At 40.7% G+C, this 144,179-nt stretch overlaps 3 protein-coding genes across 12 annotated transcripts in view; 2 read left to right on the forward strand and 1 right to left on the reverse strand.

Moving 5' to 3' along the window:
* The first annotated feature begins 12,180 nt into the window (after positions 1-12,180).
* LOC111153153 (ubiquitin specific peptidase 3) lies at positions 12,181-118,568 on the forward strand. 4 transcript variants are annotated; one of them, XM_022511961.1, is made up of 17 exons: positions 12,181-12,319; positions 12,623-12,699; positions 13,093-13,300; positions 45,354-45,414; positions 49,325-49,456; positions 64,395-64,478; positions 67,481-67,562; positions 68,918-69,000; positions 70,226-70,339; positions 73,398-73,511; positions 82,850-82,996; positions 85,865-85,971; positions 86,116-86,196; positions 113,561-113,679; positions 114,784-114,897; positions 115,037-115,104; positions 117,778-118,568. In XM_022511961.1, exons 3-17 carry the CDS (start codon positions 13,210-13,212, stop codon positions 117,941-117,943), a joined length of 1,563 nt encoding a protein of 520 aa, XP_022367669.1. In that variant the 5' UTR covers positions 12,181-12,319; positions 12,623-12,699; positions 13,093-13,209; the 3' UTR covers positions 117,944-118,568. The 4 variants fall into 4 exon arrangements, with proteins under 4 accessions (XP_022367669.1, XP_022367671.1, XP_022367668.1 ...); XM_022511960.1 differs by lacking the exons at positions 12,181-12,319; positions 12,623-12,699 and adding an exon at positions 83,658-83,702 and having other exon boundaries at positions 13,002-13,300; XM_022511962.1 differs by lacking the exons at positions 12,181-12,319; positions 12,623-12,699; positions 49,325-49,456 and having other exon boundaries at positions 13,002-13,300.
* A 5,501-nt stretch (positions 118,569-124,069) lies between these two features.
* Positions 124,070-127,866, forward strand: LOC111153309 (F-box and leucine rich repeat protein 22). Its single transcript, XM_022512254.1, has 2 exons — positions 124,070-124,432; positions 127,530-127,866. Exons 1-2 carry the CDS (start codon positions 124,098-124,100, stop codon positions 127,864-127,866), a joined length of 672 nt encoding a protein of 223 aa, XP_022367962.1. The 5' UTR covers positions 124,070-124,097.
* A 4,859-nt stretch (positions 127,867-132,725) lies between these two features.
* Positions 132,726-144,179, reverse strand: part of LOC111153329 (HECT and RLD domain containing E3 ubiquitin protein ligase family member 1) — a 169,107-nt gene continuing 157,653 nt past the window's right edge. For all 7 annotated transcript variants that reach the window (XM_022512300.1, XM_022512298.1, XM_022512295.1 and 4 more), the window contains exons 71-78: positions 143,680-143,849; positions 142,479-142,648; positions 142,073-142,238; positions 141,158-141,234; positions 140,113-140,365; positions 139,263-139,415; positions 136,140-136,445; positions 132,726-133,357 (exon numbers count right to left, since the gene is read on the reverse strand). In XM_022512300.1, the coding sequence (XP_022368008.1) occupies positions 133,172-133,357; positions 136,140-136,445; positions 139,263-139,415; positions 140,113-140,365; positions 141,158-141,234; positions 142,073-142,238; positions 142,479-142,648; positions 143,680-143,849 (1,481 nt within the window). In that variant the 3' untranslated portion in view covers positions 132,726-133,171. The remainder of the gene's footprint in view (positions 133,358-136,139; positions 136,446-139,262; positions 139,416-140,112; positions 140,366-141,157; positions 141,235-142,072; positions 142,239-142,478; positions 142,649-143,679; positions 143,850-144,179) is intronic.

Here is a 144,179-nt window from a genome sequence, read left to right on the forward strand (position 1 = left end):
GTGAATGTCACCCCCGCATGCAGTCCACACACTTTCCTTTAGTCCTTGTAGCTCAGAGGCTCTTAAACTGCATCTCCTTCTGGCTCCTTTATTCCAGGTTAAAAAAAAAAAATAAACGTTATCTGTGCAGATATTATCCTCTTCAAATCAAAACCAGTTTTTAAAGATCTCATTCCTCCCACTGTCCTCTATCCTCACCTTTCACTTAACTGAGAACTCGTCCATGACTTGGAGTTTTCCTCTTCTAGGCCACTTACATGGATCCCTTCTTGGTCTGATTTCCCCAGTGTCTAGAATTATCCCTCGTTTAATTAAGTGTTCAGTTAAAGATCTCTTGAATGAGTGAATGAATTTTCGCTTGTTGTCATACCCATGCCAGTTTCATTTATTTGTGGTTTGGTTTTTTGTTTTTTTTTCTGAACCCACATGAGTTGCTGTCAGTTTTTCATTCACTCTGTTCCTTTCCCTGGGAGAGGTGCCAGGTACTACCTCCCAGGGGTGTCTCATTACTCACCAGCCTTCTTTGAACTTTAAGAGGCTGGAGATCTTTTTTTTTTTTTTAACAGAAGTTGTAGTTTTTTATTAAAGATTTTATGTATTTATTTGACAGGGAGAAGCAAGTGGGAGAGGGAGAAGCAGATTTCCCGCCAAACGGGGAGCCGGGGGCTTGATTCCAGGACCCTGGGATCATGACCTGAGCCAAAGGCAGACACTTAATGACTGAGCCACCCATAGGCTGGAGATCTTTTAAGCAAGGAGGGAGAGAATGTCTGCCTGCCTGCCTGCCTACCCAGCACTCAAAAGAGCAGGCTGAGCAAACCAACACTCTCATGCCTTGGACCTTCTCCAACTTCACTCCAAGATTCCATCTGAGTAGACTCAAGATTCCATCAGCACATCACCCTATAGGAATGAGAAGCTACAAGTCAAGCAAGAAGTAAATCAGGGTTCCAATTTGAGATTAGAACAAGATTCACACTTTCTAGTCAAATCCAGATTTTCATACCACACCAAAAAGACTTTATGGGGCTATTATAGAGAAACAGGATAAAGACCCCGGACTAGGGGTGAGGAGACCTGGGTTCTCCCTCTGGTGCTTTTCTGTCATACACATGGTCAGCAAGCTTAGACTCTGAAGGTATCGGTTTCTTCACTTATCTATAAAAGGGTGAGTTGGACTAGATGATCTCCAAAAGTCATTCGAGTGCCCAAAATCCCAGTCCAAGATCCTAACTCCAAAGGAAAGGCTACCATGTGGTATTCAAATCCTCCTACACTGAGTATTCTGTAAACTAGTGTCACTACCACCCCGGGTCCTGCAACACTGCCACATTACAGGGACCTAGATTTCAGACAGGCTGGGAGAGATAGTGCATGGAAGGAAACAGATCAGCTTATTTGAGGGAGCTCGGCACTGAGAAGAGCTGATGGCCCTGCCCAAATTCTCAGGAGACTGACAGGCTTCCGAACGCCCACTTCATGTGTACTGAGAACGCTGCCAAACAGAGGCTACTGCTCTCTTCCAACCCCACCCTTTCCACCCTACACTATACCCTGTCCCCCATCACCCCTTCCAGGATGCTGCTCCTGGAAACCAAGGTCAGATCAGAAGGTTGTTGGGTAAGTGTGAGTGTCTCCATGACAGGAGGATCTCCCTGGTTCCTCAGAGTCTTGTCCTCCAGGGCTCTGTTCCCCACACCCCAGTGCCAGAGACACACTGGCCAAATTCCTTTGAAAATGTTCTTTCTCCATGCTCCAAGCTGTCACTCCTATTCTCCAGTTACCCAGGCTCACACGAGGGTGTGGAGATGGCTTTGGGAAGGGTCTCTTATAGGGCTCATGTACCATAAATGAGACTGGAGGGGCTGATTTCCTGGGCACGGTCTGACCTCTTTAGTTAGCAAGGGTGTAGCCCATCTCCTATGGGGCCTGGGCTGCCAGTTTGGGGCCACCCCCCTTTCCTCTGAATCCTTCAGTCCTTGCCATCCCCTCTGTAAAAACCCAGGTTGCAAGGAAGTGATCTTTGTCTCCTAGTGCAAATATCCTAGTAGCCTTCTCTCCAGATATCCACTCCATGGCAAAAGTAGGGCTTCAGATGTATGCAGAGGATGAAGTTGGTGATTTGTGTTTATGAGGAACCTACTTTATGAATGGCAAGAATTACATGTTCTTCATACATTAATCATTCCCCGCCGATGGGGTCATCACTATTATAACCCCTGTTTTATAACTTTGGTCCTACAAGGTGCAAAGAGAGTAGGTCCAAGGTCACATGGTTGTGAAGAGGTAGAGGGACATTCAAACTCAGTTCTGTCTGTTCCCAAAGCTAAAACTCTATCGTCAAGTTGCTGTACTCATTGCTGTACTCGTGGGTCAAACGTTTATTGAGATCCTACTATATGCAAAACCCTGGGGGCATGATGAATATGCAGATGAATGAGGAAGGGGTAGCTCTTGCCTTCCAGGGATGCAATTTCTTTTTCTTTTCTTTTGTTTTCTTTATTTATTTGACAGAGATCACAAGTAGGAGGAGAGGCAGGCAGGGGTGGTGGGAAGCAGGATCCCCACTGAGCAGAGAGCCCGATGCAAGGACCCTGGGATCATGACCTGAGCTGAAGGCAGAGGCTTTAACCCACTGAGCCACCTAGGAGCCCCTAGGGATGCAATTTCTAACTGTGAAGTGGTGAGAACATGAAAAATTCTATTCCAAAGCAGACTGACATAAGTGCTATCTCTAAGGTACAAGCAGTGTCCATGGGAACTGGATGAAACGGAGAGATCCATTCACACTGTGTATGTGAGAGAAGGGGGGCTAGGGGATGGGAGAGGGGAAAAGGGAAGAGGGGAGGGGGAAAGGGAAGAGGGAAGGAGAAGAGAAGGGAAGGAAAGAGGGAAAGAGAAAAAAATATAAGGTGGGTACTGGGAAGAATGTTTCTAGAAGACAGGCCTTCTGTTGTGCCCTAGTGGACCTTGCACAGGCTGGGGAGAAACGGGCACTTTCCACTTGCACTCAGGATCACATCAGCAATCAGGGCCGCCCATGCAGAAGTGTGGAAAGAAGCAAGGCTGACAGGTGGGTCAGCACCAAGCGTAGGGGAGCCTTGATGCCAGGGAAGGGTCTGGCTTGCTTCTGGGAGCAGTGGGGAGCTGCTGAAAGCTTCTGATAGAGCATAGGCAAGAAGAGATGACCGAAGTTTGCAGTGAGAACTGGCCGTGGGGAGGCAGAGATGAGGTCTTTGTGGTTCCTCCCTTTGGCCACCGCCTGCTGCTAGGCTGGGCACTCAGCGGGAGACATAAAGAGGTCGATTGCTTCCAGCAGTGGGAGCTCCCTATCTTAGCGGAAGCTGAGCATAAGGTCCTGTGGGAGAGACTCAGAGGAGGGAGTGGCCTGATTTGGGATTGGGGGGTGACCACAGGAAACTAGAGAGTTCTGAGGTAGGAGGAGATGGTGGATGGGCAGAGGGAATGGGAAAAGAAACACATTCTGGAACATGGTGAAGAAGTCTTTTCAACTCAGCCAAAGCAAAATAATGGCCTACATCCCTTACAAATTCAAGCTCATTTCTGACTTCGAAAATCTTTTTTAAGGAAGTACAGATGAATTTTTCTCCTAAGTGCAATAAAAACTCCATGAAATTAAGAACCCGATTGCCCGGGTGTTCAATCCACTGGATTCTTTGATTGAATTTCAAGAAAACGAGGTAAATGACCACAGACAAGTTAATATCAGGATGTCGATCACGAAAACACCTACTATGGATACCACAAGCAGAATCAGCAATGCGAGCAGATGACTCAGCCTGGGACCCATTTGAAGGGTGTGGGGGAAGCAACCCCACCTAGAAGTTTGCTCCACCCTATTCATGTTTTCAGAGGCCTTCAGTTCTGAAGAACTTCTGGTGTCCTCCTCCATAAAGTAGAAAAGGGAAAATCACACATATGTTACAATTTAACTACATCCTCTGATTGCAAAATTCTTTTTTTTTTTTTTTTAAGATTTTATTTATTTATTTGTCAGAGAGCAAGAGAGAGAGAGACAGCACACAAGCAGGGAGAGAGGCAGGCAGAGGCAGAGAGAGAGAGAAGCAGGCTCCCTGCTGAGCAAGGAGCCCGATGCGGGACTCGATCCCAGGACCCTGGGGTCATGACCTGAGCCGAAGGCAGCGGCTTAACCCACTGAGCCACCCAGGCGTCCCTCTGATTGCAAAATTCTTAACTTCATTAGAACTGATTGTGTGTGTGCATGTGCCCTTCTTTTTACCTACTTTAAGGAGTCCTTATCCAGCAGCCTACCATTGTAAAAACATTTGGGGGGGGCAGGGGTCTTGAAAATGTTTATATTTTGAAGAGTTCCCTATTGACAAGGAGAGGATGTAACATTTGAAGGAAGCAGAGTGAAAGTGGGAAGAGTCAGGCTGAGGAGGCCACCTGCGTGGCTGTGAGACTCTAAGCAATTTTCTTAGTCTCTCTGGGCCTGTTTCCTCACCTGTAAGATGGGGAGGAAGAGAAGAGTAGTACCCCTTAGGGTTGCCTTGAGGGTGAAATGAATCAATACACAGACGGATAGCATTCAGAAGGGGACTGGTGATGCTCTGAAAGTGTCGATGTATTATCACATTCAACTTCACAACGGTCTGGTGGACCCGGGGTCCTGGGATTGAGCCCCACAACAGGCTCCCTGCTCAGTGGGAAGCTTGCTTCTCCCTCCCCCACTCCCTCTACTTGTGAGCGCGCTCGAGCTTGCTCTCTCTCTCTCTCTCTCTCTCTCTCTCTCTCGCTGTGTCTCTCTCTGTCAAATAAATAAATAAAATACAAAAGGAATAAATACAACTTACCTTTTTGATAACCAGTGGTACAAAACTCCAAAGAAATAAAACGGTGTACAGTGAAAAATGAATTGCCCTCCTTCCGTCCACTGCTCCCACCCAGCCTCCCTCCCCAGAGCCAACAGCTGTTACCAATTTCTTGTATGTCCTCCCAGAGTAAGCATTAGACTGAGCTCACTGCTTAACACACACTGATTTACCAGAGTCACATAATTCCCCGAGCGCCTCGCAGACGCCAGGGACTTGATGCTGGGCTACTGCTGCCTTCAGAGGGCTCACTGGCTTAAGTCTAGAAGTTATTTGTGGAGGAGCCTGCTATACTGACTGCTTACTGACCGCTGTCTCCAGCGTTTTTCCCTCTGTAGCCATCTCTTTTCCCAGTAGAACCAACATCCTGAGCACAGGAAAGGCCACATGAAGGAAACACTCTTCTCCAACTTGGTTTACACAGACTTCAGTGAGTGAGGAGGCCTGCGGTGTTAGGAGCCAACCAGAGGACGCTCCAGGGTGCTGGGCAAACATGACACCTCTCTGGGAGCAGTTTCCTCCTCTGCGGAACTCCTGACCTTTCCAGCTCTCTGATCATTTTTCCCCAAAGGGCTCTTAAGAAGGGTCATTTTCTGTGAAGCCTCACTGCTGCTGGTCTCCGTTTCCAGCCTCAAAGTAGGAGCCACTCCACAGGTGACTGAGAATGGCCAAGAGGGCTCTAAGGCCTTTTCCCTACTTTCCCATCATTGTTCTTCAGATAATAATTTTAAATAGCCTTTCCCCCCAACCCCTGCTTCTGCCAATTTATAACCAGGTCAGCGACAGCAGAGCTTTCTAGACAATGTAATTATAAAATATACTCATGACCTTTGATGTGTAATTACATAAATGCAGAAGTTATGGGTGTTGGCAACTTCAGAAAAATGGTTCTGATCATAACACATGAAACCCTGTTCTCTCTTTCCAAACATGAAGTATCTGGCCAAGGGAGATGGAGAATTAAGTAGGGAAGTCACCATTTTGGAAGCAATTCTTATTATTCCCATTTTATAGAGGATCCAGAGAGGTCGAGCCACTGGCCTAACGTGACACAGCAGGCCAGTGGCAGAAGCAGGACCCTAGTCTGGCCCCAAAGCCTGGTTCTTTCCGGTGTGTCAGGTACCCCACAGAAAGGCTGGGGACTATGTTCTGGATTTCGAGAATCTCATTTTCTGGTTAGCTGAATATTCTAGATAGCTGGATTGTCAGGTCCAATTAAGGTTAGGAAAGAAGAGGGGAAAGCAGAGAGGGAGGTTCTCCAAGCCTAGGACTCTTTCCCCCATCAAAGTTCTACTTCTTAAAGTACATGAGCCTCTCCTTTTCAGTGGTTGTAAGCTCCTCCTGGGCACAGTCTCCCTTCATGACTAGGGTAGGGGGAGTCACATGTTCATTCTAATCCTTGCTTCTTTTTTCTAGGTGGGTATGTGCTGTGGTTTTAAGTTTGCATTTTCCATGTGACTAATGCAGTTCAACATCTTATGGGTGTTTAATAACTGTTAGTGCCTTTCTTTACTCTCTTATCTTTCTGCATCTTTGCACCCTTATCCCCTTTCCTAGGACCTAGCAAAGTGCAATCCCGAAAGCTGTCAGAGTCCTGGGGTCCCAGACATCTCTATGTTGGCAGTTCTCTGTTTGGGGGAGTCAGCAGCCCTACACTGTCTTCTGCCTACTTCCCAGCCTCATCTTTCATCTTTCTATCTCCTTCCACATGACTCTCCAGACAGACTGGCAGGGTCAGATCCTCTCTAAGTATCTGAGCATTTGCTCCCCCCACCACACTTTACCTGCTATCAATCAAGGCTCAGGTCATATGTCACTTCCTCCAGGAAGCCCTGCCTGATGCTTCCTCCCTTCCTCCACCAACAAGTTTGGGTTCTAGCCCCTTGTTTGTGGCTAAGCAACATCCTGTACTTCCCCTCCTAGCACTTATCATATTGTGTTGCAATTGCCTACTTGCTGGTCTGTTTCTCTTGCCCTGCCTCATCTCTTGCCCTTCCTCATACACTTTGTGTATCCCATGTGCCCTGAGCATCGGTATTTACAGAATGATATCTATTGAATGGCCTGGCACGGATCCCTTTAAAAGAACAAAAATCTAACCTTCTGTGCCAACTATACTAGAATCAATGATTTCAAGCCATCACCCTCCGTCTTCCACTTCCACCTATTTAACAAGCCATCAAGAAAATGAACACTTATTGAAGATATACTATATGCCAAGCACCAAGACAGGCCCTTTACATGTAAAACCATTTTCACAATTAGAAGGCTTAAAGCTCCTTGTCTAGACAGCACTTCGAAACTCAAAGCCTCTGATGTCCAGTCAGGCAGTGAACAAGTAAGGGGAAAGGAGTGATACCACAACTCTTTCCATCTTGATAGTGGCAAGAAGATGTTAGTAGAGGAGGACCCCACGTAGCACCAGGCTCTGAGTCCCTGTATCTTCAGAGCCTGGCATGGAGCAGGAGCACAGACAAGATTTGTTGAGCAAATGAATGAATAGTTAAAGAGAGAACACAGAAAGAAATGGACTGGAAGCTGAAGAGACCCACATTTTTTTCCCGATCTGACCTAATGCATTTCCTCCACTTCCTTCAGTGTTGATAAGCAAAACTGGACACTGAAGTATTTTTGTCTTGGGCAGCTGTCCACACTGCCGGCCAAGACTGATCCTCACGATTTCTGCTCAGACTCCATTGACTAAAAATGGCTACACCTAGTCACAAGGGAAGCTGAGAAATTTCTAGTTGTGAACCCAGGAGGAAAAAAAACAAAAACAAAAGTCTGGGGTGAACAGCCAGCAGTCTCTGCCACAAGATACAAGGATCATCCTGCCTCTGCCAGTGTCCCTGTGTGGCCATGAGCTACCACAGGATCACTGGAGGCTCACTCTGGAAAGGCTCTTGGGGAGCATCTAATTCAGCTCCCTGATTTTACAGATGGGAGACTAAGGCCTAGAAACTGAAGGAATCCCTTCACTGTCACAGTTGTTTGATGCTAGGACCACACTGTTTTTGCTTAAGCGTTCAGTGCTTTAGCCACAAAGTGGGTCTTTAAATGTTTAAAGAGGGGTGGCTGGGTGGCTCAGTGGGTTAAGCCTCTGCCTACAGCTCAGGTCATGATCTCAGGGTCCTGGGATCAAGCCCCATATCGGGCTCTCTGCTCAGCGGGGAGCCTGCTTCCTCCTTTCTCTCTGCCTCCTTGTGACCTGTCTGTCAAATAAATAAATAAATAAAATCTTTAAAAAAAATTAATAAATGTTTAAAGAGAACCTTCTCATCACCTTCCTGAAAGTGCTGTGAAGTTCATATTTCCGTGATAAAGAAGAAAGCGTTAAAAGCAATACAAATAAGGATGTTGGTGATGTAATGATTATTACAATGGTACGAAATGATTCTTTCTTCAGTTACTCAGAAGGTTATTCTGTGTCCTGTGGTGCCTAAGCGACTTCTTTATTAGGAACTTCAGCTATTCCCCACATAATACTGCAAAATCCTTTAACTGAACAAGTGTATGAGGGGTGAAATTCTATCACCTTTGACAAAAGACTGAGTACTAATTGTGTACAATTGTGCACTTAATTCACCTACTTTGAACTTTGGTTCTTTCATCATCAAACTGAAAATGATAATACCTACCTCTCAGGTTTGTTATGGGGATTAAAGAAGAAATGTAAACCACTTGCTACGGTATTTGGCCCCTAGTTGGGACACAATAGAAGTTAAGTTTCTGTTGTCACATAATTGCAATTCTTTCATGTAATGATATAATCACTCTCAAAAGGAGTATTTTCAACATTTAATCAACAAATACGATCTTTTCTTAATAGCTGCAATTGCTGAACGAGGTGCCTAGTATCCACAGAGAAAAAGAAAAGCATCTGTTCCCAAGGAAGACTGAGCAGAAAGCATAAAGTAACAGCACTATGTGACAAGCTAATGGGACAGAATGGGTGGTGGGGTTGGAGGCGGGGGCTTAAAAGTCTGTTTAGGTGAGTGATGGAGGACTTCCTTGAGGTTATGTGCTTCATGGGGAAGGAGTAGGAGTTGGTCAGGTAGAAGGCAAACAGGTGGGGAAGGACACAGAAGTGTAAGGAAGCACGTTTTCTATAATGAAGGAGCTATTTTCGGTACTGCTGGAACAGTAAGTATATATGTATGTATGTATGTATAAATAAATAAGTTTTAGCAAAGGAGGAGGGACAGGTGACTGTGACGGCAGGTGGGTTTTCGAGATTGATTTATCTTGCCAGAGATGGGGAGCCACTGAAGGATTTTGGGCAGGGCGATAGAGCAAAAGGGGTAAATGGGAAGAAATGGGAGAATGAGGCTGCTGGGATTCCTGAGAGCCGAAGAGAGCCCTGACTGGCTAAAGGCCACGCCCACCCCCACCCCCGTCATTCGGTCATTCAAATAGTTACCGAGGACCTGCAAGGTACCAGGCAGAATTCCTGGAGCTGGAAGTCACTCAGTGAGCAGGACTGGAAAGGTCTCTGTTCTAACGGCAGAAACTGATAGTAGATACACAAGTGAGCAAGCAAGGAAGTATCAGATTAGTGCTTCTTGGAAAATTGAACCAGGTGATAAAAGAGTCCCTGAGGCACTGTTCCTCCTCCCCGCCCCCGTCCACGCGAATATTCACCGAGCCTTCTCTAGATCTAACTTTGGTTTCCCAAAGAGGCTTTGCTCCTGGGGGGGTGGGGTGGGGGTGGGGCCGGAATCTCTAGGGTAAATAATTAACTCAGCTCTCTGGGTGCTTCCAGTAAGCCTTGCCTGCGTGGGGATAGTCACACCTAAGTCTTCTCCAGGGCCTAGTCAGTTTGTAACCCTTGCTTCGCGACCCCCGATTCTGCTACAAGTATCATGTACAAGGCTAGGGGAAGGTCACACCAATCTTGAGACCTTTCCTGATCGTTGTTCCCATGGTAACGTATGACGTCCCCTCTCGGCAACAACCCCCTCATATATATATATATATCTTTTAGAAGGGAAACATTTGATAGCGTGGTCGAAATCATCTACTCCTCTCCTCTGAAAAGTGCAAACTTTGAAAACACAACCGCCGCTTCTGCCAGGAGCGCCCCCATTCCCCGCCCGAGCCTCGGGGCGGGGGTGGGAGGAGCTGGTTGGGGAATCCTCGCGGCGGAGGTCCCTAGGGCGGGAGCTGGACCACTAGGGCTCTAAGCGTATCAGAGCTCCTCAGCGCCGAAGGGATGCGAGCCAAGAACAAAAAACCAAACGTTGTAATATGTAGCGTAGAGATTAGGGACAGAGAAAGAGGATTTCCCAGTGTGCACCCATGTTCTTCGCCGAGTTTGACACATTTACTCACCAGGAAGGTTTTTTTTTTCCCAAAAAGCTTTTTTGTTTGTTTGTTTGTTTGTTTTTTGTTTTGTTTTGTTTGAATTACGAAAAGTTTCAGAGACACAGGAAAGTTCTCTCTCTAGTTTTAGGGAAATCTAGTGAAAGCCCCAGGAGGGCCTTTCTGATTTTTGCCCAGCTTCTCTGGACTGTTTGATAGTCATAGTTCACCCTCTGGGGACTTTAGCAGTCAGTGATGACTAAATTAGGGCCCCTGCTCTGAGAAGTTTTTAATTCTGGTTGGGAGGAGAAAACGCTAAGGAAAATCATCTTCTCCTTCTTGTTCTTCTTCTTCTCCTTCTTCTTCTTCTAGCAGTTTACACCTCAGGTGCTTTTACATTCCTAATGCCGTTAAAATGATAAACTCAAAGCCCAAAGGAAATTTAGAGATTACCTGGGGGTTGCAGGGGAGAGGCAAATACCTGACATATACCCGCCACTTTCTATGTTCCTGCCCATGGTAGACATTGCTAATCGATCACTCATTCATTATTATCACTTATTTATTGGCCATCCTCCAAGTTCCACACCTTATGTCAGGAATACAGCAAGAAACCATACAGACTTGTTTGCTACCCTTATGGACCTCCAAGGGGGAGAGAGACATTAAACGAATAATTACATGCATGGAAAGTGTTTTAAAAAGGCAGAGTGTGAGGGCAGACAAGGGCATCACATATCTGGAGGTAACCTGGGGGTGGAGTGGGGTCAGGAAAGGCCTCGCTGAGGAAGTGATGTATAAGCTGAGGTCTAGAGGGTAAGGAAACTGAGTCTCTCCGAGGGTGGAAAAAGAAGCATTACATGCTGTTTATGGAAGGCGACATGGGTCACCGCATGCTCCATGGCTAAATGAGAGGGTATGGATACTAAATGGGGGGATAGTTGTCTGGAGAGAACCAGAGGTTGGTTTAGCCAGGTCTTGGAAGAAGAACCGGAGAGGGCTGGAAGGTCAGATTGAGCAAAGGTCTGATTTATTGTTTATCCACTCCCTTCCTAGTGTAGCATGCCCTCAGGGGCTAGTAAAAAAAAGTCTTTATAAATTATTGGCTATCTACTAAGAAGTGGCAATTCTCCTGACATCTCCCATGTTCCTTGTAAAATAAGTATAATTTTTCCAGTTTTACAGATAAAAAAAAAAAGGAAAAAAAAGCCTGGAAAGACTACAGACACTTGATAAAGTTGGCCATCAAGTAGGCAACAGAGCTAAGATTTGAGCAGCTGCACTTTCCACAACTCCTCACTGTCCTAAAATTTCCAGACTGGGGGTTGCTCTAAAAGCAATCAAATAAAACTTGGAAAGGGACAGAGAGCTTTAATTTCAAAAATATTACCGGGGGAAAGGGTGGGCAGAGATACCCCAGGTGACTGAACAGCAAGCCGCAGGGGAGCGTGTGGAAGGAAGCGAGTGGTGGCAGAGGGAGAGTGGGGAGGAGAGGAGGAGTCCGAAGGCTTGAGAAGTGCGTCCCTGGTCTCCTCCATGACTGCGCTGCGGGGAGTTGCCCTGCTCTAACCACTACCCGGCCGGGTTAATCATTTCCTGACCTTCCTTCCCCCTTTCTCCCTGCCCGCAGGATTGCCACATCAGCCTCCCCCTTCCCCCTGCTCGCCTCCGGGCCCTCCAACTCCCTCGCCGGGTTTTACAAGAAGCCCCAATTTTGAGGCAATATTGGTAATAGTCCCTGACGTCCTCAAGTTGGTTCCCCAGAGAGATCGAAGGCTAGCTGGGGCGGGGTGGGGGGCGGTTATGCCTCCCCAAGCGGCCCCTTAAGGGTTGCACTGTCCCCTTTTCAATAAAGAGGTCAAAGAGCCGGGGATCCAGTCCCCGCACGGATTAACCAATTACAAACTCAGTTTCCCTCAAGCCAAAAAGAGTACGGCAACAGCAGCTGGCAGTGTGGTGCAAGGTTTAAATGAGATACTGTGTGTAAAGTGCTTGGCTAGAAGACAATAGCGGGTGTTTAACACATGTTGAATCCCTTCCCTTTTTATCACCTGGTAATTCGGACTTCGCGCTCAGCAAACCTCCGCTCATAAATATCTCACTTGAACCTCCACTGGTGAGTGAGGTCTGAAAAGTCCAACCACGTGCTCCACGTAACGCAGATGGTGAGTCATAGTGAAAAGATCTGATCCCAGATTTCGTGGGCGCCCCCGAGGGCCCACCCACGTAGTACCCAGGTGGCTGGCTGAAGGCCGCCTGTTTAGGACCTATAAGTTGGTCAGTATCGCACCTGGCGCAGGGAGCCTAACACTAAATCGGGACTGCTCTCGGACCGAGGCAGCCCGCTGGGCCACCGGGAGCCGGTACTTAACCTCTCTGAGCTTATGTTTCGTGTGTAAAATGGGACCTTTAGTGCCTGTTTGCCCGAGTGATTTTATTTTCTTTTTCACACTTTCATGAGTGGCTAGATTTTCTACCACAGTGTCGTCAGACCACCACAACACACGCAGGATCAGTCTTCTCTGAGAGCACTCCTTCCGCCACGGTAAATGCAGCGGACCTGCCCCGCGTGCCGGGGCTTGGCGCCCCACCCTTACCGGTGGGGTCGGGGGGTGGAGGGAGAAGCCGCGGTCGCTCCGCGCGGCGGAGTTGGGGAGTCATTCGGGAACGCAGCCTGAATCTCTGGGCCACCCGCCCGCAAGCTCCCGGACCCCACCCGGAGGGAGTGGGCGGGGTCGGGGCCTGCCTGGGGGCGGGGCCTGCCTGGGGGCGGGGCGGGGCCGGCCTGGGAAGACGGAAGCCCTCCGCCTGGGGGTGGCGGTAGAACCCGGATCCCAGAATTCCACGTTCTTCGGAGCGGGGCTTCTGGAGACGGCGGGTGGGAAAACCCGGCGCCCGGAAGCCTTTGCTTTCTTTGACGCAAGGGCTCGGGACGCAGCAGCCGTCGGCCGAGCGCCCGGCGAGGAGCGACCCCAGACGGAGCCTTCGGAGCCCCTCCGCCCACACGTCTCCAGGTCCCCGAGCCTCGGTCTTCCTCGCCGCCCTACTCGTGGCCATGGAGTGTCCGCACCTCAGCTTCAGCGTCTGCATCGCTCCGGACTCAGCCAAGTTCCCCAACGGCTCCCCGTCGTCCTGGTGTTGCAGCGGTGAGTGCGGCCCCGGGGCGGCCCTGCCGCGCACCCGAGGCCCCGGCCTCGCCGGGCCTGCCGTCTAGGGGCCGCGGGCGGGCGGCGCGCGGACCCGGGAAGGGGTGAGGGCGAGCCGGGCCCAGAGGCTGGGGAGGGGTACGCGGTGAGGCGGGCTCGGGCAGGCGCGGCGGGTGGAGCGGCGGCGGCTCCTTTGTTTCCCGCGGCCCGACGGTCCGGCCGGCTGTGGAGAGGCCCGAGAGGGGCGGGAGCCAGCGGGGGCCACGAGCGCGTGGGGGCAGCGGCGGGCGGGGATCCTGGCAGGCAGCCGGCCCCCCCGCCCCGCCCTGCTGGGGGGCTGTGCTCGGCCCGGGTGCGGGGCTGTGGGGGCGGGTGTCCGGCCCCCACGATGCGGCCGCACGTGTGGCGGGGCCCGGCTTGCGTCCCTCCTCGGACTGAGGAGAAAAGCGCCGCTCTCCCGGCTCAGCTTTGTCTGGGCTGCGGGGCGCGCTGGGCCCCTTCGCCGCTTCCTCGGGCCCGCTTCCTTTCGTTTCCCTTCGCTTCCCGGCAGGCTCGGGCAACTCGATCCACGCCAGGTGGGAGCCCTCAGCCCCGAGAGGCGCTCGGAATTCGGAACTCGGGCGGCGGAGGTCGGAGTCTTTCATCAGCCAGGGAGGGTGAAGTTTGAAAACGGGCTGCAGGCTAAAAAGCTCTGGAGGCTGAGCCAGCAGCTGGTTTGGAGGGACTGCTCGAGTTCCCGTTCAGATGTTTTGGGTTGTCTGAAATTGGGTTAGGATTCCCAGGTTCATGTGCTGTAGAACAGCTATTAGGTTTATGTAATGCTTTTGCGTTACTTCAGCATCTTAACTCCTTTGGCTGGGCTCTTTGGAAGCCCTAATGCCCTCTTATTGTCTGCTCTAGCGACTTAGGATCGCACCAGCCACACTGCTTTGATTACTTCCTGGTAGGGCCCTGGTGCCACCGCTAGAGTCTTTGTTTTTTAGCTTTGAGATGATCAATGGTAGCTTGAGGTGTAGTGTAAAATTTGAATTGTGCATTTCAAAAACCTTAAGTTCATTTCAAGAAATAAAGGAAAAGAGCAATGGTACGATTTAGGTGTGTGACATTTTTCGTTGCGGTTTGGAGCTGGGGAGGTAGTTTGGAGAATGCCTTAACACTTTTGACAGGTTACTTCTTAAATGGTGATTATGTCCTTGGAGAGAAACATCTGCAGCGCCACGAAGAAACAAGTATTCTACGGTTAGAAATAGAAATAACTGCAGTTTTATGGAGCTCTCAAAGGTTTGATGCTTTGCTTGGCTTTGTAAAGTCAGATTATCTTTTTCTGCGTGAAGCCTTTAAAGATTAACTGGTTAATTGGTTTTACAGTGCAGTATTGCAATTTTTTTTAAGAGGGTGCAGAAACCTGTATAAATTAGCCCTCACCTAAGAATTTATCTTCCAAGTGAACGTTGAGTATGGAAAAACAAATAAGGTGTATCAAATTGCTTTTCAAATTGATTGGAGGTGTCTTAGCTATAATTGCAGCTATAGCTATGGTGCTAAAACTGTAACTTTTAATTTTTTTCCCCAAGAGATTTAAAAAAACAAATGACTGAAGTAAACACTAGGAAGAGCATATCTCATGAGGAATGATGCTCTTGCTCATCTGTATACTTCAGGGATACTAAGGGGACAGCGCACTACTGGCTTTAGGTAAACTCACATCAGATTTAAAGATGGCCTCACTGGGCACTAGCATCTAAAAAAGGAAGAGAGTTTATGCAAGTGGCAGATATCCTACTGTGAGTCAATCTTGCCTTTGTCAGTCAGGGAGTCCACTTGACTTGTGGAAAAGAGTGCAGAAAACTGAGTATCTCTTGAGGAACTTAAAGTAAAATGGAACATAACTAAGAGACTTTTGCTGATAGCAACAGCAAACTAGTATTTCTAGTGGTAAGATTCGGGTCATTTCTCTCCCAGAAGAAGGATGGCGTCTTTGCATCTTACAACAAAGTTTTTTTCTGACATTGGTATACAAGGGTGGTTAGTCATGTGGTTGGATTTGTAGAACCAATAAAGCTCGTTTAACAACTTTATGTGGCTTTTTTTCTTCTGTCCATATTTTGTGAATTGAACCAATTTCATGTGGGCTCCCATTTTAACCTCTTGGCATCCATTCTTGATATAATCTCGTATTGTATTGAGCTTGATCTTGTTCTTGCCTGCCTGTTTCAGTGATTAAATGATTAGTAAATTTGTGAGCCCTTAACTAATTCATCATCTTGGAGTAATATGTATTCTGGCATTTATTTCCTAACACTCTTGAATTTCTTTTCTTTTTTTTTCCCCTTTCTTTTCTTTTCTTTCTTTCTTTCTTTTTTTTTTTTTTTTTTGGAGTAGTGGACCAAAAGGGTAGCCAGTGTGTTGAATAATGCTGTGACCGGGTATTGAGTCTGATTACGTTCTTATTAAGGAGGGAAGAAAAAAAATCCTTGTTTTGGCAGTAGGACAATAAAAGTAATGCCCTTGCCTTGTTTTCTTTGGGAGCCTGCAATTACACCACGGTGAAACAGCCTTAAGGCAAACAAGCAAATTGCAAAAGGCCAACATCCTAGGCTCTCCTAGCTAGCAATATATCCTTGGACAAGTAGTTCTTTTTCTTTTGAGCATCAGTTTCTTATGTCATCTGTAAAAAAAAAGAGTAGTACTTCACATTTACTTCACAGGTTGCTGCTAAGATGAACAAAGTAATTTTTTTGTGAAGATGTTGGGAAACTCTTGTAACACTATGGAAGTAATAGGTGGCATTACAGGCCAGAACATTTTTATAAATAGGACTCCTCATACTTAAATATCTAAAGGCCCTTAAATAGGGCCTAGGACAGACTGGCTTTATGCCGATTTATGCTTGCAAGGAGATATATTACTCAACAAGATTAGGGGGTGTAAGAAGTAATTATACTTCAGGATTGACTTGAGCTTCTTATCTATGGAAGGCACTGTGTGTTAGGTTATGTAATTGTGTATTGCAGTGCTTCTCAAGCTTTTTGTTCTCAGGACCCCTTTATACCTAAAACTTATTGAGAACTCAACCTTTGTATGGCTTATATCTATTGACATTTGCTGTACTAGAATGAAAACAAAAATTTTAAATATATTTTATTAAATCATTTACAAATAACAGTAATTAATCTGTTATCTGTTAATAGAGATAGTGGTTTATAGAAAATCACTATACTTTTCAAAACAAAAATTTTATGAGGAGAGTGGCATTATTTTACATTTCTGCAACTCTGTTGTTTAGCTTAATAGGAAACAGCTGCATTTTTATATCTTCTTCTGCATTCAGTCTCTTGAGGTATCATACATCATGTAGACTCTGGAAAACTCCACTGCACCCTTGTGAGAGAATGAAGGTAAACAATATAAGTAACATCTTAATATTATTCATGAAAATGTTTGACTACACATACCGCCCCCGACAGGGTTTTGGAAACTCTTAGGGGTCCAGGCCCACACTTTGAGAATCTACTAATATACATCTGTAGTAGCAGTGAAGGATAACTGCTCTAATTAAAATAGCTTTAAAAAATTAGAGAAATCCTAAAGGCTAGCAACATGTATGTCTTTGCAGAGGCAGAGTTTTTTAAAATACATTAGCTGGGAACAGATCTAGTTCTGTTGGGGTCATCATCCCATCCTCTCAAAAAAGTTACAGTCCAGAGGTACCTGGGTGGCTCAGTGGGTTAAAGTCTCTGCCTTCAGCTCAGGTCATAATCCTAGGGTCCAGGGCTTTCTGCTCAGCAGGGAGCCTGCTTCCTCCTCTCTCTCTCTGCCTGCCTCTCTGCCTACTTGTGATCTCTGTCTGTCAAATAAATAAATAAAATCTTTTAAAAAGATTTAAAAAAAAGTTACAGTCTAATCTAGTTGGTGAGAGACAGGAAGCTAACAGGTTAGTAGATAAATCCATGTTGTGGTTTAAGGTAAATGTTGAAAATAGCAATTTCCTAATAAGGTAAAAACTGATTTATGTCTAATCTTTGCTAAAGGCATTCTCATTTTAAGTGAAAATTTTTAACTAAAAACTGGGACATTCTTTCGAGAGTTTTGTTATGTGCACATACCAGATGTTATTTTCAGAAGCTGGAGACTTGGGCATTTCTTATTTTTGTGGGTAGGAGGACTGAACCAGTGGTAAAATACAGGGGAAAGAACACAAATTGTTTAGAATGATGCCCTAAACACAACTGTTTTTAATAACTAAAGAAAGCCAAAGAATAAGCATTTGGACCTCAGGGGTTTGTGTGAAATAAAACAGCCGATTAAATTGGAGATATTTTAATAGCATAGGCATGAGAATTTTCCCTGATTAATTCTTCGAAGAGCTGAGAATGCCTCTTTAATTTTCCAGTAAACACATTATTCTACCTCACATTATTTTACCCAGGAAAAGTAAATATAAAAGAAGTAAATGTTCTGCAGTTTGGGGTGGATATTAGAGATAATCCTGCCTTTTTTTTGTTTTTTTTTTTTTTTGATGCTCCATTTAGTAAGCTGAGGGGCTATTGATCCTTGCCAATGATAATACATGTGTAATTTGTAGTAACGCTTGTGATAAAGGTGAGAAATTACCTTGATCCAGTGGTAGGTTATTTTGTATCCTATTTCTCTCACAACCCTCCATCTAAAAAAGACTCTTGACCAGTAGATTACATTTTCTAAATAGGATCAGTCATTTGTTCATCCTTAGGTCACATGCATTTACTGCTTTTTGGTAGCACTGTTTGAGGTATTTATTAGGTGCTTAGCATGTAACAAGACACTCAGTAAATATTTGCTTAATGAATGAAGGAACTTTTCTTCCATTTAGATCATGGCTGGAATGGCCTTAAACTTCCATGCTGAAACTAAACACAAAGTGAACTTTCCCGTAGAATGCTTTCACCAGTCCTTTCTCCCAGTACTTTCCTCCGTAACATAAACTTTGGATTATGAGCAAGTGGCCTTCTGCAATGTTACCACAATGAAATTGAATTCTTTTGACATTCTTTGTTTATAGATGGGCAGGTGAACATTTTAGTGTATATGTGGGTGGGACAGTTAAAAATCAATGGACAGGTGATACTTTATCACATTAATTCTGGAGGTTAACATTTGAATTTTATATATACTTTTCTGAAGAACTTAAACTTCATTGGTAAGAATTGTAAGCTTAGGTCAAATGTAATTGTTTTTCTAGTTTTTCTGGCAGTGCTGCCCCTTCCCCCCAGAACCTTAAACCAGCCTCAGCAAAGTCTCTAAATAATTGGTGGTAGATGTGAAAGATCTAGAGTCTAGAATGTGCTTCATGTGTTTGTTTGAAGAGGCTGTAGTCTAGGCATTGAGCCTAATATTTTCTCTTGTGAAGTTTTGACACATTGATCAGAAGTCATTTTCTAAATGGCATTCTTAGTAGTATACAAAGAATATCCTTCATGTCCAAAGCAGAAGTAAGGATGGAGTTGAGGGGAGTATGTGAACTCTTTAAGTTTCCTATTATTCATTTATTTTCAAAATAATTCCTTCTCATCATTATTTGCTTTTATAGGATTAGCCTTAGGCTTTTATAACATTCTACTTTTCCCCAATTTATGCAGTTTCCTTCTTTACTGGAATTTAATAGATTCATTTTTGGATTGTTGAAACTAGATTTAGAAATACGTTTTATAGTATTTGTAGCTCAGTAAGCAGAATAGTGAGTAATTTAGCTTGTAGCTCAGTGAGTAATTTAAATTCCTGTTTTAAAATTTAATTGAGTACCTCTTCCATGTACATTTTCCCCTAACTTTGTTTTTTGTTTCTTTTGGAGCTTTTCTGTGTTTCTTGAGCTATTTTATATTTTTTTCCTTCTTTGAAAAAAAGTGTTATTTCCCTTTGATTAGGCTGCAGTTTCCCACCAACCTACCGATGGGTTTTGTGTTCAACCTAGGCCTTGGAATAGAGTTGGGTAGGTAGTTTATCAGTGCTTGAAGTGGAAAATGTATACAGCTTAGTGTATTTTAGTGTTTCATGTTTATTCATAGCTCCTTTAGACATTAGAGCAACTGCATTCTGGGTGTTTTAATAGAGCTTTCCTGGACAGATGGCTTAGAAGGCCATACTTAGATTCTCAGCAGGGGCTAGTACTTTTTGGAGGGTATATTTGTCATGAAGCTTACCTTGATTGACAGTTTAGAATGGTGAGAATAGCATTAATATCAGTAACAGCTTCTTCATCTTACCTAGAATTTTTTTTGTGCCAGGACCTCTCAAGGTGCTCTGTGATTCATAAGTCTGATTTGAGAATGTAGATAAGGGTAGGTATCTTTTAGATTGAAAGGAAATTTACCTAAAACTTGTTCATTGCCATTGTATCCTGAAATCTTTTGGGGTTTCGAATGATCTTTGGCTTGAAAACTTGTATGTAGAGATCATCTTTTAACCGCTGTGAGTCTGCAGATTTTAGTATCTATAGTAATTCCAGATGTTTCCTCATCTATTAGTTTTACTGAGTAGGAGGAGAATGGAGAACAACATAAAGTAACTTCAAAGAAGTTTGCTAGCGTTTAATCCTGACTAATTTAATTAACTGCCCATCCTTGTAGTTTTTCCTGTTTTATGGATTGTGAAACTGAGACAAAGATTAAGAGAGTTGCTTAAGATGCTTGGGGGTATTAGAGATAGCCCAAAGCTTAGACTTAAATACCATTCAAACCATACTTTTAGCCTACCTTTAAAAAAGCAGGGTCTTTATTTTGTCATCCGGTAACTTAGTGCATAATAATTTAAAGGATTTAAAGTGTTTGGAAACATGTTTAAAATAATTCCTTTGAAGGTTTTGACATGAAATACGTTTTAAATTCCACAATTTGAAAATAATTTTAAAAATTCTGTATTGATTAGTAGTTCCTCTCCCTGTTTATTGATTAAAGTACAGGCGAGTTGGAACAAGATTGGTAATGCGGTTGGAAGAAAACTGCTGTTTTTGAATTTCTTAACTTCATTACAGTTCACAGATCTAATTTTTTTTGTTGGCTGAAATTCATATTACTTTAGTTCAGATACAATAAACGAGCTTTCTCAATGTAGCTATGGATAAAATGCGGTTAGCTTTTGGTTATTTTTTAAATGTGCTTCTGTTCTTGACGTTGCCCCTTCTCATTTTTTTATTTTGTTTCTAGGAGAGGAGATTCTTCTTGAAGGTAGTTTTCTTGTGGGATGGGGAAGGGAGGGAATTCTTGAGATAGGGAATTTTTCTTTTGCTTCTGGTAGCTCAGAGATTATTTGAACCTTTGCTTTTAGGCCAATGTACTTTGTTGATTCCATTTAGTTATATTCTAAGATTTTCCAGTTGTATTTCTTGTAAAAGTTAATTATAGTCTTTAGACTACAAAGTTTAAAACAGATTTCCCCTCTCTTAAGTACTGACAGGTATGTATGTGTGCTGGTTATAGATGCATAAAATGCAGATGAGCTTAGAGAGGCAATTTCACATTTTGAAAACTATTCTTGAAATTAAACTTGGACATTAAAAAATGAAGTTTATAGTTATCTTCATGTTTGTGTGAGCTGAGTGCTTCATGATTAATAAATGCTAGGTGAGAATTGAGAGTTTATTTTTAAAGATTTATTTATTTATTTTGGAAGAGTGCACGCAATCAAGCTTGGAGGGGGAGGGACAGAGGAAGAGGGTCTTAATCAGACTTTGTGTTGCACTGAGCGGGAAGCCCCACTCAGGGCTCCATCATATGACCCTGAGATCAGGACCTGAGTGGAAACCAAGAGTAGGCACTCAACTGACTGAGCCACCCAGGCGCTCTTGAGAGTTTATTTTTATGATGAATAGCTCATGTGTTTGAAAAGATACAATCTACTGGATTTTACCTGAAGACTTTGTATTCTGCTTTAGGATTAAATAGCTCTATCAGTGGGCTGTTTTCCATTTTGAGTAGACATTCAGTCCTGATATTTTTTCTTTGTTGTAGTTAGGTTTAAGGTAGTGCTATAGAAATCTGCTTGCCTGTTTATCCTTGACCCACCTTGAAGACTCTTAATGTTGTAATAGACTGTTCTTATACTATCTCATCATCAGGAAGAGCCCGCTGGTGATTAACTATCATATTCCTGCAGGTTTAATTTAACTGACTGTAAGATGCTGCACTTACTGTTTTAGCTTTTTTAAATTTTTGTCCTTACTGACCATGCTCAGATTTTCTTTTTTAAATAGTAGATTATTATCCGTTCCTTTGTTTTGAACATTTGTTGCACAATATTAAGATGGTAATATTTTAAGCAAAGTTTTTAAAGATAATACTGCTATTTCAAGGAAACAATTTTTGCCATAGAATGTTTCCTTGGGAATATTGATAACATGTTAGAGAAATGCTCTCATATAATACTTTTTTTTTTTTGAAAAGAACTATTTAAAACTTAGAGTCTCTGGGACTAGTACTTAGGTTATTGATTGAAGTTTTTAATTTTAGTTCCACACAGTAAAATGTCTTTTGATTTAATCAAGATTAACTCTAGATTACACCTGAATTATTTTGAATGTTAATTGTGAGATGCATTAACATTGGACAAATTGCTCTGTACCAGCTAAGAACTCAAGCTTCACCTTGTATGTGTGCAGTAGCTCCCAGATCTCAACATTCATGACATGAGAATTTAATTCTGAGAGCTTTATGTACTATATCAGTTTCATTTCAGTTATTTTAAATGCTTTTTGTGTAGTCTTTTCTGAAGCTCATTTAAAAACATTTTTAGGGGGCACCTGGGAGGCTCAGTGGGGTAAAGCCTCTGCCTTCGGCTCAGGTCATAATCCCAGGGTCCTCAGATCGAGCCCCGCATCGGGCTATCTGCTCAGCGGGGAGCCTGCTTCCCCCCCCCACCTCTGCCTGCCTCTCTGCCTAGTTGTGATCTCTGTCAAATAAATAAATAAAATCTTTGAAAAAAAAAAAACACTTTTAGGCTTTTGTGTTTTTTTTTTTCTTTGAACAATTAATAGATATTTTGGGGGAAATGTGGGTCAGATTTTAAATTTGTGTCTACTGATGGTAAAAAAAAAAAATTCAGGCTCTTGGTTTTTGTTAAAAATTACAACAGCCAGGACGCCTGGGTGGCTCAGTCAGTTAAGCCACTGTCTTTGGCTCAGGCCATGATCCCGGGGTCCTGGGATCGAGTGCCGCATCGGGCTCGTTGCTCCCCAAAGAGCCTTCTTCTCTCTCTGCCTCTGCCTGCCACTGCCTGCTTGTGTGTGCGCTCGCTCTCTCTCTCTCTCTCTCTCTCTCTCTGACAAATAAATAAATAAATAAATAAAATCTTTTTTAAAAAATTACAACAGCCATAGGAGTTTTCAGGTTCCTCTTTTCTGTAATATTCGTTATCTAGCCTGTTAAGCAGAGATAAGTATGTGCCCAGTTTATATTTTTTCTTTCCATTTCTTCATAAATAGTCACATTGACTTCAGGTCAATAAAGAGTTTCCTAGCACACCAGTAAATACAAATGTGGTATTCTCCACCCCCATGGCTTTGTGCTTTCCTGCTTTCCTTTATTATATTATCACACAAAAAAAGGAGGAGAGTCATACAATGCAGACATTAAGCCTACTGTTCTCTGAGTAAAGTCTTTGATAATGAGAGGTTCCTAAACCATTTATTTATTTATTTATTTATTTATGGGTGAGAATACTTCATTCATATATATATGAATCTTTTTTTTTAAAGATTTTATTTATTTATTTGACAGACAGAGATCACAAGTAGGCAGAGAGGCAGGCAGAGAGAGAGGAAGGGAAGCAGGCTCCCTGCTGAGCAGAGAGCCTGATGTGGGGCTCAATCCCAGGACCCTGAGACCATGACCCGAGCCACCCAGACGCCCCTATATATGAATCTTATATTGCATATACTTGCTATTGTTTTGAAATAATAGGTGTGTGGTATTTACATTTATGACCTGATTATTTCTTTTGAAGATGCTGCTACTGTTTAACCATGGATTTGTTTACTCAGGCTGTTGGCAAAAGTACAGAATAGTGTCAGATCTTGCTATATTAAATAAATGGAAATATTGGATGTTAGAATTATTCTTAAGTGATCCATGACTTTTGTTTTCATTTTGCATAATCTGCTTTATAGGGGAAGTTATTTTCAAAGCAATATAAACTCTTGGTGATATTTCTATAGTTATTTGTGTTTGGTCTTGTAGAGGCAGAGTGGCCCATTTGACTCTGATTTGGTAATCTGCCTTGGCTTTAGTAGTTTTAAGCCTCCTCCTCACTACCCTTTCCCCTCATTTGGAGTTAGAGGCACAGTTCCAGTATTTAGTTGAAGGCTGGTAGAGTAGATATAGCATAATAACTTCATTAGATTTTTCACCAAAGTAGGTCTGAAGAAGTCAGATTCATGATTACTGTTTTGGGGATTATGTAGTTTCACATACATTGTTTCCATATGTTGTTTTCATTTCATGTTGAAAAGTGATTTCAGAAATTTCAAAATAGAATAAAATTCTTGAGCCAATGAGGAGACCAGCCTTATGGATCAGAATTTGCCTCTATTTGGGAAGTCAGCAGGACCAGATGCTCTCTCTTTTCTAGCTCTGTAGGTAACTGGATCTGTTAATATATAGATGACACATTTTGGCCAGTTTTGAAATTAAATTCTGTAGTAAAGGACACATACCATTAGCCCTGCGAATTCTGCTTGTAGTACACAGGGAATTCAGTTGATGCCTAGCATACCTCAAATGATAAACTGCTATTGTAATTTTATGCCAAGTGAGAGATTAAAAAAAAAACCTATTCAAAGATTTTATTTATTTGTCAGAGAGAAAGATAGTGTGTGTGTGGGGGGGTAGGGGTGGCAGGCAGAGGGAGAAGCAGGCTCCCTGCTGAGTGAGGAGCCTGATGCGGGAATCAATCTCAGGGCCCTGGAATCATGACCCAAGCCAAGGCGGATGCTTAACCAACTGAGCCACCCAGGCGTCCCTGAAAAATTTTAATTCCATTATGGTTAACATACAGTTTTATACTAGCTTCAGATACACAATACAGTGATTCAGCACTTCTGTGTATCACCCAGTGCCATGTAATAGATTTTAGACATATTTTTTTAAAGATTTTTTTTATTTATTTGACAGAGAGAAAGATCACAAGTAGGCAGAGAGGCAGGCAGAGAGAGAGAGGGGGAAGCAGGCTCCCTGCTGAGCAGAGAGCCCGATGCGGGGCTCGATCCCAGGACCCTGAGATCATGACCTGAGCTAAAGGCAGAGGCTTAACCCACTGAGCCACCCAGGTGCCCCTAGACATATATATTTTTTTAAGATGAAAAAAATGGTGTGGGCAATTGCATGAATTGATAGGATTTTATCATTTTAAAGACTAATTCATGGGGTGCCTGGATGGCTCAGTGGGGTTAAGTATCTGACTTCGGTTCAAGTCATAATCCCAGGGTCCTGGGAGTGAGCCCTGCATCAGGCTCCCTGCTCAGCCAGAAGCCTGCTTCTCCCTCTTCTTATCTCCTCACCCCTGCTTGTGATCTCTCTCTCTCTCAAATAAATAAATAAAAATCTTTTAAAAAAAAGATTAATTGATGTTTTCAAAAAGTAATACATAGACACAGTTAAGTGATCATATCAGAAGGTTTCTTTTCTTTTTTTTTTTTTTTAAGATCATGACCTAAGCTGAAGGCAAATACTTAACTGACTGAGCCACCCAGGTGCGCCAGTATCAGAAGGTTTAAAACACAGCAGCGATTTCCCACCCCTTCACCTTCAGTTGTACTGTCCACAGACAACCACACTAAGGTCTATTTAATTTTCTCTCTTATGCAGGTAAATACCTGCATACTTTTTTTTAAGGTTTAATTTAATGTATTTATTTGAGAGTGAGTGAGAGCAAGCAAGAGAGAGGATTTTTTTTTAAAGATTTTATTTATTTATTTGTCAGAGAGAGGGAGAGAGAGCGAGCGAGCACAGGCAGACAGAGTGGCAGGCAGAGGCAGAGGGAGAAGTAGGCTCCCTTCCAAGCAAGGACTCCATCCCAGGTGACTGGGATCATGACCTGAGCCGAAGGCAGCCGCTTAACCAACTGAGCCACCCAGGCGTCCCAAGAGAGAGAGCATTAGTGGGAGGGTAGGGGCAGAGGGAGAGGGAGAAGCAGACTGCTTGCAGAGCAGGGAGCCCAGTTCAGGGTTCCCTCCCAGGACCCTGAGATCATGACCTGAGCCAAAGGTAGATGCTTAACTGACTGAGCCACCCAAGCACCCCAATACCTGTAAACTTCTAAGTAATACACTCTTATTTCTTTAAAATTTATCATTTTTAGGCTTTATCCCTTCACATCTTGCTGTGGTAAATGAGGACATTAATGTGTTTGTACCATCCTCCCTTCTGCTCCCTTTTCCATTTCTCAGTAGAACTCGATTACAGGTTTTGGTTAACATGGAGATTACGTTTTCTTGAATTTTATTTTTTCTTGGTTAATAATTGCCTTTTTATTTTTAATTTTTTAAAAGATCTTATTTTTGAGTAATCTCTGCATTCAGTGTGGAGCTCAAACTCACAACCCTAAATATCCAGAGTCGCATGCTTTACTAACTGAGCCAGTCAGGTGCCCCAATAATTGCCTTTTTAAAAAAGCTTACCTTCTACATATTTGCTCCTAAATGTACTTATAAATCTGTTGTATGTCTATGAATATTATTTTCCAAGCACTTAAGTGTATAGACAATCTCTTAGTGCTATTTTTCCCCCCAACACCTCCTTTGCAGACTCCTCTTCCTCCAGTTTGAACTAATCGTTCTCTAGGCCTATTGGACAGTTTTTATCCTCTGATTCCCTTGCTGTTCTCTTGTATTAGATCTCTCATTTCTTGGATCTCATGTCTTTTTCTTTGTTGATTTATTAGCCTGTTTTGCTGTAGTACATCATCCCACTCCCTTCTAATAGGAGGCAGATTTTTGACCCCATGCAAGTCTGACACTTTTATTCTAATTTTGTACTTGATTGCTTGACAACTATAGAATATTAGGCAAGATTTTTCTCTTAGAGATATGAAAGTGTTGTTCCTTTGTTTTTAGGCTTCCAGTATTGCTGTTGAGAAACCTGATGCCATTCTGATTACTGTGCCTTCATATATATCCTTTTATTCTTTTTCTTGGAAGCTTTTAGGATATTCTTCTTACCCTTAGTTTTCTGAAATCTCAAAGTGATGTGTGTTGGCATGTGTAGTTTTTCTTTTGTTGTGATGGGTACTCAAGGGACCTTTCAGTCTCTATGTTTGATAGCACACTTATCTTTCCATACTACATCTCTTTTTTTTTTTTCTTAAAGATTTTATTTATTTATTTGACAGATCACAAGCAGGCAGAGAGGCAGGCAGAGAGAGGAGGAAGCAGGCTCCCTGCTGAGCAGAGAGCCCGATGCGGGGCTCGATCCCAGGACTCTGAGATCATGACCTGAGCCGAAGGCAGCGGCTTAACCCACTGAGCCACCCAGGCGCCCCTCCATACTACATCTCTTAATTTGTTCTTTTTTCTTTTTGGAACTCCTGTTAATTGAATGTTAGGTGTCCTAGGTAGAACTTGCAATTTTCTTCTCTTTTTACTTCTTTGCCTTTTGGTTCTAGTTCTGAGATATTTCCTTGACTTTTTTCCTCCTCACGCCTTCTATTGAATTTGGATATTTAATCATATTTTTAATTTTCAAGAACTTTTGATTATTTTTTTGATCATTGCTTCTTCCTATATCCCACTGCTGTTGTTTTGCAATATTTTTTCCTATCACTCCAGGGTTTTACAGTTTGTTTGTTTTAAAGTTTTTCTGTGCTCCTTGCATTGTTTCTACTTCTTCTGGATTCCTCTTTTTCTTTTGTTTCATTTTGTTTTCAGTGTCTATACCCAATGTGGGGCTCAAACTCAATGACCCTAGATCAAGAGTCCCATATTCTGCCAACTGAGCCAGCCAGGTGACCCTTCCTCTTTTTCTTTTTAAAATGATTCTCTCCAGGCTCCTGGGTGGCTTACTTGGTTAAGTGTCTGCCTTTGGCTCAGGTCATGATCCTGGAGTTCTGGGATTGAGTAGTCCTGTGTCATCAATTCTCTGCTCAATGGGGAACCGCCTTCTCCCTCTGCCCTCATCCTGCTTGTGCTCTTTCTCTTTCAAATAAATAAATGAAATCTTAAAATTATTCTCTCATACTAGAGATTTTTTTTCAAGGATTTGTTTTATCTTTGTCTGTCTTCATATGAGTGAGGCACTAAAAAAGCTCTGTCCGTGGGCTTCACTGTGAGATGGGAGAACAGGTCGTCTTCTTCACTGGAGGTAACACTGAAGATGTCTGTATGAGAACTTCTTTAGCTCTGTTGAGTTTTTCAGTCTTCCCTCTAGGGGCTGTACACCTGGCCACTGATGTTCTGACATCAGGGTATAGGAAGTTCCATGATTCAGTTGTTCCTTACAGCCCTTAGATCCATTGTTTTCAATCCTGTCCTTCTCCTTGCTGTCTGCTCTGCCCAGTGTCCCTAAGCCCAGAGTCACCTCCCACCTGCATTCTTCTCTGCTGGCAGTTAGGTTGTAACCTCCTTTGCACTACCGAGATTATTACTGCTCCTTTAACTTCTTCCTGGCTTCCAAAAACATGTTGAAATCTCGTGTGCTTTGATTGCCTCACATGTTCTCTTTATCCTTGTATCTGTTTAATTCCTTTATTGTCATTTTCATGGATGTTAGAAAGAAGAGAGATAAGAGAGAAGTTGGTTTGCCATGTTTTATTTGATGTCTCTTTTTTTTTGAGAGAGAGAATATGGGAGGGGGGATTGAGTCGGGGGAGGGGCAGAAGGAAATGGGGAGACAGAATCAATCTCAAGCAGGCTCCACACCCAGCCCCAAGCCTGACCTGGGGCTCAATCCCACTGCTTTGAGATCACTACCTAAGCCATTAACCAAGAGTCAGTGCTGAACTGAGGCGCCCCTTAGTGTCTGTTTTGTTTTGTTTTGTTTTAAAGATTATTTATTTATTTATTTGACAGACAGAGATCACAAGTAGGCAGAGAGGCAGGCAGAGAGAGAGGAGGAAGCAGGCTCCCTGCTGAACAGAGAGCCTGATGCGGGGCTCAATCCCAGGACCCTGGGATTATGACCTGAGCGGAAGGCAGAGGCTTTAACCCACTGAGCCACCCAGGTACCCCCAGTGTCTATTTTTAAATGAAATATTTTAAATCAGTTTTAGGGCAAGACGCTTTGTCCTATAAAAAATGGTTCTTATTAGTTACATTCAGATAGTTAAATCATTAAAACTGAAATTTTGCATTACTCTATTTGAGTAAAAGATCAAACTCAGATTTGCCTTCTCTTATGGACAGAGCAAAATAGTGTTGCTTTTATCAGAGTCAGCAGAAAGAGTAGGTAAAGCAGAAGGTTTGAATCTGTTTAGGAAGCCAAATCACAAGCCAGACTTTGGATATGTAAAAGAAATGCAGTTGTAAGGTCATTTGGACTACTGTAATTAATATGTTGTAATATTTTTACTGTATTAGTTCATTATCCATCAATTTAGTGGCGTTAATGCTGGGTTCATAAAACTGTTTGCCTCTACACGTTGATAATTTAAACTTTTCCCTTGTGTTTTGGTTTTTTAAAAAAGTTCTTAATTAGAAATAAAGAATAAAACTTTTTTAATCTCAAATTTTTATTTTTTTATTTTTATTTATTTATTTTTTTTATTTGTCAGAGAGAGAGAGGGAGAGAGAGCAAGCACAGGCAGACAGAATGGCAGGCAGAGGCAGAGGGAGAAGCAGGCTCCCTGATGAGCAAGGAGCCCGATGTGGGACTCGATCCGAGGACGCTGGGATCATGACCTGAGCCGAAGGCAGCTGCTTAACCAACTGAGCCACCCAGGCGTCCCTCAAATTTTTATTTTGATACAATTCTGTACTTAAAGAACCATTGCTAAGAACAGTACAAAGAACTCCCATCTACTCTTCTTTTCCCCAAGTTTTTATTTAAATTCCAGTTAGTTAACATTCAGTGTAATACTTGTTTCAGGTGTAGAATTTAGTGATTCATCACTTTTGTACAACAACCGGTGTTCATCACAAGTGCATTCCTTACTCCCCATCACTTATTTAACCCATCCCCCCACGAACCTCCCCTCTTTGTCAACATCAGTCCTCTATAGTTAAGAGTCTTTACCTAGATTGACCAATTGTTAATATTTTGCCCCATTTCTGTTATCATTTATGTACACATCCTCACTTTATCCTGAGTAATTTGCAGGTAAAATACTCCTTTTCCATAAATACTTGTTTTTTTCCCCCAAGAACAAGGGGCTTCTTTTCAGTAAACATAGGATATTGATCAAAGTCAGACATTTAATACTGATAGAGTAGTATTATCTAATGCATGTTCCATATTCAGATTTCTCCAGTTGTCCCAATAGTGTCCTTTATATATTTCCTTTATAGCAGTTTCCCCTTTGTGTTACAGCTGCCTACCTCCTCCACCAGATCTAATCCAGGATCATGCATTTCATTTTGTTGTCATAATGGTTTAGGCTTCTTTAATCTGGAAGAGTTCCTTGGTTTTTATCTTTCACATCATGGTATTCTTAAATTCATTTTTAAATTTTTTTTAGAATTTATTTGAGAGAACAGGCACACACATGAACTGGAGGAGGGGCAGAGGGAGGGGGAGGGAAGCAGACTCCCTGCTGAGCCCTTCCTCCGGCTCCATCCTAGGACCCTGAGATCCTGATCTCAGCTGAAATCAAGAGTCCCACTTTAAACCAACTGAGCCACCCAGATGCCCCCGAGATTGTGGTATTTTTTAAAGAATACAGGCCAATTATTTTTATAAAACATACTTCATTTTGAGTTCTTCTGTTGTTTCCTCATGATTTGATTCAGGTCATGCATTTTTTTTTTTTTTTTTTTTTTTTCCTCATTTTTTTATTGAGGTTTTGTTTTTTTTTTTTTTTTTTTTGGTAGGAATACTACAAAAGTAATGTTGTGTCTTCTCAGGGCTTCATATCAAGAGGTTTATGAGGTTGGTTTGTCTCGTTTTTGGTGATGTTAACTTCAAATATTAAGGTAATATTTGCAAGGTTATTCCACTGTAAAGTTACTATTTTTCCCTTTGCTATTAGTAAGTATCTTATGAGAGGTACTTTGAGATTTTGTGTATATATCCTGTTCCTCACCAGGCTTTCACCCAATAACTTAACATCCATTGATGATTCTTGACTGAATCACTTATTACTAGGATAGTTGCAAGAAGTTGAATTTTTTTTTAAGATGGTGAATTTTTAACTTGCATTTTTTCTAAATATATTAGTATTCTGTAAGGAAGAGCTTTCCTTTCCCTCCCACTTATTTGTTTATTCATTTATGGTATTAGTATGGACCCACAGATACTTATTTTATTCTTTGATATCATTATTATTTTGAGGCCCGAATTATCATAGCTTTGGCTGGTGGGAGTGACCTAAGCTGGAATTTGGACATGTCTTTATTGTTCTTTGAGCTCTTTCTTTTGGACACAAGATACTCCAGGCTCATCTTGTACTCAGCCTACCCCAGCCTTGGAATCAGCCATTTTTCCAAGTATCCCTTATTCTGTTTAATGGGGAATAATGTTTGCAAATTAAGATCTCTTAGCAGATAAGAGCTAAGAAATATAAATAAATACACATGTCTCTGTGTGTGTGTGTGTGTGAGAGAGAGAGAGAGAGAGAGAGAAAGAGAGAGTTCATATTAATATTTATAATTCCAATTCAGCACCACAGGTCTGGTCTTGCCCCTTTTATTATTTGTAATGCTCTTCTCCAACATTGAAAATCTGGGTCCCATTATCCTCAGCATATGTACTCATTTGCTCTGTGCCATAATCAGAGAAAGTAATTCCAGAACTGCTAACCCATACCATTGTAAAGGAAACCCCCTTGAACTAGAGTTCAGTTCTTTTTGTTTATGTACTGACAATATGTAAAGTATTATGTTCAAAAGTCATTTGAGTTACTTTCCCTCCATCTTTTAATACACTTATTTATTTGGCATATAGTTGGGTTCATTTGTGTTTGATTTCCATTTTGGATTTTTTTCCACCTCTTCCTTAATGATTCTTGTTTTCCTTTTTGAGTGCTTAAAACATTAGCATAGTTCCAGAAGCTAAAACTATACTGAGAAGTTTACTACCCAATCCTTTCACTCACTGCCACCCACTCTTGTAGACAATTATTCTGATTTATTCTTCCTGTGTTCTTATCTTTCTCTCTAAAAAGGTAGCAAACTAAGTATATATTTTTGGACTTTGCCTCTCTCATTTATCAGTGTATCCTGTATATCACTCTATGTTTGTATAAATTTTCCTTATTTTTTAATAGCTTCATAGCACTCCATTTGTGAATGTGTCACAGTGAATTCAACCATTCTCCTCTATGTTTTGGATCCTTTATTTTAGGTTGTTTCCAGTATTTTACATTTACAAATAACGCTGCAACTAATAGCCTTGTACAAATGTATTTTTGTATTAGGAGTATCTACAGGGAAGATTGAAAGTTTTAACTTCTTAGTTGTGTGAGCAATAATGTTTAAGTGTTTTTATAATAATACTTCAACCCGTTTGCCTGCCTGCTCCTGTCTTCCCATATGCTGTGGTCTTAGAAATGTACTTAAGGCTTTTGAAGGGAAATACTTTAATGTAATTATTTTTCTGTCTGGGAAACCTTGAAATCAGAGAGCTAGAAGTGGCCTTGAAAGCATTTTTAGTCAGTACATAGTAGCTAATAAGATATGTTCTGGGTCTATTTTCATTTTAAGCAACTGATTGCTCCTTATATGTACTAATCGGTGCTGTTTTACCATCTGAGCACTCAGACTGAACTGTTTTCTGGGACATCTCTTTTAATTTAACTCATGTTAGGTTCCTTCATGTTGTGCTGCTGACTGGCTGCTCCCTGCAGTCACAGAACTGCAGTAGGACAAGACAGTTATACACAGGGTAGAAATGGGGATACGGGCATCTGTTTTCTCTGATAGATCTTAGAGCATTAGTCAATATTATAAGCTTGAGATCTTCAAAGGAATGGTAAATTGGATTCCCAAGAAATGCTGCTGGCTCTCTCAGGTGGTTGAGAACTTCCAGTCTGTTGTTCTAGTAAGTGGGCATCATGGCAGAAGGGAGATCTCCTCCTACATTGGTAGATAACCATGTAAAAGATTGGCTAGCACAACTTCTCATCAGAGGGACCATGAATGAAATATACATATATTAAGAGAAGGCTTCCCTCAGCCCAAGGGTGGCCGTAGCCTCCAAGCTGATCCTACTTATGGTCCTGGGAAGCCTTTTGAATTTGTGTGCATGTGCCATACAGATGTTATCATTTTCTGTGCATGTCCTGACATGGAAAAGGTTGGAAAAGTAGGCTAAGAGCCAAGGACATTGCTTCTTAAAGAGAATCTGGGTAGTAAGGTGGATAAAGAGGAATTGAATTTCGATCTACTGGTTAATAGAAATAAGCTGATTACCATATATTTAATCTGGTATGATTTGAAATCATTCCTTTTTTCTTCTTTGCTAAAACAAGAATTAGAAAGTTTTAAATATTTTGTTTACCTGAAGAAAATGAAAACTCCAATTAAGAAACGATATATGCATCCTTATGTTTATTATAGTGTTATTTATAATAGCCAAGATAAGGAAGGAACTCAAGTGTTGATCAACAGATGAATGGATAAAGAAGATGTGGGAGAGGGGTGCCAAGTCGGCTCAATCAGTTAAACACCTGCCTTTGGCTCAGGTCATAATCTCAGGGTCCTGAGATAGAGCCCCACACAAGGCTTCCTGCTCAGCAGGGAGTCTGCTTCTCTCTCTCTCTCAAAAAAAAAAAAAAAAAAAAAGACGTGGGAGACACACACACACACTGGAATATCACTCAACCATAAAAAAGAATGAGATCTTGGCATTTGCAATAACACGATGGACCTAGAGGGTATAATGCTAAGTGAAATAAATCAGAGAAAGACATACCATATGATTTCACTCATATGGAATCTAAAAAACAAAGCAGAAACAGACCTATAAACAGAGAACAGACAGGTGGTTGCCAGAGGGGAGGGGTGGAGAGACAGGCAAGGTGGGTGAGCAGGAGTTGGAGGTACAGGTTCTAGTTATGGAATGTTTAAGTCATGGGAATGAAAGGTACAGCATAGGGAATACACAGTGGTGTTTTAACAGTGTTGTACGATGGCAGATGGTAGCTACACTTGTGAGCGTAGCATAAGGTATAGAGTTGTCCAGTCACTGTTGTTATACCTTAAAACTAATGTAACAAGACACAAAACTAATTGTGTGCCAACTATACTTCAAAGTTAAAAAATATTTTTAAATGACTTTGGTCTAGCACATTGTATTGGGTGTTGGTTTACTCAAGGTATGTTTTGCTTGATTAGATTGGTGAATCAGGATTTAATCTCTGTTCTGAATACCTCTGAGTTCAGTATTTTTCAGTATGATTTTGACACTTAACTTGCCTCTGTACTTAAATATTTTATCTAAGTAGCATCTTACTAAGTTGTCTAAACCTTTTTGCACATTTCTCAGAATGTACACCTGAACTGTGTTTGCTTTCTAAATATATTTATTTTACATTAGGTGTATAACGTTTAATGATTCTGACATTAAGGTGGTTTAGTAGTTCAGTCAGTTTTGAAATAAGCTTATCAGAATTGAGTATTTTATCTGATTCATTTGATGTTTTGAATATAATTTAATTTTAGGTCAGATATAGGAGGAGTTTCTGAGAGAGTTTTAACTTTAATGTGGCTTATGTATATGAAATTCTTCTAGGCAAAGGAATTGTTAGCTGAAGTTCCTTTTAGTGGGTGTAAACTAAGAGAAAAAATTTTGAGAATTAGTAGTCATGGTACATGTGGCCATATGTTAACTGTTAGTTATAATTGCAGCAACCAGAATTGACCCCTGCCAACCATTTTATTCTTTCTAATGTGTTTTTAATGGAAAGGAACTGACCATCACTGGTGCTTTCTGTTTGTTAGGCCCTTTGCTGTGCACTTTATATCTTTTGTCTCATGAAATCATTAACACAGCCATGTGAGGTAGAGGTGGTATTTGCCCTGTAATACAGATGAGGAAGCTGGCTCTGGAACCAGCTCCTGTAGGTCATAGAATAAAACTGGTAGAGTTATGAGGCACCTGGGTGGCTCAGTGGGTTAAGCCTCTGCCTTCGGCTCGGGTCATGGTCTCAGCGTCCTGGGATCGAGCCCCTCATCGGGCTTTCTGCTCAGCGGAGAGCCTGCTTCCTCCTTTCTCTCTGCCTGACTCTCTGCCTGATCTCTCTCCCTCTCTGTCAAATAAATAAAATCTTTGAAAAAAGAAAAAACTGGTAGAGCTAGAAGGTAAATTTAAAATCGTTGGTCCTGAAGCCCATGCTTGCTTCATTATATCACATGACCTCTAACATGTTTATTTTGAGTCTGTAGAGTAACAGTTACATTCTTATGAGGGTAACCTAGTCATTTGGTACATTTTATGTTAAAGAAGGAAGATTGCTTGGGGCGCCTGCGTCGCTCAGTCATTAAGCATCTGCCTTTGGCTCAGGTCATGATCCTGGGGTCCTGGGATAGAGCCCTGCATTGGGCTCTCTGCTCAGCAGGAGGTCTGGTTCTCCCTCTCCCACTTCCCCTGCTTGTGTCCCTCTTTCTCACAGTCTCTCTGTCAAAGAAGTAAGTAAAATCTTAAAAAAAAAAAAAAAAAAAAAAAGAGAGAGAGAGAGAAGAAGATTTCTTTAAGCAAGAGTCAAGGGCAGGTGATTAAGGCCTCTGCCTAGTTCAACCCAGATGATCTAGAGTAGAATTCTGGTCATTGTGTCCTTCCCTTTCCTCCTCTTTCTGGGCTGGCTGTGCAACAGTTTCATGAGAACTTTAAGAGAAAAATGTGAGCACTTCCTTGGAAATCTTGGGATTCTGGTTATTAGCATGTGGGCTCTTGATTCCAACTACAGAGGCCTGGGATCAGACATTGCTGTGTGAGACAGGAATCAAGTCAGGCTGGCTCAGGAATATGTCAGAACTCAGAGCAAAGACAGAATTGGAAACAGAAATGAAGTAGGATGTTCTCAATTCATAACTGTTCAGTTTTTCAAATCGAAACTTTAGTAAAATCTGAGGTTTCCCAGAATGCTTATTAAAGAACATAATCCAGAGAGGGAAAAGGAGTGAAGGCTAGGCTTGGTAACTTTAAAGGAGAGAAAAGGAATTCTTGCAGGTGCCAATGACACTTTCTTAAGGATCTTTATTCAGAATTTGGGGTTGCTATGGGAATAGTGGTTTTTTTGAGATTTTGAAGCTTTTTATAATACAGGGCAACATTAGGAGTGCTAAAGAAAGAATTAGGTTGCCTTATAGTAGTGACAGTACATCTGGATTTGAGTTATTAAAATATTAGAAGGAAAAAAAATATTGGAAGGATACAGAAAGAGCCAGTCCCAAAGATGATGGCAGCTTAGTTACGATAGGCCACCATGTCTTTTACTTTCTTACTACTTCTGTTGTAGAGGGGATAGTCTAGCCCTTGTATAGTTTTGATTCTTATGGGTGGAACCTTTTGGAGGCTCCCATCCTCACTTCTGTTAAACAAGAGTGTTAGTCGTTTCAGTGAGTTTGGCAGGTGTGGATGATGGATGCTATATCACTGATACCCTTCTTTCTATAAGTGGTCTTCTGATTATCTACTGCTGTATAACAAACTTTCCCACATCTTAGTAGCTTAAAACAACCATTTTACTTTGCTTCTGATTTTGGGGATCATACTTCAGGAAGAACTTGGCTGGTGTTGCATCTGCTGGAGTACCTGGGGCTGGAGCGTCTTCTACCAAGATGGCTTATTAACCCGCATGTCTGCTGCTTCTATGCTCTCCCTTTCCCAGTCCTCCCACGCCATGGTGTCATATTCTCCAAGGTCTCCCCATGTGGTTTGGGTTTCTCATGGTATGTTGGGTGATCAGTCTCCTTAGATAGTGGCTAGCATTTCCAAGAGTAAGCATTCCAAGTAATAGTGAAAGGAAGCTGCCAAATTCTTAAGGCCTAGTCCTGCAAATGAATACGGAGTCACTTCTGTCTTACTCATTTGGTCAGGGCAGTTACATAGTCTGCCAAATTCAAAGAATGAGGACGCAGATCTACTTCTTGATGGGAGTAGTGTCAAAAACTTTGTGGTTATCTTTAATCTGTTACAGGGCTGTTAAACAGAAAGGAGAGAATGATTTGAGAAATATTGAATTGTGACTTTACCAGAAAACAATTTACTTATTTAATGATTCAGAAAGACATTTATGGATTGCTAAGTCTTTTTTTTTTTTTTTAAGATTTTATTTATTTGAAAGAGATCGCAAGTAGGCAGAGAGGCAGGCAAAGGGAGAGGGGAAAGCAGGCTTCCTGCTGAGCAGAGAGCCCAATGCGGGGGGCTTGATCCCAGAACCCTGAGACCATGACCTGAGCCGAAGGCAGAGGCTTAACCGACTGAGCCACGCAGGCACCCCTGGATAACTAAATCTTGAGTAAGAATGGAAGTGAGGCAGGAAAGAGCTGCCAGAAGGAGGAAGGTGGGAAAGGTTTTAATGGGCAAAGTGGAAAGATGACCAAGATAAGCTTTGCTTCATCATTCCTTTCCTGTCTTGTCCCTAAACTCTTGGTTCTGTGATCCTGGCCTTGAGTCCCAACCTGCCACTTCTGTCCTCTTTGCATTTGGTGCTCATGCTTGGTCTCCTCCTCCTCTAGTATTTGGACCTCTGCTTAGTCTCCCAAAGTTTGCATTGGCTCACTCCTTTGGCCCTGAGCACCTCCTGTTGCTTTTTAAGAGAACTGTCCTATTTCCCTGTTCCCTGGGAACCCAGTGCCCATTCCCAGAATGATCAGCACTGGAGGATGGGGGGCGACAGACAGTGAGTTTGGTTCCATTCAGACTGCTCTGGCACCTTTGGCAGTTGCTTAAGATAGCTGGATTTCTTCTTTTCTGGACTATATTATGGCCCAGTTCCTGCTCTCTCTTTATCTGACTTTACCTACTTCTTTCCCCAGTAATTTCAGAAGATTCAAGTTGAAGATAGGAGAGACTTCAGGACTTTTAGCATGGAATAGGCTTGTGAGCATATGGTTCAAATAATATTTATGATATAAAGAAGATTATATGCCTTGCTCTTAAATTTCTAAAAATATCTCAGTGGGAGGGTTAGTTGGGTTAGTTCTAGAATATAATTCTACTTATGTTTACTGGAATATTCATAGAATTTTTATGATAATACTGCCCTATTCTCTAGTTTTAAGAGGAATAACACTTTTGCTATTGATGCTTTTGTATAGTGTGTGTGTCTGTGTGTGTGTGTGTGTGTGTGTGTGTGCGCGTGCGTTTTGAAAAAGAGCTGCAAAAATTTTGTTTTCACTGATTATATTTTTACAAACCCATAGAGTTACAATAATCTTGGATTTTGGTTTAACTTACCACTCGTGGTTAATAATTTAGAATAAGTCTGTTTCATTAAGACAACTTTACAATACGAGTATCTTTAAATATAAGCCATTTAAATTTTTATTATAAAAGAAGGAATGTTTTCTGAAAAAAATCACCGTAGTGGAAAGTAGGTCCATGTGGCTCCAATCCCTCATCCCCTTCCTTTTACATAATCACTAACAGTTACCATTATATCCTTCCAGACTTTTTAAAAATTTTATATAGAGGCATATAATATACACACAGAAACACATAGTATAAAATCTTTTTAAAAAAAAATGACAACCTTCTGGTCTTACTGCTTTATAGCAGTCCATGCCTTCAAATAGAGTTTGGTTTCTAGTTCTGTCACTTACTAACTTAGCAAGTTATATAACTTGTCTCTGCTTCAGTTTCTTTATCTGTAAAACAGACCAAAGAATAGTGTATTCCTTACTAGATTTTAGAGGATTAAATAAAGTAATATTCTTGAAGTGATTGCCGTAGTGCCTGGCACATAATATGTCTTGGATGAATATTAACTAGATAAAAGTGAACTTGGCTTTTTTTTTAAAGATTTTATTTATTTATTTGACAGAGAGAAACACAGCAAGATGGGGAACACAAGCAGAGGGAGTGGGATAGGGAGAAGCAGGCTTCCCACCGAGCAGGCAGCCCGATGCGGGGCTCCATCACAGGACCCTTGGATCATGACCTGAGCTGAAGGCAGATGCTTAACCAACTGAGCCACCCAGATGCCCCATGAGCTTGCTTTAAAAAACAAAAACAAACCAAAAAAAACCTATATTATTGATGTTTTCTTATGGCTTGGTAATAGTTTTAGAGTGTTGAGCTTTAAAAATTTTGTGTGTGTTGAGGGAGTGGTGTTCTGAGTTTTACTGTCATAGCAGCATGTTTGTTCAGTGATTCCACACACTTCCCATCCCCACAGCTGTGATGAGTTGCTGCTACTGATGGGCAATGTGGTGGGAATGTGTTTGTCTCTCAAGTGGTCCAAGGCAGGAAAAAAAAAGCTAAAAACCATTGGTTTAGAAAATTACACTACATTAGCAATTAATCCTCTGTTAAGCCTTTAAGTGGAGAGTGGAGTTGGAAGACGTTTGTCTGTAGGGGAGGATGACATTATTGTTTCATTTATTTTATCCTTTATGTTCTTTGACTTATTGTATGATTAGAGGGGATATGCTTATTGCCTAGTCTTCATATTACAATGAAGAAATAGACCCAGAAGAGAAGTGATGTTCTCAGTTCTATAGCTAGTAGTGGTAGAGCCAGGACTAGAATCTTGGTCATCAGATCCTCACCTTTCTGAATTCTTAAGAAGATAAAGAGCCTCTCACTACCAGTTGAAGCAACAATTGAATAATGGATGCACTCTGGCTTCTGACTAAGTTGTGTCATAAGCATTGGTGCTTGATGTTTTGTAAGAAACAAAACTATAATTCCAAGAGAGAGGCACCTGGGTGGCTCAGTCAGTTGAGAGTCCAGCTCTTGGTTTTTGAGATCATGATCTCAGGGTCATGAGATCAAGCCTCTCATGGGACTTTGGAGTCTGCTTGAGATTCTCTCTCTCTCTCTTCCTCTCCCTCTGCTCCTCTCCCTGCTTGCACATGCTTTCTCCCTCTCTTCCTCTCAAAAATAAATTAATTTATTAAAAAAAGAATTCCAGGAGAGATGTTGATAGGCTTTAAATATCAAATGTACTCTATATTGTTAGGTTCTATGTAATGAATAATAAGGGGATTGAAGACTAGTGGTTATGTGGAAAGTGCAGATGCTGTTTTCTCCTATGAACTCTTTGTCTTCTGAACGCAACGTGAAGACATCTGTGTGTAAATAGGCCCTGGTACGCACAAATTCCCTAGTTTGCAGTCTTTCTTATCTCTTGATAAAGGAACATTTTACAAAAATAGTAAGGAATAAAACCACTTGGTCTGTAGATCATTTGGATGCCTTCCCTCTACCTCTGTGCCCTGTCAATTCTCACTTCCTGGTTTCTAGGCGAGTTAAAGCTTTGGGGACTTTAGGAGGAATTCATGGCATTAGCATGATTTAGAGGCTGGTGCTCTTCCATCTCTCTCCCCTGCCCAGCATATGTGTTACAGTCTCTACCTTCTCAAAGGTGGCTGTAGTTCAGGAGAGGATCAAGACTCTCCTCTTCCTCCAAAAAGGCCCTGTTGCCAAATTGCTGACCTTGTGGCTGAGGTGAGAACAGGGCGAGAGGAGGGTTCTAAGGCCATAGTGAAGGAAGAGAGTAGAAGGAGCCTAGTTAGTACCAACTTCTGGGCTGAGATGCCTGAGCTTAGAAAAGGGACACTGAGTTTGTGGTTGGAAAATCCAAGCAAATGGGAGAGATTGCTGGGAAAAAAAGTAACTTTGACAACATATTCTAAGTAAAAGGCAAAACTCCGTTGATGAGATCCAGTGATTCTGTTGTGGCCAAGTGTAACAGTATGAGAAATACACTGCCCAGCTTTTTTGCTGTGACATCACCTTGAAGTGTGATTAGGTCTAATAAAAAGAGCCCTAATAAGTTCTTAGACTTACCTTTTTTTTCTTTAAAGATTTTATTTATTTATTTGGCAGAGAGAGAGAGAGAGAGAAGGAACACAAGCAGGGGGAGTGGGAGAAGGAGAAGCAGGCTTCCCACTGAGCAGGAAGCCCAATGCAGGGCTCGATCCTAGGACCCTGGGATCATGACCTGAGCTGAAGGCAGACGGTTAATGACTGAGCCACCTGGGTGCCCCTAGACTTATCTTTTTGAACTTCTCTAAGTTCCCATCCTTGTAATTCTTTCTGTCAAGTTCTAACATTTAACATTAAAAAAACCCCAAAAACCCTTCAGCTTAATATTTTTATATTTTACTGGAAAGCTTAAAAACATTTTTATTGACCATCTGTGGTTTTTAAAAAATGTATATACACAGTTGACCCCTTAATCAATACAGGTTTGAACTATATGGGTCTACTTATATGTGGATTTTTTTCAATTAATATAGTGCAATACTGTAAATGTATTTTCTTTTCCTTAGGATTTTCCTAATATATTCTTTTCTCTAGCTTACTGTATTCTAAGAATATGGTATCTAATACATATAACATATAAAATATGTATTAATGAACTGTTTATGTTATCAGTAAATCTTCTGGTCAACAACAGGCTATTAGTAGTTGAGTTTTTGGGGAGTCAGAAGTTATATGTGGATTTTTAACTCTGCGGGGGTTGGGACTCCTAACCCCTCCATTGTTCCAGGGTCAGCTATACATTTTAGTTAGTTACGTTACAGTTCACATAGAGTTTTATAGAAGAGCCTGGAAACCTCTAATGCTGTTTCCATGGGAAATATGTTCATCCTACAGATAAACCTTTAAAACTCATCTTCCTATAAATTGAGACTACCTTTTATAAGAGAGTGCCCCTTAGGTGATAAAATGAATAATTTTAAGATTATTTATGATATTCTTTTATTCATGTTATGTCCTGTTCTGTTCTTTTTTTTTCTTTAAGATTTTATTTATTTATTTGACAGAGAGAGATCACAAGTAGGGAGAGAGGCAGGCAGAGAGAGAGGGGAAAACAGGCTCCCTGCTGAGCAGAGAGCCCGATGTGGGGCTCGATCCCAGGACCCTGAGATCATGACCTGAGCCGAAGGCAGAGGCTTAACCCACTGAGCCACCCAGGCACCCTGCCCTGTTCTGTTCTTAACAATAATTGAATATTAACAACAATTGAATAAAGCCAATATTTTTCTTCCTATTTTATATTGTTTTGAGTACATGAAAGGCTCTTAATTTGAATAAGGTGCATATTCCCCCAATGCAGTGCAATTAAGTGGCTTCAGAATGCCTCATCATACCCTATTCTATGTAGCTTTTTAGCTTTCACATGTCTTTCTGGTGTTAAAAGTATTAAGCTCTCAGAAGGTACTGTCATTTAAATAGCCAAGACCAACTGTCCTATCACATATTTTTAACTTTCTTATTATAAATATTCATGATAGAAGAAGTCCGGTTTCTTAACTCAGAAAGGGAACTTTTGAGATTTACTAAAAGGCACAGTCACTTGTTTGCATGTTTTTAAAAGTCAGTACTTTTTCCCTTTTACTCTCTTTCCTCATGCCTGTCTAAAGTACCTGTTCATTTAACTACTTTTTTTTATTGAAGTACAATTCACAAAACATAAAATTAACCATTTTCAAGTGGACAGTTCAGTGGCATTTAGTACATCTACAACCACCTCTGTCTAGTTGTAAGACACTTTCATCATCCCAAAATAAACTCTGTACCTATCAAGCCATTATTCCCCAATTTTTTCTCCCCTCAGCCTCATGGTGCCATTTTAAAATTTGAAATTGAGAAATTAAAAATTAATCAAACTTTTTGAGGTAGTTGAGATATTATAAGACTAAATATAGAGTACACTGTTCTAAATTCAATAACATGCAGAAATGCATTTAATATACTGACAGTGGAGGGACTCCTAGGTGGCTCAGTTGATTAAACATCTGCCTTCAGCTCAGGTCATGATCTTGGGGTCGTGGGATTGAGCTTAACATCTAGCTGCATTGGGCTCTCTGCTCAGTGGAGATTCTCTTCCCTCTTTCTCTGCCCCCCACTAATGCTTGCTCTCTCTTTTCCTCTATTTCAAATAAATAAGTAAATAAAATCTTTTAAAAAATAATATATTGACAGTGGAGAAATTAGATCATGAGATTGTATGTGGTATGTGTTGTATTTTTCCAACTATAAGGGGGAACAAAGGAACACTTGGTAGAAAACACACCAAAGTAGTAGTGATTTTGCTCTAGATTTTCTTTTTCTCATTTAAAGGAGGAAAAAAATCTTCCATAATTAAAATGAAAACAAATTCTAGATAGTTAAAAACTCGAACCTAAACTTACTATTGTAACATAATTTTTTATTTCAGATTAATATTAAACCTCAACAGCTTTTTTTTTCCAGATTGAGTTATGGCATTTCTTAGTATTTACTAAGAGAAAAAAAGATCTGTTGGAGGAACAAAACAATAATATTCTTAGTTTTTCAGTCCTCTAAATTATCTCAAACCGTGAATACCTATTTCAAGTAAACTGTGTTCTAATTTATTTTTTAAAATATACTTTATGGAACTTTCTTTTTAAACTATAAAACATTATATTTCTTTAAAACTTTTAATTCAATTCATTAATTCAATTAATTAACATATAATGTATTACTGGTTTCAGAGGTAGAGGTCAGTGATTCATAATCTTTTATAATACCCAGTTCTCATTACATCACATGCACTCCTTAATGTCCACCACCTGCAATCTTTAGTTTGTTTCCTATGATTAAGAGTCTCCTATGTTTTGTCTCCCTCTGTGATTTTGTCTTGTTTTATTTTTCCCTCCCTTCCCCTGTGCTCCTCTGTAAAAAGAAAATCACATTCTTGTTAGTATAAGTCAAATACCACAGGGGTGTGCAAATAAAAAGCCAACAGTCTCCTCTCACATACGTTCTTTTCTTGTACCTGCCTATAATAATTGTTCTTAGCAGTTTGGAAGGTGTTCTTGGCCTTTCAGTCATGTAGCTTACATGCAAATATAATAAAATTGGACCCAATTGAGTAAAAAACTCAAATGCCTTCAGGATGACTCTGGCAGTTAATGTAAATGTGTGAATGCACTAAGGACAGGTAGGACCCTTGCTTGCCAGAAGCGAATTTTACCATGCAATTTTCGTATTCAAAAATAGTTAGGGGGGCGCCTGGGTCACTCAGTGGGTTAAAGCCTCTGCCTTCGGCTCAGGTCATGATCCCAGGGTCCTGGGATCGAGCCCCACATTGGGCTCTCTGCTCGGTAGGGAGCCTGCTTCCCTCTCTCTCTCTCTCTCTGCCTGGCTTTCTGCCTACTTGTGACCCCTCTGTCAAAATAAATAAATAAAATATATATAAAAAAAAAATAGGGCCCTTCACTGGCCAGACAGGCAGCATCCCTTGGGCTGTGTATCATTGTGCTTTCCTAGTCTTCCTTGCCCACCTCTTCCCTCTCAGACAAATACAGAGTGAACGTATGTCAGAGATTTATTTAACTCATTAATGAGAATACCAGCAGGATGGTAAAGCTGATTCTAAAAGCATTTGAGGAATTGAGTGAATGCAGGTATTGAAGAAAGAATATTGAAATAAATAAACTCAATATGAAATTGGTTAATGTCCTACTGGGTGGTAAAACCATTACCTTTGGAGGGTGCTGGAGAGATATTATCTCCACCAAATAAAAATCTGTAAAAAAAAAAACTATTAACTTCATAGAATTTGGGTCCTAATCAAAAGTAAGCAGCAGATCAATCTATAATTAAATATATTTGGGAGGACCTATTAAATAATGTTTCATTATACATTATACATTAAAAGGGCTTACAGTTCTTGATGAACCTTATTTCCAGTTTTGGTTAATTTTTCTTACAGGGAGAAAGGCCTGTAAGGCACGAGAAGTATAGTAGGGACCAAAACTTGGAAGAGCTTGGTGTCTTAAACTAGGAAACTAGGAAATTTGAAATTTCAGCAGGTGTTTATTGAGCACATACTACATGCTAGGTAGTGAATTTATTATACTCCTGAATTTATGGTTGTGTTGTGGTGCCTCTCCCATACCCCTCATATGTGGACTTGTGGTTCTTAGGGGGTTGTATTAGGTAGTCACTGGGGAAGCTACTTTTCCCAAAATACACTTGTTCTTTGTCCTCTGTCCCGATCCCAATGTAGATATCTTGCCTGAGTAGAACATACATGTTTTGAAATAGCTTTTCAGGTGATTTTTATGTCCCTTCCCTTTTGAAAATCATTCCTACATTTATTGGGCCTTTTTTTTTTTAGGTTGAATGAGTAAACTGCAAGCAGAATTATAATCAATATTTTTAAAGTTTTCATCCTTTCTTACCTGCCTCTTCCCTGTAATACTAAAACTAAAATAATTAATGTCTTGGTTATATCCTCAGCAAGAATTAAATGCAGTTGTCAAATTTAGAATTGTATTTCATGCAAGCAAGACATAAATTTGGGAAGAACTGGATTTAGTCTTCCTAATTGTATCTTTAGGTTATGCCTCTCATTAAGTAAACTGAAAGAGTTGTCATTTATAGTAGTATATAATCTGCCTGGCAAAGATGTGTGATTAAAAAATTAGACTTAAAAAATGTTTTTAAGAGAAAATAGACTGTCATTAGCTTGTTGGAGACCATGGCAAAAAGAAATAAGTAATAAAAGAAAAAAGTGTATATGTGTTTAACTTGTGGTTGAAGTATTTGAGTTAAGTCAACAATTAAAATGAGCAGCCGTTGTGGAAATGCATTTCAGTTCTTTTAATACAACTTTAATTAGGCAGCCTTTCTGTGTAAATGCACTCACAAAGCAGGGATTCATGATTTCAGTACACCTAAGCAGCCGTGGAATTTATAACTTAATCACAGGATATGATATTACAGATTAGGGTAGAAACTGGGAAGTAACATGATACAATTGGTATATTGTGTATTTTTCTTTTTATTAGTGTGCCGCTCCAACAAAAGCCCCTGGGTCTGTTTGACTTGTTCAAGTGTCCACTGTGGAAGGTAGGTGACATTACTTCACTACCCTACTTGCTTTTTTCAATTTGCCTTTAAGCTTTATGTCAAAGTTTTAGTGACTTGGATTTATTAGCACCATTGCTTAATTATTGTATGTAATTCTCTGAAAGTCTTCCCTTTCCCAGTAGTCTGTTTGCTCAGTGTTACAACAGAGAAAAATCTAGGGGGAAAAACCTTTTTATTGGTACTCAGAAGAATTAATTTTGATGATCAGATAATCTAGTAATATTTGATTGAAAAGATGAAATGAGGAAACTTTGAATTCTTTAAAAGTTTACGTTATGGTTGTTTGTTAAACTTTTTAATAGGGTAAATTTAAGCATATACAAAAGTATAGAGATAATATAATTGAACCCCATGATTTTCATCATCCAGCTTCAACAGTGATCAATACATTGCCAAATTTGTTTCACCTATTACCTACACTGTACTGATTTCTGAATCAAATTCTAGATATCACATCATTCTTCTGAAAACAAAACAACAGAATGTTTATAGATCTAGGAATTCCCTTGAAAATGATCTCGTTATAGAGTTCATTATTAATTGCTGTCTAAAATGTACCAAATGTTTCATTGTTCATTAAGACATTTTTGTTTTCAGGGACTTAACATCTCCTACCCCCCAAATCTTGTTCAAGCCTGAGCATTTCCTCCCCTTTCTTGGCTTCAAAATGATGTTACATAAATACTTTAGTAACTTTTTTCTTCGAACTCTTTCTTTTTTTGTATTCTTTTTTCTTTTTTAAAAGATTTTGTTTATTTGGCAGAGAGAGAGACAGGGAGAGAGGGAACACAAGGAGGAGGAGTGGGAGAGGGAGAAGCAGGCTTCCCACTGAGCAGGGAGCCCAATGCAGGGCTCCATCCCAGGACCCTGGGATCATGACCTGAGCTGAAGGCAGCTGCTTAACGACTGAGCCACCCAGGAGCCCCTCAACCTCTGCATTCTTTTAGCTTGACAGCACATTTATTTCTATTGCTCTTTTAACTTAGAAAATCCACTTTGAATTTACTTAGAAGTTAATAGCTTAGCAGCAAGTGAATAGGAAATCAAACTATCACACACGCTGAATCTACATTGTATTTGTTAGGACTATTTCCCCATTATTTTTAAAACCCTCATTGCATGAATAAAGCATCTGTGTTCAGTTAACTTTTGATTTTTCACATTTTGAGTCATGGAATTGAGTATTTTTTTTCCATGTACACTTAAAAGTACCTTTGTAAAATATTAACTGTATATCTTAATTGTGGCTGTTGTGGTTTTGAAATCTCTAGGATTTGGGGAACCTGAAAATACTTTGTACAGATAACATTTTTTTTTTTTTAAAAGAAGACAAGTAGAAGCACTTAAATTCTGCATTTGAAGAGACAGATTCCTCTCCTAGATTTTGAGAGGTGAGAATTATAATGCAATAAAATTTATATAGTTCTGTTCTCCAGTTGTCTCATAGTGCTCTACGACCTAAATCTTGAAGGTCATATGTTAACAAAAAGACCTTACAGACTCTCAAAAATTGGAGAGGTTAATGTTCTTAATAGCAAGGGACAAATAGTTCTCTAAGTAGGTTTTGGAAAAATAAATTAAAAAATTTCTAGACTCTGCAGGTAGTCTGTTACCAATTGTAAGCAGTCTTAAGTTTAGAAATTCAGCATAGTTTCAGAGAAATATGATTAAGTAGATTAAACAGTGAGAGTAGCTTGTATTTGGATCTTCTTTTTACATAGCTGATTGGTTAATTTTCTTTTTTCATGTGATCCTGTGTGTTGATTGCCAGGGATTCTGATTTTTCAGTAATTGTAGACCAGTTTCCTGCAGAAAGTCTTAAACTGAATATTCCTTCAATTTATCAGTAGCATATTTGGGTTGTATATTCCGTTGGCCTTCACAACATCATCCCATTTATTTTTCAAATTCTTGTGATTGTGGTTAGAAATCTGTGGCGTATATATTGATGCTTTTCCTTTTTAGACCAAATTGTTCAGTTAAAATCTAAAATTAGATGAGGGAAATATTTATCCAGTTTATACATAATTGGTAACTTCTGAGTGGTGTATTTGAATATTAGCCAAAACATTGCAGTAATATAATATTAATTATCAGCAATAATATAATATTAATATCAGCAGTAATAGACTTCTTGCTTTTATGCAATGCTTACAATAAACATCTAGTACATTTAGAGACTACAGTGTGGTGATTAAATGAACTCTATGTACTATGTACAGATGATCAGTTTTTGAAGACCTAAGAGTAGTGATGCCTTATGATTATATCGTTTAGTATTGCTTTTTCTTTGATTTTGAAGGTGCTCCTTATAATTACTACTTTTGTTTCTCATGGCACAGTATAATTATATAAGCATAGGAAATTGAGCTGATTAGATATGGAACCTACACAATGCCTTGGAGTTTACCTTTTTAATTATGTTTTGGGTGTTTTTTGACCTACATGTGCTTAATATGACCACTTCCTAAACAATTATATTGTTCAAATTCTGAATAAATAGTAATTAAGCATATAAAGGAATACATGAATAAAATAATTACCAACATCCATTCATTCATTTATGCATTCAGATCCATGAATTTCTTAATTTAATCAGCTAAGAACTCATGAAGTCTACGTACTATTATCTCCATCTTACAGATGAGAAAATGTAAGTGCAAAGCTACTTTTGAACCCAGGCAGTATGATTTTTGGGCTTATACTCTTAACCATTATTTTATTTTAAAATTGATTTTAGTTTACTTTTGTGGACAGAGGATCCATATACACATGGTTTTTGGTTATGTTTACTATAGTGAATAAAATGGGGAAAAAATATGATCAAAATCTAAGTTGAGGTTAGTAGTGCCTCTCATACTTCCAGCTTTCCTAGGGCAGAGGCTGGGCCTGAAGTTTGTCCTCCCTATTTACCCCATATGTTCTGCTTTCCCCAAGGTGAGTGTTGCTCCTGGTATAATTAAGGTGCCTCATAACAAAACTTTACTTTAACTCTCTATGTTTATTTTGGTACCATTTGACCAACATTTGTTTTGACTGACTTTTCAATAAGGTTTTGCCTTCTGTAAATTTTCTGCTTTCTAGGAACTGGGAAGTTCTGTTTTATAAGGGTCTTCACAGTACTGGCCAGTTACAACATCGTACAGTAATTAAGTGGAGGTTTAGAGGAACTTGGGTGTGTGCCCTGTGCATTATTTCAGTTTCCTTCTGCTTCCTGTAATGTACTGATTTATTAAGTCTAGTTGGAAAGTGTTAGAAAATTGTTATGAATAGAGTCAACCTTTGATTATCTTTGTCCATGTAAAGAAGTGGTTTATATAAGCTTAAGATGATTTGTACTTTGTATGGTTCTAAACAAATGTGTTTCCATATGAGTGGAGATAATTATTTAGGCAGTTGAATAAAATATCTGAAGCTATATTGATGAGAAGGAGAAGATTATGCCTGTTTCCTTACCTGACTTTCTCCTTTTATATTAAGCAGCAGCCCAAGTGCAGTCTGTGATGATTTAGTTTTCAAATCTTGCCTTTGAGAATAACCTGAGTTGGTTAGCAGTCTGAGAAAATCTTAAAAAAAAAAAAGGAAAAAAGCTATCAGCAAAGGGGTTGCTAAGTGATAATATCTGTGATATTGAAACTGATTTGCATAGATGAGCCTTTCCTTGCCTGGCCCTACTCTTCTGTATAATTAAAAGTCGACTGTCATGTTTGATTGCAAAAAAGCATATTTTAAGCACTCCACTTAATCACTAACTAATTGATTGCTCTTTATAGGACTGAATGCTCTTATAAGGAGGAATGCTTTCTCATTCTAATTTTATTATCATCTGCTATTTTAACTTCCAAAGCAATATGTAGATTAAAATAAAATTTTATTTGGTTTTTGTAAGGTATGTGAATGGCCATGCAAAAAAACATTATGAAGATGCACAAGTACCCTTAACTAATCATAAGAAATCAGAAAAGCAAGATAAACCTCAGCATACAGTATGTATGGATTGCAGTAGCTACAGTACATACTGGTAAGTATTAATATTTTCTGGAGATGATATTCCTTACTCAGTGTGTACAACTGTTTCTGCATTTTCCTCACTCTTTCCCCTCCCCCATCAATCTCTAAACCTTTTGCTACTGCCATTACCTCCTTTTAGTTTAGTTAGGATGCATAGGGCATTGGAGCCATCAGGAAAGCCTGTCCTTATTCATTCAGATTTTACTGGGCATTGTTCCCTTCAACTTCTCGGCTGCCTCTTTCCCACCCCTCTGTTCTCTGTTCATCCTGATAAGCTTCAGGGCAATGAAAAGTATTTCTTTGTGGTTCTTTATAATTATTTTTCTTTTTCTTATTTTGTTTGTAATTGAAGAATAATAAGATAAACACTCGTGTTCAAAACAAAACAAAAACCTAAGCCCATGTTTTTACTGTCCAGTTAACAATTTGTTATATAATCTTGAAAATGTAACTTCTTGGTTTAAAAAACTGTTTTGACAATCTCCCTTCTCCCAGCACAGATCCATTCTGTTCTCCTCTGTAGATAAATGTTAAGAATTTCAGGGTAGCCTTTTTTTTTTTTTAATTTAAAGTACCACATCCTTTAAAAGGAGATTGGAGGCCCTGTTCTCTCTTTGTAATATAATATATATGTCTGTTTTGTATAAATGACAATGAAATAAGTATTGATTTTTGTGACTACTTAGAACTAGGTTATTTAGGTTACAGTAATGTTAAATAATTCATATTCATTTGCTATGCTTAGATGGTCAGTGTTTCTTGCAGTTTTAACTTCAGTGTGAAGCAAATTTTTTTCCTTGACTAGTAAATTTTGACAGATAATTCTTTACTTGCTTTAAAGAGTTTACTCTCAATTAAAAAGGTTTTTGACATTGAAGGGAAAAAAAGTCATTTGAAAGATCCCTTTGGAGATCCTTTTTGGCCATCCAGCCCTTAAATGTCACATGAAAGCAGTACGGGACAGGAATGGGGATTTAAAATCTAAATATCACTTTTGATTTCACTCTACTGGAGTTTTGTGCTAATCTTTTCTACATCATTCTTAGTTGATTGTTGTAGAAAAATGTCCATCAAAAGGAAGAAAGAGTGCCTTCCTATCTTTAAAATTTTTGCAAGTTTAACATTATTACTTTGTGGCTATTGAATGAAATACCTTAAGGTTTAGTCATTCAAACCACTACTCTTTCAGTGAGAGATGTCCAGACCTGGAAGAGAGAGAAGCTAGAGGTAGATAACAATTTCAATAAAAATGAAAATCTTCCCAAGATTTTCACACATGGGCTAGTGTTCAGTTTGCTGTCATTTCCTCTTGTAAAATGCTACTTCCTTTGAAAGGTAAGCATTAACCAGGCTGTTAAAGTGTTCTCATTAGTTTTTCCCTCTTTCCCTTAGGAAACTTACATACTAGAATGATAGAGCTACCTAACTGACAAAACCATATGTTTCTTTAAGACTTAACTTTTAGAGAGCAGAATTTAAGATCATTCTTTAGGTATAATTCACAATCATTGTTGTAAGTCATGTCAACCTGTATGTACCAGACGTTGAAAACATTCATTCTTCTTGATTTTCAGTTAGCAGTTTGCATGAAATTCTAAATGGGGAAGTTTGGAAATACAGTTAAATCTCTGTGTGCTATAACAAGTTTGCATTTGGGTTTTCTTCCAATTGGTAAGATTATGAGGAAATAGTAACTCTTTTAGGAAATTTAAAAAATTTATCTTAACGGAGTAGAATAGGTCTCTTTAAAAATATAGGTTACATACTTCAGTTCTTCATTTATAAGAATATACTTTTTGCATTTTGTAGGAGTACCTTTATTAACTAGGATTGGAATTTGATTTGTTTTATGTTGGTATAATATGCTAAAGTAGATGAGGTTTCATGGCTGAATTGTAATTAAATGGCAGATCTTGAACTTTGGGGAATACATGGTGGAGGCTTCTTAGGCAATTGCATCTTTTGTGTGAAGTTATATAGAGGGGCAAATGTTTGGACACGCAGAGCTTCTGAAATGCAGGAAGGGAACTACAGCTGGTCACATTACTGTGTCATATGTAGGTTTAAGAACAAGATGCCCAGGGAATCACCATGTAGCATTACACTGATGCCTTAAGAGAAATCTATGATAATTGCAAACTAATAAAGGTGTAGTCTAAATTAACATTTTCCTGGGGCGCCTGGGTGGCTCAGTGGGTTAAAGCCTCTGCCTTCAGCTCAGGTCATGATCCCAGGGTCCTGGGATCGAGCCCCGCATCGGGCTCTCTGCTCAGCAGGGAGCCTGCTTCCCCCTCTCTCTCTGCCTGCCTCTCTGCCTACTTGTGATCTCTGTCTGTCAAATAAATAAAATCTTTAAAAAAAAAATAAATTAATTAACATTTTCCTCACACCTCAGCATGATTAAAAAAAAAAAAAGAAAAAGGATTTCTTCTTTCTGTATGAATGTGGGTGTGTTGTTTTCTAGTATGCTTCAGTAATTTCACTTCATTCAGTTTATCAAGTTTCCTTGCACATAAGTTTCTTATGGTTAGACTCAGTGATTTGCTTCAGAGGTAAAATATTGGTGCATTAGTTTTGACCTATTTGATTATTGTTACGCTTGTAGTCAAAATCTTTTGACTTCAGGTATTGTTAAAGCTCCTTTTCCACATGCTGTCTGCCCCAAAGAGGTTGAAACATGCTCTAAGGCTTATGGTTTATCCTTTTTTCCCCTTTCCAAGAGTTCCTGCCCTATCCTATCTTAGCATATCCTTTGTGAAGTTACCACTGAACTCGTCCCCACTCCACCGAGCTTCACTTGTAGCTGGATGTAATCTCTCCTAAACTCATAGTTCCTAGGATACTTGTAATTTCCTGCTGAACATTAGGTTATTCGTAAATGTCCTTGTGGACTGCAGGAACCATATGTCAGATGATATCTTCCATAGTACTCAATGTCTGGTGCAGAGTAGGCAATATATTGTATTGTTGGAAAGATTGTATTTTATATATCTTTCAAAAATGGGGAAGGTTACACCAAATCTATAATACTTTTCCTCTGATCATCTTGGAGGACTGAGGAACCACAGACCATCTTTCTTGAAGAAGATGTAAACTGTAACTTGTGTGAGCTATTTCATTTACCTCCCAAGAGGGGACACTCTGCTGTAAAGCAGTTCCCTTCACTTCTCACATGAACAGGACATCCGGAAGAAGCGCATGTTAACCAAACAGAACAACATAAAATGGGTCACTATTTCAAAAGAGGGAAAGCAACACCAAAAGGAGTAATTCTGATTTGACACAAACCTACTCCTTTAGGAGCTAAGTCAGCTTGAGCTTAGAGGTAAGTGAAGATTTCTATAAAAATGAAAATCTCCCCGGTGCGCCTGGGTGGCTCAGTGGGTTAAACCGCTGCCTTCAGCTCAGGTCATGATCTCCGAGTCCTGGGATCGAGGCCCGCATCGGGCTCCTTGCTCAGTGGGGAGCCTGCTTCTCTCTCTGCCTCTGCCTGCCTCTCTGCCTGCTTGTGCTCTCTCTCTCTCTCTCTCTCTCTGTCAAATAAATAAATAAATAAAATCTTTAAAAAAAAAAAAATGAAAATCTCCCCAAGATGTTCACACAAGGGCTAATGTTCACTTTTATTATGTGTTAAGTGATATTTCCTTTCCTCCCACCCCAGCTTCTCTCTCCAGTCAGTAAAAATGGAATTGTATATGGTATACATTACTGTATCAAAAAGAAACTATGATTAAATTTAGGAACTTTTATTTGATTTCTTACATAAATAGGCATTTGGAATTAACAGTTTTAAAATGCTGAACAGATAACTTTTGATATCTGACATAGTCTTGTCAACTCTGATCCTTATCAGTAGTAACCGAATTTCTGAGAATGCAAAAATATGAAAGGAATATTAAAAGTAAATAAAATGAAAAAAAAATTTTATATATTTTTAAAGATTATATTTATTTATTTGACACAGAGATCACAGGTAGGCAGAGAGGCAGGCAGAGAGGGGGATGCAGGCTCCCTGCCCAGCAGAGAGCCCAATGTGGGGCTTGATCCGAGGACCCTGAGATCATGAACTGAGCCAAAGGCAGAGGCTGAGCTGCCACCCAGCTCAGCCACCCAGGCTGAGCCACCCAGGCTGAGCCACCCAGGTGCCCCTAAAATGAAAAATATAAAACTAAACTAGGCAGGGTAATGTTTTAATCAAACAAGGAAACGTGAGATGTGGATCAATTTGTTTAGAAAAAAGACATATTTCACATTTTTAAAAAACATATTTATTTATTTTAAAGAGAGTGTGGCGGGTTGGGGGTTTGGGAGATGGAAGAGCAGAAGGAGAGGGAGAAGCTCAAGCAGATGAGCCCCATATAGTGTTCAGTCCTGAGACCCTGAGATCACAACCTGAGTTGAAACCCAAGAGTCACATGCTTAACTGACTGTGCCATACAGGTGCCCCAGCATTTCAGATTTTAAACACCTATAACAAATAACCAGTTTTAACTAAAACTAATAAAAATAAAGTTCTTATTTGTGGGCTTAAATTGATTCCAAATCATTTTCAAAGGAAATTATGATTAAATATTGAAAAGGAGGGGGAAAAGGTAAAAAACAAATGGGGTGCTTGGGTGGCTCACTGGATTAAACATGGAACTTTTGATTTCAGCTCAGGTTAGGGTTGTGAGTTTGAGCCTATGTTGGGCTCTGCAATGGGTGTGAAGCCTGCCTACAATTCTTTCTCTGCCCCCCCACCCTTGCTCACATGTGTGCACACACGCTTGTCCACTGTCTCAAAAAAAGAAAAAATTTAAAAGAGGGAAATCTTTAGACTATCTTTATAAACAATTTGGTATGAGTTTTCAGTGTTTTAAAGATTAGAGAACAGGAAGGGTTTTGTTTATTTAAAAACAGTATTTTTGAAGTTTAAAAAACTTTTTCAATAGAGGTGGTCTGAAAACATGAAAGGCTCTTCCTTAATAAGCTAGTACTTGTCTGTTTTTAACAAAGGATATAGGTTTTCTCTGCAGGTGTTCTTCAAATTTCCCAAAATTGGCTTATTTGATGGCAATACATCAGAATTTAATAAAAGAGAATTTAAAAATAAGCTTGCTATGTAAGTTCTTTTGGGTTTTAACTTTCCTTGGTTTGAAAAGATGAAGTCACTAGAATACAAGCTTTTTTTTTTTTTCCCCTGTGATCATATGTTTTATAATAAAACTAGAGGTCAAATTTGCCTCCAAATGTCACAGTATTACAGGGGAATGAAAAGGAATTTAAAACTTAATGATGGCTCTGCCATTGCCCTTCTTGAAGGGTACTTTTTGTGTAAAAGTTTTCATTTTGTTTTGAGAGGATTTTGTTTATTAGTGTTATATACAGTTTACTGTTTAAAGATCACTTTGTAGGGATACCTGGGTGGCTCAGTCGGTTAAGCATCTGACTCTCAATCTCAACTGAGGTCTTGACCATGAGTTCAAGCCCTGGGTTGGGCTCCATGCTAGGCGTGGATCCTACTTTTAAAAAATTGGTTTTTTGGAGGTGCCTGGGTGGCTCAGTTGGTTAAGTGCCTACTTCTCCTTCTCCCTCTACTCCTCCCCTTCCTGTACTCTCCCTCTCGTTCTCTCTCTGTCAAATAAATAAAATCTTTAAAAAAATGTTTTTTTTTTTTTAATACAAAAGATTTTTACCAAACAAACAAGCCCTATAAGATAATAAAGGAACACAAATACCGGTGACAGGCTTTCCTACTCTGAGCTCATTAAACACATGACAGGATAAAAATATTGGCTATTTAATGAAAACACAGACTAGGGGCACCTGGGTGCCTCAGTGGGTTAAGCCTCTGCCTTCAGCTCAGGTCATGATCTCAAGGTCCTGGGATGGAGCCCCGCATTGGGCTCTCTGCTCAGCAGGGAGCCTGCTTCCCTCTCTCTCTCTCTGCCTGCCTCTATGCCTACTTGTGATCTCTCTTTGTCAAATAAATAAATAAAATCTAAAAAAAAAAAAACAACACAGACTAGTCAGATTTGAAAACCTGGATAAAAACCTGAAGCTATAAGAAGTGAATTTATATCTATTATGATTAATGTCGTATCTCACTCTATGTGTATATTATACTTTGAGATATTCATTAAATCATAGTGTGAAGATGTCCTGAATAGCAGGACATTTTCAAATAGTTTATGTCACCTCTAGCTTATTCTTTTAAGATGTTTCTTTTTTTTTTTTTTAATATTGTACACATTAATTTAGATTTACTTATGTATAAAGTCTTATATAGAAGCATGTATAAATATGTTGGGGGTAGTGGATGCTCAGTTCTGTGGTTTGCTTTTTAATCTGATTAGGTGCCTCATGAATCTAATTTGAAGATTTCTTCTTAATAGAGTAGTGTTTTATATTTTAGAATTGGGAGGGTCATGCAGTGCAGGGGAAGAAGTAGGAAACAAGTGTTTCTAAAGTTAGAATTTAAAAAGAGTAAACCCATATTAAATTTTAGGATAAGAAAGTGATTAAGTCATGCTGTATGTTTTCATTTTTGGAAAATGGGAAAGAAAGCACAGATGGGGATGACCAAGTGAGGAGTTTTTCAACGATTTTATTTGAGAAAGAGTGTGTGCATGAATGCAGGCACACAAGCTTGAGCAGGGGAAAGAGGAGAGGGAGAGGGAGAGAATCCCAAGCCTACTCCATCCAGAGGGTGGAGCCCTATGTCAGACTTGATCTCACCACCCTGAGATCACCACCCCAGCAGAAATCAAGAGTAGGTCACTTAACTGACTGAGCCACCCAGGCACCCAAGTGAGGAATGTTTTTGCCATTAAACAGGTGAATGGTGCCACATGGAAAATATTGAGGACGGATAAAGGAGTTGGTGTAAATAGGATGACAGCTTAAATCTGAATATAAAGCAGGTAATACAGAAGAAAGAGAAGAAAATATAAGTAAAGCTAACATTGTGGAACCATCAAATACTATACCTTAATTTGGCTATAGATACCTATGGATCTGAATGTCACCATATAAGGGGGTAGAGTGAGGGAGATCACACACTGAAGGAAATAACTAAAATATAGAATAGGGGTGCCTGGGTGGCTCAGTGGGTTAAGCCTCTTCCTTCAGCTCGGGTCATGATCTCAGGGTTCTGGGATTGAGTCCCGCATCAGGCTGTTTGCTCAGCGGAGAGCCTGCTTCGCCCCACCCCCCGGCCCCACCTGCCCCTCGCCTACTTGTGGTCTCTGTCAAATAGATAAATAAATCTTTTAAAAAATATGTAGAATATGGGGCGCCTGGGTGGCTCAGTGGGTTAAGCCGCTGCCTTCGGCTCAGGTCATGATCCCAGGTCCTGGGTTCGAGCCCCACATCGGGCTTTCTGCTCAGCAGGGAGCCTGCTTCCTACTCTCTCTCTGCCTGCCTCTCTGCTTACTTGTGATTTCTCTCTGTCAAATAAATAAATAAAATCTTAAAAAAAAAAATATGTAGAATAGAATGTTAGTTGAATTGGAGAAGAAAAAAGATGGGTTTGGGGGAAATTATAGACAGAAAAATAGAAAGGATTAGACCTAATTAGATGTTAGAAATTAGAAATAATGAAAATCCAAAAGTATATACATAAAGAATCAGTGTAATCAAGAAATTGGACAATTTTATTTTGTTCTTTTTTTGAGTAAGCACAATGTGAAATAAAGCTGTGATTTTATCCATTTTTACCTCCCTGATTATATAGCAGTATAAATAACTTGTGTTTCTTATGAAAATTTATCTGCTACTTGAGGTATGTTCTTTCAGCGCAAGGCGGTAAAATTAATTTTTCTTTTAACACCAGTGTACATGTATATTCCATACTGTATGCTTAATTTCTTTATTAACTATTGGCTTAACTTAATTTAAAGCTAAGATCATTTTGGCTCAAGTAATTTGGATTTAAGACTAATCTTCATATAGCCAAGATGATAGTGTAGTTTGTTTCAAGTAAAGAAATGACTCCTCCTCCTACACCTTGCTTTTTTTATATCCTGTTTCTTTGACTTCACTAATATGTTGTCTGATATGATTTTGAGTGTTTTCTTTTGTCTTTAATGTTCAGATTACTTACATTTTCTACAACAGTTCTTTGTTTTTTTCTCAAAAGAAAAGTGAACCTTTTCTTTATCTGATAAGTAATCTATAAGAAGTAGAGGTCGTCTTTACTTGAAGAATCATCTAAAATCACTAAACAAAAACTTCTTTTTTTTTTTTTTTAAGATTTTGTTTATTTATTTGACAGAGTGTGCATAGGCAGGGGGAACGGCAGGCAAAGGAGAAGGGAGAAGCAGGCTCCCCACAGAGCAAGGAGCCTGACCTGGGACTTGATTCAGGATGCTAGGATCATGACCTGAGCCAAAGCAGATGTTTAACCTACTGAGCTGCCGAGGTGCCCCTAAACAAAAACTTCAAGTATAAATTTAACAACCTAAAAATTTGTTGTATAATATAGGTAGTTCTTGACTTGTTTGTTAGACACGTGAAGTCCTATGTGAATGAGATGCTAAACCCTGGACCTCCTCTCCTAGCGAAGTACTGATCAGGTTATCTGAACTCTGACCAGCTTCCTCCTATCACAATTTCTCAGTGACAGCGGTATAGAAAGAAGTCAGAGAGGAGTACAACTCTTTATAATATTACTTCAACTACATTTTGGGAAACAGGTGTATTTTCACCTTACAACATTTAACCATATTTTATAATAACATTTATTTCAAAATGGGAAATCCATTCTCAGTTTCAGAGGACTAATCTATACTATAAGCTTTTGAAACCCAGCTTGTAAGTTAAATACTTTTTTGTACTAATCTTATTCTGACATAATCTTCTTGAAGGGAAAGAGTGACTACTTTTTTCCCCAGGTATTAGAGGTGAGTATAATTCTGACTGATTGGCTTCAACACAGTTGTAAACCAGAGAGAGATTTTTAGAAATTGTTTACTTTAAATTCTTCTGTTTACCTTTGGACTTTTTAATACCAGTATTAGAGGGATAGTTTCCAGTTTGAAAACAGTGTCTCAGCTAAGACTAAGGCAACCAGACAACATTTAAACTCTCATTTATATTTGACTTTTCCTACTTATTTTCTTTTGACCTCTTGGCCAGGGAGGAAGAAGAAATCAAAAGGGATTGTAGGGAGCTAGAGAAGCCCATGCTGTGAGGCAGCTCTTGGTTACACAAAGGAAGGAAACTAAGATCTCTACCACATGCCAGGCAGTCTTAGAAGTTTTGGCCCATAGAAGTAGGTGCTTTCCTTTTCACGTCATTGTCGTCATCATCATCATCAAATAACACCTGCATAGTGTGGTAAATTCAGAGTATAGAAATTAAAGTCTTAGAAATAGGTGTTCTTCTTAGTGACTGTAAGAGAACTTAAAATTGGCTCTTGAGAAATAGAGACAGTTGTGAAAACATTAACGAATTTTTTTAAACCAGTGAAAAATAACCCAGGCAAAACAAAATTGATTTCTTATGGCCCAGTAAAGTTAAATTTGTTATGCCTTTGTGATATTGAGTAATGTTATAGAATATTAGAGCAGGTAATGTCCTAGATACCCTTTATTTATTTATTTTTTTAAAAGATTTTATTTATTTATTTTATAGACAGAGATCACAAGTAGGCAGAGAGGCAGGCAGAGGGGGCGGGGGGTGGGGGAGCAGGCTCCCAGCCAAGCAGGGAGCCCAATTTGGGGCTCGATCCCAGGACCCTGAGATCATGGCCTGAGCTGAAGGCAGAGGCTCAACCCACCGAGCCACACAGGCACCCCACCTAGATACCCTTTAGATTGCCACTGCTATCCAACAAAAATAATACATCATTTAAGTAATTTTAAATTTTCTAATAGTCACATTAAAAAAGCAAAAAGAAATAGGTAATTGTGTATTTTAACCCATCTATGCAAATACTGTCATGTCAACATGTAATCAATATAAAATTATTAGAGGTTGTTTGTATTCTCTTTTTACATAAAACCTTCCATATCCAGTATATATTATTACACTTAGAGCACATCTCCATTCAGATACTAAACTTTCATTAGAAACACTTGACATCTGTGTAGATTCATAAACATTACAGTTAAAAAAGTAGATTCTGAAAACAATTAGAAGTTTTCCAGTGAATGAATGAAGAACCAAAAAAACATTTTTCCTTGATATTTGCATCTGTATTGACAAAATTGACTCATCTTTTTAGAACAACTGATTTGACTCTGAAAAAAAAGCGTTATCAGTTTCAAAATTACATCTAAGTAAGTCTACTAACTTGTAACAATTCAGTATTATCAACATTGAATTCAAAGGGGCACTATGTATACTGAAAATCTACTCTGTATCTGTATCAACAACATGCTCTTCAGTTTTCCCACAGACCTTACAGCCTATTTACATAATGCTATTACAATTAAAATTGTCTGCATATTTATTCATGTTGAAAAATGTGTAAAATCATTATTGATTTATATTATGAGAAGTTTTAATTTTAACATACATTCTTGTACCTGTCTAGCCAGGTTACAAATAAACTTTTCCTTTCCTTGGATCTTTAAATTGAGCTCATTCATGTGCCTTGTGATATAGGAGAAAAAAATGTAACTCATACTCTGATGTTTTCTGTTTGTTGAATATTGGCAGGTGTTCTTTCATTTCAAGAAAATCTTGAATTAGAGGGACAGGGGCGCCTAGCTGGCTCATTCGGTGGAGTGTGCAACTCTTGATCTTGGGGTCGTGAGTTTGAGGCCCATGTTGGATGTAGAGATTACTTAAAAATAAAATCTTGAAAAAAAAAAAAAGGAAAGAAAAAAAGAGGTGTGCCTTGGTGGCTCAGTTGGTTGAGCAGCTGACTCTTAATTTTGGCTCATGATTTTGGCTCAGGTCATGATCTCAGGATCCTGGGATCCAGCCCCATGTCAGGCTCCACACTCAGGGGGGATTCTGCTCAAGGATTTTCTTTCTTCCTCTCCTCCTACACTCTTGCATGTGCATTCTCTCTCTCTCTCTCAAATAAATCTTGCATTAGACTTAATAGTACAGTAAATCTTTGTGAAACTCTTTCATGACTCAAACTCAAGCAGTGAACATTGGCAAAGAACTTTTCTAACAATATTAAAGATCATTTAATTCATTATCATGAATTATTATGGTCATCAAATTCATTATCTTCTTTTTAAAAAATTTTTTAGCTTCTATTTTTTAATAGTTTCATAAGCTGGTAATGATTCATAGCAATTGTACATATATACATGTGTATATATATACATATATACTGAACAATTTTAAATAACTGCATCCATGATACAGTCTATTTCAGAACACAGATATTTTCAATATGTGTCACACAGTGAAATAAATATAATAATAAGGGAAATCTAGTAAATCCAGATTTTAGATCTCACATAGCTTGCCCATTGTCTTTTGTTTTTTTAAGCTTTTTTTTTTTAAGCTTTATTTTAGAGAGAGAGAGATGGAGAGAGTGAGTGCATGTACCTGCACAAGCAGGGGAGAGGGAGAAGTAGTCTCCCCACTGAGCAGGGAGCTTGATATGAGGCTCAATCCCAAGACCCTGGGATCATGACCTGAGCCAAAGGCAGACGCTTAACTGAGGACAGATCCTTAACCAACTGATCCACCCAGGCTCCCCCATTGTCTGTCTTGATGGAAACTTTTTCCTATCTAGCTGAAAGTGACAGATGTAAAAGATTAAAACATACAGTATCTACAACTTGCAATTGATTAGATGTAGACATTTCTTTGTAAATTTAGAAGTTGAGACACAACATAACCAGAATGTTAATTGGTCAGTATCTTTGTGAAGCTCATTTAAAGCTAAAAATAAAAGTACTTGCAATTTTTCAGATGTTGAATTGATCTTTAATATTATTAGAAAAGTCTCTTATTCACTGACACTCACTTGGTGGGTCAATTTGAGATCGTTCATGTTTTGTGAAATATCTTTTTTAATCTTTTCCTCAAATTTTAAAACCTAATTCCCTTAACTGAAATGATAATTACATTTTTTAATCTTTCCATCTAAAAATGTTTCTTTTTCTTGAGCAAGGATCCCAGCCATTTTATAGTTTGCCAGAATTATAAGCTCAGATCCTTCAATAATCATGGGAACATTTTTTTTTGTTTAATGTTTAATTCTAATTTCATTAGCTGCTTTATTTTTTTACCGTTGAAAAGCAACTTCTTATTAAATGAATATGCATTTGCTGAATATGACTCTTAATATTATCTTAGAACTTCTTTTATACAACTTATTTTTCTCTGCTATAACAAATCATATTGCCATCCTTTGTAAAATTTGTGACATACCTTCTCCACTTGATATTGCCTCATTAGTGTGCCTTCATTTGAAAGTTAAAATTTTTTCATAATTTTTAAGTTAGAAAAATAATTTATATTTGCAAATGTATAAGCATTTCAGCTTAACTACCAGTTACTATTTACATAGTTATCACTGTAACTCTGCTGTCTGCATAAAATATTCAAATAAACACATTGTAGTGCTGCATTGTTGCATAGGAAAATAGCCATCTGTTGACACAAACTAGATTGGTGATATGCTTGTGTAATACTAGAAGTGACACATGGATCCATCATGTACACTGCAATACATCTTAGGTGATATAATAATGAAAGCGAAATATAGCTTCGTCAAAACCATAAAATTGTGTTTAGTGGAAAAGTATTTTTTTATTGCTTTAGTTGTTAAGTGACATTTTGTATCAATCAGAATTTTTTTTAAAGTTAAAAATTCAATTTTCTTAAGTGGCATCAGCCACATTAGCATAGCTCTAGAGTCTAGAGCAGCCTATTTACTTTAATGATGTAAATTCAGAGAGATGAAGCAGCTAGATCCAGTTAATCCAGATTAGTTTAGAATGGAGCAAAACCATAAATAAACCTATATTCAATATATGAAAAATGTTACTTTAACAAATGTTTTATTCCTTGTCTAAATCCATATCACACCAAAAAGAATTACTTATTTATTTTTAAATATTTTTTTTTTTTTTTTTAGAAAGAGCAACAGGGCAGGGCAGAGGGAGAGGGAGAGAATCTCAAGCAGGCTCCACGCCCAGTGAGCAACCCGAGGAGGGGCTTGATCCCACAACGCTCAGATTGTGACCTAAGCCAAAATCAAGAGTCAGACGCTTAACCAACTGAGCCACCCAGGTGCTCCAAAAAGAATTACTTTAATAAGAAAAAAAACAGTTACTTAATTTAACTGGAAACAGTTTGTTTAAACAAAGTAAGAGCTTTTTTTGTGGTGGTTCAGGAGTTCACTTTTCAATTAGAGATCATGGCATACTGTAAATATATGAAAGGTTATCTAAATTTGCTCTTAAGACTTCATTTCCCAGATGAACAGTAGTATTTAGCCTGGTTCTTGTTTTGAATACTGAGTCTTGTTTTATCTGTAATACGTGCATAAATTTATGCAAACATAAAATGAAAAGGAGGAATTAGAGTAGCAGCATAATTTTACTCTCAGTGAATGCTTAAGCTTCTTGGAGGAACTCGGTGCCTTAAGTCTAAATGTACAGCGTAGACTCTCTTAACATTTTACTCTCTTAACATTATGCTGAAAAGAAGCAAGGAATTAAATCTTTTCACTAATTTAATATTTTACATTTTATAAAACTGATAAAGAATTATTCTCCTGCCATTGCAGGTACTTTGATCATAGGGAAATAGTCCAGGATGTAAAAGATAGCTTCTACTATTTGTGAAAATGTCACTAAACTTGGAGAATACCTTAGAGACTCTTGATTGACAATGTAGGTACTCAGTTAATGGGGGAGGGGTGTTAAGTAATTACATATATATTACTGTTTTAGGTAAAGTTTCAAAAGCATTCACTCAAAATTTTAACTTCTGTAAATAAAAGACTTTAGGAGACATGCTTTTCCATGTAACCTTTTTTTCTCCGCATTCTTTCCTCCATTTTCTTCTCATGTTTAATAGACTGATTTCAGATATGTAAGAAATGTTTTTGGATTCTGCTAGAGATGACCTAATTTTTACTAATTGCTATGCATTCAAAGTTTTATTTACTCAGAATGGCAGCATTACTGTCATTATTCTTAGGTAGTTATAATAAGTAGTTTTATACAAAACTGCTGTTCAAAATAATATATTGGTACTAGTTTGTAAGTTGTTTTTGTTAAAATTGGCCTCATTCCAGGAAAAAAAATTGAATGCTAATGTAGAAGGTGAAGTTTATTACCTGTGAGTCCCTATATTTGCTTATTGACTTACTAAAAAACACACACACACACAATATCAGTTTTAAAGAACACCTTAAATATCTTTCTTCAGAGCAGTTATCAGATTCCTAAAAGATGTAGCCACTATTTTATACTTTCGTTTTCTAACACCTCAGAATGAAGATTATTCTCAACTGTCTGAATTCAATTTATTTTAATTAAATTGCTTTAAATGTATAGCTTTATTTTTAGTTTTTTTCCCCCTTAAATTTAACTGTCCCTGTTGGTTGATTACCTTTTCCCTGCTCTTCATTTAAATCTCTTCTCCCCCCAAATTCCCTATTATTTTGAGCTGGGACTATGACCTGAAAGCTTTAGGCTTAAGGCTATGTGAATCGACTTGGTGCTTTTTATTTTCCATGTATTATGCACCACTAAAAAGAATGTAACACATGTAGCAGCTTATTTTGTTTTTGAAGGAGGAATTGAAGAGCTTTTCAGTAAAAATGTGAAAAGAAGCTAGTGCTCATTGCCTACGTGGCTTTTTAAAAAGGCTCTTAAAAAACATTCCATTGTGGATTCCTAGTCCTCTTTAAATTTACCACCGACAGTAACTGCCGCAGAGCCATGTGATCATCTTGGCAGTAGCCTGGCCTGTTAATGATTTCATTACTGTGGTTTCCTCAAGCTCTTTGCACACATTGATTAATATTTTTCTTGCAGTTATCGCTGTGATGATTTTGTGGTTAATGACACCAAGCTGGGACTGGTACAGAAAGTCAGAGAACACCTACAGAACTTGGAAAAGTAAGTAATAGGCCTTGGGAAAGGAAGGGTATAGAATAGGGTTGAGGGACCTTTGCACATTTTTGGGTGGGAGTTTTGTTAATGAGTTCCATAACTTCGTCATGTTTTTAGTGTGATTGAAATGTTAATAAAGTAAACTTTGGATATCTGAAACTTTGCCCATAGTTAATGGTCATAGCTTAGCATTTATTTCATTTAATATTTATCATAAATCATAGCCAAGAGTCCAAAAGCCTTTTTTTTTTAATTTTTTTTTGTTATTGCCTACCAATTTATAAGCTCTGGTCAGTTGATTTGCCAGGGAAATTTTGGAGGTGTAAGGAAAGGGAATGAAATGATAGAAAATTATTATGGATTACTTCTGATATTAGAAAATCCTCGTCAGGCCTGTTTTATGATGTTTTCTCAGAAGCACTAAAATTTATGCATTATTTTTAAGGGAAATTAGGTTTTATTGTCCACTTTGCATCTATAGAATAGCACAGCATTCTAGTTTCTTCTTTTCCTCTTTTGTTAGGGGCTGTATGTGTGACTTGAAATTACAATAGATTGTAAAATGCCTTGTATCATAAAGAAATTAATGTACTTATATGAATAGAATTTTTTTGCTATAGCCAGATAGGTTATTCAGATAAAACTCACTAAGCCCAGAGTTGAAGCAGTAAAACAGAAATCCAAATAGTGATGCCTTTGAAGCTGCAGTGGATAGAAGCATGACCCTGGAATGACTGCTGACTCCAGTGAAATTTGTGTAAATCATGCCTGATTGTCAGGTGCCATCTAATTTATTTTGACAGTTGACGTTAAAAACTATTGTGAGAACATACCAAAAGGAGGAGTCCCTTAGCAAACTTTAAGGCAACAGAATGTTTTTAAATCCTGTATTGAGAGGAAACAGCCTAAGTGCTTTGAATAAAACAGTATATCGTTTTCATTAACCCAAGTCTTTATGCATGTCTTGTTGACTAAATAGATTATAAACCTGATAAGGAAAGAAGGATGGATTTCTTTAAAATCTAAACTCCTTAAAACACTTTGAATTAAAGTACTTTTTGGCTTGTTATCTTTTGGCTCCTCTCTTTTTCAAAGTGCTTCTTTCCTTCTTGTAATCTGAAATAGAGCAGCAGAAGCCCTACCTAAGATTAGAGATACTACCATGTCAGTCCCAAATAAATGTATCAGAACTAAGTCAAAGGGAAAAGAGGACATTCAAGAATGAGCATGCATTTATGCAGTTACCAAATCTTTTATTTCCACTGACCACTTCATCACGTAAAAGATGTCAGAGTTCCTTGTCTACACTTCTGTTGGGTCCCACCAAAAAGTCTTCCTTGCAGTCCTCCTAGGTTGAAAAACATTAGTTGGGTTCATTTTTCTTCACATGTGGCCTTTAGTCTGTAGTGGAAACCACAGTTTCAAAACTGTGAATGTGTTTGTGTTTTATATATCTTTAGACTATTCTGCATATCCTGTAGAAGTACACTGTACAAAAGAACTTTTTGAAGTGAACAAAGTGTTGTATACTCTGCACTGTCCTGTATGGTAGCCCCTAGTCTTATGTGGAGCACTTGAAAAGTGACTAGCATGACCAAAGAAATGAATTTTTAATTTTATGTAAGTTTAGGTAATTTAAGTTTATATAAGTAAGTGGCTACCCTATTAGACACTGTGGATCTGGTGAATTCTGCCATTTTGAGAATTGCTGAGGGTAAAATTTAATAACTTGTATTTTAAAAAGCTGAATGCTTTGTTTATGTAGGTTAAAACTGAAAGTTAACTGTTAGGCTTATTGCTAAGTAGTGTGTGTGTGTGTGTGTGTGTGTGTGTGCGCGTGCACGCACGCGCGCGCGCTTGCTTACAATTGAACCTCTTTACTTACAGAATTGTGAAGGAATAACTTGACACTGTGATATATGGAATTGATGTTTTCTTACTTTACAGTCACTAATACTCTTAGAGGGATATACCTACAGTTCGGAGGTGTTGCCTAAGAAGATTTTCAGTTTTGAACTAACTGTCACTAGATCTGATGCTCCAAAGATACTAGAGTTCATGTGGAAATTAAATAATCCTGCATTTAGTTTGGACTACCCTGGTACATTTTAGAAGATGGAAAAGAATAAGCAGACTTTAAAAGTCTGTGTTGTTCAAGTGTGGGCTTTAGTCTATAGTGGAAACTATAGTTTTAACAGTATTAACAGTAAAAAATGATAATTTTTACTTCTTTTAGATTAGGTCTCCTGACATAATTACATTTAAAATGTAATTACTTTTAGATTAGGTTTTTTAGATTAGGTCTCCTGACATAATTACATTTAAAATGACCCTCTGAAAGAATTATTTTCTGATAAAATTTAAGCAATATATCTCTTTCATCAAGAAAAATTTTAAAAAATTTTAATTCAGAATATCCATGTAATAAGAATTTTTTCAGAATACCCCTTGTAACATAGCTGAATCAAATTAATTTATATGTATCTGTGTGCCTATAATTATTTTTCAGAAATTCAGATTATATCATAATCTGTTATGACAATGGAGCAGAACAGGATATCTGTATCAAAATTAAGAAAAAAGAAGCTTAGTACTTGAGACTTAATGTTAAATCTCAGAATACGTATCAGACAAGGGTTTTCCTTTTGATGTGAGGAATGGGGCTTCTCATTTTTGAAGGCTCACAGTCAATTAGGCAGGTAGTGGTAGTGGAGAGGGATTGTCTCACAGACTACATCTACCTGGCCAGCTTTTCTGGGAAGTGCCTAGTGGTAGATGCTTGCAGCCCACCTTGCTAGAGGAGTAGTGGGGATTGCCAAGGAAAGTAGAACTTCTTACTTCAAATACTTGTGGGCAACAGTGGGCCTAACAGGTCACTTCCTGGCCTTCCTAAGCGCCAGGCAGGGCTCTATACCCCAGACACTTAGAACAGTGACGTTTAATTTTTAACCTGCTTTCTAATATGTTTGTGTTAATGTCTTTTTGACTATCTGTTTGTGTTTTAATAGCTCAGCTTTTACAGCTGACAGGCATAGGAAAAGAAAACTTTTGGAAAACTCATCACTAAACAGCAAGTTATTAAAAGTAAATGTAAGTAATTAAATATATACAAATGTAAAAATTGGTTGTGATCTAGTCACTGTTTTATTACAACTCTAACATTAATGTTGCTCCTTATACACTTTCATAAATGTGTGCCTTGGATTTGGGATATTTTACAAAATGTTTGCCACTTGTACTAATGATTCTTGATGTGACTGAATATCCCAGTGAGTCCATCTGTCAGTGCCTTCCTTCCATCAGGGTTACTCCAGTGCCCCTCTGCCTTAGCAAGTGTTCGTTCTTAAAGCCTATTCATGTATCTTATTACTCTGTTTCTAAGGACCCCAAAGATATTTGCTTTCTTCTGTTAAAGGTTCTAAGTGCAAATTCTATGGGTCTGAGGTTTTGTAAATTTTATCTCTTAGGACTTCATTAATACAATGTCACCATGAAAGAATATGCTTCCTCATTCTGATAACTATCTGTTACCAATGTATGATCTGTTAATAAATTAATAAAATTTAGAGATCACTAAATACTTTTAAATACATCAGTAATTTTGCCCTGCATCTGCCTTTCTGCTGTCATGCTAGTTAGGTTTAGATATGCACTTAAAGTCTTAGGATTTTGTGAAAGAAAGAGCTAAAGTACGCTGGCCATCTGAGTTATGGGCAGAGATGCTTCAGGTTGGATTGGTAGATCTGCTTCACAGGTGTAGTATTCAGATGTTAAGGTGCATTTGTAGAGCTAATCAAAAAATCAAGTCTTGGTCTTTAAAGGAAATTCAGGTAGTTTTTAAAAGTTGATATCCCATTGCTAAGAATGCATGTATTGGTCATTTATGCATGGCATAGAGTTAAAGGTTTGGGGATGAATATTTCAGGTATATATATTTATATATTTTTTAATTTGTAGTATTTTTTTCTCCTTTTTTTAAAAATTAACATATAATGTATTATTTGCCCCAGGGGTACAGGCCTGTGAATCATCAGGCTTACACACTTGACAGCATTCACCATAGCGCATACCATCCCCAATGTCCATAATCAGTTTGTAGTATTTTTAATAAAATCTCATGAAAACGTTGTCTTAAACTTCATCTCTTTTAAGGCTCTTTCTGGTTTTCAAATTGTGTACTCCATGGATTTCATTAATGTTGATTTCCTCATAAGCTTCCATGAGGTACTCCCATGTAGGACAATCCTAGGATCAGAAACAGGCTTCTAAAAATATCTGGACACTTATACAGAATGTAGAATGAGAGTTTGAAATATTAATTGGACAAAAAAGGACCAATTCCAAATTGGCTTGATGCTAGAGTTTCAAATATAGGCCTTAGCTTTGATGTCTGAAACACCCTTCTCTTGGTATTACTGATGGTCTTTTCTTGTCCCATTTTGCAGGGAAGCACTGCTGCCATCTGTGCCACAGGACTCCGGAATCTGGGGAACACATGTTTCATGAATGCCATCCTTCAGTCACTCAGGTACTGTTAGCATCAGAGCTTAAGATGCTGGTGTTAGCTTCTAGTGAAATGGTTAGGAGGAGAGGCTCTGGGTTCACATTCTGTCTCTGCCACTAACTCCAGTCAGTTCCCTGTGCCTTAATTTCCTTATTGGTAAAATTAGGGATAGGAGTTCTGCCTCATAGGAAGATTAAATAATTTATAAAGGGTTTAGAACAGTGCCCAGCACTAAATAATTGTTAGTTGTTACTATTTATCTCCTGTTGCTTCTTGAATAAATTAGAGCAGAGATCAGCAAACTTTTTCATTAAAGTGGCCAAGACAGTAAGTATTTTAGTCTCCACATGCCACCCACAGTCTGTCTCCTATCTTTTCCTCCTCCCCTACCTTTTTAAACAACTCTAAAAATGTAAGAGCTCAGTGGCCCAGGACCAGATATGGCCTGTGGGCTATAGTATATAGACCCCTGGACTGCAGGGGTTCAAAGAATTTAATCTGATCATTAGTTAAGTCTTAAATACGATCATAAGATCAGATGTTTAGAAGATCTTTACAATGTAATATAAGTAGTAAAAATAAAATACCCCAACAAGGCTGACCTCAGTTATATAGAAGAAATTATTTTGAAAGTCATGTACTTGTAGATTTTAATGTGGCATCAAAGGCCAGAATAAATTCTCTTCCCGAGGCCACCTTGCAAATAAGGAGCAGAAGTCATACTTGATCCCTCCTTGAAGGTACTATCTCTTGGTTTATCTAGTCTTGTTCAAATAAGAAATTCAAGTCACTACTGAATTCCCTTATCACTCTGTACTTTGTATCTAAACAATATGGTTGGTTTCATGGTTTATTTTTATTTGAGGAAATTATTGAATACCTGGAAACAGGCATTATTTATTTATTTAAGTTATCTCTACACCCAGTATGGGGCTTGAACTCACAACCTTCAGATTAAGAGTCATATGCTTTTCCAACTGAGCCAGCTGGGTGTCCAAGAATTCAGGATTTTTTTGAACAAATTTTGCTTTAAGCTCTTTGTTCATTTCTACAAAGTTATCTGTTAATACTGTTCTCTTAGAGTAAATGAGGAAACTCAAAGCAATTTCTTGAGAAATTGAAATATCTCAAAAAATTCACATGTAGGTTTTATAGAAGTTTCTTTACAGTCCTAGTAAAGTCTTATTTTATTTTCTTCTTCTTCTCTTTTTTTTTTCTTAATAATTTTCTTCCCTTCTTTTAAAAATAGTAACATTGAGCAGTTTTGCTGTTATTTCAAAGAACTGCCCGCTGTGGAGTTAAGGAATGGGAAAACAGCAGGAAGGCGAACATACCACACCAGGAGCCAAGGGGATAACAATGTGTGAGTTCTAAGAATATATCCTTTCTGGCTTTGAGCTACAAAACAAGTGACTCTTACTGGTGATTTCCATTGCATTCTGTGAGTTAATAGGCATAGCATTTTAAAACACTCTCCTAAAACCTGGGTTTAACTGTCTAGCTGATGATCTTAATAGTTGTTGCAATTTTTTTATTTCTATTTACCTAATAGGAGGATAAATTTAGCTCTCTACATATTAAGTCTTTGTGGATTTGAGCTCTAACATTGACATCTGGATATGAAATCAGTTTTAGATGTAGATCAGCATGAATATCATTAGTCTTTGTGAATTGACACTTGTCTTATAGTGTTAGATAAATCTGTTTTGGATAATAAAATTAATTTGTAGTCATCAAATTAATTGTGGGGCAATGCAGCCAATTTAGTTGATATGGAGAGGGAAAAATTGACAGGTGATTATTGAGAACGAATATGTATGCAAATTCATTGCAGCTGTGCTCCATTTGATGTTCAGAAGATCTATATTATGATTGTAATGGGCAGATTTTTTTTCATATCTTAACATTACTAAAGTAAGGCTCTGATTTATAATTTGTGTGTCTTTTTTTTTTTTTTTTTTTTTTTTTTTTAAAGAGCGCACACATGGGGCACCTGGGTGGCTCAGTGGGTTAAGCCTCTGCCTTCGGCTCAGGTCATGCATGGTCTCAGTGTCCTGGGATCGAGCCCCGCATCGGGCTTTCTGCTCAGCAGGGAGCCTGCTTCCCCCTCTCCCTCTGCCTGCCTCTCTGCCTACTTGTGATCTCTCTCTCTGTCAAATAAATAAATAAAATCTTAAAAAAAAAAAAAAAGAGGGAGAGAGCACACATATGCACATGCTGGGGTGGGGAGGGGCGGAGGGAGAGAGAGAATCCTAAGTAGGCTTTAGGCCCAGCACAGAGCCCAACATGGGGCTCAGTTTCATGACTCTGAGATCATGACCTGAGCTGAAACCAAGAGTCAGAGTCAGATGCTTAACTGACTGAGCCACCCAGGTGCCCCTAGTTTGTATATATTTTAATGTAATGTTCTTTCTGCCTGCCCTTTCCTACTCCCATTCACCCCATCCCCACACATTCTGAAAAGCCATTTTACATTTGGACATTGTTCTGCCTAAGTGACTGAGGGAGATTAGGATAGAACATGTCAGAATAGTGTGCATTATGGATAGAGCCAAAGCACCAGGGAACTTTAAAGCCAGACATTGAAGTAGGGATGGAATCCTACCACGACAGTTGATATCTTAAGAGTTTGCTTTTGCAGCATATAGGATGAACTGGAAAATGCCTGCATTCAAGAAGACTTCACACTTTATAGTAGTTGGATTAGAGGAGATAGCAGTGAAATAAGGAAGAAAAAAAATGCATTTTCACAAAAGTTAAGAGGAGAATTAGTAGTACTTGATGCATTAGTGTTATTTAGGGTTTAATTACAAACTGTAGAAATTGGCTCTGGCCATTGTAGGCAGAAAAAGAGCTTAATGAAGGTCTGTTGGTAAGCTATTACTGGATGGGTGGAAAATCAGGTCTGGAATCCAGACATCCAGGACCATCACCACAAGCATCCCGTGGAACTCTATCCCATAAGGATATCACTGCTTCCGTAACATTATTGTCCCATAACAACATGCTGCCCAGTGTGTGACACCAAAGTTCCTATTACCAGCACTGTTGGAGTTGGATGCTGAGTGAATGCTGCTGTTACTGCGGCCCCTGCACTCCAGATGATCTTTGTCACCAGCAAAGATTTGGCACTGCCCCAGCTTTGTATCACCAACTTCAGCTTCAAATAGGCAGAATTCAGGCTATACATCTGAGTCTTGGCTGCAGGGAGTTGAGAACTTTCATAATGGGAGGCAGTCTCTTACTAAGACTTTTAAGGTGAGGAATTCCTCAAATACAGAGTGTCCAGGAAGTAAAAAATACGATTTGTATCTCAGGGACCTACTGAATGACAGAGGTTGAGCAAGAAGTTACTGAGATTCTCTGAGATATCAATCAGATATCCATGAGTATGGTAGTTGTATTGACAGATACAGATATTAAAGTTGTTTGGACATGTTTCAGTTTAGTTATTGGAAGTGTTTCATTCTAGCTACATGCATAGAAAAACAAAATTAATAGTGACTTAAACATCTACTGTTTATTTTCTCATGTAAAAGCTGGAGATTATCTATCTAGGGCTGTTTGCCACAATCATCAGGCTCCTTCTAGCTTTCTATTCCACCAAACCTAGTGTAGGGCTCCTATGCACATAGTTCAGGGTGGTGCTGGAGTACCACCATTTCGTCCTTCGAGCTAGAAGGACTACTCTTTCTCTTTAAGGAATTTCTCAGAAGTTGAACACACTCAGAGTTTTTTATTCCAGGAGTTCTTGTGCCAAGCAAAAATTGGAAGCTCTGTTCCTATAAGAGAAGAGGAGAGAATGGGTATTATAGGATAGTAGAGAAGAGTATAGAGAACAACTTTAGTGCACATTGAGTTTGAAGTGACAAGAGGACATCCAGGAGAAAATTCCTCTTGGAAACTGGAGAAACCTGACGAAAAGTGGGCATGAGAAAACCTAGCTTTCAGATTTGGATTTGGAGTCCTGGTGTGGAGTTGAGTGTTGAAGCTTTGTGGCCAGATGAACGGTCTCAGACAGAGATGAGCAGATGGTCACACACTGAGGTCTGGGAAGTGTTCCTCATGAGGGGCAAGATGGAAAACTGCAGGAAAAGGAGAAAGAGATTCTGTTTTAAGTTTTTAAAAAATGTACGTTTTAAAGTAATTTGGTTTGTAACTTATTTATTGCTGTATTGTATAAGTATGGCATTACTTTGGGACAAAGTTCACTGTATGGTTAAAAACTAATTTTGTCTGTAATTACTGCAGTTTATGTGGGGTTTTGAGAAGCTCTTACTAAACTGTCAGAATTAGTTTAGGAGAAACCAAACTCTTTATTTTTTTCATTTTTTATTATGAATTGTAGACAATTGGACATTATCCATTGAAACAGTAGCCTCTGACTAATGCCAGGGGTATTGTCCCTTCCTCTTTTCCAGGTCTTTGGTGGAAGAGTTCAGAAAGACACTTTGTGCTTTATGGCAAGGTAGCCAGACTGCATTTAGCCCAGAGTCCTTATTTTATGTTGTTTGGAAGATTATGCCAAATTTTAGGTAAGTATTACTTAATGAAAGATACTTAAAACATTAATATTAGTCTTTTTTTGGTTCCTGGAACAATTTCCTATGAAGTTGGTGGTATTCTAACTAATAAAGACTGGTTTTATTTATTTTTTTATTTTTATATTTTTAGAGCCCTGGGTGGGGTGGGGGAGGAGGGTTTAGGAGAGGGGCAGAGAATCTTTAGCAGGCTCCATGCCCAGCGCAGAGCCTGATCCCATGACCCTAAGATCATGACTTTAGCTGAAATCAAGAGTCGGACGCTTAACCAACTCAGTCACCCAGATGCCCCTTTTGTTTTGTTTTTAAAAGAATAACAGCAGTTGGATCGTTTGACTAGACAAATGTGGGTGTTTAAATAATATATAGACATTAAAAATGTCTAACAAACGGTAGGATATTTTGTCGTTCTAAAAACGAAGACTTTGTAAATAACTCATGTGCCCTTGTAAATAATTTAGGAAAACATGCCAGACAAAATTCCATTAATTCTTTCAAAATCTTATGAAGATTCATTACCATCATACACCATCTTATTTCAACGAAAAAAAAAAAAAATCCATTTGTAATCTGCAGAAATCTGTGGTCTTAAATTCACTGGTTCTGGGTTGGGTTTTGAAGTCAAGTCCATTGGGATTCAGTTTGCAAAAGGTAGCTGGGCCACATCCCAATGTGGCTGTAGAGTCACTGTATTTTCCTTGGTCTCTGTCTAGCATCACTTGAGGAGGGAAACAGCCTTGCTGTCAGAGGAATCTGCCTCTTCTCCTAGGTTAGTCCTCTCAGTAGGGATGCAGGTAACAGCAGATTTGAGGCACTGCAGGTGTTTGACAATAGCCTTTGCCACCGTCTGCTGATTTTGTCCTTCTGAAGCAGGTCTGTGCTCTTGCTAGTCAGGAGTTTGGCACCTAGTGTACATCGCTTTCCTTCTGAAAAAAATAAAAATAAAAACACCCAGCATGCTGTATGTAGTAAGATTTAGTAGTTTATCTTGCTCTATTGCCTAATAGTGGTTTAGATATATTAGTAGTATAGAAGAATGTTTAAAAGATAATAACCTCAAAGAGCTGGCATTTGTTGCCTTACTCCAGAAGTCTAGCCTTGAGGATCTGATATGATTGACTGTTGTTACCCCTGGTCTTTGTTTTGAAGAAAACTTCTTTTATATATTGTGACATTTAAATCTCCTCTCAGAAGAGACTAATTTTGTAAGAATTTTGAAGTTTCTCGACTCCAAAATAGGAAAGGTGGAAATGACTGCTAAGTTATCACTAACCAGGTTTGGACTTAATATAACATTTCTAATATAGTCTCCCAGTTAGACTCTTGATAGGGACATAGTCTTTGTGTTTTGTTATTATATAAAATTGGTTTCTATTTAGTGAATGCCTAAGCACTTTAGGCCTTTTATATCTGATCTTCAGTAAAAAAAAAACAACCACAAAATTCCTGTCAAGAAAGGAAGTTTTAGCTCCATTTTTTTAAATTAATTTTTTAATTTTTTTATAAACATATAATGTATTATTAGCCCCAGGGGTACAGGTCTGTGAATCGCCAGGTTTATACACTTCACAGCATTCGCCGTAGCACATACCTTCCCCAATGTCCATAACCCCACCACCCTCTCCCTACCCCCCTCCCTCTGGCCACCCTCAGTTTATTTTGTGACATTAAGGGTCTCTTATGGTTATCTCCCTCCCGAGCCCATCTTGTTTCATTTATTCTTTTCCTACACCCCAAATCCCCCACGTTGCATCTCCACTTCCTCATATCAGGGAGATCATATGATAGTTGTCTTTCTCTGATTGACTTATTTCACTCAGCATAATACCCTCTAGTTCCATCCATGTTGTCACAAATGGCAAGATTTCATTTCTTTTGATGGCTGCATAGTATTCCATTGTATATATACCACATCTTCTTTATCCATTCATCTGTCGATGGACATCTAGGTTCTTTCCATAATTTGGCTATTGTGGACATGGCTGCTATAAACATTTGGGTGCATGTGCCCCTTCGGATCACTACATTTGTATCTTTAGGGTAAATACCCAGTAGTGCAATTTCTGGGTCGTAAGGTATTAGCTCCATTTTAAAAAAGACAAAACTGAGACAGAGGAGGAAGAACTTGTTCAGTCTTACACATCTAGTAGGTGTTAGGGTTAGAGTTAGAACTCAGGTCTTTGTGGAATTAGTATAGGATAGATGTGTCAGCAGTCATTTGTCTACACGCCTGAGTGAAGCCTACCAACTAACTTCATACTGTTCTGCTTGGTTCCCATGGTGACTCAGGTCCTTTATTCTTAAGTGAGAGTTTAGAAATTGTATGAAACTTCTATTCAGTAAAATTCTACTTTTCCTCAAAATCTGCCCACATCTCTGCCTTTTATATAAAGTATCTATAGCCTAGCTGTGAGCATGATTTAATTTTTCGCTGCTTAATTTTGCACATTCTGTATCCTTAGCAATGAAAGGAAAAGACTCTTGGAGAAGGTGACCAAGTTGAGTTTCTGCAGTGATTCCTAATTCACATGAACTCTTAGATTCCGTAGTGACTCATGGGAGTAGAATGCCTATGTATTCTCAGCAGGGCTTTCTCCGTTTACAGTAATTGAAGTCATTCCCCATTTTCTTGTAATCGATGAATAATTTGCTTTTGGTTAGATCTAGATCTTGAAATTATATCAAGGATAAAGCTTAAGTGTAAGGTCACTGCACAATCCCCAGGGGCAAGGCCGGGAGATGTGGGGCTTTCTTCCAAAACTGTTGTTCTTATTAAGTATGCAGGGTAAAGTTCCTGTAACATGGCCTATGTGGAAGTGCCAGGAATCTTGAACTACATTTCTGTTGTATTTATGATCACAAAATAAAATTTTAAGAGAGGTTAGGAAGCTCATTTTCCTTGATTAACCTATGGTAAGTTCTAGGGAGTTTGATCCCTTGGAATGACCTATAAGGACTCTGAAATACATACGTGACTGTGAAAGTAGGAACAACTTTCATCCATTAAATAATGAAAAAATATATATATACTGTAAATGTAAACAACAGCTTTGGATATAGAAACAACCAAAACTATTTTTTCTTTCTTCCTACTTAAACTAAAAGCCAGTTGCCCAGTGGTAAACTTTTACCAAAGTTTGGCCTTTCCAACATACATATCTACTTACCACACTTCTTATGGCATCCTAGTATGCCCTGCTTTTCCTGTCTCTTTCCTTTTCAGAAAAGTAACTTAAAGTTTATGGTGGTTTTTTTTTTTTTTTATGGTGTTTTTTTTTTAAAGATGTTATTTATTTGAGAGTGAGAGAGCATGCACTAGCAAGCAGAGGGGCAGAGGGGGAGGGGCAGAATGAGAGGGAGAGAATCTCAAGCAGACTATATGCTACACTCACTTGGAGCCCTTTGTGGGGCCTGATACCAGGACCATGAGATCATGGCCTGAGCTGAAACCAACACTTGGACATTAACTGACCAAGCCACCTAGATCCCACTAAGTTTATGTTTTTTAAATAGGTAAAATACAGGTGGCTGAGAATTTCAAAAGGTAAAGAAAGGATATATAATGAAAGTTTTTTCTTTTACTTTATTACCCAGCCATTCATTTTTGCTTTCTAGGAGCAGCTATATGTACTAGATTTTTGTGTATCCTTTTTTTGATATTCTATGTGTGTTTGTGTGTGTGTGTATAATCTTTAACATAAATGGTAACATATTCATGCTTTTTTTCTTACTTAGAGGTAATTCATTCTGGTATCTAAATAACTTCTCCTTTCATTTTATGGCTGCACAATGTTATACTTTATAGTTGTATCGTAATTTATGTATAGTCCCCTATCAGTGGTTATCTAGGTTGTTTCTTACCTTTTGCTGTTCCAGACAGTGCTGCAGTAGATAGTATCATACATGTAGATGCAAGGGTCTCAGCAATTGCTGGATCAAAACATACTTGCTTTGGGGTGCCTGGTTGGATCAGTTGGCAGAGCATGAGACTCTTGATTTTAGGGTAGTGAGTTTGAGCCCCATGTTGGGCATAGAGATTACTTTAAAAAAAGATATTTGCTTTTAGTTTTAATAGTCTTTTCTGCTAGCCTTTTTTTTATTCTATGCCTTCCTTAACATGATTTTATCTTTTTATCTCTGTATCTTTGTCATGTTTGTCCTATGGTATTTGCCCTGACCTCTGTCTCCTTCTTTAAGGTCCAGCTTAATGCTAACTGTCTAGGAGAATCTCTTGATAATTCAAATTGCGTCATGGTATTTATTCCCTTACTTCTCATGTCATTTATATGCTATTTCTACTTTCACATAAACTTACTTTAATATATTTGCCTTAACTTCCAAGGGAGTTTTCTTTAGTTTTGTACTTATCAGTTCTTGTAATTAATGTTTAAAAACGATGGGTGAATAAATTACTAAAAACTTTTTTCTGTTAGCTATTCTGGTAGATCTTTGTGGACAACAAATGGGTCTCTGCATGTGAGATCTTAAAAATAATCTTTCCAGGTATACTGTTGATATTTTATAATTAAGCAGTATTAGTTCTGTCTAGGAATTTAGCTGTTGTATATTTTTTGTGTGTTTGTAAGCAAAAAGAGCTATTTTTATCATTTTCATTTTCTGGTGTTCTTGTCTTGGAGAAACTCAGCCATGATTGGTTTCACAAAATGTAGAATAGCAGCTAAATTTGATTGATTTAGGTTATATCAATTTGGACAAAACAACAACTCAGAATTCTTTTATGAATGTTAAAGATTTTTCTTTTTTTAAAGATTTTATTTATTTATTTGACAGAGAGAGACACAGTGAGAGAGGGAACACAAGCAGGGGGAGTGGTAAAGGGGAGAAGCAGGCTTCCTGCCAAGCAGGGAGCCCAATGTGGGGCTCGATCCCAGGACCCTGGGATCATGACCCAAGCTGAAGGCAGGCACCCAGTGACTGAGCCACTCAGGAGTCCCAGATTTTTTTTCTTCTTAAAGATATTTAAAAATAAGAACAGAGCCTAAAATTACAGTGTGCCCTAGGTATTTTAAAAGTTTGTTCTAGAATGATAAAATTTTATTCTGTATAGGCATATCCTGTTTCTGATTGGTCTTTCCAACTTACACATTATGTACCGGTACTGCCAGAATGCAGAGAATAGTCAGTAATGCACAGGTGTATATGTCACAGTTAGGTGTGTTGGCATCATACAAGTACTTGTGTGTGCCTGAATTCTGTGGTATCTGTTTCATTATTTGGAATGTCTGCTTTTCACACTTAAGCAGAGAACAAAGTAACGTTTTCTTTCATCATTCTTCATTGGGGCAGTTCTTTGTTAATAAGATTTGGGTAAATATAGCTTGTCACCTTATGCCAAAAACTGTGAAGAAACACTCTGTATTTCTTCTGCACATTGTGTTTCAGCAGTGTCCCTCTTTCTTGGCCCCTTCATTCAGAAGGGGTGCTTCGTGATCTTTTGGGCTTTTATATTTGCGTTGTGCTTTCCAACCATTATTCATCACAGCATCTTTAAGACCCAGAGTTTCTCTAAGCATTAAGAAGGAGGTAATCTTTAAGGTTGTAAACAAGTTAAGATAAGGAACAGTATTAACATCGGAGCCACTGTTATTTCTCTGTCTTCTTTTCTATCTTATTTCCAGTCTGTTGCAGAAATACCAGTTGGTTCTTTATAAATCCATTTCCTCACTATTTCACCAGCCCTTATTTGGGTGATATCACTGAGATAATTTGTATATAAAACATAAACATTGAACCTAAATATGAGGAGTGTTTCCTTCTACATGATTACTAGGAGAGACCTAAGTTAACTACCAACGAAATTTTGAAGCTCCGGATTGTATAATTGGGAAGTAATTGAAAAGATCATTGAAACTTGTTGAATTTAACTTACTTAATAGTATTTTTTAAAAGATTTTCAGAGAAGTCAGTGAAGCTATTATTTGTTTTTTTTGTTGTTGTTTTTTTTTTTTAAAGATTTTATTTATTTGACAGAGAGATCACAAGTAGGCAGAGAGGCAGGCAGAGAGAGGAGGAAGCAGGCTCAGTGCTGAGCAGAGAGCCCGACGCGGGGCTCGATCCCAGGACCCTGAGATCATGACCCGAGCTGAAGGCAGAGGCTTAACCCACTGAGCCACCCAGGCGCCCCTATTATTTGTTTAAAAATAGAGTTGTAAATGTCTGTTTAGTCAGAGTTGGAAAAATTTCATAGTCTTAGAAGAAGCTGATTTTGTGTGGTTTTTTTTTTTTTGGTAAAGATCACAAATTGAAACAGAAACTTATCTTATACCCTTATAAAACAGCTAAGTGTCCCATGATTTCATGTATGTTAAAAAAGTACATATTTCTAATGGTAAAGGAAACATTAGAAAATAATGTATTTTTTTTTAAGATTTTATTTATTTATTTGACAGACAGAGATCACAAGTAGGCAGAGAGGCAGGCAGAGAGAGAGGAGGAAGCAGGCTCCCTGCCGAGCAGAGCGCCCGACGCGGGGCTGATCCCAGGACCCCAGGATCATGACCGGAGCCGAAGGCAGAGGCTTTAACCCACTGAGCCACCCAGATGCCCTAAATAATGTGTTTTGATACAAGAAAAGAGAATCAAAAGAGTCATGGTGTGGTTGGAAACATTCATGAATGTAATTAGGCAGTTTGTTTTTTTGCGGATGTTGAACCAGCCTTGCAGCCCAGGAATAAATCCCTCTTGGTTGTGTTGAATAATCCTTTCAATGTACTGTTGGATCCTATTAGCTAGTATTTGGTGAGAATTTTTGCATCCATGTTCATCAGTGATATTGGTCTGTAATTCTCCTTTTTGATCGGGTCTTTGTCTGGTTTTGGGATCAAGATAATATTGGCCTCATAAAATGAGTTTGGAAGTTTTTCTTCCATTTCTGTTTTTTGGAACAGTTGCAGAAGAATTAGTATTAATTCTTCTTTAAATGTTTGGTAGAATTCCCCTGGGAAGCCATCTGGCCCTGGGCTCTAGTTTGCTGGGAGATTTTCCATTACTGTTTTAATTCTCTTGTGGGTCATGGGTCTGTTCAGGTTTTCTTTTTCTTCCTTGTTCAGTTTTGGTAGTTTATATGTATCTAGGAATGCATCCATTTCTTCGAGATTATCTAGATTGTTGACATAGAGTTGTTCATAATATGTTCTTAAAATTGTTTTTATTTTTTCAGTGTTAGTTGTGATCTTTCCTCTGTCATTCATGATTTTATTTAGTTGGGTCCTTTCTCTTTACTTTTTAATAAGTCTGGCCAGGGGTTTATCAGTCTTACTAATTCTTTCAAAGAACCAGCTCCTAGTTTTGTTGATCTGTTCTACTGTTCTTTTGGTTTCTATTTGATTGATTTCTAGGCAGATTGTTTTTTAAAAAGGGATGGTCATGTATTTGCTGAAAGTTCAAATCAGCATAACTACAAAGTACTGGTTTCATGATCCATTTTAGAAAAAAAATTAGATACTAATTTGTTTTGGTGAGAGAATGAAACTATTTTTATATGTGATAGAATTTCAAATATGACCTAAGATACCTAAGATGCCTCTTACCTTTGAGTCATAAAAAAATGGATGTTGTAATGAAAAAGTTTAAAGCACCTCTGTAGATGTTTTTCTTTTTAAGTACCTTTTGTAGATATGTAAAGGAGCTAACAACTTTGAAAACTTTTGACTGAATTTTAACATTTTTTAAAAAAGGAGTCTTAGAAGAACTACTTAAACATATTTTGAGACTCAGTTGTTAAATAGTTCAGAAAAAGTTATAGTGAAATGCTACAGTGACTTCTGACTTAAGTTCCATTGGTTAGGTAGATGCTTTTCATAATTTATGATTTCCACAAGAAATTTTAGGGAAAGGGGAGAAATGTATATTGAGGGAAACTCTGGTTGAAAGACACCTATGGAACCATTGCCTGGAAGAGTGGTGGAAGTTTTGACTCAAGACCAAGCCAGAAAAACTTGTGATTTGAGAGATAAAGGGAACTTTACATGTTGGCAGAATGTAGGCAGAAATCTTTTCTATCTGTAGTTTTATAAAGTATGTATATCATTGCTTGATTTATTTTGTCTACATAAACCTCTGTAACCTTTAAGTGTACCAACTTCATGTTCTGTCAGCCTTCATTACTGTTCACTTGTCATGGTCTATATTAGTATAAGAATTCTGTATTAGGGGCACCTGGGTGGTTTAGTCAGTTAAGTTAATCTCTTTTTTTTAAGACTTTTTTTTTTTTTTAAGATTTTATTTATTTATTTGACAGATCACAAGTAGGCAGAGAGGCAGGCAGAGAAAGAGAAAGGAAAGCAGGCTCCCTGCTGAGCAGAGAGCCCGATGTGGGGCTAGATCCCAGAACCTTGGGATCATGACCTGAGCCGAAAGCAGAGGCTTTAACCCACTGAGCCACCCAGGCACCTCTAATCTGACTCTTGATTGCAGTTCAGGTCATGGTCTCAGGATCTTGAGATCGAGCCCCAAGTTGGGCTCTGCACTGGGCATGGAGCCTGCTTTAAGAGTCTTTCTCTCCCTCTTCTCCTTCTCCCCTCCTCCCTTGGTGTGCTGTCTCTCAAAAAAAAAAAAAAAAAAAAAAAATCCCTATCATTTCCTTTCTGAATTCAGTATAAGAAATAACCTAAGAACACTGAAAAAATAAAATAAAACGAAAAAAAAAAATAACCTAAGAATATGTTGCTGCTTTATTCAAGTTTTAGGCTAGAGCATAAGTGTATATGAGTCAATGCATTTTTTAAAGTATTTATATGAAAAATGTCTTAAATCAGAGATTAGGATCCAAGTAGAGACTGTTTAGAAAGTTTTTCTTCCTTTCAGCCAATGTTAAAAAATCAATATCTTTCAGTTTAAAAAATAGTTTTAAATTCCTTATCTCTTATATTGGTGGTTTATAAGACCAAGGTTTCTGGCGAGGGAAAGATGTGACATTTTAACATTTGAGCATCTTCTGGAGAGGCCATGTGAGATAGCAGGAAAACCAGAGTCCATCCCATCTCTGTTACTCTCTTGTTGTAGGACTTAGGCACGTCACACAGCCTTTCTCTTGCTCCTCAGTTCTCTTCATCTGTAAAGTTAGTTCAGTTGAGATTAGCTCTCACATTCTGTGTTTTCAGACTTCTTTTAGTAGACTTTTTCCTTGTAGAGAAATTTGAGAAATTTTCCTTGAGGAGAAGTAAACCCTGACACAAGTGAGGATGAATGGCCAGGGAGTCCACTGTGCTCTGAGTGCAGGGCTGTAGCCCTTTGCAGCACTTTGCCTTCCTGCATGTTTGGCTGGGCATGTGGAGCTTCCCCGGTGACGGCCTGCTTCTTTTTGCTTTAAGGGGCTATCAGCAACAGGATGCCCATGAATTCATGCGCTACCTTTTGGACCACCTGCACTTGGAACTCCAGGGCGGTTTCAACGGTGTTTCCCGCTCAGCAATTCTACAGGAGAATTCTGCTCTATCTGCAAGTAACAAATGTTGCATGTAAGATGTAGTTTCCTTCTTTTTTTTTTTTTTTTTTTAGGAGGCCCTCAGACGTTTCTGTTTGTGTTATTGTTTATTAGATTTATCATGGAAGGTGGAGAGTTTCCCTGGACTTTGGCTGAAACTTTTGTGCACTTGAATTTTATAACCAAGTGGACTAGCACATGCCTCCTGCTTCCAACCAGAGACCTCTTGTACTTGCCTCTTGGTATAGTCCTGATAGTTTTTGGTACAGATCTTTTTAAAGGTTGAAAAAAAAACAACAGAAAACATTTTGTACAGTTTAGCACTTGAAAATTCCCTGCCAAATATATCAAATGATATTTGGAAGACTTAATTTTCAGTACTAAAATAATTATATTTCTTCACTAGAAACAAAGGCTTAAAAATATTTTAAATGTGTATTTTCCTAAAATATATCTGTACTTTAATGAAATTGAGGCATTTGTAAGTTCTCAGAATTTTTTTGCCTCTCAGTAGGAAACAAAACAAACCTTTTAGATTGCTTTCCTAGGTACTAATACCCCAAAATATACATTGAGATTAGAAAGCTTATTTTGCTTGAGTTCAGGATGATTTACTGTTATTTCAGTCTAATTTTGTTTAATTGTAGTCTCCTTTTGTTCAAATTTTTTGAAAAGCTTTGTTTTGACCTGTGCAGGAAAGGGATTTACAAGACAAACTCCCCAAAGACAGAAAGAAAAGAGTAAGTAATATATAGGGATCACCGTATTGTATTGCCTTGCAGTTCATAAATCTGATTTAGTGTTCATTTAGGGTCCTTTTAATGACAGAGCAGCCTCATAGCTCATCTGGTTGTATCAGAGAAGGGCAACTGTTTGAATTGCTATACCTTTCAAAATGTTTGGCTTTCTAGGTCCTGATAACTATGGTTCCAATCAGAAATCAGTACAGAAGGGGAGGGATATGTGACCTGGTAGAATTGTTCTTGTTGCTAGCACCAAGTTAAAAGTAGTATTAAGTGAAAAATTCTGCTTTGTACTTTATGATGACCTTTTGTATACTGATAATATTGAACCGGGCTCTATCAGGGATAGTCTGTGTGAAGTAAGAGGGTATATGTCTTTATTATTTTATTTGATGCCCAAGGCACCCTCATGGAGTCCCATTGTGTAATAGTCCTAGGATGATCTTCTAGTAGCTAATGAGTTTTCAGTATTAATCCATGTCTGGTTATATTTTAAAGAGTAGTAATTTTAGGTTCCACTAATGAGATAGGAACAGAAAGAAAAAAATTTTCACTACAGGATCCAAGGATCATATTTGCTAAAACTACAAAAAAGGTCTCCTATGCAATACCTGTGTTTACTTGTGTAAACACAGCCAATGCTATCAAAGGTGGGGATGGTAGTAATAAATGACAGATCTGTTCTTCATAATACATAGAAAATCATTGCTGTTAATACAAAAGACCCTAGCAAGCATAAAAGTCTGTCCGAGTAACTAATGTTTAAACATTCTCGGCGTACAGTTATGATGAGAAAGCAGTTTTGAAATCATTTATGAATTTTGTTTTCAATCATTGTATACCTAACTTAATGCCATACATATCAGATAGCCAAGACTCGATGAGTATCCTTTTCTCAGAGGAAGAAATTATGAAGGAATAACTACATTGAGTCTAAATGTACTTTTTCCATTGTAATTAAGGTCAGTATTATAAGTGAACATCAGTATGAAAGAGTCATGGTCCCTTGATTCCAGTAGTTTATTTGGTGTGCCCTTTGTTTATGACCTAGATCTTAAATATAAAATGGCTGTTATATTAGTTCCAGTGTATCTTCCCTTTTTAATTTACTATAGCTGTATATTTTATGAACAGATTTTTAAAAAGATGAAGCTGCAGTATATTTCTTTGGCCAGTAAAGAGTAGAAGACCTTTCATGGAAAAGGAAGCAAACTTTTAAAATAATATAATTGCTTGAGTAGCTTTTGTCTGTCTCATTGTGGCAGTAGGTTTAATTTGGAGCACCTCAGAAAGTAAAGTTCAGTGTATTAGGAGTGTTATTGTTTGCAAGTGAGGGAAACCACCTCAGATTACTATTTGCAAAGAAGAGCATTTTCTGACAAGTAACTGCATGCGTAAGTGCACAAAGGTTAATACATGTTTGCTGTAGGACTATTAATGATAGCAAACAACTGAAACAACCTGGAGAACCATTAATATTATACTGGTTAAATTAAGAAAAGGAACATAGTGTTAAGAGCTGAGTGACCCTCGCCCAAGTTGGACCTCAGCTTCCTGGTCTGTAAAATGGGGATAATGGTATCTGCTCCTTAGCTTTGTTTTGAGGATTAACTGATTTAACACATGGAAAGTACTTTGAATGGAGTTCGGCATAGAGTAAGTGCTGTAATAAGCGTTTGCTAATCATGCTTTCATGGTACACTTTCTTGGTGGTTCTTGCATCCAGTCTGTGTTCATATTGTGGCATGCCAATCTGTTGTCAAAAAGGGTGAGGTACGTGTTCAAGAGATGTACTTTGGAAAAAAAAAAAAAAGCAGGTGTGGTTCTAATTATTATCCTAATAAAAGAGCCTTGAAATAATTTAAGGGCTTTCTTTTTGGTAAACAACTGTCTGAAAGTACTATACATATATACTCCATTTCATCTTCACACCAGGCCTCTGAGGGGTTGGAATTAGCAGGATGGGAAGTGGGGCTGTGGGAGGCTAAGTGGCTTAAACCTTTTATTTGGTATACCTCTATATAGCTTTAAAGTCTTTGTATTATTTCATAATTTAAATAAATAAATGATATACATATCCCCCCCCAAAGAAGTATAGCAGCTGTTATACATATTTTAGTTTTTACTGAGATGTTTTCCTGTGTGGTGATTTTCTTTAGAAATGGAGCATCTACAGTTGTCACAGCTATATTCGGAGGTATTCTCCAAAATGAGGTTAACTGCCTCATATGTGGGACAGAATCTAGAAAGTTTGATCCATTCCTAGGTAAGACATATTGTATTAAAATTTTAATGTTTCCTTTGAAAACTTAAGACGGTACAAGATAAATGTAAAAATACATCAATTTTTGAAATTCTTTTCTAAGTGTGGTATATCCCTTTAACAGCTGTTTTCCTGTTTCTTTTTAAGACCTTTCATTAGATATTCCAAGTCAGTTCAGAAATAAGCGCTCAAAGAATCAAGAAAATGGACCAGTTTGTTCGTTACGAGGTAAAGATACTTTAATGTTGTAGAATTTTTTTCCTCTAAAATAGCTGAATAGACTCATAAACTCCATCCATCTGTTATGTTGTTAATTGCTTGAATGAGTTTGTGTTATAATTTAACAGAAGTCAAACCTGAATGTCTCCTCCTATCAGAAAGAAAGAAAAAAAATGGGTGCCAGAGATATTAAGGCAAGCATATTTCTCACCTTTTTCTTTAATACTGATTTTAAAATTGAGAGTCTGTCACAAGCTGCTTCTGACTTAATGAAATAGAATGTATTTTGTGGATGTCCCACTAGTATCCATAGAAGGAAAGAACACTTAGCTAAGTTTAATAAGTTATGACGTTACTCTTTTCTATGATTAATAGTTTTAGAAATCTACTGATAAGCCTGAGGCTCTGCTTTTAATTGAAGACTGTGAGATTTGGAACAATTTTTTTCCCCTGATTAGTGTTAACTATTTTCATCAAGGCCAAAAGGTTGATCTTTGACCAATCCTTAAAGTGACTTACTGTTATTGTTGGCCATAAAAAGAAACTAGGATAGAAAAAAGAAAGAGGGCCTAGTCTGTATTCTGTCATTGAGTAACTCTACACTGAAGGCAAATAACATAATCCCTACGCTGAATTGTCTATTGACTAAAAGTAATTTTTTCCTCAACTGCTCTAGAGAATATTGTCATAAGGATTTGAAAAAAAAATCTATATATAGGAGAGAGAACACACACACCCAGTCTTTTCCTACAAAAGATTCTCATTGGTTGAAAACTGCACTGTCCACTATGGTGAAGTCACAGATGGTTGGTAAAATGTAAATTAAAATTAAAAATGCACTTGCTTAGTTGCACTAACCATATTTTAGGTGATCAGTAACTGCGTGTGACCAGTGGTGTTGTATTGGACACCACAGATGGAGAACATTTCCATTATTGTAGAAAGTTCTATCGGGCAGTACTGCTGTAGAATCAGATTATTCTACTGCCACTTGCTCATTCTCAAAAAATGTGCTAGTAAAAATACAACTGTTGGGGGAGGGACAGGCAGAATTCTGTGTCACACGTGCATTTGGCAGCATTGGGCTTGTTATAAGAGGAGCAGCAGAGGTCTTGCTTGTAGCCCTGTTGCTCAGGTAGTTTCTTGAACTCCCTCAGGGTGTAGCTGTCAAATACACTGGACTACTATAAGACAGGAGAATAACTCTGTATATGGAACATTTTGTAGAGGCTTTGAGTTGTTCCCTACCTTTGCAACAGTGTTGATGGTCTCTTTTGAACAGGAGCACAGAAGAAATTTAAGGAAGCTGCATCCACTCATCTTCCCTCTAAAATAGATGGTTTTGAAATACAGGTTTTGAAAATATCACAATATACTTGGTATCAAATCTCAGATTATTTTCTCTTTATATTGATGGCTTGAGAATACAAGCTAATTTAATCATAAAGCAAACATTTGATCATTTGGAAAGGAAAGCAGTGAGGAAACGAATTAACCTCAAACTCTATAATCTAAACTGGATAGAGCTTCATTTTATAATTTCTTCAAACATTGCTTAACATAACTATGTGGATATGTATTTGAACAATATTTCCTAAATAAAACTAAGTCCAGATGATCTTTGGAAGACCCAGAGACATTGGTTGCTTCAGGGTTCTTTCTTCCTTCTGTACTGTGTCCCCCTTCATCCAGCATTGGTCACGTAGTATGGTTCTTATTGTACTCTGTAGCGTTTTACCTATTACCTATGCCAGAATGTTTTAATACTGAGAGACCTTACTTTCTTGAATTGTCCAGGAGGAGATTGTATGACATAGCTTAAGTGGTTGATTGGTACTACAAACGAGTGGCAAATGGCATTTGCCTTGCTTCCCAAGTAGTATTTTTCTTGGCATAGACTCACTGAAATTTGATGGGATTTAACTTCAGGGGGCCCAGACCATCCTGAAGGGTTTCGGGTTTGGCTGAAAACAGATTTCCTGTATTCTCAGCTGGCTTTCCTTTCAGTTTTCAGACTTGATTTTTATTTTGTTAAAGAGCTGACTGTTGGCTTAAAGAACTAGATGGTAGAGTCATTCTTTCTGTTTAACACTGTTATCAGTTAAGGGTACTACTTTTTTTTGGACATCGAGTGTCCAGTTGATACGGATTTCTTTACTAAACAGTTGGAGTCATGATTACATTTTACATGCTTTTATGTGCTTTAACACGAGGATTACTTGTGTGTTTTTTTGAATGTTAATTGACAGGCTTAGTTTTCATCTAGAAAGGAAAAGGTGATGGTGAGAAAGATCCTTGGAATTTGAAATTAACTAAAAACATGCAAATTATGAGAGGCTAAAATAATCCCAGTTCTAAAATCTGACAAAAAAGGAAAGATTATTATAGACCAAATATTAGCTAATAGAATCTAATACTATAATAAAATAACATACAGAGATCAAGTAGGATTTCTTCCAGCCATGCAGAACTGCTATATCCAGAAAGAACAATTTTCTCTGGCCGGCAAAGTTCTTCTAGCTGGACTAAGAACCAAGTTGACATGAGACAGATGAGGAGAGTATCAGATTTAATTTTGTATGTATGGGGAATCCACACAGACATAATATTTTGAAGACCAGCAACATGAGGCTTCTGTGAGCTGAGAGGGTAGGAGTCTGAGGACACAAAGGGGAGAAAGACCATTAGCAGGAATGTGAGAGGAAATGTTTGGAGAATAAAGTTTCTCCTCTTAGGTAGGTTTCTTTGGTAAAGAAGAATCTCTTGTTAATAGTCACTTCTTGGTACAGGCTCTCCCTTGCAATGTAAATTTAGGCAGTTGAGGGGAAGGTAAAGCTTTTCCTGAATTTGCTGGGTTTGTTTGCTTTTAACTTAAAATAATGTTCATTCCAAAGTGGCCCATCTTGGGGTGTCCTGCCCTGGGCCCCTGCAGTTTTCTCTGAAACTTCCCTAAAATTTCACACATTAAAATTGAGCTGGTCGATTGATTGTTCAGTCTTATTGAACCAGTCCTGTGAATAGGTCAGTTCAAACTTGTTTTGGGAGGCAGTGATGCAGGTTAGGCCCAAGGTTCAAGCAATCAGGTATTAAATAAGAGGCATTTCTGTGGAAACAAAAACAGTGGTTAACTGATTGGATCGAATTATAAACCAGTTTCTGAATTTTGAGGGTAGTCAGTCAAGAAGATTTTTCGATGTTAAGTTTGAACCATCTTGAGTGCACTGGCTTTTAGTTTGAATGTCTGATGATCTTTTTGAGTGACCCACAGCAACAGGCATGAAGATTGCCTATATGTGAGCTGTTGGGATGATCTCTCTGAAGTTTACATAAATTTAGTTTGTAGGGCTTCAGGGAAAAGGGCAGTTGTAGTTTTCAGATGAATCCAATGTAGAAGGTTGGAAGAAAAATTAAAAATGTTACTTTGGAGAATTATAGTTAAGCACTGGAGGAAATTAGAAGAAATCAAGATCTAGTCCAGGTTCCAATGAACAATATTGCAATCTAATATTTACTCAGATATGTTATTGAAACCTGTTTTCTCTAAAATCACCCTTTATAGGTAGCCAAATTAATACTAATTTGTTTGCAAAATAAGTCTAGTTTCAAAAAAACTTGGCCTGATCATTTATATGAATGTGGCAAAGAATAGCAGTTGATTAGGTAAATTCTTGAAAAAGTTTCCAGCAGGTTTTAAAGATTGAAGTTTTAACATCCTCTTGAGACCAGAAGCCAAGCCAGATACTTGCCATCAGAACGTCTTCAATTCCTACAGATTTGGGTGAATTCCTCTCTGCTCGAGTTCCTCAAACTATCCCTGGGTTCCTGTATTTGCCAGGGAGTGCCAGCCTTTACTTACCTGGTAAGGCTGCTGGGAACTCTGTAAGCAGGGTACCAAACTGGTACTTCTGGGGGCTTTACTGGCTTCTTAAAGTCAACCTAGTTCCTTAAAGCTGTCTGGTCATTTAAAACTATCTGGTCATATCTCAGTTTATCCATCTCTCTCTCAAATAGGACATTCCAGTCAAAGCCTTGGTTATATAACAAATGTTTCCAATTGTGTCCTGTTACAGGGAGAACAGAATTCTATTGAACTTATGCAAATAAATATAAGAATACTTAGAGTCTCTGAGTTCTGAAGAATTCAGGTAGGGAAAAAGATAAATGTTTCAATTTGTTCACAAAGGTATATTCTATTAAATTGCTTTAAAGGTCATAAAGAGCTAAAAAGGATAAATTTTTCAGTTCCATATTATTGTTTTGCTTGAATCCAGTTCTTCCACTAGTTCAGAAATTCTTACCAGTTTTATGTTAAGAATTAAGGTTACCAGAAACCTGTATTCAAAGTTCTTTTTATGAGTCTCACTGAAGATAAGGCACATTTGCAGTACCATCAGAGCAAAATAGTAACTGTATTAGAGTTCACTGTGATTCAGTTAACAAAGAAATTTGGTTATTTCTATGACTCTCAACATATAACAACATACTAGGACTTCAGGTTTCTAGGAGTTTTATACAATTTTAGAATACTTACCCTATCTACATAAATATAATCTAAGAGGGTTTCGTATCACTTATTTGACAATGAAATATTCTAAGGCCTATCTGGAACACCTCAGACTGTGGTCAAAAGACTTCATTTTAGGATTTGATTTTAGGAAGTATGTCAGTTTGAACATTTGATTAATAGGATCACAGGGCACTATGAAATGTATTTAATTATCTAACCAAAAGGACAATAAAAGATTTCAAAGGAATAAAAGGCAAAAATATAGAACCTTACATAATTGTGAGCAAAATTTAATAGCTTTAATATTAAGACTCAGTTTTCTTAAAAAATCGAAGACTTGATAAATAGATTATTTTGGCAAAACACAGAATCCTTGATTTCTAAGCAGATAACTTTAAAGGAAAAGAAAAACCTTTATTTACAGTTTTTTATTAAAAGCAGATTTGTAATTTGTCCTTTTAACAAAAAAAATTCAACTTCGCAATGTATTTTTGATATTAAAACTTACTAAATTTATCCTAATCTTAGCCAGTACTGATCACACATAAAATCCCTTTCCAAATACTCCTTTTCCATAAACCTTATGGAACGAACTTTTTTACATTCTTTAAAAAGTTTCACTTTAGGACAGAATTACTGTCTTTTCCCTTAACAAAAAGTGTATTTCTGTTTCTCATACCTTTTTCTACCAAAAACACATTTCCTTGCATATGGAATTGTTTTCCTTATTATTTCTGGTATTCTTAATTTATTAGAATTCTTAACTCTTAGAAACCTTAATTTCTAGTGAAAACTAAGTAGTAAGCAATTTTGAACTGCTATACCAGTATTTAGAATAGCAAATTTGTGAAAACATTTCATAATTTTAAGAATGTGCTTTTTCATAGTACAGTTTTTCAATAAAGCACAAACCAGGTTTACTAAAGGTCCATATTTATTTAGTTTCTCTGTAATAAGACACAAGTAAATTAACCTATTGACACCTATTTTCTGAACCTATATTCAATACCTAATGACTTATTATTTTACTTTATCTGGAAATGACTTAGATATCTCAATAAATTTAACTCACTTAGTAAAAAATTTTAAACTGTCAGGTTACCAAGGACTTTGGAAGCTATTTAAAAGTTTACCTACAAACCTTTTTTGCAGGGGTGGGAGGAGAATCTTAAACAGGCTGTAATACAGCCCAGCACAGAGTGCAACCTGAGATCATGACCTGAGTAGAAATCTAGAGTTGGATGCTTAACCAACTGAGCCCCCAGGCACCCCGCCTACAAACCTTTTTGTCTTATTTACATCTATTTAATTAGCTTGTTCTTAGGTTTAGATTACCCACAGAAATTTCATTAAGCATTAGACAAAAATCAATCATTGTTTTAAGTTTTTTTTTCTGATAAATTTGCAGAGGTGAACTTACTTGGCTTTCCATAAACACGGGTAGAATGATAGTCATATATTTAATGCTGGTAACTCTCAAGAGATTTTTTTCTTAATTAAACCAACAACCTAAAATTAGCTTTAATATTGAATATTTTCCCAGATCATGTGATTTTGGAAAACATTTAGGTTAGTTTCTATCTTTCTGAGTTTTGGAATTCCCAATACTTACAAGTGCTTGACTTGAAACCAACTAAAAAGAACTCTTTCACAAATTAATTTTGGTGATACCATCTGGAGGTAAAGAAAATGTCACATTTATAACATGTGGACATACACAGACAAGATGCAAACAAAATATTGTAGCTTTTTTTTGGAGGACGTTAAAGTCCCAATTTCTAAATACCTCTTATTTTTTGATGAAAAACTTCTCTAAAGTTTGTATTTCAAAGAATGGCTCTTGGGGAGACTCACATCACAAAGGAACAGAGAAAGAATCCCAGGTTTTCTCCAATGTGGAAATCTGGAGCAAATTTGCCTATTACCAGAGGTGTGGAGTCTGGACACAAGAGGCATTTTAGAAAGGCCTCTTTCCCCCATTTTTTCTTCAGTCTCAGGCAATTGTGGGCTGTGTTTATATTTTAAAAACATGGTAAAATTTATCATTTCAAGAAATTGAAGAAGAAAGCCAAAAAATTTCTTCAGTTTCAGGGCAACTGCTCTTTAAAATTTACTTTTTTTTTTTTTTTTTTTTTTTTTTTTTTGAGTGCAGGACAATTTTGTTCCAATATCCTCATCTTTTATAACAGCTACAAACATTTTAAGGGGAATAGGCAAGAGTTAGGGATTGGTAAAGAGGGGTGGGCTTTGGACTTGTTTCTAGAGTTGCATGTCTGGTTTTGTACAGATTGGTAAAGCAGTTGTTTCTAATTCCCCAAGAACTGGATAAAGCTTAGAATATTAAGGGATTGACTTGCCTTTTAAAACTAAACTCTTGTTTTTTTTGTTTTAGGGAGATTTTTTTAACTAAAATAGTAAGCAAAATAAAGCATTTTAACAAAGCCGCCTTTTTTTTAAAGTTTTTTTTTTTTTTTTTTTTAATTATTTGACAGAGAGATCACAAGTAGGCAGAGAGGCAGGCAGAGAGCCCAATGTGGGGGCTCTATCCCAGGACCCTGAGATCATGACCCGAGCCGAAGGCAGAGGCTTAATCCACTGAGCCACCCAGGTGCCCCAACAAAGCCTTCTTGTAGCATACGGAATTCAGCCTTGGCTTCTGTTAGCCCCTGCAGGTTGACCTTTCACATATCATTTGTGGGAGGGCCTAGGAGACATTTTGGTCCCAATTTCTCTATGAAGGGAAGGTAGTGAATAATCATCAGTCTTTCTCATTTCCCTCTAATTTTGGTACCATCTTTTCAAAATAGGAGTAAAAGGGCTTTATAATTTAAAAGATCTTCTTTTTCAGTGGAGGAGGGGGTGGCTAGGATATGTCTGCAATGTACATTGCATAGGAATGCCTGAAGCTGGCTGAGCCTGCTTACAGAGCCCTAGAAGGTAGGAGCAAAGTGAGCCTTATTGCCAGTCTCAGGTGCTTTTGTTAAATTCATTTCCTGGCTTTCAGCTTTTATGTGAGCAGCCTATATACTTTGAACATAGAGATTAAGTCCCTATAAATCTCATAGGGAAGGGGGAGTTAAGTGGATGATTTTTAAGTTTTTTTTTTTTTTTTTTTTTTTTAAGATTTTACTTATTTGGGGACCTGGGTGGCTCAGTGGGTTACGCCTCTGCCTTTGGCTCAGGTCATGATCTCAGGGTCCTGTGATTGAGCCCTGCATTGGGCTCTCCGCTCAGCAAGGAGCCTGCTTCCCCCACCCCTGCCTACTTGTGATCTCTCTCTCTGTCAAATAAATAAGTAAAAATCTTTTAAAAAAATTTTTTTTAAATTTAAAAAATCCTTTTAAATTTAAAAATTTAAATCTTTTTTTTTTTTTTTAAGATTTTTACTTATTTATTTGAGAAAGAGGGAAAGTGTGAGCATGCATGACCTGGGGGAAGGGCAGAAGGAGAAGCAGACTCCCTGCTGAGCAGGGAGTCAGACATGGGGCTCAATCCCAGGACCCTGGGATCATGACCTGAGGTGAAGGCAGACCAGATTTTAAGGGGATTTTACTTTGGAGATGGACATTTATTTTTTAGTCTTCTGTCCATCTTGTCAAGGGAGTCCCTAAGGCATGCTGTTATACTAATAAGAGAGTTGAGAGTTCTCTATACAGCATATTTTTCTTTTCAATATAAGCAATTTAAAGACCATTGATGAATAATCTGTTAACAACTCCAACCAATAAGCCTTTTAATGGCTAAACCAAAGATGCAGGAGGCATCTAAAGAGGGCATAGATGATGGCCCACATGATCTAAAAGTTAGTTTCAGAAAGCAAAGGGCTTCATTGTGTAAGCAGTAAGGATGGTGAAAATGGGGTCTCTGGTCTCCCATGAAAACACAAGGGATGTGCTACAGGACTGGGGACTCTGTGTTGTTTAGCAGTGTACCCTGTTGCAAGGAAGTTTGTTTGAGGTTAGTAGGTGAACTAGTGTCAATCTAATCTGTTCTGTGACCAACTTAGCTTTCATGAGAGTCTTCTTGGGCTGGTGAGGACTCTAGTAGCTTTTCTACCAAGTTATGGGCTTTAGCTTCTAAGATGTCCCTTAGCAACAGTCTTAAAACACAGGCTAAAAAAAAAACAACCAAACTCAAAAACTACCTCTGGGAAGAAACGAATCTGTAACCAAAAGAGTGCTCTACCAAATTTAATCAGAGACAATTTAAATAATTTAATAACTAACCCTAAGGACCTAGGTTCCACAAATATTTTCTCCTGCTAATTTTAAATGTAGCAAGAAGGAAAAAGGACTGTCACCACTCCTGCTCTGTCAGACTCTACAGATAGAGATTCTGGGAGATTGACAGGGAAGAAATCTTACCTTCTGTTGGCTGTATGTCAGATGTCCCAAGGACCTCAGGTGCAGTTATGTCTAGCATGTTAAAGTATCCTGCTGACTATGTCAACTGTTGAAGAGGAAGAATTTTGTCTGCCCTTCATGGTCCTTCTTGCTGGACAAAGAACCACATTGATTCAAGATAGAAAATCAGATTTAGTTTTGTATGTACAGGGAATCCACACGGACATGACATTCCAAAGACAGGCAATATGAGGCTTCTATGAGCCAAGGAGAGGGGTAGGGGTCTGAGGACACAAAGGGGAGAAAGACAGCAGAAAGGTGAGAGGAGGTGTTTGGAAAACAAACATTGTCCTGTTATTTAGGCAGAGAAGTTTCTTAGGTAAAGAGGAATCTCTTCCTGGTATAAGCAGGCAGTCGAGGAGGAGGAGGACATAAGAGCTTTTCCTGAACCTGCTGGGTTTTGTTTGCTTTAACTCAAAATAATATTCATGTCAAAGTGGCCCATCTTGGGACCGCCTGTCATGGGGCCCTGCAGATGTAGTACTAGAAAATATAATTTAATGGAGGAAGATAAAAGTCGTTTTAATAAAATTTCAAATCCATTACTGATTAAAAGAAGAAGGAAAAAAACCCCTTTTATTAACTTATTAAGCTAGGAATAGTAAGTTAACTTGTTAGACAAACCATAAGTGACTCTTAATCTCACAAAACAAACTGAGGGTTGCTGGGGGGAGGGGGATTGGGAGAAGGGGGGTGGGGTTATGGGCATTGGGGAGGGTTTGTGCTATGGTGAGTGCTGTGAAGTGTGTAAACCTGGCGATTCACAGACCTGTACCCCTGGGGATAAAAATATATGTTTATGAAAAAAAAATATTTAAAAAAAGTTAACTTGTTGAAGATTATCTATCAGAAGCTATCAGTGATCATCATAGTTAACAGTGAAGCACTAATGATTTTCCATTACAGTGTGGAAGCAGTCAGGAGTCCTGTTGCTGAGATACAAGGCATTCATTAGATAAGGAGAGCAGCACTGGGCAGGAGACCTGCTTTTCTAAAAGCTCTTGATTTAAAACAAATACAGGTATTATTTTGATAAGTTCTAAACTTGGAGCTAAAAAGTTTAGTAAGGCAGCCAAATAGGCAAAAAAAAACAAAAAAAATGCTTTACTACACATAGTAAAAGATTCTATTCACAGTAGCAGTAAAATCTTACAAATACTTATGAATAAAATAATTGAGAAGTTTATAAGACCTAGATGAAGAAAATTATAAAACTTTATGCTAGAACAGATAAAAGTCTAGATAGAGCCATGTCATATACTTGGATAGGGAGACCAATGCAGTAGAGATGTCAGTTTTCCCCCAGATTACCCCCTAAATTTATTCTAATTTGCTCAAAAGTTCCTCTGTAAGAATTTTTTTAAAAGACTATTTGAGAGATTATTAAATCAATCAATTAAATTAATTATTAAAAATTAAAATAACTATTTACTAATTATATATTATAAATATAATATATTATATATTAATTATAATTATAATTAAATTAAATTAATTAAATAATATCAAATAAAATATTATTTGGGGGGGAGAGCACCCACGCACGTGCACATGAACAGGAGAGGGGTGGATGGAGAGGAAGAAGCTGACTTCCCACTGAGAGCACAGTGTCCATTGGTTGGGGGGCCTCGATCCCAGACTCTAGGATCATGACCTGAGCTGAAGGCAGAATCCACTGAGCCACCCAGGAGCCCCAGCAGAAAAATTCTTAAGAGAAGCTTAAAAAGTTTTTCAAATAAAAATGAGGAAGCAGGATAGAGATAAGGTAAGAAATGTCCCATATGTACTAATTTAGCATGTACTGATACAGAAAGGTGTCTATGGGAATTTATTACATTCCAAAGAAAAAATTTCAAATCAGTGGATAAAAAAAGCTATTAGTCAATTAATACTGAAAATGAAAATTTGGGAAAACAGTAATTTCATCCCTAACTCCCATCTTTTCTGAAATTTGGTTTCAAGATTCAATAGGAAAAATAAAACCATATAGGCCAACGTTTTTTTGATCTTATATGGGAGATCTTTCACCAAGACCAGAACTTGGAAAGGAAAAAATTCATAAATTTAACTGCATAATTAAGGTTACAGTAGATAAGGAGAGGACATATGAAAAAGAATACTTGGTAAAGTACATGAATAGGAAGAAAAATGCAAACAGTTTAACCTCTGAAAAAATATTACCTCACTTATATTCAAGAAAGTATAGGTAAAGCAGAATTGGTCAAAATGACAAAGATAGGTAATATCCATGGTTCGTGTAGGTTTTTGAGAGTAGGCACTCTCACATATTGGTGTTAGTATAAATTGGTAGTTTGGGAGGACAGTGATCATTTTTAATGCGCATTTCCTTAGACATAGTAATTTTACTTGTGAATGTGGACAGTAACACCTTTAAAAGATGTTCATTAAAGCATTCTTTGTTATTGCAGAGATCAGAAATAATTTACATGCCTGCTAGGAGGGCACTGGTTTAATAAATAATACTGTTTAGTAATTAAGAAAGATAAAGTTGATCAATAGCCAAGCCACAGAAAGATAGCTTACAAAATACTGTGGAGCAAAACACTATCCATGGAACTATGTCTATAGAATGATTCCATTTGTATAAAATAAACAGTCATATGTGCATTAAAGTCTTGAGCAGCATACTCTATCTGTTCTCAGTGATTTCTAGGGGTAGGGATTCAAGAAGAAAGTCAACTGTGACTTCCTTTTTCCTGCTCTTTTATGTTGTTTGAATTTTTTAACGTATTGTATCACCTTTATAATTACATATTTGCTTTGGGGGAGTAAAACAAAATGTGGATTAACTTATACATGCTTCCCAATTACTGCTTTGCCAAATTAAATTTATATAGTGCATAAAGGGGATCTAATAACATAAACAAACCAGTTTTATTCCCTGCTCTCCTTAGGGATGTATTTAACAGTTTATATAATGTGGAAGACTGACACTTGTGAAATATATGCCCCGAAACCCTTGAGAATCTTAGGAGTTTCAAAAACCATCATGGCATATTTTTTTTTTTTCCCTCATGAAAGGCAATAAAATACAAATGAAAAAGTTTAAGCAGCTTCCTCAGATGGGAGGTGTAAAGGTAAGTGGAGAACAACAAAGCTTTGCGAGATGGGAATGCTGGGTAGCTAGTAGACTGTTTCACTAGCCGTGTGATTCACTTCTGCATAGGAGCTTTGGAAAATGCAGTTTAATGCTGCTGCAAAAGATTAAACTGTAATACGTTTCAGGGTCATTCATGGCAGGTGTCAAATCTGTCAAGGAAAGGCTGAATCTAGGCAGTCTTCCTCTTTAAGAAGTAACTGTGTAGGGGCACCTGGGTGGCTCAGTAGGTTAAAGCCTCTGCCTTTGGCTCAGGTCATGATCCCAGGGTTCTGGGATCGAGCCCCTCAGCGGGGATCCTGCTTTCCCCTCTCTCTGACTGCCTCTCTGCCTACTTGTGATCTCTCTCTGTCAAATAAATAAATAAAATATTTTAAAAAAAAAAAGGTAACTGTGTACATGTATGTTTCAATAATAAAAATTGAGGGGCACCTGGGTGGCTCAGTGGGTTAAAGCCTTTGCCTTCAGCTCAGGTCATGATCCCAGGGTCCTGGGATCGAGCCCCGCATCAGACTCTCTGCTCAGCGGGGAGACTGCTTCCTCCTCTCTCTCTGCCTGCCTCTCTGCCTACTTCTGATTTCTGTCTGTCAAATAAATAAATAAATTAAAAAAAAAAAAAATTGAAGGACATAAAGTCTATATTCATTGTAACATTTAGGGAAAATTCAAATAGTACCAAGAGGAAAATAAACATGCCTTAGAAGTCTACCATCCTGCAATACCATAGTTAAGGGCTTTTTTTTTTTTTAAGTAGGCTCCTCCCCCAGAGTGGAGCCCCAACTCAGGGTTTGAACCCAGGACCCTGAGATAAAGACCTGAGCTGAGATCAAGAGTCGGCTGCTTAACTGACTGAGCAATCCAGGTGTCCCAAGGATATTTTTATTTGAAAACTGATTTAAAAGCTTTTTTTTTTTTTTTAAAGGCAGCCGTTGGAAATTTAGAATTATTCTGGGTTGTGGGACTGTTTTAACCCATAGAAGTCTCATTACAAATAGGCATTAGTTTTACGGAGAGCTAAAAAGTAGCTTTTAAAATCCATATGGAGGGGCACCTGGGTGGCTCAGTGGATTAAGCCGCTGCCTTCGGCTCAGGTCATGATCTCAGGGTCCTGGGATCGAGTCCCGCATCGGGCTCTCTGCTCAGCAGGGTGCCTGCTTCCCTCTCTCTCTGCCTGCCTCTCCGCCTACTTGTGATCTCTCTCTGTCAAATAAATAAATAAAATAAAAAATCCATATGGAGTTGACTATGTGGGTAGTTCTCTACTAATCCAACTAGGGTTGATAATGTTGCTTCTTTATTAAAACTCTTAGGGGCTGCCCATGGACACAGTCTTTTGAGTTTCTGATGCAGCTGTGACAATGAGGCTGCCTCACTGAGGGTGCAGCAGCAGGTGTGGGCCCCTGAAAGCCCATTGCAACGAGAGAGAGAGAGAGATGTAAGAATACAAGATTGCTCTTAGAGGCAGTTGGGGGCCATCATTTTGAAAACTGAATGTTTGAAAAACTAGGTTCAGCTTGTATGGCTTGGTTATGAATTGTCTAATGAGCCTTTCATATCTTCTGTCGTACGTTGGGTTATCACATGACCTTACAGGAAAAGGAGAGAATTGCATTATCTTATGCATAAATCAGTTTGGGATCACTTGGTGGTCACCCTTAGCCTCTCAAAGAATCATGGAGCAAAAGCTGCCATTCTGTGCCCCCAAAGCTGTGGGAGAGGCTGATTGCAAGCAGCTAGGCTGAATGTGGGTCCTGCCCTACAGTGAGTCCATGTTGCCTAAGACAAGCATCTCAGTGGTATGGAGACCAAACTCTAAGCAGTGCATCTAGAGTAAGCAAAAGTGGGTCACTGCAGCTACATTGGCTGAACATAGTTGCAGCTTACCCACAATAGTAGGTCACATGTAGCCCACATAGAGGGCTTCCCTGGAGTGCCCAGTTCTGGTGACCTGGGAGAGATGCTGTGCTGCAGAGCACCACAGACCTCTTCTACCCAAGGCCACCACTTTCAAGACCAGGAGATGTAGCTGACCTACCTAGTAGATAGAGTTACAAAACATAAATAGGGGTATGTCCTAAATGAATGAACAAGACAAAATCACAGTAGAAGAGCTAAATAAAATGGTAATAAGCAGTATACCTAATAACGAATTGAAAGTAATGGTCATAAGGATACTCACTGGACTTGAGAAAAGAGTGGATGGACTCAGTGACAGGTTAAAGAAAATAGAAAAACCGGAGAGAGCTGAAGAATTCAATAACTGACATAAAAATACACTAGAGGGCGCCTGTGTGGCTCAGACAGTTAGCTGCCTTTGGCTCAGGTCATGATCTCAAGGTCCTGGGATGGAGACGGCATGGGGCTCCCTGCTCAGCGAGGATTCGGCTTCTCCCTTCACTCTACCCCTCTCCCCCACCCCCCACTCATGCTTGCTCGCTCTCTCTCAAAAATAAAATCTAAAAAAAAAAAAAAAAAAAGCACTAGAGGGAATCAACGGCAGATTAGAGGAGCCAGAAGAACACATGAGTGATCTGGAAGAGAGGGTAGTAGAAAGCAACCAGTCTAAATAGGAAAGAAAAAGGGACCTCAGTGACATCAAGCATACTAACATCACATTATAGAGATCTCAGGGGGAGAAGAGAGAGAATGAAGCAGAAAACTTACTTGAAGAAATAGCTAAAAACTTCCTGATCTGGGAAGAGAAACAGATATCCAGGTCCAGGAAGCAGAAAGCTCCTAAAGATAAACCCAAGTTGGTCCACACCAAGACACATAATAATTAGCAAACAATAGGGAATTTTAAAAGTAGAAATGGCAAAGAATATACAGTTAAATGAGGGAAACCCCATAAGGCTATCAGCTGATCTTTCAGCAGAAACTGTAGGGCAGAAGAAAATGGCAAGATACATTCAAAGTGCTTAAAGGAAGAGCGCCTGGGTGGCTCAGTCATTACGCAGCTGCCTTTGCTTGGGTTGTGGTCCTGGGGTCCTGGGATTGAGCCCTGCATGGGGCTCCCTGCTCAGTGGGGAGCCTGCTTCTCCCTCTCCCATTCCACTCCCTCTGTTGTGTTCTCTCTCTCACTGTCTCTGTCAAATAAATAAATAAAATCTTAAAGGGGAAAAAAACCCCTACAAACTAAGAATACTCTCTAGCAAGGTAATCATTCTGAATAGAAAGAGTTTCCCAGACCAAAGTTAAAGGAGTTCATCACCATAAAACCAGCCTTATAGGATATGTTAAAGGGAATTAAGTGGAAAAAGAAGGCCATAACTAGAAGAAAATTATGAATGAAAAAAATTTTACAGTACAAATATAGAATAAAGGTAGTAGATTAATCACTAATGGAGGTTAAAATGCAAAAGTAGCAAAATAGCTCTTATCCCCAAAAATCAGCCAAGGGATTAAAAAAAGATGCAAAATATATATACATAAAATATGGGGGGGGTAAAAACGTAGTTTTAGAATGTTGTTTGAATTTAAGGGACCATCAACTTAATACATACTGCTAAACACATAAGATGTTGTATATGAGCCCAATGGTAGCCACAAATTAAAAATTAAAGAGGAAGGAATCCAAGCCTCACACTAAAGAAAGCCACCAAGCTACAAGGGAAAAGAGTAAGAGAACAAGAAAGGAACAGAGTACTATAAAAACAACCAGAAAATCATTCACAAAATGGCAGTAAGTACATGCTTGCTTAAAATGTAAATGGACTAAATGCTCTGATAAAAAAATATAAGGTGATGGAATGGATAGAAAAAAAAAAAAGATCCAACTATGTGCAACCTGCAAGAGAGTCACTTTAAACCTAAAGACACAGACTGAAAGTGAAGGGATGCAAAAACATATACCATAAAAACAGAAGCAAAAGAACCCCCAAAGAACAAAAACAACCGAGGTAGCAATACTTCTATCAGACAAAATAGACCTTTTTTTTTTTTTTTAAAGATTTTATTTATTTGACAGACAGAGATCACAAGTAGGCAGAGAGGCAGGCAGAGAGAGAGAGAGGAGGAAGCAGGCTCCCACGGAGCAGAGAGCCCAATGCGGAGCTCAATCCCAGGACCCTGGGATCATGACCTGAGCCGAAGGCAGAGGCTTTAACCCACTGAGCCACCCAGGCGCCCCAAGACAAAATAGACTTTTAAAGATAGACTGTAGCAAGAGTCATAGAAGGGCACTACATAAAGGGAACTAATGCCACAAGAGGATAAAACAGTTGTAAATATTTGTGTACCCCAAATAGCATCTAAATACGTAAAGCAAATATTAAAAGACATAAAAGGAGAAATTGACAGTAACACAGTAATAGTGGGGGATTTGACACTCCACCTAACGTCAGTGGGTAAGTCAGACAGAAAATCAATAAAGAAACAGTGGCTTTGAATGACATATTGGACCAGACAGACCTAACATACATACAGAGCCTCTCCCCCTAAAAAACAGCAGAATGCTCATTCTTTTCAAGTGCACATAGAACATTCTCCAGGATAGGTCAGGTAAGGCCACAAAACAAGTCCATTAAAATTGTATCAAGTGGGGCTCCTAGGTGGCTCAGTTGGTTAAGCATCTGCCTTTGGCTCAGGTCACAATTTGGGGTCCTGGGATCGAGGCTTCCCCCCCTGCACCAGTCAGGGTCCCTGCTTCTCCCACTGCTCTCCCCTGCTTGTGCTCTGTCTCAAATAAATAAAACCATTTAAAAAAATTGGTATCTTTTCTGCACACAATGATATGAAACTACAAATTCATTACAAGAAAAAATCTGGAGAAAACAGATGAAGACTAAATGACATGCCACTAAACAACACTTTGATCAATGAAGAAATCAAAGAAGAAATAAAAAAATAACATGGAGCCATGTGAAAATTAAAACACAAAGCCAAAATCTTTGGGACTCAGCAAAAGCAGCTCTAAGAGGGAAGTTAAGAGGGATACAGGCATATCTCAAGAAACGAGAAGTATCAACCTAACTTTATATCTAAAAGAACTTTAAAAAGAACAAATAAAGCCCAAAACTAATAGAAGGAAGGAAATTTTTTTTTTAATGTTTAAAGGACATTTGTTTTAATATCAGGATACAGTGATTGCAAAAACCCTTCCACATTCTTCAGGATATTAGGATCTAGAAACAAAACTGCTCTAACCAAGGTCATCAATGACATTCTACTTAAAGCTTAAAAAAAGGAGTCTCATTGGGGCGCCTGGGTGGCTCAGTGGGTTAAGCCTCTGCCTTCAGCTCAGGTCATGATCTCAGGGTCCTGGGATCGAGCCCCACATCGGACTCTCTGCTCTGCAGGGAGCCTGCTTCCTCCTCTCTCTCTCTCTCTGCTTGCCTCTCTGCCTACTTGTGATTTCTCTCTGTAAAAAAAAAAAAAAAAAAAAATAAAAAAAAAAAAAAAAAGGAGTCTCATTATCCACATGAGATGATTGATATTGTACGTTTAAAAAGCACCTTATATAATGTGGAGCCTTACTGTATCAAGAAGCTACAGTGACACATGTGACAGTCATTTCCTTGCAACTCTGCTAAAATAATCATTTGACCAAACAAAAGGCCTAGAAGGAAGGAAATTTTTAAAAATGGAAAAGATCAATGAAACTAAGAGCTGGTTCTTTGAAAAGATAAAGAAAATTGATAAACCTTTAGCCAGACTCATCAAGAAAAAGAAAGGACTCGGGTAAAAATCAGGAATGAAGGGCTAAAATAACAACTGATACTACAGAAATACAAAGGATTTTAAGAGAATATTATGAAAAATTATATGCAAAAAATTGAAGAACGTAGAAGAAGGGGGTAAATTCCTGGAAACATAATCTTCCAAAACTGAACCAGGAAGAAATAGAAGATTTGAACAGACCAATTACTAGTAATGAAATTGAATTAGTAATAAAAAAAAAATAACTTAACAAAGGTCCATGACCAGATGACTTCACAGGAGAATTCTGTCAAACATTTAAAGAAGACTTAATACCTGTTTTTCTCAAACTATCCCAAAAAATAAAATAGGAAGGAAATTCATTCTACAAGGCCAGCATTACCCTGATAACAAAACCAGACAAAGACATTACAAAAAACAAAAACCAATGACAGGCCAGTATCTCTGATGAATAGATCTATAAAAATATTCAACGAAGTAGTAGCAAACTGAATTCAACAATACATTTTCGCATGCCTGGGTAGCTCAGTCAGTTAAGTGTCTGCCTTTGGCTCAGATCATGATCCCAGGGTACTGGGATTGAGTGCTGCATCAGGCCCCTTGCTTAGCGGAAAGCCTACTGCTTCCCCTGCCTGTGCTTGCTCGCTGACAAAATCTTTAAATAAAAAAACTCATTTTTAAAAAGTTGTACACACACACACACACCCCACAATTAAGTGGGATTTATTCCAGGGATGCAAAAGTGGTTTGCTGTTCACAAAATCAGTATGATTTATCACATTAACAAGAGAAAGGATTAAAAACCATATGATCATCTCAATAGATAGAGAAAAAGCTTTAACAAAATACAACATCCATTCAAGATAAAAACCCACAGCTAACATCATACGTAATAGTGAAAAATTGAGCACCTTTCCTCTACTATCAGGAAGAAGACAAGGATGATCACCATTTTAATTCGACATAGTACTGGAAGTCCTAATGGCAGCAATCGGACCAAAAAAAAGGCATCCAGATTGGTAAGGAATAAGTAAAATTGTCACTATTTGTAGATGATATGATAGCATATATAGAATGCCCTAAAGACTCCACCAAAAAAACTAGTAACAAAGTGGCAGAAAGAAAACAATCCTATTTACTCTTGCAGCAAAAAGAATAAAATAGGTAGGAATAAATTTAATCCAGGATGGTGAAAGATCTGTACTCTGAACATTTTAAAATACTGACAAAAGAAGTAGAACAGGACACAAAGAAGTGGAAAGATACAGCATGCTCATGGGTTGGAAGATAATTGTTAAAATGTCATACTAGCCAAAGCACTCTACAGATTCAGTCTCTCTCAGAATACTAATTATGTTTTTCACAGAAGTAGAACAATCCTAAAATTTGTATGAAAGCATAATAGATTGCCAAAGCAATCATGAGAAAAGAACAAAGCAGAGGTATCACAGTCCCAGATTTTGAGATACAGTACAAAGCTATACTAATCAAAACAAAAACAGACATACAGGTCATGGAACAGGATAGAGAGCCCAGAAATAAATCCACCCTATCTGGTCAATTAATCAACAATGAAGGAGGCAAGAATATACACCGAAGAAAAGACAGTCTTTTCAATAAATAGTATTGGAAAAATTGGACATCTACTTGTAAAAGAATGAAATTGGACCACTTTTTTAAAAAGATACTATTTATTTATTTGTCAGAGAGCACAATCAAGGGAGCAGCAGACAGAGTAGGCAGAGGGAAAAGCAGGCTCCCTGCTGAGCAGGGAGCCTGATGTGGGACTCGATCCCAGGACTCTGGGATCATGACCTGAGCCTTGAAGGCAGACACTTAACTGACTGAGCCACCTAGGCATCCCTGGACCACTTTCTTATACTATACACAAAAACAAACTCAAAATCTATTAAAGTCCTGAAATGTAAGACCTGAAACCATAAAACTCCTGAAAGAAAATACAGACAGTAATCTCTTGGACATCACCCTTTGCAACATATTTATGAATAGGTCTCCTCAAGCAGAAAGCAAAAGCAAAAATATACTATTAGGACTACACCAATAAGAAAAAAGCTGCTGTACAGCAAAGGAAACCATCAAGAAGGCAACCAACTGCATGAGAGGAGGTATTTGCAAATGATATATCCCATAAGGGGTTAATATCCAAACTATATAAAAAATGTATAGAACTTGATACCAAATAATCTGATTTAAAAATAGGCAGAGGACTTGAATAGATGTTTTTTTGAAAGACCATATACAGATGGCTAGACATATGAAAAGATGCTCAACATCACTAAACATCAGGGCAATGCAAATCAAAACCAAATGAAATACCACCTTACACCTGTCAGGATGGCTGGTATCAAACAGACAAGAAATGTCAAGTGTTGGCAAGGATGTGGGAAAAAAGGGAATCCTAGTGCAGTGTAGGTGGGAATGTAAAATCAGTGCAACCACTGGGGTAAACAGTATGGAGATTCCTCAAAAAATTTAGAAGTAGAAATACCATATGATCTACTAATTCCCTGACTGGGTATTTACTCAAAGAAAATGAAAACACTGATTTGAAAGATATATGCACCCCTGTGTTTATTGCAGCATTATTTATAATAGCCAAGATATGGAAGCAACCCAAGTATCCATCGATATAAGAAAGGATTAAGGGGCGCCTGGGTGGCTCAGTGGGTTAAAGCCTCTGCCTTCGGCTCGGGTCATGATCCCAGGGTTCTGGGATCGAGCCCCGCATTGGGCTCTCTGCTCAGCAGGGAGCCTGCTTCCTCCTCTCTCTCTGCCTGCCTCTCTGCCTACTTGCGATCTCTATCTGTCAAATAAATAAATGAAGGGGTGCCTGGGTGGCTCAGTAGGTTAAAGCCTCTGCCTTCGGCTCAGGTCATGATCCCAGGGTCCTGGGATCGACCCACATTGGGCTCTCTGCTCAGCAGGGAGCCTGCTTCTCTCTCTCTCTCTCTCTGCCTCTCTCTGCCTACTTGTGATCTGTCAAATAAATAAAATCTTTAAAAATAAATAAATAAATAAAATCTTAAAAAAAAAAAAGAAAGAAAGGATTAAGAAGATGGGATAGATATATACAATGTGTATTACCCAGTTACAAAGAAGAATGATATCTTGGGAGATGGGCAAGCATGGATGGATTTAGCATTATGCTAAGTGAAATAAGTCAGAGAAAGACAAATACCATATAATTTTACATAGAAGTAGAATCTAAAAAAAAAACCCAAACAAAACAAGATTCTGATTAAACTGGTGGTTACCATAGGGGAGGTGCATAGGGAGATGGGTGAAATAGATAAAAGGGATTAAGAGGCATAAATTTCCTGTTACAAGGTAAGTCATGGAGATGAAAAATATGGCATAGGGAATATAGTCAATAACATTGTAATACTGTTGTATTACAGTTACAGGGGGATTTTAGTACCCCACTTGCATCACCAGTTAGATCATCCAGGCAGAAAATCAATAAGGAAATGTGGCCTTAAATGATACATTAGATCAGATGGACTTAACAGATATGTGCAGAACATTTCATCTGAAAGCAAAAGAATGTACATTCTTCTCAAGTGCACATGGAACATTCTTCAGGGTAGATCATTTGTTAGGCCACAAAAGACGTCTTAGTCCTTTTAAGAGGACTGAAAATATAGCAGACAGTTTTTCTGACCACAGTGGTATGAAACTAGACATCAACTATGAGAAGAAAACTGGAAAATCCACAAACAGGTGGAGATTAAGTGACATGCTACTGAGCAACCAGTGGGTCAAAGAAGAAATCAAAAGAGATTTTAAAAAATGCCTTGTGAAAATGAAACTGGAAACACAATGTACCAAAACTTAAGGGATACAGCAAAACAGGAGGAAAGTTCATAGCAATAAATACCTATTTTGAGAAACAAGGAAAATCTTGAATAAACCTAACTTTATACCTTAAGGAATGAGAAAAAGAACAAAGCCAAAAGTTAGGAGAAGGAAGAAAATAAAGATTGGAGTGGAAATAAATGAGACTAAAAAGACGATAGAAAAGATCAACAAAATAGCTCGTCCTTTGAAAAGATAAAAATCAATAAACCTTGAACCATTCTCATTGAAACAAAGACAGGACTCAAAATCAGAAAGGAAAGTGGAGACATTACAACTGATACCACAGAAATACAAAGGATCTTGAGAGATTGCTGTGAACAATTACACACCAAGAAACTGGACCTAGCAGAAATGGATAAATTCCTAGAAACATACAACCTACCAAGACTGAATTATGAAGAAACAGAAAATACGAACAGATGGATTACTAGTAAGGAGATTGAATCTGTAATCGAGAATCTTCCAACAAACAGATGTCTAGGACTATACAACTTCAGTGATGAATTCTACCAAACATGCAAAGAATTCATACCAATCCTTCTCAGACTCTTCCAAAAAAGAGGAGGAAAGAACACTTTTAAAGTCATTTTACAAGGCCATTTTACAGTTGCCCTGATACCAAACTAGACAAGGGGACCATAACAAAAGCAAATTACAGGCTGATATTCCGGATTAACATAGATGCAGAAATCCTCAATAAAATATTAGCAAAGCAAATTCAACAGTATTGTTGACCCTTCAACAACATGGGTTTGAACTACATATGACCACTTACACGTGAATTGTTTTGATTAATACAGTACAGTATTATAAGTGTATTTTCTCTTGTGTTTTTTTTTCCCCCAAGATTTGTTTTAGGGAGACCAAGTGTGCAAGTAAGGGGAAGGAGAGGGAGAGAGAATCTCAAACACACTCCACACTGAGCACAGAGTAGGGCTCAATCCCATGACACTGAGATTATAACCTGAGCTGAAACCAAGAGTTGGATACTTAACTGACTGAGCCACCCAGGCACCCCTTCCTTGTGACTTTTTTAAAATAACATTTTTCTTTTCTCCATCTTACTTTAATACAGGAGTACAGTATATAATACATATAATATACAAAATGTGTGTTAATTGACTTACCAGTAGGGTTCTGGTCAACAGAAGGCTGTCATTAGTTAAATTTTGAGGTATTCAAAAGATATACACAAATTTTCAACTGCACAGGGGGTTGGTGACCTGAATGCCCCCCATGTTGTTCAAGGGTCAACTGTACATTAAGGGATCATATACCATAATCAAGCAGGATTTATCACAGGGATGCAGGGATGGTTCAGCATTTATAAATCAGTGTTATACACCACATTAACAAAATCAGGGATAAAAATTACATAATTATCTCAGTAGATGCATAAAAAGCATTTGACAAAATTCAACACCCATTTAATATTATTTTTACAGAGAGCATGAGGAAGGGTGCGGGGGAGAGGCAAAGAGAGAGAGAATCTCAAGCAGGCTCCACACCTAGCACAGAGCATGAGGCCCAGAGTCATGACCCTGAGATCATGACCTGAGCTGAAATCAACAGTTGGATGCTTAACTGACTGAGCAATCCAGGTGCCCCAACACCCATTTATATTAAAAACTCAAAGTGGGTATAGAGGGTACATTCCTCAACATAGCAAAGGCCATATATGACAAGCCCGTAGTTAACATCATACTCAACGGTGAAAAGCTGAAAGCTTTTCCTTAGAGATAAGGAATAAAACAGGGTTGTCCACCCTGTTTGCTACTACTTTTTGTTTGTTACTACTTTTATTCTATAAGGTATTGAAATTCCTCACCAGAGCAACTAGGCAAGATAAAAAAAAAAAGGCATCCTAATTGGAAAGGAAGAAATAAAACTCACTATTTACAGATGACATGTTATATATAGAAACCCTTAAGAGTGCACCAAAAAAAGTGTATTCAGTAAAGTTGCCAGATCAAAATCGAAATGCAAAAATCCACTGCATTTTTATACACTAATAGTGAACTGTCAGAGAAATTAAATAATCCCTTCTATAATTGCATCAAAAGAATACCCCGGAATAAATTTAACTGAGATAAAGGACCTATACACTGAAAACTGTAAGACAGCGAAGAAAGAAATTAAAGATGACACAAATAAATGGAAAGATATATAGCATGCCCATAGACTGGAAGAATTAATGTTGTTATTCACACTACCCTGAGCAATCTACAGATTCAGTTCAGTCCCAATCAAAATTTCTTGTCAAATCAAAAATCCCTTTCAAAATCCTAAGATTTGTATGGAATCACAAAAGACCCCGAATAGGCAAAGAAGTCTTAAAAAAGAAGAACAAAGCCGGAAGCTTCACATGCCTTGATTTGGAACTAAATTACAAAGCCACGGTATTCACAACAGTATGGTTTTGGTGTAGAAACATACAAATACCACTGGAACAGAATAGAGAGCCCAGAAATAAACCCATATATATATGGTCAGTTTACAACAAAGGAGCCAAGAATATACAAGGGGAAAGGATAATAAATGATGCTGGGAAAACTGGACAGCTATATGCAATGGAGTGAAAGTGGACTACTTTCTTACACCATACACAAAAATTAACTCAAAATGGATTGAAGACTGGAACCTAGGGCCTGAAACCATGAAGGTCCTAGAAGAAAACATAGGTAGTAAACTCTTTGACATAGGTCTTGTCAGTGGCTTTTTGACTCTGTCTCCAAGGCAACAAAAGCAAAATTAAATACGAGGGGTTACTTCTAACCAGAAAACTTCTGTACAGCAAAAGGAATACAATGAGAAGGCAACCTACTGAATGGGAAAAAATATTTGCAAATAATACTTGTTAAGGATTTAATGTCCAGGATATATAAAGAACTCATACAACTCAATAGCAAAAACAAAAAACAACAATCAGTTCCATTAAAAAAAAGGGTGGGGGGGGAGAAGATCCTAATAAACCTTTTTTCAAAGATGAGATACAGCTAACAGGTACATGAAAAGATGCTCTACATCACTCATAAGGGAAATGCAAATCAAACCACAGTGAGCTATCACTTCACAATTGTTACAATGGCTGTTACCAAAAACATAAGAAATTATAAGTGTTAGGGAGGATGTGGAGAAAATGGAAACTTCATGCACCATTGGTTAGAATGTAAATTGGTGCAACCACTGTGGAAAACAGAGCTACCCTATGACCCAGCAATTGCACTACTGGGTATTTACATGAAAGATACAAATGTAGTGATCCAAAGGGGCACCTGCACCCCAGTGTTTATAGCAGCAATGTCCACAATAGCTAGACTATGGAAAGAGCCCAGATGTCCATCAACAGATGAATGGATAAAGAAGATGTGGTACATATATACAATGGAATATTATGCAGCCATCAAAAACGAAATCTTGCCATTTGCAATGACAGGGATGGAACTAGAGGGTATTATGCTAAGTGAAATAAGTCAATCAGAGAAAGACCATTATCATATGATCTCACTGATGTGGAATTTAAGAAAACGGGATCACAGGGGAAGAGAGGGAAAAAAATAAGATGAAACCAAAGAGGGAGACAAACCATGAGAGACTCTTAATCATAGGAAACAAACTGAGGGTTGCTGGAAGGGAAGGGGGTGGAGAGATGGAATAACTGGGTGATGGACATTAAGTGATGTAATGAGCACTGGATATTATATAAACTAAGGACTCACAGGCTTGTACCTATGAAACCAGTAATATATGTTAATTAATTGAATTTCAATAAAAAATGTTTAAAAATTAAAAAAATTAAAGTAGAACTACCATATGATCCAACTGTTGCACTTCTGGGTATTTTTCTGAAGAAAATAAAAATAACTAACTTGAAAAGATACATGATCCCTGTGTTCATGGAACATTATTTATAATAATCAAGATAATGGATCAATGGATAAAGACAATAGGTTTATATAATGGAATATTATTCAGCCATAAAGAACGAAATCTTGCCATTTAGAACAAAATGGAATTTGAGGGCATTATGCTAAGTCAGAGAAAGACAAATACCATATGAACTCATTTATATGTGGAATCTTAAAAAAAAAAAAAAAACCCAAGCCAATCCAAGTTCATAGATACAGAAAAGAAATTGGTAGTTACCAGAGGTGTGGGATCGGAAGTGGGCGAAATATGTGAAAGAGGTTAAAAAGTAGAAACTTGCGGTTATAAATAAGTCATGCGGATGTGACTATAGTTATATATAGCATGGTGACTGTAGTTAATACTGTACTGTATATTTAAAAGTTGCTGAGAGAATAAATCAAAAGTTCTCATCACAGGGAAAAAATTTTAAAGGATGTTTAGACTTACTGTGGTGATCACATCACAATAGATACAAATACTGAATCATTATGTTGTACAGCTGAAATTAGTATGTGCCAATTATACCAAAAAAAAAAAAAACAAAAAAAAAACAAAAAAAAAAACCAACTCCACACACAAAGAATGCATGGTTCCCCTTGCCCCACATTGGCCTGTGCCACCAGTCTGTTTCTTATCCTTTCTCATGGAAGCCGAAGCAGAGTATGACCTGAAAATTCTTGAGTATAGACAGTGTTGCTTTTGCTAGGTTTAGTGCTTGCTACCCAACTTTTCAAACTAAACATACTGTTCAGATATGCATACATGCATGCATACATGCATGCAAAAAGACAATTAACACAAAATTAAAGATAATGTCTATCCCTAGAGGGAAAGATGGGGTCTGTTACTGGGAAAATACAGGAAACTCCTAGCAGGGCTCCCACACCTGGCTGCTCAGGTTGCTCACTGCACAACTCTAGGGGATGCCATTCACATAAAGTCTATTTCCTCAAGTACTGGAGAGAATCCATTTCTTTACTTGATGCTGGGTACATAGGCATTCATATTCGTTAAAAATTATACATTATTATTTCTCTACAGAACAATACATACCTTACTTCTTGCAACAGGAGTTGGCAAACTTTTTTTCTACAAAGGGCCAGGTAGTAAATACTTTAGGCATTATTACACATAAGGTCCAACTATTGAGCTCTGCTGTTGTAGTGTAAAAGCAGCCACAGATGATACATAAATCAGTGGGTGTGGGGTGTGTCTGTGTTCCAGGAAAACTTTATTTACAAAACCAGGTGGCTGGAATAGGTTTGGGGCCAGTTTAACAAACCCCAGATTACACAATTAAACCTTTAAAAAACTGATCTGTGGTTTGTCCGGGGGACTGAGGATGGAGCCTGGAACAAAGGATTCACTGAAGGTATCATAGGAAGGTTGGTAATGTAGCCTCCTGTAGTCTGTGTTTATTTTTTTTAATAAGTTATAACTGTGAAAATGTTTGGTCTAAGCCTGACTTTTTTATGAACTTGGGGGCTTTGTCCTCTATAAGATATTGAGAGCAGACTGCTGCTCAAATGTTGATTTCATTAAGGACACCATTTTTAGCAAAAGTATCCAAACTATTTCTTCATTAATAGCACCAAACCTAGCAATACCACCTGTCATTAACTGATCGCTAACCAGATGTCAGACACGATGCCAGGCATTTGACACACATCTATCTTCCTCACAGCAGTGCTTCAAAATAGGGGTTTTTTTGTTTTGTTTTGTTTGGTCTGCATTTTGCAACTGAGAAAGGCTAACTTTTTCTAGGTCACAGAGTTGATAACTCTGAGATTCAAGCCAGAGTTGTCCAGCTTCAAAGTCCACAGTCTGTTGTCTACAACATAGTATTGCATCTGTAGAAGGCGTCCTGTTTTAATGCTGCCCAAATCAATTTGGTTTTAGATTGTCTTCGCAGTTTTACTGACTTAGAAGAACTTGATGAGACAGAGTTATATATGTGCCACAAATGCAAAAAGAAACAAAAATCCACTAAAAAGTTTTGGATTCAAAAACTACCCAAGGTAAGTACTGATTCTCAAATTATAAGGCAGTTTTGAGGGGGAAGATGTTTATGATTGATGAGAAGATAAATCATTTTTATAACTTTAGCCTATGTGATCTGTTCTTATTGGTCTCTCAAGTTGCTAGTGAAAGGTAAATAAGTCCTTTGAGAATGCATAATTAATGTGTCCTGATCACAGTTTCCAACGAGTGAGTGGAGGGGTGGTTTCCCACCACACCATGACTGTGCAGCAGTGGGGGTCCTACAATTTCCCACAACTCTCACACTGTCTACCTGAAGACAGCGGTCAGATCCCACAGGGTCAGGTCTCAGTCCCCCAAGACTGCCTCTGCTTCAGAAGCCAGTCACAAGCCCAGCTTACTACTTAATGCTTCTGACCAACAAGCTACAGGTGTGTATGAGGAGATGCGTCAGTGGAGTCCTGAACAGAGGAGCTTCCATCCTTGTGGAGTTTGAGGCCCGGCATCGGCCTCCAACTGTTCTGGTTCCCCATCTGGAATCTCTCCAGATCCTCCTTTTGGATTTTTATGACAGTTTTATTACACAGGCATGACTGATTAACTCACTGGCTATTGGCAGTTCCAGCGCCTCTCCCCTCTCTGGAGTTTGGGGGGCAGGGGGAGAGACTGAAAGTTCCAACTCTGTAATCACAAGGTTGGGTCCCCTGGCAACCAGCCCCCATCCTTAGGTGCAGACAGAAAAGTCATCTCATTAACATAACAAAGACACCTTTATGGCTATCACTTAGGAAATTCTAAGGGTTTCAGAGCTCTGTGTTAGGAAAGGGAGGTCAGGACCTATTTATTTATATATATATAATTTGTATTATTATATATATATATATATATATATATATATATATATATATATAAAGTTTTTACTTTAATTCCAGCTCACTAACATGCAGTGTAATATCAGTTATCAGGTGTTATATTATAAATCACAACACCACAATAAGGTATGTAGAAGAAAATACTATCAGGGTTCAAAAGATAAACTGATAGGCCACCTAAAATTTCATCAAGAGACATTAGTACCAAGTATTTAATTTTATTGAGATGTTAATTGTTTATAATCTTTGTCTGATGTATCTCTCATCCAGGTGCTATGCTTACATTTGAAACGATTTCATTGGACTGCATATTTAAGAAACAAAGTTGATACCTATGTAGAATTTCCCCTGAGAGGCCTGGACATGAAATGCTACTTGCTAGAGGTAAGATCAATTATCTTTGTTAGATGGTGAAAAGATGACTTTTCAGGAAAATCAAGTCTTCACATTGAGGTAGGACATAGGATGTCATTAACCACTGCTCCTAACTCAGTCCTGGGTTGTCTCCTCCCTTGTTCTGTAGCCTGAGAACAGTGGCCCAGAGCACTGCCTGTACGACCTTGCCGCTGTGGTGGTTCACCATGGTTCCGGGTAAGTGTGTCAGTGGCTTCTCATGCTTGGAAAAAGCACGGTGAAGAACAGCAGTCTTGCACCACGCTTGATAATTCTCCCTCAACTCCCTAAAAAATGGATTCAGATACATTAAAGTGGGTGAAGTTGACTTTTCTTTCTTTTTTTTTTTTTTAAAGATTTTATTTATTTATTTGACAGAGAGAAATCACAAGTAGGCAGAGAGGCAGGCAGAGAGAGAGGAGGAAGCAGGCTCCCCGCTGAGCAGAAAGCCCGATGTGGGGCCTGAACCCAGGACCTGGGATCATGACCTGAGCCGAAGGCAGCGGCTTAACCCACTGAGCCACCCAGGTGCCCCATGAAGTTGACTTTTCTTTCAATTGTGGTGTGAAAGAATATTCTTGAAAGGATGTTGTGAAGGAAGAAGGCACATGAAAGCAAAATGGAGAAGGATTCATTTGATCTCCGCATGCAGAACCCAAGCTATTTGTCCACAAAATCCTGAGTAGTCTTTACTCCAGGGTTTTTTATTTCCTTTGCCAAGTGACATTTAAATTGGGGGAAAATGGGAAATTATTTGGAACTTACTTCATGTCATCTATTTTAAAGATTCATTTTCTATTTTACTGAATTTTTCCCTAAAAATTTTATTAGTTTATACCTTCTGATTTCTTGAGATTCACTATTTTACCTTCAAATGTGGACAAACCCGTATCCATGTTGAAATCCGTTTTCCCTCAGAACTTTGTAGATGTTGCTCCCTTGACTTCATCATTCATGGTTACCAGTCTGATTCTCATCCCTTTGTAGGCAGCATTTTTTCCCCATTGGAAGGTTATAAGATTCCTGTCTTTGGATTTAGGAAATTGAACTAAATGTATTCCTGGCGTGGTAGTTGATAGGAATACTCTTCCTCAGTGTCTGCAGCTCATGGAATTAGTATTTGTCCCACTCCCTTCTCTACTTTTTCTTCTGGAACTCTTATTACATGTACAGCAGCTCCCATCTGTACAAAAACATTATAAGACTCCCGGTGGATGCCTGAAACCGCAGACAGTACCAAACCCTACATAGAGAGTCTAATTTTTCTTATACATATGTATTTGTGATACTTTAATTTATAAAAAATTGTAATTTAATATTAATTTTAATTGTGATAGTGTTAGCTTCTGTTGACTTTTTGATGAGATGTTACAAGGAGGATCATCTTCTGGACCACAGCTGACTGTGGGTAACTAAACTTGGGAAGCAAAGCCAAGGATGAGGGGGACCTCCTACATAGTGAATTTTCTGGTTCTTTCACACATTTTAACCACTGTTTAATGATTTCCATCTCTGTGTTTCTGAAGACTGCCGTGGCCTGTTTTTCCAAATCACCAATTTGGATTTCATCTATATCCAAATTAAAGATAAGCTCCTCTGTGAAATGTTTAATAGTGTGGCAATCCCATTTTTCTGATAACTTCCTTTCATAAGAGGAACAATTTCGTTTTATGGTTGCAGTATCTTTTCAAAACCATTGATATTAGAATTTTTAAAGCTCTATGGTTTTCTACATTAAATTTTTTAGTCATTAATTGCTTTACTTGTTCTTCCCATAACTTCTCTTTCATACTATCCACACCCCCCTTCCCCCAAGGTTTTGATGATTTTTGGCTGTTCATTGAGTCATAATAAATGAGGAGTGTGATCATTATTGGTAAATGGTAAGGGTTTTTCTAGCACTTGTGGGGTGTCTGTTTACCTAAGGCTTCTCTCCTGCTGGGAGGGCTGACTCTAGGGCTCCCTGGGTGAGTGCAAAAGCACTTGTGGGGGCACCTGGGTGGCTCGGTTGAGCGACTGCCTTCAGATCAGGTCATGATCCTGGAGTCCCAGGATCAAGTCCCACATCTGGCTCCTTGCTCAGTGGGGAGTCTGCTTCTCCCTCTGACCCTGCCCCCTCTCATGCTCTCTTTCTCTTGAATAGATAATTAAAAAAGAAAAAGAAAGAAAAAGAAAAACTGCTTGTGGGCCACAGTACAGGGAGGGCGCTTCCGTGGAGGCAGATTACTTTCTCAAGCTCAGGTTTTTTCTTTTTTCTTTTTTTTTTTTTTTAAGATTTTATTTATTTGACAGAGCGAAATCACAAGTAGGCAGAGAGGCAGGCAGAGAGAGAGAGGAGGAAGCAGGCTCCCTGCCAAGCAGAGAGCCCGATGCGGGACTCGATCCCAGGACCCTGAGATCATGCCCTGAGCCGAAGGCAGAGGCTTAACCCACTGAGCCACCCAGGCGCCCCTCAAGCTCAGGTTTTTTCCAAGGCTCTGATGGAAATCTGTTCTTCATCGGTCCAGGTTTCCCTGCGCCTTGACCTATGCTTGTTAGGGCGAGAGTGCTTAGCTCTTTGGTTTCTCTGTTAACCCAGTGCCAGAGGAACACTGCTTTATGTGTTGTAGAAAATCTTCAGCTTCTAGTCATTCGATGGCACTCTTTCCTGAATTTCTAGTGTTGGTATATTCCTGGTCATTTCAGTGGATTTTGAGGAACATAAACACCTGAGCTGATTTTAGTCAGCCTTCTTAAACCACCAGTCTCTAGGGTATATTCTCTATTACGGTACTTCTAATTTATTGTGTATCTGACAGATTATATGATTGCTCAGATCCTTTTGTTATTTCTGTAGCCCTTTTCTTTCATTTTTTTTACTTTCCCTTCCAGGGTTGGTTCTGGACATTACACAGCCTATGCAACTCATGAAGGTCGCTGGTTCCATTTCAACGACAGCACTGTAACGCTGACTGATGAAGACACCGTTGTGAAAGCGAAGGCCTACATCCTTTTCTATGTGGAACGCCAGGCCAAAGCTGGATCAGATAAACTTTAATACCTCCTTTAAATCATCGCTTTTGTCAAATATACCGGACAAACATTTCCAATTTTCCATAAATACTTGATCCAAGATTTGATTTCATTATGCACTTTTCAATTTCCTATTTTGGGTTTAGTTTTGTCAATGGTAGTGACGTATTGAACATGGGCACCAACTAATTTTTTTTTTTTAGTTCTACCAGAAAACCTCAGCAGTTATTTTGATTTGCTGCTTTAGTTGTAATAATTCAGTTTTTTATGTAGTTTCAAGAACTTAGTTCTATTTGACTTTTTTATATTAATGTTTTCGGTTCTCACTTTGAGGCACATTTACATCAATGCTTTGTTACGTTCACATGCTGAAAGCAAGATGTGTTCCTGATTGGGAAGAGCAACAGAACGCCTGCTGCCTTTCACAGCTGTGATGGAGATCAGGTTGATGGGGGAGCCGGGATCATGTGTGCACAGAACTTGTGGCCCACGGGATTTCAGTGACTGCTCCGTAATCGTTCCTTTTGATTGTACAAGAGAACTGGGAGGGCATCATTAAGCAGGTCAGGTAATTGCTGCTCTTAGTAGCTCTCAAGGTTGCTGTTTATCAGCACTAACTAAATAAATTTGTTGGTTCAGTTGTACCTGTACTGCAAATTCAAGAATTACTCCTTTTGAGTTTGTTTTGTTCTGGAATATCTTTTGCGTGTGTATTTGCGTTCATGGAGATAGGAGTACAGAAAAGTCCAAAGAAGACCAAACACATTCAGTGTTTAAAAATCTCAGATTCCGCTACACAGTGTAGATATTATCCAGTGAGAGGAAACCATAGCTTCTGTTTGCCTTTTGAACCAGCATCTAGTTCTCCCACTGGCTATCACGCTGGGAATAACTGCTTGTCCACTTTTGTCTTATTTCTTGCTCGGCCATCTGAGGTCAAGATACTGACCTCCAGAGTAGATTCTGACCTTCACCTACATTTTAGGTAACACTATGGGGTCTGCTCCTCCAGAAGGAGATTTGAGTCTTTGCTCCTTTGGTCTTTAACAACCCTCACTGGCCTAACCTGATAGCAGAGCAAACTAAAAATATTCTCACTTTGAATAGTTTCTATTCTTGAGTTTAGTAGTCTTTGTTTTAAAATTGTTTTCGAGAAAATAGGTATAAGCACTGTCAAGATTGAACCCAAGTTGAAATTTGGAACCAGAATTATATCTAAGGAAGGTAACTGATTCTGCAAGGGGTCTAAGCCAATCTCTTGGTGGGGTAGGGGTGGGGGGCAGTACTTGGCAGGTTGTGGAGAGCAAGTGTGCACTCCCTGATGGGCTCTAGCATGGGACGTGCACTGCTGTCGTCAGCACATCTCTTGTTCCAGTCACTAGTTTCTTCTCTGTTCTCTCCAAGTTGCTAGGAGGGGCCGAGTGTCTTTCATATTAAGCCAGCCAGCTGAAATTTTTGGTAATCTTGTTTCTTCTATTAAAAAAAAAAAAGCCAAGTTTTTTGGGCTTTTTTTTTTTTTTTTAAGTGCATGAATAAGCTGATGGCTGTCCTCCTGGGTCAGATATTTGAAGTTGCAGGAGCAGGTGTGGCTCCATTTCCATTTTAATATTCGCTAGATAAATCCTGTCTTTTTCTCAGGGCAGAAATCAGCAGCTAAACACTTCACTAACCAGTTACGGCTCAACTTGTACTATCTGGTACGGCGGTCACTAGTCACATGTGGTTAAGTTTTAATTAAAATGAAGTTTAAAACCCAGTTCTTCGGTCACACTAGCTACATTTCAAGGGCTCAGCAGCCACATGTGGCAGAGGATGCCTAGGCTCGGGCGGTCCCGTCAGCTTGTAGCACTCCCGGACCGCGCCGGTTTGCATTTCCACTCCAGAGAAGAAAGCTTTGCTGTCATATTTAGGTCTTACAACTTAGACACGAAGTCCAGAAGATAATTAAGAGGGAAACATGTATTTAAATTAGTTTACAATGCTAAATTATATGAGGTTGAACCGTAAGAGATTGTGATATTTAACCTTTTGATCTAAAAGTGAAAGTTCCACATAATATAATATAGCAACACATTAACACCACATACAGTTGAACTTAAAATGTGCCTCTTCCTTGATCTGTTCAGTATCTCCCGTGAATACAGCCTTTTTTGTGTAGAAGGCATATAGCTGTGACTTCTAACATTAGCACTTCCCTTGTTTCTCTGAGTGGGCAGCTCAGAGGACTTCAGCAATGTAGCCTTGGGCAGTGTTGATATTGGTAGAGAAAAATGGTCTTTTTATACCAAAGGGAACTTCCTGACAGCCAGACTACTTTGATGGGGAAAGTGGTCCTCAGACCGGCAGCACTGCTGGCTTAAGAGTTGGACACCTCCTCTTTGAATTTCTGGAGTGTTTTTATTGCTTGATTTCACTTAAGCAGAAATGTTTGAATGACATTATGAAGGCTCCTTTGGAAAGGTGATTGGATCCATTTGAACACCAGTGATGTAAATGTGCCTATTTGTATTTAAAAAATTCAACTGTGTTAGCCTTATCACACCTATTTTAAAAAGCTGATCTTCCTGTGCTCTTCAGGGCTTTCCCCTGGGGCCATGCTGGCTCTGCGTGGGTGGCTTGCGCAGAGACCCAGACACCGCCCCCGAGGCAGTGCCTCGCTCTGGCAACTGGCTCCCTGGAACAAGAAAACTTCCTCAGAAGTCCTCCCACACAGGTGGGTGATGGAAAGTTTGTGGCAACACAAATCTCTCTCCATGGTGGAGAAACCTTTGCTTATCCACTGTATTCTACTCAGTGTCTAGTGATGACATATGTAATAGAATTAAACCAGTAAAGTGTACAGGCCCTGGTTAAGTGTTAAATGTGTATCTCACCCGGGGAACCTACCCAGCGGCGTGGTTTCTGGGGTTGGGGACAGATTTATTTCTAAAAGCCAAATGTCTCTTTCATTGGTTGAGCGCACATAAGTTTATTTAGGTACACTTCTCCCACCGCAGCCCCCAGCATCCCCTCCGTTCCCTCCCATACCCTGTTGCTGCCGCGGCCTCTCCACTTGGGCCCTGGAAGGGCTCAGGAGCAGCCTGTGCTGCAACCGGGGCAAGGGTCCCGAGAGACCGGGGTGCAGCCGCAGGAATGTGCCACAGTGCAGGAAGAGGCTGGCACCCTCGGGTGGGGGGGTGCCGTGGTGCTAGGTCCCCGCCCCGCGCACTGGGGTGACCCCGCCCTTGGTCCCAGCGACGGGCTCCGGACCCTCCCCGGCCAGCGCTGCCTGGGTCTCCGGTGAGCATCCGCCGCGGAAGCCCAGTTTGTACGACGCGAGAGGATTATTGGTACAAGCGACTGACCGCGTTTACCTTGTAATCACAGCCCTTTTCTGCTTCACCAACCTGAACTCTTTTATGGGTGAAAGTATCATTAAAGTTCTGGTCTCTTTCCTCTTGACTGTTATTTCTCAACTCCTTTCAGGGGAGCCAAGTAAGTGATGAGGTCCTTGCTCAGGGGACGGGCCTGAGCCGTCAGCAGCACTAAGTCCTCCCTCCCCCGGGGCCTCGGGTGTTCAGGCCGGGATGAGGCGGCCTGGAGGGGCAGGTGGTGGCCAGAAGGGTGCCCTAGCGCCTGTGCCGAGGTCCTGGGCAGGCGACCGGGGCACTCCGGAGGCCAGGGACATCATCCTGCCACTCTCCTCCGACACGAGGCCGGCTTGACTCCTGCAGAGCTAGACCGCACCCGAGGGACCAGCTTTGGGGCTCTGTGCAAAGGCTACCGGTCACCTTTTAAAGTCAGACATGCAGTAAGTGCCACCGGTAAAAAAATAAAGATTCTGCTTTTCAATAAGTTGCTATATACGACCTGTCCCCATCGTCCCCTACAAACAGGAAAAAACAAGAACCCCCCTCTGCCGACACCGGTCATTTTCCTGTGGTACTTATTTGCCTGCTCCGCTCTGTCTTTGCGAACAGGCAGACGGTTTTGCCTCCACATCCCACACAGCACAGCTCCTCGGCTCCTCGCGGAGGCCAGTCAGAGGCCCTGGGGCTGCTGTGGCTCGGGGCAAAAGGGCTAAGTGTTGTCAGCACCACCCTGGCGGCCCAACCCTGCGCTCCCCCACCCCCTGGGCAGCTGCACTCAGGCCCTGCCCCGCCGGTGCCGGTCCAGCCACGCTGCGCGACCCCGGTGAAAGCTGCCACACCGCGGGGACGGCCCGGTGGCCAGCCTTTTAAGAGGCTGAGAGAACTGCCCATTTCCAGAGGTCAGCACACTGAAGAGTACTGGTTTGGACAGGATTGGGGAGGAAAAGTGGAGATAATAAGGCTTACTATTAAAATCCATCTGAGGTGCTGCGGTGTCCCTTTTGACTAAGTACGAGAGCCAGGGAGGGGTGTCCGCGGTCTCTTGAGCCATTAAAATGGTCATCTGCGGTATTAGCAGTAGCTAGTTACCCCTTCCCTAAGAACTGCTTCCTTTAGCTGTTTCTTGGCATATGTTGTTTTTAAGAAAAGTCACTCCTTCCCCTTGGCATTGCTGGGAATGAGTCTGGTGTCTCAGAGGGAATTGGCCAGAATGGCTGCTCTTCTTGCCTTAGCTGCCTTGTGCTTTGAAAGGCAAAGCTGCGCTGGGACGACCGAGCCTTAGTGCCAGTAGAGGGTCCAAAACAGCTGCTTCGAGGCCTTACTCCACACAACTGGACACAAAGTATTCCCTTCCTTACAATTCCAACCAAATAGGAGAATGAACAAAGGTCACCACTTAGGTGGTGTTCCCTGCCTCACTGCGACAGAGACCGCGCAGCCTTTCTGGTCAGCATCCCCTGAGTGAACCAACGAACCAGCACACACAGCTGGTAGTTCACAGCAGCACAATTACGGGAGCATCTGTGGTGGGCCTGGGAGGGAAGCAGTATTAGAAAACCAATCCACCATCCACGCAGTGAGAAATGTCAGTTACTTCAGGAAAGGAGAACGTAACAGAGATAAGACCTCCAGGTGGCCTGCCCAGGCCACGGTCCCTCCCAGTGTGCAGACTGAAGGCTTCTACCAAGAGGGTAGTGTCTGGCTGGCTTAAGGGAAAGCTGAGACTAAAACACTTTAACCTAGGGACGCCTGGGTGGCTCAGTTGGTTAAGCAGCTGCCTTCAGCTCGGGTCATGATCCCGGTATCCTGGGATCGAGTCCCACATCGGGCTCCTTGCTTGGCAGGGAGCCTGCTTCTCCCTCTGCCTCTGCCTGCCTCTCTGTCTGCCTGTGCTCACTCTCGCTCCTCTCTTTCTGACAAATAAATAAATAAAATCTTAAAACACTTTAACCTAAAACTGTTTCAAGCAGTTTTGTACTAGGAGCGCTCTCATCCATGCTGACGTTTCTGGAAATATAAACGAGCTACAGCAGGGCAGGTAACTGGGAAAATGTTAAGATGTAAAGCCAAGTCAACTTAAGCTTAAAATGTCTCGCACATACACACAGAAGAACCTCGGAGAGCTAAGCTACTTAAGATCAATCCTTGTGCAACAACTCAGGGTAAAAACAGAGCCAGCTGGGACGCCAAGGAAATCCCTGTGCTTGGTGGAGGGCGGCGGGGCCTGAAGGTGGTTGGGCCCAGCCTGCAAACCATCACCACTGAGCAAAGATCACAGGGAATGGGGCCTTACCCAGGGCTTCAACTTATAGCTTTGAACACAAAACTGGCACTCTTCGCTCCCTACAGACAACCACTCCGACTAGGAGTGGAGCAGAAGACTCACACTGATCCACTAGAGAGTGAGAACAGATCCAATTTATAACCCAAGGTCCCTCCCAGTGAGCAGACTGCAGGCCCAGACAGGTGGTCAGGCCGGCCACCTCCAACGAAAATGCCTTGGGAAAAGCCAAAAGAGCGCTCTGCTAAGCACCACTGTCAACTCAAAGAAAAGAACTCCCTTTTAAGGAAGCTATTTAGCTTCAAGAGGCTGCTTTTCTGCCAGGATTTTCAATTCCTCTGAACATAAGCCGAAGCACAGACTGCTGCACGTACGTCTGGATCCTGCCCCCACCCCCCCGCCCTGCTCTGGAGCTTCAGCACCAGTTGTTCGCCAAAAATAAACACCATTCCTCAACCATATATGTCCACCAGCCCAGAGCCCGGGAGGAGGAGGAGGTAGGTCAGGTCCCCAGGCTCCCGCCACACTCAGCGTGGCCGCTGCCCACCATGCACATCACCCAGCTCAACCGGGAGTGCCTGCTGCACCTCTTCTCCTTCCTGGACAAGGACAGCAGGAAGAGCCTGGCCAGGACCTGCCCCCAGCTCCAGGACGTGTTTGAGGACCCTGCACTCTGGCCCCTGCTGCACTTTCGTTCCCTCATGGAACTCAAGAAGGACAACTTCCTCCTGAGCCCAGCCCTCAGGAGCCTCTCCATCTGCTGGTACTCGAGCCGCGTGCAGGTGTGCAGCATTGAGGACTGGCTCAAGAGCGCCTTCCAGAGGAGCATCTGCAGCCGCCATGAGAGCCTGGTCAATGATTTCCTCCTCCAGGTGTGCGACAGGTAGGCCACCTCCTGAGCAGCGCTGGCTTTGCAGGATCTGGCTCCTACAGCTCTAGGAAGCTTGCGGGGGGGGGGGGGGGGGGAAGCAAATTACAAGAGCAAGATCCCTCCATACTGGGGAGCCTCAAACTAGGCCCAAGGCAGACCGTCCCGGCCTGTCCCCCGCACAGTCCCGGGAGAAGGCATACAGTCACGAGCGGGGAGTCGTTCTCCTCTTAGCCTCCCAGGTCCTGGAGCTGCTTCTGCTGCCAGCAGAAGACCTGGGCTTTAGCTGTCGCTGTCCTTCGGGCAGCTGTCCTCCCTAGCAGCCATTAAGAGCTCAGAGGGTCCAGCTGAGCATAGATTTTCAAGGTCAGGCCCTGGGAAAGGTTCCTAGATTCAGCAATCAGCTTACCCTTCCTCTCTTCCCCTAGCAAACAAACTCCAGGACTTGTGGAACCGGCTAAGGAAGGACAACTAGGGTGCGCTGGGTTAGCTGCACCAAGCCAGACTCCAGGAGGAGCAGTGGTGATATTTAAGAATGGTTTCGTCATTAGAATATTACTAATCTCAACATACTCGTAAGGGAGGGTGTTTTAGCCTAATTTTTTCAAATGAGCAAATCAAAGTTTTGAGAGGTCATGTGATTTACCCAGTCTAGGACTGCCAGATTTTAGAAAACAGAAACTCAAGACATCCAGTTAAATTTGAATTTTGAACAGATAATTTTTTGGCCTAAGTGTGTTCCAAATACATCCTGTGTTCAATCGGTCAGTTCTACCACAGGTAGCAAGGCTGAGCCACAGGGACCCCCATGGTCCCGGCCTCCCGCCTAGGACAGCCCATGCAGGCAGACTTCTGCTGCAGCCTCGCTCAGAGCTTCAACTGACCACTCCTGTCCTGCCTTTGAAGAAAAGCACCTCTTGATTACTAACAAACCAGGCCCAGCCAGCTTGCTGCCACCTTGGTTTAATAGCTGTGTTTGCTGGCAGCGAGACAGGCATGGAAGGAAACAGAGTGGTGGCCCCGACTTGCCTTTTTTTTTTTTTTTAAAGATTTTATTTATTTGTCAGAGAGAGAGAGGGAGAGAGAGCAAGCACAGGCAGACAGAATGGCAGGCAGAGGCAGAGGGAGAAGCAGGCTCCCTGACGAGCAAGGAGCCCGATGTGGGACTCGATCCCAGGACGCTGGGATCATGACCTGAGCCGAAGGCAGCTGCTTAACCAACTGAGCCACCCAGGCGTCCCAGCCTTTTTTTTCCTTTTAAAGGCAGTCAGAAGAAAACAAGATGGACTTGGTTGGGCCCTGCCTGGATGAGGCCATTCTGATGGGTTTAACAAGGCCCCTGAATCAGACTGGAGTGATCTAGGTGGGAGGGGCAGGCCTGCTCTGAAGTTGTTCTATTCTTGTTGCAAGAGAATTTAACTTCCCACATCAGCAGGTGTGGAGCGGTCCTCTCATGTCACCATGTGGGTGCAGCAAGGGCCCGAGTGTCACAAAAAGAACAAAGCGCTTGGTGGTAAGGGTTCTGTGCCGAGTCTCCCAGTTCTACTACTGTCCAACCATGGGACCCAGACCAAATATTTAAATCCGACCTAATTTCTTCATCTGTAAAATAGTCTGAGATAGGTGATTCATCCTAAGAGGATTAAATGACACAGTAGCACTGGCCCACAGTAGGTACTGATAACATCCATGAAATCTGGTTCTTTTAAGCCATCAGCTCTTGACAGCGAGACAGGAGAAGCAAAGGATGGCAGGGAAGGAGTCGGCTCTTTCTCTGGCTTGTTCTACATCGGGGATTATTCTAAAGGTTCTTAGAACAAAAAGGGACCACTCAACATTAAAGGCCTAATCGTCATAACCACCCCAGAGCTAACAATTTCTCCCACTTGACAAATGAGGACTAGCACAGTTCAGACATTTGTCCAGGGTCAGAGAGCAAATAAGTCACAGGCCAGTCACCTGAGCCCTCTGAGCCAGTTTCTTCATTCATAAAACAAAGTGCAAGGGGTTTGATATGAAGACTGAAGAAGCCATATGAACTTAAGAACTGCGAAGATGGGATGGGCTGTGTGAAAGGTGCCCCTTCCCCAGGCACGAGAGAGCTGGGCTAGCCCAGGCAGGTGCAGTCAAGGGGTTAAGGAGGAAGCTGATGGGGAAAAGCTGATGGCTCCTCTACAGAGAGCCAAGGCCCCTGCACACAAGACAGGCCCCTCTTGACCGCAAGCAATCTGATCCGGTGTGCTCCTAGCAAAAGTGAGTTACAGTTGACTACAGAAGGTCCTGTCCAGGCTCTTTACACCCCAAATTTTGACCTTCACTATTTTTATTATTCCCTCCCTCCTGTGCACCCACACACACAGAGGGAAACTAAAGCTCAGGGAGTGACTTAGCCGAGGTCACACCAAAATAAGCCAAATCCAACTTTGCTCAAGATCTTTTTACAAGTGGCCAGACCCGGTTCTAGCTACTGCCTACTTGACCTCTTCTAGGCTGGCATCCCTGACGGCATGCAAGAACTGTCCCAGTTAACTGCGCAGAGAAACCAGGGCTCTAGAACCCAGAGCCAGGCATACTCAGGGCTGTGCCCTGACCCCAGCCTCGAGGGTTCAACCGTGACTGTCCCTAAGCCACCCCATAAGAAACCCTTGCTCCCATCTGACTGACCATCCTGCCAGGAGCATCTGGGCCTCAGCTTGAAGCCAGCCTGGAGTGGTCACCACGCATCTTTCCCCGCACCCCCACCCCCCAAAGCAACAGGCCCGGAGAGAACCAAGAATACCTAGAGTTCTTGGACCCTGCACCCCATCTGCCCACAGCAGGACCAGTGGCGGCTCAGGAAGCTAAAAGCCCACGCAGACTGAGGTCTGGTGGAGAGGCAGAAAGAGTAGGGGAAGAGGGACAGAAACCCCGGTTCAGATCCAGGCCGCGTCATCGCAGGCAAGTTTCTTCAGCTGGCTAAGTCCGTTTCACTTCCTTGCCCACTATATACGGAGTCGTGCCACGAGTCCCAGGGCAGTTAGGGAGCTCCCGGACCCCGGAGCTCCAGGGCGGGGCGGATGCCAACCGTACCCGCCATCGGCCCCCACCCCGGGCCACCGCGATCTCTCCGCAGGTGCCCCAACCTGGCGTCCGTCACGCTTTCAGGCTGCGGCCACGTCACCGACGACTGCCTGGCGTGCCTCCTGCGCTGCTGCCCGCGCCTGCGCGCGCTGCGTCTGGAGAACTGCGCGCGCGTCACCAACCTAACGCTGGCCGCCGTGGCGGCGCACGGGCGCGCGCTGCAGACGCTGCACGTGGACTTCTGCCGCAACGTGAGCGCGGCCGGCCTGCGCCGCTTGCGCGCCGCGTGCCCGCGCCTGGCGCTGCGTGCCGAGCACAGCGCAGCCATGATCCCCGACCAGCTCCCCAGCGCGTCGGGCACGGCTCTTCACAAGCTGCTGCCGCGCTAGGCTGACCGTGTCGGGGCAGGACACCCAGGCAAGGGCCCCGAGCAGAAAGAGCGACCTGGTTTCCAACCCCAGCCCCAACACTTCCCAGACTGTCGCCACATCTCTGAACCTCAGTTTCCCTGTCTGCAGAATGGGGACGTTAATGCCTACCTCACATTACGGTTTTACGCACAGGAGTGCGAGATTAACCGGATGCTGGGAAAACACTCGGATAGCCCTCACTAAACACCAGCATCTGTCCCGACGCCCTTCCGCCCCGGGCCTCTCGCCACTCGAAGTCCACGGCAGGCGAGGGGCTCACACCATCCCCAGCGACTGACCACTGCCTGTGGCCGAAATAACCTCCATGTGTAGGCGTGGCCACCTGGTAGGGCGCGGGCGCAGGCGCCGTGGGGACAGGAGGGAGGTGACTCCGGCTGCCGGCCGCGCGCCGCATGCTCAGCCCGTGGCCGCCAGTGTTCCCCCAGCTGTACCAGTGGGCGGGAGGAGGGGGAAAGCCGGGGTTCACGGCCGGGGACAGCCGCCGAGCCCGCCACCGCAGCCTTGCCATCCGCGCCTTGGCTTGGCGCCCGAGCCAGCCCGTACACATGATTCTAGACAATTCGCTGTTGGATGTGATTCTTAACATAAACCACATAGTTCTAAGTTTCTACCGTTGTCGTATCACAAAGGCAGAAGAAATCAATTGAAAAAACCCGAAGTAAAGATTAGAAAACAAAAGCAGCAGCCTGGTTAAGTCCTTTGATAATGAAACCGCGAGAAGCGCACACAAAGATTTTTACCTGCTGGATTTGCTCAACGTGGGCACACTCCAGGACTTCAATTTCGGAGCTTTAGTCACTGATGTCCCACCGATAGTCACCAAAGTATAGGCTCCCGGCCACCCAGCAGAACTTCCGGTCCCAGGTACACGGTGAAAACTTGAGTGAGAAGGGAAAGCAGGGAGCACAGCGGGATGGTGAGTGGTGAGCCGTGGGCCGTGGGCCATGCTCCAGCTCCAGCCCCAGCTCCGCCCGTCGCCAGCTGGGACCCTTAAGTCACCTGAGACAGGTGTTTCTTGTCTGGGAAAGGGGATCTGGATCCCTACTCACGGGTTGCCCAATACTGGGAAGCCAGCAAGGAAAAAAAATTCCAATTTCGTGGTAGGAGAAGAGACAGTAAATTATTGGTATATGGGGATGGCGGGGGTGGGGGGTGGGGGTGTTGGTGCGGGGAGCACCAGGTAAGGGGCTAACTGGCAATTGCCGGTGAAGCTTTGGGGAGGGGAAAGGAACCTAAAAGGGGTTGATCAACATGCCTCACCACATGCAGTGAGGGAGGGAGCTGAGCAGCATCTGGCAGGGAAACAGTCCAGGTGCAGGGCATAATAGCTCATGCAAAGGCTCCAAGCAGGAGCATGGTGACTTGAGTTAGGGGAGGCCTGGAGATCAGTATGGCTGGAGCAGGGTTAGTGAGGAGGAAAGGAGAGCAGGAAATATCAGAGAACTAGGCATGTGGGTGGCTGTAGAGGCCTCAGAGGTTACTCTGAGCATGAAATGAGAGCAGGAGAGCGCCCACCCCAACCTACCCCCAGCAGAGAGGATTGTCAGGGGAAGGCCAGAGGAGCTGAAATTTCTCCAGGCAGAATCTGTGGGGCCGGGGGGCAAGCAGCAGCCCGCCCTACCCCAACCCCTCCAGGGCCTGTTAGAGGCCTCACTTGTGGCCCTGGACCCCTTTGTTGGGCCAGTGCTAGGCCCAGAAGCAGGTGGGTGTTGGCACTGAGGCCTGGCATAATCCCTTCTCACCCGTGTGTGGGGAGAGCCAGCCCCCTCAGGCCGCCAGCTGCAGTGGAATGGGAGGACCCCCACTTTCTCTGGGTGATTTTCCAGTTTACCCACCATAGTTCTGGACTCAGGAAAGAGGCCTTGCAGGAATTTTATTTTGCCCCTACTAGTACTGCAAACAATGTTGAAAGAAAGCTTAGGCTTCCAGGGGGATAAATGTTTATTTAAAACAGCACCACTTAAACCCCAGGGCTTTGCTTTCATTATTTCTGATAAGTCTGTATTCCCAGCAGGTCCTGTTTGCCCTGAGTTGATGGTATAGTCTGGGGGACAACAGAACCCTAGTGTCTGACTCTCCTCTGACTGCTAGCCAGTCAGTCCTCTCCAAACCTCAGCTTTTAAATCCGTGTATTGGGATTGCTGGAGAATCTTGCTTACAGGGTTCTTTTAAGGATTAACAATGTCGTGTTTGTAAAGCCTTAGTCATTGCAAGTTCAGGTCAAATAGGGTAACCTGAGGCCCCTTTCCGTTTCCCCATGGAAGCTCTTTTATAAATAAGGGCTAACTTCCCTGGCGAAGCCTCTGGCTTCCAGTAAACCCCCACATACGGAGGCTCTAGCGATCACAGACCTAAAGAGGCGCTGATAGGCCATCCAGCACTGTTTCTAGAGCTTGAATCCAGCCCCGCCCCCTCCAGGGCGCTTTGGGTCCCTGAGCCAAGGGCCATCCAAGGTACACCCAGAAGGTGGGCCCTGATGAGACCCAGGGCTCTCCACTCCGCCTTCTGACAGGTGCTGTTCATATCACTGGGCACCGAGCAGAGCCCTGAACAGAACACAGAGCCCGGCTTCATCAGAGACCATGCTCGAAGTCTTCTCTTGGATCCGAGGAGATCAAGGGGTGTCCCGTGCTTCATGAATCCACTGACTCATTCAACTGGGGTTGAAGGGAGCGTTGAGTGCTCTGCAATCTATCACTTCTGACGGGTTATGACCTCTCACATCCTTAGTTTATCACTAAAACAGGACCAGTACCCTCTCTGTAACACTCTGGTGAGATGATGTATAAATGTGCAGTGACTGGAAGGCTGGGGTAAGGAAAAGGGGTCCGCACATCCATGGGGCCCTAGAAAAGCCAGGTGCCTGGCAGAACCCACAAGGCCTAAGTACTGGGAAGAAGCAAGCCGGGTCCGTATGGGGGTGATCCAGGAACACTCAATGGAGGACTGACCCCAGCTCCCACAGGGTCTAACTGCGGGTGGGGTGTTCCTTTCCGCAGGCACAGTGCAGCAAAGGCAGAGTCAGAAAGCCTGAGGCCTGGGGAAGCCAGGGCAGATGGGAGCCTGTGTTCCAAAGCCACTGGTGAATGGCTTGGACGTTACTGTGTCCTCACAGCCTCTATTCAGTCTACGAACTTTCCCAGCTCCTGAATGCTCCTTTCACTCTGTGTCTGGCCAAGGCAGCCAGTGGCCAGAGAGAGGAAGAGCTGGGAGCGGGTGAGGAACCTCGGCGCCAGGGCGGGACAGTGCTCCTGGGTGGAAGGCGGACAGCAGTCACCACACCGCGCTGGGGAGCCTGCGCAGGAAGCTCAGTGCCACATGCTCCTAGGTCAGGGGCTCTGAGTCACTCCTTGGGAGGCGGAGCCTGCTGGGGGGACACGGTGCCATGAGGCTTGTCTTACAGGGACACACTGGCCCGTTTCTGCTCAGGCTGAATATTTGGAGGGGCACTAAGCTCCCTTGGGACTACTGTCGTCAGCAGGCATGCGGACAGGAAGCCAGGGCTCCTAGCTCTAGCCTGTACACGCCCGTGATCCAGCACTTGCCCTCTCCTGACCTCAGATTCATGGTCTGAAAGAGGAGAGGTCACCTGACACCTTGGCTCTAGGGTTCCTCTGGCTCTAGGGTTCCATGCCTAACACTTGCTTTTTGCTAAAACTAAATGCACCAGATGTGGGTTTCATCTGACTGGCAGTGTTGGGCAAAGGCCACAAAACAGGGAGGCCCAGAACAAAGCTGTCCCTTTTTTTTTTTAAGGTGGGGGGTCCAAGTTTTCTGGGAGTTCTTTAAGGGTCATAAATGTTGCAAGTATTTAACTGAATGATCCAGCAAACAAAAAAACCGCCCAAGCCTCCACAGAGGGGCTGAAAATGAGCTAGGGAAAATAAATACCTGTGCCAGGCCCGTCGTTTGAGCGGGCTGCCAGGCTGACCCCGGCCCTGAAGCACACGGGAAGCAGCAGCCTGTGGTGGGAACTGGCTGTAGACCAAGATGCATGGCCCAGACGCCTTGCCCTCTTCCTGTTCCCACTCCCAGCAGCCAGCACCTTCACAGCTGCTTTCATGATGGCCCTTTCTTCCAGAACCACACACTCACTCTGACACGCCTGACAGACAGGCACATTGGCCAGGGCCCTCAAGGGCTGGGTTCAAGCACCAAGAGCGTGACCCCCGCCCCCAGCCCCCCGAACAACTCTGCACCATCCACCATTCAAGGCTACGAAAGCCACGCACTGGTTCTCATATTAATTCGCACATTCACTCGCTTGTTCTCGTGGTCGCCCATTCGTTCATGCTGAATGCCTACCTGCAACGGCGGTCCCTGCTGCACCCCTCGCCCTCCTGCAGAGACACGCTACTGTCAACCACCCTCTTCCTGAAGCCCACCACTGGCTCGTCACGCGCAGCGCTGGAATCCCACTCCTCTGGTTAGCCTCCTCCTGGCCCAGTGGGGCTGCACCCCATACTAGGTATCCTGGGGCCACTCAGGACAGGCTCTCACTATCCGGTTACACTCCAAACCCAGCTGCAGAGGAGGAGGAAGGGGTCGCTGAGGGGATGAGGCACGGAGCTGATACAAGGGCCCTGGGGTGAGGGAACGAAGTAGGACACCCAGGATGACAGAATAAACGAAAGGAGGGGCCTCCCGCTCCCAGCTCCCACTCGAGCTGCTCTGTCATCTCGAGACAAGCACAGCTCACTCTCAGTGTGAAGGAGTGCTTCTGATGGGCCAAACGCCGTCAGTGAAACTAGCTCGAAAGCTCATTCCTTCTCAGTCAGAAGCTCCACTGGAGTTAAGAAAAGCAGCCCACGCTCTGGTTCCTGAATTGGCTTTATTTCTCTGCATAAGGAACCCTGCACAGGCAATTCAAATTGAAACAAAATAAATATATGAATATTCATGTAAAACTGTCCTTTCTAATGAACAATTATACACAATGTACAATTTCATGTTCACTGGGTGGGTTTACAAAATGTACCATTCCCAACTAAAAATGCACCAAAATGGTTCCATGCAAACTTATCAAAAGTGACCAAAAATGTGGAGGGAAAAACCTGACTGAGAGCACTTCGTCTTTTTTTTTGTACAATCACAGAAAAATAAAAACATCTAATTTCTTTGTTACATTTAGAGAAACTAAATGTGGCCACTGTTTATAATGTCGGTTTATGTTCCTAAACATCTATGTAGTTACCATAAAAGTGTGTCCACATGAAACTGGAAGTGAGCATTGCTGAGCAGTGGGGGGCGGCGGCCCCCGCGGTCAGTAGTCGGTGTCTGAGCCCTCGGCATTGTCCACGTTCCGCGAGAGCATGTAGTTGTCCATGTCGATGGAGCGGCAGTTGTTGATGGCGTAGCGCAGGCGCTCGGCCATGACCAGCTGGCTCGAGTAGGGGGGCAGCCGCAGCTGGAAGAAGCAGGTCTGTGAGGTAGGCAGACTGTCGTAAGGCTGTGGAGAGAGAGCCAGAGCTGTGACTGCAGCATCGGGGGTCCCGGGGCTGGGGGGGACCCATAAGTTACCACTGTCCCCAAATCAGAAGCAGCACTTCTCCCAGCCTTCCAGATGGGCTCCACGGACTCGAGTGCAGGGCCAACTTGAGGGGAAGGAGACACTGGTGGAAGGAACGTGGGCTCTGGTGTCCCCAGCCATGGAGGCTTCTGGTGACCATGCTTCCTTCTCTCCTCACCATCCCCATGGCCCCATCTGCAAAGTGCGAGCAAGCTCTGGTGGGAGAACAGGCTTCGCACAGGGCCTGCCACGGGACCGCCAACGGAGCTCACTCCCTTTCACCAGGAGGGTGCAGACCCGGAGCTGCTGCATGGAGCCCCCAACTGCCAGCGAAATGGAAACACCTGGAAGGGCACCCCCGGACGCCTCCACCCTTCCCCTGTCCCTCCTAGCGGGCCTTCTGCATCCTTTGCCTACCCTGGCTGCCACACAGTTCACACAAGGAAGGAGCAGTGAATTCAATCCTAGTCTGTCCATTAAATGCACAGTCATGCAGTCATTTAAAATGATAATCATGATGACTCGCAGCAGAACAGAAAAGTGCGGGGCCCTGGGTGGCTCAGGGCATTAAGCCTCTGCCTTCGGCTCAGGTCATGATCTCAGGGTCCTGGGATCGAGCCCCGCATTGGGCTCTCTGCTCAGCAGGAAGCCTGCTTCCCTCCCCACCCCTGCCTGCTTCTCTGCCTACTTGTGACCTCTGTCTGTCAAATAAATAAATTAAATCTTTAAAAAAAAAAAAAAAAAGGAACAGAAAAGTGCTCGGGACAGACTGAGCTAAATATAGCACACAAACTCAGGCACGCCACATAGGTGGAAGGTGGAAGGGCAGCTACCGCAGCGGAGGGCATATGCTCTCTGGTCTTCCCCGAAAACTCCACGATCTCCCACACTCTCCGTAACGACAGAAATGATAGTACATTTTTATATTTGAAGATAGGTTTTAAAAAGGGACTTGCCCTTTTTTTTCTTGCTCAACTCCTTGAAACCAGCCCTCCCCTTCCTCCTTGGAGCCCTACACCTAGTGAGCGCATTCCAAAGAGGTGGGAGATGGAGGGTTGGAGGGCCTAGAAGCCTTTCTGGGCTGGAGCCAGTGAGGACACAGAAAGCTCAAATGTAGGAAAACCACAACCAGCAAAGACACTGAAGGGCAATGTGAACAGGTGCCTCTGATTTGGAAGGTGGAACAACGGTCTAAAAGTCACAAAGGAGGGACCCACTGTGGTCAGTTTTCTGCGGCTGAAAAACCTCAGGCAGGGGATTAGTGGTGGATTAACTCCTGGGATGGCAGGGGTAGCCTGGGACAGACAGAAGGCAAGGATTTTTTCCAGAGCTGAATAGAAGCAAACCATTGCCTCCACCCACCTCTCTCTGAAGCAACAAAACAGATTTACAACTGATAGTTTCTGCCAAGTCATGTAGAAAATTTATGGAAAGGCTCTTTTCATAGCCCTTCCTGTGCGTGGCCTCTCCGGCAAGTGGAGCCCAGGAGTGGAGCCCAGGCGAGCAGCTTCAGGAGGCAGCAGGGGAGGGACGGCTCTGGCTGCAGCCACCTCCAGGAATAGCTACTGGAAAAACACCAGAAAGGCAGACATTGAAACTGGCAGGAAGGGTCCTTGTGCGAAGAGGCCCTACTTTCCTTACTGTTTCCGGAATAAACACCACGGGCCCTGCTCAGAGGACTGTCCAGCTCTTGGGCGGTTGGGGAAGGAAAGAGAGAGAACACAAACACTTCTAACTGAATGCTGAGTTCAAGGGATGTACCATGTGTCCTGGAGGTGGACGGAAGGAGATCTAAGTCTGCCCTCGGAAATGGTAAGGGCAGCAGGAAAGCATCCATGAGGGCTTCCTGGAGGAGAGGACACTGGTGTTGGGCCTAAAGGATGAGTATGCACTTGCCAGGCACAGATGGGAAGGAGTGTGAAGGAGAACTCACTAAAGCAGAGGGAATGGCCTACACGAAGGCACAGAAGTTTAGAAACAGGGGGTGTGTTGGGAAAAAAAGGTAAGCAGTCTGTTCTGGCCAGAACATGGTACGTGTTAAGAGGTGCTGTAGGAAAGCTGCGGCAGAGGCCAGACTGTGGAGATATTTAAGGCCACTGAAGCAGTTGGCATTTATTCTGGAATCAATGCCAGGGGCCCCTCCTGGTCTGAAAGGAGAGTGACATGGTCAGATGCGTGCACGAGAAAGAGGACTCTGGCAGCAGCGTGAGTTTCAGGTTCTAAGCTCTTTTATCCCTCAGCCGTCTGTCAGAATGGCAGCTGGGCTGCGGCTCTGTAGCTGGGGCTTTTCATCAGGCCGTAAAGAAGCCGCGCCGCCTGCACAAGCAGCCACGGGGCACACACACCACGTTCACGGTTAGGGTCTCCGTGGAAGCACACCAGACCACATCTGAGTGCACAAGTCACACGAAAAGGCACAGGAAGTAAGAGGCAGAGGCAGAGGCAGCAGGACAAGCCCTCCGGTAAGCTGAGCGCTCACGCAGGAAGCTGCTGGAGGATTTCTCAAAGGTTGCTGGTGGTAGGGCTTTTTTTCACTCAAGTTATATTATGTTTCTGAACAAGTTTTTCTGCTTGATTTTCTTTCAATCAGGAAACCTCAAACACTAAGCCTGAACTGGCAGGCCTACCCGAGGGTCACTGTGCGGCTTTCCCAGCTGGCGAGCGGCGCGGAAGCAGCGGGAGACAGGACAGTGACCTTAGTAAGGCAGCGCAGCTTACTTACCCGATCGACCTTCATGATCTGAAACCTCTGAGAGATGTCCGCAGTGTTGGCCGGGAGGCGAGACCTTCCGGACACGAATCTCATGAAGAGCACGCGCTCCTCGTTGGAGAAGTCCTCCAGCGTGCGCCAGAACCACTGCACCAGCTGGTGCTGCTCGTCCACCTCCCGGTAGCGCACCACCTTCTTCAGGACCTCCACGGAGATCTCCGGCATCCCACACACCATCTGCTCCAGCTGCTTGGCTGTGAGGAGCGACAGCAGTGGCACCGGAACGATCCAGGACATCCCTTCTCGGACGGCAGCCACCTGCTCCCAGGAGAGCTGTGCATCAGACACGCGTCTGCAGACAGGGCACCTCCCACCTGCTCCTCTGCCCCCCAAACCCTCGACCTGTCCCCCGGAACCCAAGGCGCACATCGCCCACTTCCCCGGCCGCCAACCCTCTGTCCGAGCTCCTCCCTGCCTGTGGGACTTCTACACTCCTTCCAGTCCCAGGTCAAGTCAATTGAGGAGCTTGCCTTCTGCTCCCACAAAACTCAGCCTGCCGCCCTAAGCCCCCACCCCTGGGGGTGCCAACCGCACTCACTCCTACCCCCCAGCACGCATGGCTGTGCAGTTACACTGGGCCCTGGGGGCTACTCTGTCTCCTCCTTAGGGTAAGACGCTCCTAGAGGATGTGTCTACCTTCTACTGTTTCTTGCACTCATATTTTTCTTTTGAAGAGTTATATCCTTCTGGTAAAACTTATTTGTGCTCATTGTAAAAAAAAAAAAAGTTAGAAAAGTACAAAGAAGAAAGTAAAACTAGCAAGGCCTTTTGGAGGAAGGCAGTAGGAAGGACAGAGCATTTCATCAGGAGACTTGGGTGTCTGAATCCCAGCTCCGTTTCTTCTTTTACTTTAATTTTCTCATCTGAGAAATGAGGCAAATGACTGCTGCTCACACGACTATGATGAGAATTTTTGATGCATGTCTGTGTGCCCTGCTGCTTCTGTTCTCTCCCAGCACGGTGCGGAGAGCAGGTCAGCTGCGGAGCGCTGAGGGGGGCTGGAGGGGCTACCCACACAGTCTGTTTCAAAAACACCCCAAGGTCGCACAGCAACGTACATCCTACACACAGACTCATTCACTGCTGTCAAGATTTGTTCATAAATACTTCCTCACTCTTGGCCAACTCAGAACCACCAGTGATAATTAGCAAAAGGAAAAAACCTGAGGACCCAAGCAGGCGCCACACCTTGGGGAAGGCCCTGGGGCTGTGACTAGTACAAAGAAGTCCCACCCGGGGCTAGGGAACAGGACTGGCAGCGAGGACCGTCTGGATGGGTATTAAAAGGAAGACCCCAGCCAAAGTTTGCCCAAACACAAGCTGTTGTGCCTGGTAGAATACAAACCAAAAGCTGTCTGGAAAAAAATGAGGCCGAGGTATGGGGCTGGCTGCTTGGCGGGGAACAAATGGGGACAGCTATGGGAAGAACACTGGGTTCTAAGAGAAGAGGAAGACGTGAAGGAGGAAAAAGGCCTCCTTGCTGAGAAAGGAACAAAGCTACGGCCGAGCAGAGCATGACTGGCAGAGAATGGAGGGGCAATCTGACCCTCAGAAGAGCCTAGACGCCACAGTTAAACCTGGTTTGGGACCCTGGCTTCGCCTTGGGCACATCACTTCACTTCTCTGCCTCAGTGCTTTCATTTGTGAAATGTGACAGTAATCCTTCTCTCACAGAGTAACTACAGGAAACACTGCACACGAGGCAGCCTGGCCCCACACCTGGCATGCAGAAGGTATTCAATGTATTTTTAGCCAGTTACTCACTGGAGATTAAAATTCTGAACAACTGGAGACAAACCCTAAGCCCTGGCTGTGTGAACAGCACTGCCCACAAGACCTGCCCTCACTAAGGGATAATAGTTTTCTTTCTTTTTTTTTTTTTTTTTAAAGATTTTATTTATTTATTTGACAGAGAGAGAGATCACAAGTAGACAGAGAGGCAGGCAGAGAGAGAGAGAGAGAGAGGGAAGCAGGCTCCCTGCTGAGCAGAGAGCCCGATGCGGGACTCGATCCCAGGACCCTGAGATCATGACCTGAGCCGAAGGCAGCGGCTTAACCCACTGAGCCACCCAGGCGCCCAGGGATAATAGTTTTCTGACTGGACTTGGTCCAAAGCCAGAGTCAAAGGAACCAGAAGTGAAAGGCACAGAACATACACACTTCAAATGACGACACAGCCTTCAAGCCTCAGTCTAGCTCCCAAGAAGACCCTAGCACGTTCTGCAAATAAAGTACTACTAAAGTGGCTTTTAAGGACTGTATAACCAAAAACCCATTTTTGGACAAAATGTTCATTTCTTTAGTCACTCATCACATTCTCATCATTTATTATTAAATGCTTACTACAATGTCAGCACAGAACAAGGACATTTAGGAGATACACACACACACACACACACACACACACACACACACAAATATTTATGTAATATATGTAGCACACATGTATGTAATATATATAATATAATGCATTCTTCACTCAAAGTCTTATAAGCTAATTGAAGAAACAAGATCCGAACTCTGTGGTCTAGTTCTTAGACCACAACATAGAAGTATTATGGCATCTTGAAAAATTTCTAAGTAACAAAAAAGATTTCTACCAGCTATGGACCTGGAGGAAAGCTGGTCTGCGGAGGAGAGGCATTTGCAGCTGGGGCCTGAAGGGACTGCAGCAGGAGTGGGGGAAGAGGCACTCACATGGGATTGCAAGACCAGTGTGAGGGGTTTATTCACATGGGCCCTGACTGACCCAACTGGAGTGGGGGACCCTGGGTTGGGGACAATAAGAGATGAAGACAAACAAAATGAAGGATGAGTGAGAAGGCAGGTGTAAAGGCCTGGGTGAGAGCTTGGCCTCAATCCAACCAGTGACCAATTTAGAGCTGTCCTAAGGCTTTGAGTAAGGAGACAGGAAACCCAGAGGTAAGGCCTGAAAAGCCTCTGAACAGGGGCTGAAAGGCAGATACAAATTAACTGACACGGTAGTTCATATGCCCAAATTCAGCAGTAACCAGTAAGCTCTTGTTTGAAGACAACTGTAAACATTCATATGCATGTCCCAACGTTTCAGCTCACCTGTCGGTCCATCTCATGAAGTCGATATTCAATGGCCCTCTCCACATACTCCTTCCTGTTGGAAAATGTCAGTGGGATACTATTTCCACCAGGAATTATGGGAACCATCTTGCCATCAGCGCTCTGGCCAACAAAAGAATCAAGAGGAATCATCTAAGAAGAGGAAAAAAAATATTTTTACTAAAAAAATACCATACATTACACACAAACATAGCAAAACAGTAACAACATTAAGACTTCTAGGGATAGGGTGGAGCAGCCGGTTAAGCATCTGACTCTTGGTTTTAGCTCTGGTCTTGATCTCAGGGCCACAGGATCAAGCCCAGCCTCAGGCTCCACCCTCAGTGCCAAGTCTGCATGGGATTCTCTCTCTCCCTCTCCTAGCCCTGCCGCTGGTGTTTGCTCTCCATCTCCCCCTCTATCTCTCATATAAATAAATAAATCTTAAAAAAAAAAAAAAAAGAATTTTAAGGATTAAAAATAAGGAATCGAGGTAGCTGATCATGCCACTTGGTCAGAAGGGAACGTGCTGACCCATCTGGCTATAGTTAACCATTTCTTTGTCCTCAAACCAGGTTCGATGAACTCTGGTCCCCCCAGGCCTCCCTCCCCAACTGGGTTCCCTTGCTTGTCCATTCTAGCAGGCAGAGAGTAGACCAAAGAGGAAGGAGAGGAAGCTGGGTGTTGGTGCCAACTCTACCCATGAGCGGCTTTTGAACCTTTGCGGGTGAGCTGCTAGGGCAGCAATGGGACATGCTGTCAGTCAAACAGCAAGGGGAAGACCAGATCTGAGTTTCCCACAGAAAAATTCTGGTCAATACCAGCAGAACACGGACTGGCCAAGATTTACCTCATGGAAACTGTCCTCGGTAATCCCACTGTCTTCAATGTGAAGAATGCTGTTGAGGGTCTGCACGTAGAGCAGATCCACCTCCTCCAGGTCTTCCAGGGTAAGTGGGACACAGCACAGCTGCTTCCACACCAGAGGGGCCAAGTGGAGGTCCAGAGGCTTCTTTGTGCGAATGGCAACCCCCATTAAAATGCCCAAGAACTTAAACTGCATTAAATGTTCATCAAGGCAGGCGGAGGGGTTAAAAAGAAACCTGCAAAATTAAAGGAAATTCTTCAAATAAAACTGACCTCATTTCTATTGGAAATAAGTTATCAGACAGCTACAGCATTAATCCAGACCTGTGCTGTTCAATGTGGTAGTCATTTGCCATATGTGGCTACTCAAATTTAATTAAATAAAATTTAATGGAGTTCTTCAGCAACTCTAACCACATTCTGAGTGCCCAACAGCCACATGTACCCGGTAGCTACTCTTTTGGACAGCACAGGAACCATATTTTGAGTTATTTTCAGAAGAGCCGTGAAAGAGGAACTGAATGGTCCATCTGTCCCTGAGTTACCTGCTCCAGGACGCCCTATCCCCTAAAATCATTTCATTTTATCACTTACAAGTCCATGAAGCAGGACCCAAAATTTAAGGTTTGGGAAATTTAGGCATAACACAGAACCACTAATACGAAGTGCTGTGACTTGACAGCATATCAAATCTTCCTGATGAGTTCTGATGCAGAAAATTTTTTGTGGGGAGGCCACGAGGGCCTCCAGAAACAGAAAATAAGTCAGGTTTCATTATCAAGTCTGGATTTCCCCTACCCCTCAATATTATCATTGAGTTGGTTCCATAATAGAGTCATAATAGAAGTGCTTCAGTTTCCTTATCTGTGAAAAGGTTGTAATAATGGTTCCTACTCCTTTGGGTTCTAATGAGGATTCCATGGGATAATATGTAAAAGCACTTCGAGCAGGGCCTGGCCCCCAGTAAGCACTCAAGAAGTGAGCGATCATTATTATCATAGTCAAAAAGCACTTGATGACTGTCTCACCTATCCCGATTGTAGCCCACTTCTGCAGTGGCATTGGGAGAGGGTATAAGGAGGTCAACAATACCAGTTTCAAGTTCCTGTAAAAGAAAGAACAGTTTTTTGAGAAATGACAATCAAATGCATCAAGAGAACAACTAATTACATTAAAGATCATACTGAAAAGAGATTATTTTGAGGAATTCATAATGTTATGTGACAACCAGCCAACCAGCTGTCTCTATAATTTTTGTGGTTTTAACTTAAAATGAAATTACAAACATTCCCCCCATGTAGAAAATATCCTGTAGTTTGCAGAACTAAGATAAGAAAGTCAATCCAGGGCAGGAGCTGGGGTATCTCTGAGCAGGGTACAGTGATATTCAATATCAAATAGACCCAGCGAATATTAGCTAAAAATTGTTTTAGTCACAGAATTTATCAGAAAAATTCTGCTACTAGGCAAAGAGGGAAGGGTCAGAGTTGACCTGGAAGCAAACTTGCCACTTTAGATATCAAAATAAGAGCTGGTCCAAACTCTTAGTATTTGTTTTTCTAATTCCACTAGAGCCTGACAGTTCTACTTCATTCTAAAAGCACCAGAATTAATCAGAGCACATGGGTGGTCCTGGATTTGTCCATTACATAAATGTAAATATGTGTCATTACTGTTTCTTCTGCCAGTATTAGAGCAGGACAGTGAGTCACTGGTAGAGTCAGGCACTGACATTTATTTACTCAGTAAGGTATCTTCACACAGATGTCACAAACCCTTGCTATAATTCACTTATACATCGTTAACAGCATGATTTTTACGTAAGGCTCACAAATGCATCCTTGAGACATTCATAAGAACGTGTCAGACAGTAGGCACTGGAAATGGTAGGACAGCCACCATCTGAACAAATGACTCAGCAAGGGGATACCGCATGAATATACCTGGCACATCTCTGTGATCGTGTCATCAAACACTCCCCCAGCGTCATCAGCCCCTTCTCCAACCAGCTTCACCTTCCACGCTCGCGAGGGCAGACGGAGGTCTGATGCATTCAGTTTAACTACTTGTCTTGCTATTTGGACAAAGATGGGCTTACACTTCCGCCCTCTTCAAAAAGAAAGGGAAAATAGAATGAAACACAACTCTTAACTTCCCATCAGGGGGTGAACACACTAGTTTAATAGCTGAGCAGTGGGCTAGGCCCACTGTGACCGCATTGGGAACTAGGTAGGCACCGTTACTCTCTTAGCTTACAACCCAGGAAGCGGGAGCTCACAGATTAGTCAGGAATCACATTCATCTAAACAAGTGCTGGCTAGCTAGTGAAACATGCACACACATGCTAACCTGGTTGATATCCTCTTTACAGTAATTTGAGGTCCATAGTTTTTGCCTTGAACCATGGTTTTTCCTATGGAGCGCACCATCGGGAGGGTGTAGACTCTTGGGGCTAACAGAGGCCGAAGCTGTCCCTGTACGATGCCCCACGTGCCAGCATTATAATGAGATGTACTGCTCTGTAACAGAGAGAGAGCTTATCACAGATGGCACAATTCAAGGCTTCCCAGAAAGAACACTTTTCACTTTCAGAACATAATTTTTTGGTTTAAAAGCATAAACCTGGATAGCAGTAACTATTGATAACTTTTAAAAAATATGTTTTTCTGATAAAATATGCGATGATTATTTTCTAAAACTTGGAAAATGCAGAAAAGGACACACACATGTGTACACACTGAATCCCCGCAAGCTCCACGGTCACTCTCATCGGTCTCCCTCCAGCTCTCTTCCACGTGTGCAGAGGGACATTCCTCACATTATTGACAACACACTGTTTATGTGATGTTCTGCTGCTTTTCTCACTTAACTCTTTATCATCAACATTTCTCCTGCTAATTTACAAACAGTTTCTTTAACCTTCTGTTCAGTGCTGCACAGTATTCTGCTGCCTGGCTGATTATCTGTTTCTAACAATGATCTGTCAAATCTCTCACATGCCCCATGATGGGTTACCCAAGGATTTCTAACAGTTTTACAACTGAAACACATTTTGGCAGGCATGCTGACACATTACACAAGCAAACACAGCCAGCTTGCTTTCTTCCTAAATTACTAGACTGTTCTATAAAGACAGTCAAATCAGCCACATTTACTTTCTTCCCCCACGGGACCCAGAAAGCTCATCTGTGAAACGATCAGGAAGTCTCTGCAATGTGTCAGACTCATTTACAGAGTCACTGTGACAGTGGGGTGACACAACTGTGTGTGCCTAGATTTAGAAATCACATATTGGACTTTACAGAAAATACATGCTTCACCATTCGTATTTCCTTGAGCTCCAGACAGACCAATGCATAGAAGGAAGACTCCTCTGTGTCCAGCAGCATGATTACCAGTATCTGGCCTATCCCTAAACCAGCAGTAAAATGGAAACGGAACTGGTGCCTTTTCCACCTCTCTTGGGAGCTGAGAGCAAAAAGCATTAGCCATGGGCGAATACTGCAGGGACCTGGTAAGCACGGGTAGTGCTCCCAACCCAACATGTTACCTGGTTGTTAGGGCTGAGGTTCAGGAGCCTCCAGGAAGAGTACATGAGGTCAGAGAAGTGGTAGAGTAGCCGGAGCCGGGCCCTCGCGGTGTGGATGCTCACCTCCCGGAGCGCCCCGTACTGGGGGGGCACTGCGTCAGGCAGGCCCAGCTGCAGAGGTACAGACACACCTGCCCAGAGAGCAAGCAGATGCTTATAAAGGAGAAAGTACTGCTTTCATTTTCAGTGTTTTGAAAATTTTCAAACAGAGAGGTTGAGATAAGTATACAATGAACATTCATTCCACCACCTAAATTCTAGAATATTTGCCTGTATTTGCTTCATCACGTGTTTATCAATTCCTCTCTCCATCAATTCATCTTTATGCTTTAATGCACATGTGTTATTTTTTAAGATATCTTGTTTTATTTATCATTATGGAAACTTTTTTTCTCCTTTAGTTTCCCATTTAACTATGGGACTTAAACAGTTCCTTCACAAAAGAACAAAAACAGGGGCAC

The sequence above is a fragment of the Enhydra lutris genome, unplaced genomic scaffold, assembly GCF_002288905.1.
Source record: "Enhydra lutris kenyoni isolate GAN:26980312 unplaced genomic scaffold, ASM228890v2 scaffoldscaffold31, whole genome shotgun sequence".
NCBI classification, from domain to species: Eukaryota; Metazoa; Chordata; class Mammalia; order Carnivora; family Mustelidae; genus Enhydra; species Enhydra lutris.

What these genes read in the sequence shown, in the direction of transcription:
- LOC111153309 (XM_022512254.1), top strand. Translation starts at nt 124,098, where the DNA reads ATGCACATCACCCAGCTCAACCGGGAGTGCCTGCTGCACCTCTTCTCC. An exon ending in CTCCTCCAGGTGTGCGACAG is followed by an intron (nt 124,433 to 127,529) that starts GTAGGCCACCTC and finishes ATCTCTCCGCAG; the next exon opens with GTGCCCCAACCTGGCGTCCG.
- LOC111153153 (XM_022511960.1), top strand. Translation starts at nt 13,210, where the DNA reads ATGGAGTGTCCGCACCTCAGCTTCAGCGTCTGCATCGCTCCGGACTCA. An exon ending in AGTAGCTACAGTACATACTG is followed by an intron (nt 49,457 to 64,394) that starts GTAAGTATTAAT and finishes TTTTTCTTGCAG; the next exon opens with TTATCGCTGTGATGATTTTG. An exon ending in GCCATCCTTCAGTCACTCAG is followed by an intron (nt 69,001 to 70,225) that starts GTACTGTTAGCA and finishes TTTTAAAAATAG; the next exon opens with TAACATTGAGCAGTTTTGCT.